At 41.9% G+C, this 144,179-nt stretch overlaps 2 protein-coding genes and 1 long non-coding RNA gene across 5 annotated transcripts; 2 read left to right on the forward strand and 1 right to left on the reverse strand.

Annotated features, from left to right (window-relative positions):
* Positions 1-6,636: 6,636 nt before the first annotated feature.
* On the forward strand, positions 6,637-83,149 carry LOC117510914 (metal transporter CNNM4). 2 transcript variants are annotated; one of them, XM_034170813.1, is made up of 8 exons: positions 6,637-8,047; positions 41,842-41,985; positions 45,572-45,706; positions 49,133-49,302; positions 69,296-69,392; positions 70,087-70,149; positions 77,962-78,140; positions 81,361-83,149. In XM_034170813.1, exons 1-8 carry the CDS (start codon positions 6,637-6,639, stop codon positions 81,598-81,600), a joined length of 2,439 nt encoding a protein of 812 aa, XP_034026704.1. In that variant the 3' UTR covers positions 81,601-83,149. The 2 variants fall into 2 exon arrangements, with proteins under 2 accessions (XP_034026704.1, XP_034026705.1); XM_034170814.1 differs by lacking the exon at positions 70,087-70,149 and having other exon boundaries at positions 81,361-81,600.
* Positions 82,972-83,257, reverse strand: LOC117510915. The gene is made up of 2 exons (XR_004560842.1): positions 83,217-83,257; positions 82,972-83,185 (listed from the first exon to the last, which is right to left on the reverse strand). It is a non-coding gene; the product is annotated as an uncharacterized LOC117510915 (long non-coding RNA).
* An 18,811-nt stretch (positions 83,258-102,068) lies between these two features.
* LOC117510916 (interleukin-1 beta-like) lies at positions 102,069-108,632 on the forward strand. 2 transcript variants are annotated; one of them, XM_034170816.1, is made up of 5 exons: positions 102,069-102,115; positions 105,406-105,630; positions 105,736-105,897; positions 107,797-107,930; positions 108,047-108,632. In XM_034170816.1, exons 2-5 carry the CDS (start codon positions 105,444-105,446, stop codon positions 108,308-108,310), a joined length of 747 nt encoding a protein of 248 aa, XP_034026707.1. In that variant the 5' UTR covers positions 102,069-102,115; positions 105,406-105,443; the 3' UTR covers positions 108,311-108,632. The 2 variants fall into 2 exon arrangements, with proteins under 2 accessions (XP_034026707.1, XP_034026706.1); XM_034170815.1 differs by lacking the exon at positions 102,069-102,115 and adding an exon at positions 102,989-105,095.
* Positions 108,633-144,179: the final 35,547 nt, after the last annotated feature.

Below are 144,179 nucleotides of genomic sequence, written 5' to 3' on the forward strand. Positions count from 1 at the left end.
AGGAGAGGAACAGTAGTAGCCAGTAAACCAGTGTTGATCAGTATGTCTGTTATTTATATTGAGTATTTATAATGCAAACTGTTTTTCTTTTTTACTTTCACTTTTTACGCTCTGTGTGCTTCTTACCCTGTGTGCTGCTATACAATGCTGCTGGAACCTCAATTTCCCTGAGGGAGTCTTTCCAAGGGATCATTAAAGTTCATATCTAATTTAATCTAATCTAAGTAAGTCCCTTCAGCTGCTCAGTTGTTTGCACTCTGGGTCGCCACAGCAAATCCAAGGTGGATATGCATGTTGAATTGGCACAGGTTTTATGCTGGATGCCCTTCTTGACACAACTCCACATTACATGGAGAAATGTGGCAGGGGTGGGATTTGAACCCTTCTGCACTGAAACCTGTCCATAAAAATAATGAACAGAACCGGTGACAAAGGGCAGCCCTGGCGGAGGCCAGCATGCACTGGAAACAGGTTTGACTTATTACCGGCAATGCGAACCAAGCTCCTGCTGTGGTCGTACAGGGACCGGATTGCCCTTAGCAAAGGACCCCGGACCCCGTACTTCCGGAGCACTCCCCACAGGGTGAGCTGAGGGACATGGTCGAATGCCTTCTCCAGATCCACAAAACACATGTGGACTGGTTGGGCAAACTCCTATGAACCCTCGAGCACCCGATGGAGTGTGTAGAGCTGGTCCAGTGTGCCGCAACCATGACGAAAACCACACTATTCCTCCTGAATCCGAGGTTCGACCATCGGTCGAATTCTCCTCTCCAGTACTCTGGAATAGATCTTACGGGGAGGCTGAGGAGTGTGATCCCCCTATAGTTGGAACACACCCTTCGGTCCCCCTTCTTAAACAGAGGGACCACCACCCCGGCCTGCCAATCCAGAGGCACTGTCCCCGATCGCCACACGATGTTGCAGAGGCGTGTCAGCCAAGACAGCCCCACAACATCCAGAGACTTAAGGTACTCAGGACGTATTTCACCCACCCCAGGAGCCTTGCCACCGAGGAGCTTTCTAACCACCTCGGTGACTTCGGCCTGGGTAATGGATGAGTCCGCCTCCGAGTCCCCAGTCTCTGCTTCCTCTTCGGAAGACGTGACAATGGGATTGAGGAGATCCTCGAAGTACTCCTTCCACCGCCTGACAACATCCCCAGTCAGGGTCAACAGCTCCCCACCCGCACCATAAACAGTGCTGGTGAAGAGCTGCTTCCGCCTCCTGAGGCGTCGGACGGTTTGCCAGAATCTCTTTGAGGATCGACCGATACTCCTCCTCCATAGCCTCCCTGAACTCCTCCCAGACCCGGGTTTTTGCCTCTGCGACCGCACGGGCTGCGGCACGCTTGGCCTGCCAGTACCTGTCAGCTGCCTCTGGGGTCCCACCTTCCTTCTTCAGCTTGATGGCATCCCTTACTTCCGGTGTCCACCACCGGGTTCGGGGATTGCCGCCGCGACAGGCACCAGAGACCTTGCGACCACAGCTATGAGCAGCCGCATCGACAATGGAGGTGGAGAACATGGTCCACTCGGACTCCATGTCTCCAACCTCCCCCGGGATCTGGGAGAAGCTCTCCCGGAGGTGGGAGTTGAAGGCCTTGCTGACAGAGGGTTCCGCCAGTCATTCCCAGCAGACCCTCACGATACGTTTGGGCCTGCCAGGTCTTACCGGCTTCCTACCCTCCCAGCGGATCCAACTCACCACCAGGTGGTGATCAGTCGACAGCTCTGCCCCTCTCTTCACTCGAGTGTCCGAGACATGTGGCCGAAGGTCAGATGATATGACTACAAAGTCGATCATCGACCTCCGGCTCAGGGTGTCCTGGTACCATGTGCACTTATGGACATCCTTGTGCTCGAACATGGTGTTCGTGATGGACAAACTGTGACTAGCACAGAAGTCCAACAACTGAACACCACTCGGGTTCACATCGGGGAGGCCGTGCTTCCCGATCACCCCCCTCCAGGTCTCACTGTCGCCGCCCACGTGGGCATTGAAATCCCCCAGGAGAACAATGGAGTCCCCAGTCGGAGCGCTATTTAGTACCCCTCCCAGGGACTCCAGGAAGGTCGGGTACTCTGCACTACTGCTTGGCCCATAGGCCGAGACAACGGTGAGAAACCTGTCCCCGACCCGAAGGCGTAGGGACGCGACCCTCTCGTTCACCGGAGTGAACTCCAACACTTGGCGACTGAGCTGGGGAGCAATAAGCAATGCAACCCCAGCTCTCCGCCTCTCCCCGTGGGTGACACCAGAAAAATGAAGCGTCCAGCCCCTCTCCAGGAGTTGGGTACCAGAGCCCAAGCTGTGCGTGGAGGTGAGCCCGACTATCTCTAGTCGGTATCTCTCAACCTCCCGCACAAGCTCAGGCTCCTTCCCCCCTAGCGAGGTGACATTCCACGTCCCAACAGCCAGGGACTGTGAGCATGGACCGGGCCGCCGGGCCACCCGCCCTCAACCGCCACCCAATCCTCTCTGCACCCGACCCCCATGGTCCCCTCTGCAGGTGGTGAGCCCACAGGAGGGTGGGCCCACGTCACTCTTTCGGGCTGAGCCCGGCCGGGCCCCATGGGCTATGGCCCAACCACCAGGCGCTCGCGCGAGCCCCAACCCCAGGCCTGGCTCCAGGGTGGGGCCCCGGCTCCGCCATACCGGCGACGTCACGGTCCTTGATCTTTTACTGGTCATGGAGGTTCTGAACTGTCCTTAGTCTGACCTGTCACCTAGGACCTGTTTGCCTTGGGAGACCCTACAGGGAGCACAAAGCCCCCGACAACATAGCTCCTAGGATCATCCGGGTACGCAAACTCCCCCACCACGATAAGGTGGCAGCTAGAGGGGGAGACCCCTTAATCTAATCTAATCTAATTCTCATAATTTTAACTATTTCATAACCCGTTGATGAAGTCAAATGTCAATCCTATGACTTAGTATCTCAGCAGTAAGATGTAACATATCATAATAATCATAAAGAACCACTGAAGAATGGGAAAAATACTGGATTTTTTTAACCTGTCAGAAATGGTTACATGCAGACTGTCAATTTAACACTTGACCACAAGAGAGAGCTCTGTCTTAATAATGTTCAAAAGGAGGAAAAGACTAAAAACAGAAAAATAAACTCTTCATTGATAAAACTCGTGATTCACATATGGGTTTTATGATTCAAGCTTGAAGCTCTTTTTCAAATATAAAACAGAGACTTTATTCTTAAGAATCTGGTGTATTCAAACGTCACTTCAGCACTGTATTTCTTGTACAAAACCTACGTTTAGCTACAAATTTGCAACCAAAGACAAAACGGTAAAAAAATAAATAAATACATATAATGCATGGAAAACACCGAGTAATATTAATAAGATTTTCGAGAGAATTCATTTAATTTTAAAAATATACATCAATCAAATCAAAGGTACGTATTTGTCCTAAATTACTCCATTATTTACTCGCTCGATTTCTATAGAGGGTTTTCAATCACGTGACCGATTTGCTGCAGGACAGGTGCCGTCGCCATTCTGGATTACAAGGAGGCTGGCGCGTGATAGAAAAAATGGAGAGAATGTCCGGTTATTACGAGGCTTTAAATCCTCGAGATAAAGCTATTTATCGTGATAGATGTGTAGCAGTTGGTTCAGTGGATCCGTATTTTATACCAGATAGTGAGTTTAGTGTTAATGTAACGAACTGGCCGACCGTGTCACACTGCGATATTGTGAACTAGGAAGCCGCCGACCAGGTCAACCTCGCCGGCCTCCTGCAGAGCATCACAGCGGAGCTCTGAAAACGGAGGTCGGTCTTGAAGTCCTGAGCGATTTCTCTCACCAGGCGCAGGAAGGGCAGCTTGTGGATCAGCAGCTCGGTGCTCGAGGACCACAATGTAAATAAGCATCCGTATTGGAAGCGTTCTTACTTAGGTAAAGTTAGAAAGATATTCACAGATTCGAAGTTCACGGCTCAATAGATCTTAAGAGAAACGTTGTAGAAAGACAAACACCACTAGTTTCTAACCTCAGGAAGGTAGACAACGAGCTACAACCTTATTTTTATCCATATGAGCCGTCCTCTGAGCTGAAAAAATAACACTGATCTGAACGGGCAGCCGGCAGAGAAACGGAAGCTTAGGGACCGTCTACAAAGTGCATACATGGAAAAAAAAAAGACTCCAGAAAATTATTGAATAAATCATTGTAATAAGGAGTGATGTCGCCAAATTCACTGCACACATCAGTGGGGTCCTGCTGATTATACTACAGAGCTCAGTTTAGAAAAATGCCACTATGAAAAACTTTGCAGAATTTTTTATTTTTTAAAATTTTAATAGCATCAAAGTCACAAGATGTGGTGTCACCAAATTCACTGCACACAACAGCCGTGTCCTGTTGATTATACCAGAGCACTCAGTTTGGAAAAAAGTAATTTTTAAAAAATTTGGAGAATTTTTCATTGATTATATTTTCAATAGCATCAAAGTCATAAGATGTAGTGACACAAAATTTACTGCACACAACAGTGGTGTCCTGCTGATTATACTACAATACTCAATTTTGAAAAAAGTCATTTTAAAATTTTTGGAGAATTTTTATTGTTTAAATTTTCAATAGCATCAAAGTCATAAGGTGCGGTGTCACCAAATTCACTGCACACAACAGTGGTGTCCTGCCGATTATACTACAACACTCACTTTGGGAAAAAGTCATTCTAAAAAATTTTTGGAGAATTTTTATTGTTTAAATTTTCAATAGCATCAAAGTCATAAGGTGTGGTGTCGCCAAATTCACTGCACACAACGGTGGTGTCCTGCCGATTATACTACAACACTACTTTGGGAAAAAGTCATTTTAAAAATTTTTGGAGAATTTTTTATTGTTTAAATTTTCAATAGCATCAAAGTCATAAGGTATGGTGTCGCCAGATTCACTGCACACAACAGTGGTGTCCTGCCGATTATACTACAACACTGCTTTGGGAAAAAGTCATTTTAAAAAATTTTTGGAGAATTTTTTATTGTTTAAATTTTCAATAGCATCAAAGTCATAAGGTGTAGTGTCACCAAATTGAAAATTTAAACAATAAAAAATTCTCCAAAATTTTTGAAAATGACTTTTTCCCAAAGTGAGTGTTGTAGTATAATCAGCAGGACACCACTGTTGTGTGCAGTAAATTTTGTGTCACTACACCTTATGACTTTGATGCTATTGAAAATTTAAACAATAAAAAATTCTCCAAAATTTTTGAAAATGACTTTTTCCCAAAGTGAGTGTTGTAGTATAATCAGCAGGACACCACTGTTGTGTGCAGTAAATTTTGTGTCACTACACCTTATGACTTTGATGCTATTGAAATTTTAAACAATAAAAAATTCTCCAAAATTTTTGAAAATGACTTTTTCCCAAAGTGACTGTTGTAGTATAATCAGCAGGACACCACTGTTGTGTGCAGTAAATTTTGTGTCACTACACCTTATGACTTTGATGCTATTGAAATTTTAAACAATAAAAAATTCTCCCAAATTTTTGAAAATGACTTTTTCCCAAAGTGAGTGTTGTAGTATAATCAACAGGACATCGCTGTTGTGTGCAGTAAATTTTGTGTCACTACACCTTATGACTTTGATGCTATTGAAAATATAATCAATGAAAAATTCTCCAAATTTTTTTAAATTACTTTTTTTCCAAACTGAGTGCTCTGGTATAATGGACACGGCTGTTGTGTGCAGTGAATTTGGTGACACCACACCTTGTAACTTTGATGCTATTAAACATTTAAAAAATAAAAAATTATGTAAAGTTTTTGAATTTGGTGACATCACTCCTTATTACAATGATTTATTCAATAATTTTCTGGTGTCTTTTTTTTTCCATGTATGCACTTTGTAGACGGTCCCTAAGCTTCCGTTTCTCTGGTTCATATGGATAAAAATAAGGTTGTAGCTCGTTGTCTACCTTCCTGAGGTTAGAAACTAGTGGTGTTTGTCTTTCTACAATGTTTCTCTTAAGATCTATTGAGCCGTGTACTTCGAATCTGTGAATATCTTTCTAACTTTACCTAAGTAGCGTTCTTGTGTTATCCTCTGCAGTATTTTTATGTATTGTTATATAATTGTATTGCCGAATAAAATAAATTCTGTGAGCAGTGGATTTCTGTTAGCGGCGGATCTCTCACAGCGCCACGGTGCCGTGAGGCTTCTTCACATCGATCGTTGAAACTTGTGCAATTGTTCGCCAAATGCACGAAGTGTAATCACAGCGGCCACCGCGTTGTAATCCAGAATGGCCACGGGACACAAAATGACGCGACCGAGACGTCACATGAAAACCCTCTATATGTAAAAACGCGACTATGTATTGAGCAGCAGCTGCATACATAAGGGTTAAATACGTTTTCACTGCGGGGATTTTTAAGGACTCTGTATAATATACTAACGTCACACACAGACTTTACATTGACGCTGAAAAACAGTAGAAGGCAGCTATTTCGGTCTACCTTAAAAATAAAAGGGGCTCGTTCCCTCATTTAGAGACATGCCTGGGATGCTGATTGGCTGGATTTCACAGTATTCAAAACAGGGGGCGGAACTGTGGAAATGAATAAGTGACGTCAGTTCCCGTGTTTGCACAGAGTGAAACAAACATGGCGACAGAGTCGAGCGGGTTGGGGTTCACGCTAACTTTATTCGTCTTTTCCTGCGTTTTAGCGGGCAGGCAAGCCGAGGCGGGAAATTCGGAGTCGGGTAGTGGCGTTCGGATACTCGGCATGAGGCTGGAGAGGAGTGACAAACCGGCCATGACCACTCGGGACGGGGTTATTCAGGTGACCGAGGGTAGCAACACCTCCTTCAGGATCTACGGGCTCCGGCTGCTCCCGGAGAGCTCGGCGCTTATCAGGTTCACGGAACTCTACTCCAGTGACAAAGAGGATGAGACCGACGGCGATAGCGAGCAACCCTTTAATAGAACTTGCGCCGAGCACACGAAGGATATATTAGTGATAGGGACCATGAGTGTCAACACCGAGCGTACCTCCGGGGTGGTGGACCTCAGGATCAAGCAGCTCCGCAAGAGTGAGGCGTTCAAGGTGTTCGGTCTGTGCGTGCGTGACAATCACGAAACGGACAAGTGGTACTTGCTGGACGAGAACGACGGCAAACTGCGGGTGGAGGAGGAGAAGAAGTCCCTCCTCCCCATCTGGCTGCAGGTGATCCTGATCTCCTTTCTGCTGGTGCTGTCGGGTATGTTCAGTGGGCTCAACCTGGGGCTGATGGCTCTGGATCCCATGGAGCTCCGTATCGTGCAGAACTGTGGCACTGAGAAGGAGAAGAAGTACGCGAGGAAGATCGAGCCCATCCGCAGGAAGGGAAACTACCTGCTGTGCTCGTTGCTCCTTGGAAACGTCCTGGTCAACACCACCCTAACCATCCTCTTGGATGACCTCATAGGGTCCGGGTTAGGGGCTGTGGTTGCTTCCACCATCGGGATTGTTATTTTTGGTGAGATTGTCCCCCAGGCGTTGTGCTCTCGCCATGGTCTGGCTGTCGGGGCAAACACCATCCTCCTGACCAAGCTGTTCATGCTTTTAACTTTTCCTCTGTCATGGCCCATCAGTAAGCTCCTGGACTTTGTGTTGGGCCAGGAGATTGGCACTGTGTACAACAGGGAGAAGTTAGTGGAGATGCTGAAAGTCACAGAGCCATACAATGATCTTGTGAAAGAGGAACTCAACATGATCCAAGGTGCGCTTGAGCTTAGGACCAAAACGGTGGAGGATGTCATGACACTGCTTAGCAACTGTTTCATGATCCACAGTGATGCTGTGTTGGACTTCAACACTATGTCTGAGATCATGGAGAGTGGGTATACGAGGATACCGGTGTATGAGGAAGAGCGGTCCAACATTGTGGACATCCTGTATGTCAAGGATCTGGCCTTTGTTGATCCAGATGACTGCACCACCCTCAAGACCATCACAAAGTTCTATAACCACCCAGTCCACTTTGTATTTCATGACACCAAGTTGGACTCCATGCTGGAGGAGTTCAAGAAAGGTTAGTGGTGGAATTCTTAGGATGTTGATTATAACAAAGCTAATTTTCAAGCAGCATGTAACTTGCTATGTTGCAAAGTGTAAACTGTTGTCTTGAGTGTCAAATTGTTCCCAAGTCCCATTTTATCAAAATTAAAAAATCTCTGAGGATTTAGGAAACATTCAGTTGGATCACATAGCTATAAAAAAAAAGCATAGAAGGCATCGCAATGATGTTTGCACCGGTGCGGGAGCCATACTGGTAGGCAGAAAACTTCAGTCAGACTGTGCATAATATTTGAAGATGTCACTTTTCAAAGTGTGCACTCGGTGATCCATCACATGCTGACGGATCAGCTCAACGCCGTAAAACCCATCAACACATCACATCCAGATGGTTGACAATCTGGATGACACTCCACAAAGACGGGACCAGACAGTAGAAAGAGCACAGACAAACATCAACATCTGCAGCAACAGTGTGATAATGGTATTCCCTCTGGTGACCTGATAAAATAATTGTACGCCTCCAAAAACTCAAAAGCCTTCATGGTCATTGTCTCCAAAATTTAATTTCTCACAATATCTCTTTCGATCTTCGGCATCAAGAGCTGACAGGTAGTCTGAAGTCATCTTCTCGTGCGTTTTCTCACCCCATCTCCTTGGAGTCTGGAGTCTTCTGCCTACCAGTCCGTGCGCATGCGCGGGAAAGTCGGAAGTAAACAACAACAGCGTTCTCTTCTGTTGGCTATTCTTACAAGTCATAAAGTTTATTTTCAACTTATTTTTATGACATGGCAGAGGTTTTGTTGATGTATGTGCAGAGTACTGATTGTGGACTTACGCTACAATATGTATATCACTGTTTCCAATCACAGTACTGCCATGATGCCATTTTGCTCCGCCGTTAATGCATATGTTTATGGACGGTGGTCAGGATGCATGTCACTGTACTGCATGTGCATCGCTGTATGCAGAACATGCTGCATGTTTGTTAGCATGCACAGTACACAACAGGAGCTGTGCAGAGAACATTGCACAGTTCTTCGATGAAATGGGTGCAATGTAGAAGTGAGAAATTAGATAGGGTATTGGTCTTACAATGGTTGATGAAGATGTTGAAGTTTTGCAATGGTATCAGGATAGACAATAACTTACTTAAACGAAAGACACAACACCTTTTTGTTTGGGGGGTGGGGGGAGGCTGGAAGTAGTCAAATTCTGCACCTTCATGCAGTCATTCAGGATTTCACTTGCATCATCTTGCATCCATTAATCTATGTTGTTTGGCAGAAATGCACACTCACCAGTCTGAAAATATGGAAAATGTGCATGTCACCAGAACTTCCCACATCATAAAAGTTCCTAGAAATAATATTTACAACTCGTCCTAAAATTTGCCACTGCCTATTTAAAGAAAAAAAAGTAATTTCTGCATCACGTCACCATAAGTGAAAAGTATTCCTCTCAGTGCTGACTTTGCTTACACAATGTTGTTCTGTACTTGGGCTTGACATTTGGCCCTATGTGAGGTGGATGAGCAATAAAGATGTTTTATCTGCTGGGAGATCAATGCACTGTGGATGTATCCTGTCTATGACACAGCAGAGAAAAAGCACAGTTGTTAATGAATGTTAGTCTGATGCTTTTTTTTTTCTTCCTCTTGGTCCTTTTTATGATGATGGTGTCAGGATGCCGTCAGTGTTTGAAAATAAAATAACACTTGGAGAAACCTGAGAAAATCTCATTCTGAGGTTATTATGCTCAGCTGGGATTACTTTGTAGGTACACACTTCATCAACAATGCATTATGAAGGGAGCTATTTCTAGCATCTTCTGACTGCTATAAGAGAAACTTGGTGTCTGTTGATGGAAGAAATTATTATATGCTCCCAGTAACTAAAAATTGTCTTCATCCAATCATGAGCTAACACACTTAAAGTAGTTAATCATCTTTTGGCAGTGCTGGTAGAGATGAAAAATGTGCAGTTTTTTGGGGTTCCTGAGGATCAGGGTTAAGAACCACTGCTGTAGAGGTCCACTGTGCAAATAATGCTCTCAGCCACTGAGGGATGGCTGAGATTATCATTGGAAACTGATGTTACAGTTTTGTACGTACATAGCTCTGTGGCTTTTAGTTAATAGGATAGTTGTTTCTCAAAGGCATTTGTTACACACTTGAAACTGATTGTTTTAACATCTCTCTCTTTTTTTTTTTTTTTAAAATACAAGAGCATGCTCCAACACATGATTGTATGAACCCACATAAAACCCACATTCACACTTTGGCTCTCTGGAGGACATACACACCCACACAGGCGCCACCCCCCCTCCTTACAGGGATATATTTGTTCTTTGTCAGTGGTCTCTGCTGAAGGTCACAGATGGCAGACACTCTGCCTATGTCTGTATCGCTGTACATGGAGGAACAAGACATGCATAGAGTCTGGTTGTAAGATTTACATTGGTCTGTGTGTGTGTGTGTGTGTGTGTATGTATGTATGTATGTATGTATATATATATATATATATATATATATATATATATATATATATATATATATATATATATATGTATATATATATATATATATATATATATATATTAGGGATGTCCCGATCAGGTTTTTTGGCCCCGATCCGATTCCGAATCATCTGATTTTGAGTATCTGCTGATACCGAGTCCCGATCCGATACTTTAAAAACTGAATGAACAATGAACAAATGCTAAATATATAATATTTTTATTTTAATCACCTTATTTTATTATTTATCACTTAAACAGTGTACTTCTGCTTGAGGTAGCTTGAACAATCAAGTAATCTACCAGACTACAAAATGTACAAATTTCCATGTTATTTTATTTGTGTAAAAATAAATGCCCAAGGTTCCTTATGTTAAACAAGAAATTATCTAATCTGAAATAACAGGTGGTTTTAATTTACAGATGAAAGGTTTCTATAGAACCATTTATTGATTTAGCTATTTTAATTACAAGTGTTCTAAACTCTTTTAAACAGTAACAGTAACCTTTTTAAACAGTAACCAGAAATTTTGAGGTAACAAACAACAACAAAAAACATTTCCAAGGATTTTTCTTCAGAAAACTGCTCTATAAATGAGCAGTCCTGTGACACGTTTCTGTTTTGTAGAGATCAATGGTTTCTGCACTGATCTGTTTTGTAGAGATCAGTGGTTTCTGCCACTAGTCTTACGTGTTTTGGCCCGACGCGTCGTTCCTATTGGACAGAGCGAAGCTACATCACAGCTCAGAGCGTCAAAAGTTGGATTGGGTTGAACTTATGTTTTTTCTTTTGTTCAATAAAAAAAAAGATTGTGTTGAACTTTGACCAAGTCAGCCTGCCGACTAGCCGCATTGCACGCTCCCATCAGAAGCGTCACTTTAGCTCAGCTTTTGATGCAGCGCTTCTGACGCCTCTAAAAAGCAACACGTCTCATTGAAAATAATGCTTTTTAGACCGATTCTTAACACCTCTGAAGCTCCGACGTGTGAAAGGCCCATTAATCTGCAATAATGAGCTTGAAATAGCGCTGATCAAAATAATGAGGATAAAATCTATATCGGATTCCAAGAGATGTGTTTGAAAATTTAAGCTAAAAATTGGCCATTCTAGGGGTACCCAAAGGGGAAAAGCCAGGTATGACAACCCAAGTCCCTTCATCATGTCCATGAGGCTGGGGAAGTTTGTTGAGTGGGCAATCTCATTCTGGGTTAGCCATAGGGAAAAAATCGATTCACGTCCGAATCACGATTCTTATTTATTACGATTCTGAATCGATCCAAAATGTCCAAGAATCGATTTTTTTTAAAAGCATTTTTTAAACATAATCTTGCTTACTCACTGCGTGTACTGTTTGTCAGACAACGGTGTCCGTACTACAGCGTCCCCGTGGGGGGGGGGGGGGGGGGTCCGGCATGCTTCAAACACTCGTGCGCTGGAAAGTTCAGAGGCTGTAGCTTAGCATGGCGGACGAAGAGCTAATTCAGCCGGCACCGTCTTTGCTGAAGGCAAATGTTTGGGCGCATTTTGGATTTTATTATTTGCTGCATAAGAAGGAGCTTGACATGACTTATGCAGTGTGCAGAATCTGCAAAATGAAAGTACTTTGGAAACACTTCAAATCCGCAAGGCCACATGCTACGCCATCACCTGGAGCTAAAAGAGGGGAGCAGTGGTCTCTGCCGACTACTGACCAGCGCTTCGCTAAACTGCCAGCCAACTCCGAACGAGCAAAGCAGATAAGTAAATTTACATCTAGAATCATGTGATTAACCCTGTAAAGCTGCATTTTCATAAACATAAACATTTTTTTAGTAATATAACTATTTCTCAGAGCTCTTTGAATCGAAAATCGATTCTGAAGCGAATCGTCACCCCAAGAATCGGAATCGAATTGAATCGTGTGTTGTTGTAAGATTCACATCCCTAGTTAGCCAGTACATGGCCCTCAGTGAGGCAGTCGGAGTCCGTGGACATTTTTAAGTCAAGACTTAAAACCAATTTTTAATTCTCTTTCTTGTGAGTAATTTTTATTTTATGTTTTATTCTTTTACTTTTGTTTTTAATTAGGTATTTTAATTTTTTTATGTTGAACTGTTCTGTGTGAGGCACCTTGAGATGGCTTTTGTTGTAATTTGGCACTTTATAAGCTGATTAAATTAGCAGGGGTGGTGGCCAAGTGGTTAATGCGCTTGGTTTCAGTTCGGAAGGTTCTGGGTTCAAATCCCACCCTTGCCGCATTTCTCCATGTAATGTGGAGTTGCGTCAGGAAGGGCATCCGGCGTAAAACCTGTGCCAAATCAACATGCAGATCCACCTTGGATTTGCTGTGGCGACCCCGAGTGCAAACAAGGGAGCAGCCGAAGGGACTTACTTAAGCTGATTAAATTGAAACTGAACAACATTTTATTGAGTCTTAAAGTAAATAAATATGAAATTGGTTACTGGATCCTTAAACTCTGGACATAATAAACTCTACATGGTGGATCCTTGATCTCTGGACATAAACAGAAATAAAATCTGTTAGTTTTTGTCAAAGGCATTTCCTTTCAGGCATTATTATTGGCCTGAATGTCTTTCAATACCTATGAGCTGAGCTCTTGCAGCTGTGCTGCAGGTCAGGTTGATAAAGAATGCAGGACATCTCATTTTGGGAGGAAAAATGTTTTAGTCGATTGTAGTTTATTGTCTGTATTGCAACGTTTGTAAAGAGATGTCATTTTATTTAAAGCGGCGATTCATTTTGAAGTTATTAATTCCGAATGAACTCTGTCTCAGCAGAGAGCTGCGCAGCGTTTGGAGCTGTGCCAGCGGAACGGAGGACGATTCTCGTTTCTTGACTGCAACAAGACAAGAGTCCCAGTTAGTGACTTTAATCCACACAAAAGTGACTTTTGTGTGTATTTTAATGGCTTTGAGAGGGGTTAAGAAGCGGACTTACCGCTTCTGAAGAGCAGCGAATCAAAGAACCACGGGCCATTGAATCGAAGCATTGCTTCATTGATTCACGCTTCAAACTGGAGGCGCGCTGCAGAAACGGTTGATTACACAGCCGTTACGCTGTATTGAAAATAAGCATAACGGTCCAAAATAAGCATAATGGTCCAAAATTATAGCGTAATGGGCCGTAACCCAAGTTTGCGCTAGCTAGAACACTACTATTATTCCGAAGCTGTGTACTTTCAGCCACCACAGCTGTGCATGTGCTTCAAGTGTGACGCTCTGTTCAGTGGGCTGACAGCTGCACATATATCTCACACGCATACAAGGCCACAATTCAGAACACTCAAAATACGACCATCTGCGCATGATCCAATTTTATGTATTCATTTATTTTTGCAGGATTTGATTAGTTACCTTCCACATCTGATTCGTTGGTGCAGTGTGCTGAGTTGAGTGCAGACACTGCATGATAAATTGAGTCACACAGAATAATAGATGTTGGTGTTTACATGGATATGAAAAACAATCCATTTATTTCGTACAGAATTGATTTTGTTTGCTCAAAGATATGAGCATGAATGGAAATTAATCTGTCTGGGTGAAAACAGTTTGATGCACAGCTGGTGCATTTCTAATTTTTGAAATGAACAAGATTAGAACTTTGGAGTTGGACATTACTGATAGCTAGATAAAGCATAGTACACAACAATATAGTCTTCAGCTTCAGGGAATATAACATTGAAGCAGTCATGTTGTGTTCATATCTTGTAACCTCAGTAAAGCTGTTACAGCAGTGAGAACTTGCTATTGAAGAATTTTCAAAACATGATCATCTCTCCTTGGTCTCCATTTGGTTGCTGTAGGCTTTTAACTGTGGATAACAGAATAACATGCAGGCTTGATTGAACCCCTGGGCTCCTGCCTGTTCTCTGACTCGACTCCCCGCTTGCATCTCGAGTTCCACTCACTTTCTGTTTGGCATCTGTTGCCATAGTGATGGCATCAAGCAGTGCTGCTGTGTGTGAAGTGCTTCCTTCAAGTTGTTTCCTCAGTACACATGTGAGTCAGTCCAGGAATGGAAATCTGTTTTTGTCCTTTGTTTTTCCAAGTATTGAGGAAGTCTGAATGATTAGATACACAGTTTTCATTCACCCTGTGTTGACGTCTCCTTTTTCAGTTATGCTGATGTGACCTTTTAAGGTGGATTATGAAGTGACCTTATGTGATACAGTGAAATTTTAATGACACATTGAGCTGTTGTTGAAGCTCAGGAGACATGAAAGAATGGTGACATTACAAAAACTCGCCAAAGAAACATGCTCAATTTACCCTAAGAGACACTTTATTTACTTCTTGCAAGTATGGTGATTTTAAAATTGGTTTAAAATATCCCCAAGAGATAGTGAATGTTGTGGGCTTGTGGGAAGGAGGCTGATACAGATTGACAGGGTGAACAGGCCTCAGATAAGCTCTTGAAAAAGGATGGCTGTCACGGTGGAGGAAATTCACTGAGCACATTGTAAACCCAATTTTCTGTTAGACCCTCTAGCTGTTATCACTCTGGGCTTTGACCCATAGGACGTAGCATCACAAAATTAAACCATTAGTTTCAAGAAAAAATTTAAATGAAAAGACTTATTTTTAAATGAGTTATTCTATCATTGGTCTGCTATCTGTATATACTTATTTCACCTGGGATTGGGCACAAGTAATGTGGTAACCTCGTTGGTGCATAGGGTTGGGTATTGAGAACCGGTTCTTTTCAGGTATCGTTAAGAAATTATTCGATCCACTGACATCAATAGCCTTTTTGCGTAACGATTCCCTTATCGGTCCTTCAGAGTGGCCGTTGTTTTTGGGGGTGTTTGTCAGGAAAATGATCACATTCAGGGTCCTGTAATCAACTGTATCTGCAGCGCGGGTCATCTTTGAAGCTTGAAGCAATGAAACATTGATCCGACCCGCTGCTTCGTTTTTTCTTTGTTTTATTTCGCTTTATCTTAATTTTTTCCCCACTAAATCCCCAAAGAGCACATGTCTGTGAGTAATATTTACCTTTTTATGTTAAACAGATCTGTTATGGTCTTCTGAAACAGTTGATAGATGTATTTTATAACTTAAAAACAGGACCAATGCTAACATGTTAGCATGTCTATGGCATTTTCAATGTTAAAGTTAGCATTAAGCTGTTCGCATCTCAGCACGTTTGTGTGCATTTGATTTCTGTATAATAATTAATGGTTCAGCATTTGTTGTCATAAAAGAGTCAAATGTATTACAAATTGTAATATTTTTAAATTTTATTTTTGTTTATATATTAATAATAATAATAGCAACAACAACAATAATAGTAATAATAACTAATAATGCTACAATACAATTTTAGAGAAAGAGACAAAACAAACCTGATTTAAAACACAACAGAAAATATAAAACCAACTAACAATGAACATAAATAAATATAGAAATAAATATCTGTTTCCTGTGAACACCTAGTGACTCTTACACCTCCACTTCATCCCTGTTTTATTTAAGTTTAATGACAATTTGTTTTGATCAAAGCATATTTTCAATTTGTTAATTTCTTCAGTGATTTCCTCCAGAACTATCTGCCAAACTAGAAAACTGCTGCGTCCTAGTAAGAGAAGAATACTACTGGAGTGAATTTGAATAAGGAAAGTTGTTTGTTTTTTTTTTCTCACCAAAATGGATGCTGCACTCACTGCAGTTTATTGTCTGGAATAGTCCCAGATTGCATTTCAGAGCTTCTAGAATTCAAACATTTTCGTGTGGGTGGTGGTAGGGGGTAATTTTGGGTTACAGCTTTTTTTGTTTTTCACCACTTTCGTCCCTGAATATGTCAGCTGTGAGTCACTTTTGTGCAGGTTGAAGTCGCTAACTGGAACTTCTGTCTTGTTGCGAGAAAGAAACGAGAATCGTCCTCCGTTCTGTTCACACAGCTGCAAACGCTGTCTGAAATGTCTGAAAGGAAATGCTTTTGAGAAAATCTACATAATTTGTTTATTTTTATTTATGTCCAGAGATCAAGGATACAGTGATCAGTTTCATATTTATTTACTTTAAGACTCAATAAAATGTTGTTGACATAGAAAACCTGTAAAGCCTACTTTTAGTACACAGCAAATTCACAAGAGGTATCGATAAGGGAATCGATAAGGAATCGGATCGATAAGCAAAATCGATAATGGCATCGATATTGATAAAATCTTATCAATATCATCCCTATTGGTGTACAACATATTAAAAAGTGGTCTGTTGAAAAATCTTCTGGAGAGATGGTTCTTGGGTCAGGAAAGTGTGATCCCGATATGCCTCATTTTTTATTTGTCCTTTTCATCTGTTTGTTTACTATTGCAAGATAGGTTTAAAATGTATCGGAACATTCCTTAGAAAAACCTGATTGGATTGACAATGTCACAAAGATCAGCAGTCCCCATGGACACATCTCAGTTATTGTTCAAATAAATGTGAGCCACAAGAAATCCATAGTCTGACATGGGATATGGCTGTCTGTATCTGAACTTCCTGAAGATCCTATTTTCTTATGTACAATGTGTACGTGTCCAATAAAGCCCCTCTATCAGTTACTCAGTCAAAAACAATATTTCCGTTTTAATGGCGCTTGCATGAGGCCTTGCGTGCGCGTGTACATGAGCTTTTGACAAGAGCGGAAGTTGTGTAAATCAAGGAATATTTGTAGCTCACCCTCTGTGCATTTACATGTATTAAGAGACAAATTTAAATCCATAGGAAGTTATTGTGCACGCTGTCTGCAAAATGCCTTAAAATCACTCCAGAGGTGTTATTAGGTTCTAAAAGCAACATTTTTAGTTTTAGAAGTGTTTCTCTGTAGTGTGTACATAATATATAAGGGTGTTATTTCTAGCCAAAAACAACACAAAGTTAGTAGCTAGCGACACGAGGAAGTGATGTCACCACACTAACATCCGCTAAATGTTTTCTAAGTCCTTCCAGAGGTGTTATCATGTTACACCTCTGGAAGGATTGTACCATTTTTTTATTCTGAAATTATTTTTTCACACATTTGGCAAGAACTTGTGACTCAAAGTTTGAACTGTGTCTTAAAGGGGGTAGGCCTAGTGAGTACAGCTTGAAACTTGTGCGATTGTGCTCCATTGCATTGTTAGCGTGCATGCTGATGTCTGCAAAATGGCATAGAAATCACTCCAGAGGGGTAATTGTTTATTTCTCGCGAGCGTTTACATAATATATGAGAAGGGTGTTATTTCTAGCCAAAAACAAATAAATGGTAAATTGACTGCATGTATATAGCACTTTTCCATCTGCATCAGACGCTCAAAACGCTTTACAAATAATGCCTCACATTCACCCCAATGCCAGGGTGCTGCCACACAAGGCGCTCACACTACACACCGGGAGCAATAGGGGAATAAAGACCTTGCCCAAGGGCCCTTAGTGATTTTTGTCAGGCTGGGATTTGAACCGAGGATCTTCTGGTCTCAAGCTCAACGCCTTAACCACTAGACCATCACCTCCCCTAAAAACAAAGCGAAGTTAGCAGCTAGTGACACCAGGAAGTGATGTCACCACGCTAACATCCGCTAAATGTTTTGTAACTCCTTCCAGAGGTGTTATCAGGTTACAAAAACAGCCTTTTCAGTTTTAGAAGTGTTTATTTCTCCCTAGGTTTTACATAATATATGACAAATGTGTTATTTATAGCCAAAAATGAAGCAAACTTAGCAGCTAACGACACCAGGAAGTGATGTCACCACGCTACAACATTATACCATAAAAATAGGAACACAATGTGGCTTTTAACCTCTTGATCAAGGCTAGCCATCTTTGAACTTGTCCAAGGTCTGTGTCTCAAGAATGTTCTCTGTGAATTAGAAGACTCTGGCAGTAATAGGACTGGACTTGTGCTGAGCACAGACAGATGGATGGATGGACGGACAGATGGGCCGACGAAACAACAACAATGAAAAAACACAAAGTAGTACCTTTTTTTTATGAAATACTTTTTTTCACACATTTGGCAAGAACTTTTTTTTTATTGAACAGCAAGGGAATTTTACACTTTATCATACAATTCAAGAGTACCTCTGTGCATTACTCACAGCAATAAAAGGAGCTTGAATTCCAAGCGTACAACGTTTCTGTATCCGATATGCAACGGGGGAAGAACTTGTGACTCAAAGTTTGAACTGTGTCTTAAAGGGGGTAGTCCTAGTAAGTACAGCTTGAGACGTGTTTGATTGTGCTCCATTGCAGTTAAAAGTTGAAGCAAAAGCAGCATTTATTGCAGTTCTGGCTGAGAACAAAGCCGGGCGCAGCTTTATATTTTGAGCAAGTTGTCAGATATGCGCTTTATAAGACAACCAGTTGCCAGATCTGCACTTTATGAGCCAGGCTGATAGGATTCATAAGCCGTAAGTAAGTAAGTAAGCCGTTTCATCCCATTTTTACACTTTTTCTGGATTGTGGTTGATTGTAATAGAATGGTGCCCTGTGGAATCTAGGGGTGTAATGCATCATTTTCATAGAGTCATTTTATTCCAGTGTTGCATGGTGATGCAGACCACATAATTTTTCATTTTTGTCCGTGTGTTTTGCATGATGTTCAGCACAGTATAGTTTTGTGAAAGTGTGTTATAATGTCACTGGTTCTTTAAAAGGTCTGTTCTCACATAATGTTCGTCTTGATTGTGCTTGTGTAAGAATTGTTGTAAAACAGTCTTATGACTGAATGTATGACACAAAATGCATCAAATTTTCCAAAATTAGGTCTGTGCTTTGCATCTGTTCTTGTCCACCCACACCAAGCCATCCACTAAAATGTTCAGTCAAAAAAAATATTTTTTTTTCCACCAACACCCACGAGGTATTCCAAAAAAATTCAGTTTTAATGGTCAAGGGTTGTCACAAAAGATATTAATTTGATGCGTAGTGCTCTTTATTTGGAAGCGTTTTGCTGTATTTGCAGCATCTTTGCTTAATTTGTTATTGTCTAATAATGCCTGAGATTTTTGCAAAGTGTGTGTGTGCCTGCGTTTGCAGAGCTGTGGTGAGAACTGCTGCTGTGCACATGAAAGAACAGGACTTTCATCCATTTTGAAACTAAAAATTGTCTGTATTTCGTCGCCTGTCAGTGAGAGCTGCCACTTTCTCGACTTTGTTTTATCTCAACAGTGACAGCTGACTCTTTCCACTGGAAATGCAGCTATTAATTAGCAGTAAGAAGCATGTAAGCTAAATGGAGACATGGTCCGTTTTATGTTTTCATTTGTCGTGGGTTATTAAACCTCTGCTTTGGGCATGCATAGTTTCAAAATGTCATCCTGTCATAGAATGCTGATAATATTTACAGCTGTTTTTAGCAAAGATCAGCTTCACAAGCAGTGTTTTGTAGTTTGTTCCCACTTTTCTGGTTCTGCAATTCCACAATATAGCTTCTACCCACTGTTTAAAATGCTTCTGTTGTCGAGTAGCTCGAGGAAATATCTGCATGTTAGTAGCAACTTCACTCAGCTACAGTGTGACTAACCAGAGCTGTTGGTCACATCCACATGTTGCTCCTTAAAAGCAGCTCCTCATTATGTTGTGTGCACGTTGAGCATGCAGATTGTGCGTCTGACCCATTTCCAATATGACAAATAACATCAGTGTCGGCATCATTTCTAATGTGAAGATCAGGATTAGTGCGTCCAGAGTGTACAATTTTCGGGCTAAATATGCAAATATACTTTTCCAAAAGGCAGCAATGATGCAGAAATGCAGTTTGCATATGTTGGACAGTCAGTCCTGTGTGAGTGGTGGGACACAGGTTTGACCAGCATCTAGGAGCTTGATGTTGAACTGAGGCTCAAGAGATAGATGTCAATTCCTTGTCTCCTGTATGAAAAGGCCCACTGACACTTGCATGACTTTGATTCACGCACTTGCACGACCTGTGTCGTGCAGGAGCGTAAACCCGCCTTTAATGGGTGGAGACTGAACGTGAGAGGGGTGTTGGTGCATTCAGTTGCGCAAAGAGAATTTTGAAATGTTCAAAAAAATCCTTCAGGCATAAATGTCGTGCTACGTGGCGCAATCTGCTTGCCAACATGATGTGCAGCTCATAAAATGGAGAAAAGAAGTGAATAGAGCGAGTGGTTGTGTCAGCAGATCGCATCAGTGCACAGCTCATCTGAAGGATTATAACGAGATGTTGAATCTATCATAAACATACTTTAACAGCTGCAGACAAGAAGGAAAGAACATGCAATTTTACCAAGCCATGACAATGTAAACATGACAAACAATTACCTTTTCAGATGGCTCCAAATGCTTTCTCCAGCTCATTCAGTGCACGAATGGCGCTGCTGGAGTGGTCCTCTGTGATTCAGGAAGTGATTAGGGCCATTTTCAACAGACAACTTGCAGAGAAAATAATTAATCAGCTATGAAGTAATTATTTTGTATATGTAGCGTCCAGCACAGAGCGCGCGGTAGGTGGTGGAACAAAGCATGGCATTCAGCTGGGAATACAGTGGGTGGATTCATCACGACGACATGCTTGCAGGTGTGTGCATCAAAGTCATGCAAGTGTCAGCGCAGCTAAAGGAATACAGAGTACTGTATTGTCCAGAATGTAAGTGCTCCCCCAACACCTTTTTTTTTTCAAGATATGTTTTTGTAAAACTGCTTCCTGAAGAGCATATCTTGTGAGTTATTTATTAAAGCAAATCGTTTTATTTAAAACTAGTGCTGATAACAGCACACAGAGAGAAAAATACACACAAGCTTGCATAAAGCAGTACTGCAGTGAAGTATTGCAGTAAACCCTGGCTCCTTAGCTTATCGTGTTATGTCCTCATGTCATCAGTCAGTTCTCCATAGGTGGAATTTTCTGCGTTTGCTCACCACGCATGATTAGAAATGTATTCGGAGGACTTTCCAGACAGGTAAATGCCCAAAAGGTCCTCAGAGAGCCCCGTGAACATGATGAAAGGGACTCAGATTTTCAAAAAGTAAGTCTCTTGTTTGCACTCAGTCGCCACAGCATATCTGATGTGGATCTGCATGTTGAATTGGTACAAGTTTTACACCAGATGCCCTTCCTGACACAACTCCATGTTTCGTTTGAACCAGGAAACTTCCGCATTGAAACCAACTAGGGATGGGTCCGATCCGATCCAATATCGTATCGGATTCTGATACCAACGTAATTCATGGATTGAAAATTTCTGATCCAACCTGTGGATATTTTAACTATTGTTGCAGATGTGTGACATGTAAAAGTCTAGTCTGAGATTGAAATGATGTGATTTTTTTTTTTTAAGAACAAAAAACAGTCATAGTACCTATATGATATTATTTAGCTGACTACCTCATTCTGTTCCATACATTACACATACAGTGCTTAGTCATATCATCTATTATTCTATAGCTCATATACAGTCACTGCTCTGATATGTAAATGTTCACATACGAGGTCTATTAGAAAAGTATCCAACCTTATTATTTTTTTCAAAAACCATATGGATTTGAATCATGTGTGATTACATCAGACATGCTTGAACCCTCGTGGGCATGCGAGAGTTTTTTCACGCCTGTCGGTTACGTCATTCGCCTGTGGGCAGTCTTTGAGTGAGGAGTCGCCCACCCTCTCGTCGATTTTTTTCATTGTTTAGGAATGGCTCAGAGACTGCTGCTTTGTTTGATAAAAATTTTTTCAAAACTGTAAGGCACAACTGAGTGGACACCATTCGATAAATTCAGCTGGTTTTCGGTAAAGATTTTAACAGCTGATGAGAGATTTTGGTCTGGTTGTGTCGCCGTAAGGACGGCCCACGGCGCCTGACGACGATCTGTGCTTCGAGGCGGCAGCGTCTCGCCGTTTCAAGTTGAAAACTTCCACATTTCAGGCTCTGTTGACCCAGTAAGTCGTCAGAGAACAGAGAACTTTCAGAAGAAGTCGGCATGAGGAGTTTATTCAGACATTCCATTGTTAACGGACATTTTGTAATGAAAGAACGTACGGGCAGAGTTGCATGTCGGGCCGGACCCGACCGCTGGGGGTCGCGACAGGAAAAACACCTCCGTTGGAAACCTTAACGGGCAAGTTGGAACATGCCCAAGCTGTTAAACAATTTCTCAGTTACTCACTTGTTGAAAGCCATCAAAAGCCGCCTGAATTTTACAAATGGTTTTCAACACGGAGGTGTTTTTCCTGTCGCGGCTCACACAGATTCGCCGAGTCGTTTCCGCGCACGTCTTTCATTAAAAAACGTCCTTAAACAGTGGAATGTCCACATAAAGTCCTCATGTCGGCCTCTTCTGAATCTTCTCTGTTCTCTCATTATGTCCTGGGTGAATTAAGCCTTAAATTAGGATGTTTTCAGCTCGAAACAGGCCGACGACGGCGCCTGGAAGCGCTGCGCGACGTCCTGCTCCGTGGGAAGTCCTTACACCGACAGAAACACCCCATAATCTCTCATCAGCCGTTAAACTTTTCACCGAAAACCAGCTAAATTTCTCGAATAGTGTCCACTCGGATATTCCTCACAGGTCCAGAAAAAATTTTGGTAAAGCAACGCGCACCGTCTCGAGCAGCGTGTGAAACAAAGGAATTCAGCCGATAGGGCGGGACCACATCTCACTCAAGGCCTGCCCACAGGGAAATGACGTCACCGACACGCGTGAAAAAACTCACGCATGCGCACGAGGGTTTAAGCATGATTGGTGTAATCGCACGTCATTCAAATCCATATAGTTAAAAAAAAAAAAAAAGTGTCGTTTTTTTATCTAATAGACCTCGTACATGTCAAACAATACGGTTTGTCCGTAAATTATACGGATTTTTCTGAGTTTCAGAGTCATACAGACGTACAAATAAAATCTTACGGATATTCAGGGTTTGGTCTGCAGCGGCTGTGTAATCAACCGTTTCTGCACCGCAACTCCACTTTGAAGCATGAGCCATTGAAGCAATGCTTTGATCCACTAGTTCGTTGGTTCTTTGATTCGCTGCTCTTCAGAAACGGCAAGTCTGCTTCTTAACCCCTCTCAAAGCTATTAAAATACCATGAGTAACTTTTGTGTGGATTAAAGTCACTAACTGGGACTCTTGTCTTGTTGCAGTCAAGAAACGAGAATCGTCCTCCGTTGCGTTGGCACAGCTCCAAACGCTGGGCAGCTCTCTGCCGAGACAGAGTCCGGTCAGAATTAATAATTTCAAAACGAACTGCTGCTTTAAATAAAATGACACCTCTTACAAACGTTGTATTACAGACAAGAAACTATAATCAACTAAAACGTTTTTTTTTTTTCTCCCAAAATGAGAAGTGCTGTATTCTTTATGAATTACATCCTGACGTGCAGCACAGCTCAGCTCAGATGTATGGAAAGATATTCATGCAAATAATGTCTGAAAGGAAATACTTTTGACAAAAACTACAGATTTGTTTATTCCTATTTATGTCCAGAGATCCATTTCATATTTTTTTACTTTAAGACTCAATAAAATGTTGTTCAATTCAGTTTCAATTTAATCAGCTTATAAAGCGCCAAATCACAACAAAAGCCTCACATAGAGCAGTTCAACATAAAAAATTAAAATAAATAAATAGAAATTAAAAAATTCAAATACATAATTAAAAACAGTTAGTAAAAGAATAAAACAGATAAAAATAAAAACTATTCATAAGAAAGAGAATAAAAATAGGCTTTAAGTCTTGACATAAAAATGTCCATGGACTCTGACTGCCTCATGGTCGCAGGAAGACCGTTCCACAGTGCAGGTGCACGATAAGAAAAAGCTCTTTGACCGGCTGACATAGAAAACCTGTAAAGCCTACTTTTAGTACACAAAAAATTCACAAGAGGTATCGATAAGGAATCAGATCAATAAGCAGAATAGATAATGGTATCTATCGATTAAAATCTTATCGATAAACACAGGGGCGAAGTCGAGGATCATCGACATGCCAGTCTGCAACATTGGCACTGGCGAGGAGATTTTCGACACACTTGATGAAGTTCTGAGGTATGTTTTATTTTGTTTATTATATTTGATTTATTTTTCATTTTATTAATGTATTTCTACTAGTGACACACTGTTCTTGTTTCTGTAAAAAATAACTAAATTTGACACATTCAGTTCTATAAAATTCAGCTTGACGCATGAATACTAGATCTCTATTGCTTGAAATTCAACTGTGGAGGAAATACTAATGATCCTGACTTTAATGTCATTGTGGCAACTCATAATATGTCTACAAAAACCCAGTTATGTGATACCGCTATGCGGTTGTGTGTACTGTAATAAAACTGATTTGGGTGTGATTTGGAGGGTATAAGGATTTTGTGTTGATTTTATGGATTTTCTCACTTGGTTATACAGGAGGACCCTCAAAGGGATTGGCATGTATGTGTTCATTGGATTAAATTATTTTTCCAGTGAAAACATTTTCCTCAATTTCTTTTACAACTGAAATTATTTGATAGATGGATAGCATGACTTAACATTACATTTATAACATAACATTCATGGCATGCATGGCAGTGTCACTACCACAGGGAATTATGTTAAAATCTCTCTTGTCAGAATGTTACTGGCCAGAGAACATTATTGTACTCTGCTTTTGTCTCAGTAGCCATTTTAATGTTTTATTCGAAATTCTGGGTCTTTTAGTGAAGTTTAGGGCTAGTGGCCGGCGATCACCTTAGTATTTCTCTTTTTTTTCTTGTTGCTTAATGCTGGCAAATTATACTGTATCCGTTGTCTTTCTGATGCCTGATTGTTTTTTGTTTTTTTTTCTCTTTGCTTGAGGCGTGGCTCCATCCAGAGATGGGTGTGGTGTCTGTTTCTGAAACCCTCCTGTCCTGTGCACTGGCAACATTTCCTGTATATTCGTTTTGTGAATTGTCTTGTAAATTGTGTTGGTAGCATGGCCCAAGCAGAGGGTCACCCCTTTGAGTCTGGTCTGCTTGAGGTTTCTTTCTCAAATCATCAGAGGGAGATGGAAAAAAGAAATGTCAGAATATTACATTCAGCTTCACTGCACTTGCCCCTTTTGGGAAATTTAATGTAAAAATACACAAATAAATTATTAAAATAATTAACATGGATTCAATAAAAAACTCTTAGTAATTGTGGCTGGCCACTTAATAAAAAGAAAAAGTAACAAACTTGACTGTTAGAACCTCCAGTCCACTTAATCCTGCCCATGTCTTTGGATGTTTCATTTTTAACTTTGTTCCTCAAACTTTTTACTAGTAACCCTTGTTCCTACTGCATAATTTTCTGTCAAGTTTATCACATTAATATTAGGGATTAATGGAGAAAATAATACTTATATAAATAGCCATAAATAGTTAAAATTATAGTGCCACTGGGTTGTTTAGGATTTAAGTCATTAAAATAATTTTCTTTGAAACCACTATAATTTTATTCCTTGGCATTTAGATAAAGGATTCATATTATGATATTGCCAGTAGAATCAAAATTCATGCTGACCCCTCCAATATCCTTGTGAGGGTAAGGAGTTTGTCCAACGTTTCACAACCAGGACAGAACCCGCATTGCTCCTCTTGAGTCTGAGGTTCGACTAATCATCTTAGTCTCCTCACTAGCACCCTGGGATAGACTTCCCAGGGAAGCTCAGAAGTGTGATTCCTCTATACTTGGAACACACTGTCCGGGCCCCCTTTTTTAAAGATGGGGGCCAGCACCCCAATTTGCCAATTCAGGGGTATTGTCCCCGACTTTCATGCAACGTTGCATGGATCCCCTCCCTGGATCGCCACCTTATCTTAGTGGAGGGGTTTGTATGCTCCAGTGTACCTGGGAGCTGTGTTGTCTGGTAGGGCGCCCCTTTGCAAATTGGTCCCAGGTGAGGAGACAGACGAAGGGTGATCTTTTGACCATTTATGACAGACACCAATAGGGAAGGAGTCACCTCGCCTGAATCAGGGAAACTGGGTCTCCCCCTGGTGCCAGGCCTGGGGGGTGGCTTGCAGGCGAGCGCCCAGTGGCTGGGCCTACCACCATGGGACTCGGTTGGGTTCAGCCCAAATTAATAATAGTGTCTTCTCTATGTGGGCTCAACACCTGCAGGGAATCCGCAGAGGATCTGATGCACTGTTCTTTTGCCAGTGGTCAGGTGCAAATTCCCACATGGACTGACATGGTTATGGAAAGGTGATTTAAGGAACTTTAAATATGACATGGCTGTTGGTTTCAGACATGCTTGTTTGCAAACTGTTGTTTAACTGGAGTGTTACGAAAATGAAGAAACATTTAATGAGCAATGGGCAGAAATGCTTCTTTAATGGCAGAGGTCAGAGAAGAATTGCCTGACTTGTTTAACCTGTTTGTTTGAAATGGATGTAAATAAAGTCCAAGACGTATTCAATGACTTGGAAATGTTTATGTGTCCATCCCCTGACTTGTCTGAAGAAAACTAGCAATAAAACTGATTATTTACAGGTATTATACCAAAGGGACCCATAACCTATGCAACCAATCATCTTGGCTTTTATATTTTTAATTAATTTAAGTTGTAGAGATTTGCTTTGATTTTGAGTTTAAGGAAGATAATTTCAGAATTTTTTTATATTGAGAAGCCTGAATTACTTTTTGTATTTTAAATGGCACAAACAAATTAAAATATGTAAAATACCAACAGGCCCAATACTTTTGCAGGGCACTGTATTACCAGGCAAGCTCTTTATCCACTCAGCTACCTGCTTTATACTACCAATAGAACTTGTTTAAAATCTTAAGAATAATTGCTCAATTGAATCAGTTTAGCCTTAAACAGTTTGTGACTTTTATAGTAATTTGTTTGATAACTAGAAGGTTTCATTATTTTTGTAGCATTTTTGGCTTCATGGGGAAAAATTCAGTTTTTGTCCTGATTTTTTGCACAGTATTGTGTGTCGGACTGTATGATCCATCTACTGGCCTCAAAATGCCCAGTATGGTTTTTCTAATAAATGGGAATGAAAAACTATTAATTTCCTGGGATAACTCAACTTGGAAGTGTTGTAGGATTTGTGTGGGCATTGTGTGGTTGTTGCTTTGGTCTGTGCAGCAGATTTTGATCTTTATGACCAAAGATCAATGTATTTCTCAGTTCCTGTTTTGCTCAGTGTTACGTCTCCACTCTCTTGTGGTTTGCTGTGTCTGTGCTTCAGCCTGCATAGGAGTGCTGCTGAACTGAGCCTGCATAATTTTATCCTTACTGTGGATATTGTATATTCAGTGTTTCCTCTAATAATATCTGAGGACAGTTTCTTTATCAAGACCATTGTTATATTAGTTTGCCATCACCACCCAAAGGACCAGCCATTGTGACATCTTTAATAAACAAGCACACAGTCTACGCCAGTATTGCCACAGTTACTTTACACAGTTACATTATACATTTACTTCATTAGCAGCTGCAGACAACTTGTTGGCAGCTGCTGAATGTAACTAGTAATCTAACTTGGTTATTTTTAAGATTGAGTACTTAGAAAAGTAACTATTAGTTACTTTAAAGTGGATATGACACCTAAAAAATTAGGTAAAACTGATATAAATATGAAAATATACATACAGTATAGTAAGTTGAAGTGGTTTTAATTATTATCACTGAGAAATAGTTTGTACAGTTTCTCAAAAGTGTGTTTCTTGGAAAGCACGCTGGTAGCGTTCCGTCAGCGGTCACGTGATGCCGTGACGTCACAGCATGTAGAGTCCCGTCTTTGTTCGATTAACAACAGAAATAGATGGACCTCAGCATGGACAGTGACGAGATCAAGAACTTTTCTGACTCCTCTTCAAGTGTGGATTATTTCTGACTTGGATCCTGAGGATGTTGCAGCAGTGATTAGACCCTACAGATTGGAGCCGTATCTTTCGGACGAACATTCAAACCAGGAGCATTCTGGCAGCGAAAATAATACTGACGGTGCTTATGGTGGAGCCGAAGCAGAGGCAAGAGACGTGCCAATTCCGATGGATTTTGAAAGGCTGCAGAATATGGAATGGTAAGGTAGGCTTTGATTTTTGTTGCTGCTGATTATAACACTCTAATTATAGCATTTTTGATTTGAGCGTCTGTTTACTGCCTTTGTTATTGTTCCGGAGCCGTGATAGTGTAGCTATTACTTGTGGACCACCGTCATTACCTTCGGGTTTTTGCCGTTTTCGAGTGCCTGGCATTGCATTCATCCGTGTTTAGTTACATTATTTTCATGAAAGAATAGGAAATAAACGGTGAAAGTTTCGAAAAAGATCACAGAAAAACAACACTGAACATGCTGCCGTCGTGTTTACATGCCGCCGCCGTGTTTTCATGCTGCCATCGTGTTTACATGCTGCCACCCTGTTTACATGCCACCGCCATGTTTACTACGTAAGTTCCTTGACCATTTCAAGATTATTGTGAACATATTATTTGGGGTTGACATTTTAGGTGTTCCTGTGAGCGGTGTGAGAACATGGAGACAGTAGAGGAAAGTGTCTGCTGTCGGGAGTAAATGCGTGTGTGCGAACAGAGCGAACGGCAGCCTGACATTTCGTGCATCACACAAGACCGCGGCTTTCGATCAATCTGCCTGGACTTGAAAAGGCTAAAACCTTTCACCTTTGTGCTTGTGCAATATGCTGCAACACACTGGTCAGGCATATCGACAAACAACTCCCTGAGAGCTGTGTTTAAACAAAGTTTCTGCCGCTAAAAAAGTGTAAACAACGGCCACCAGGCGCGCAAGCCGATACGGTCTACACGTAGTGACGTATTTTAGGCTTGGTGCCCAGCGGGAAGCTGGTCACGGGGCGTGCACATTTTTAAGTGGTGGGACGTTCAATTGTTATATATAACGGGAGAATCACGTCCATTTTCCCAAAACGCTTAGGTTGACCGAATTATATAACCTTTGTTACATGTAAGAAGACTATGTTGTCTTTAAGTGTCATATCCACTTTAATGGTGAATTATTTTGCTGATTACTCAGTTTTATGAGTAACCAAGTTAGGATACTTGTTACCTTATTTGTTACATTTAGGGTTGGGGCCGATCTGAACCCAGATCGGTATCTGGTTCCAATACCGATGTAATCCACGGTTCGGAATGTCCTGATCCAGCCTGTGGGATTTTCCGATACTGGAGAGAAACCATGTCTGTTTACTGCTAAGCGGGAGGAGAGGAGGAGGAGGAGGAGGGAGGTTTCTGAGCTGAAGGTGAGCTGTTTGTTCCGCAGACAGTTGAGTGTTTGAAGCCACGGATAACAGCAAAGTTCTGCCTGGCTCTCAGGTTCAGTTGGTCGCAGAGTATGGATTTTTGAAAAACTGAACTGAATTGTTACTGAAAAATAGATAGATTAGATAGTCTTTATTGTCATTGTTACTTTTTACAAAGTCACAACGAAATTGAAAGTGCTTCGGCTTGTGAGTTAAGAGCAATAAATAGTTTAAGAACATATAAAAGAATGAAACATATTACACTGGCTATGAACAGGAATAAAACATCTAAAAGAATAAAACATATATTGCACTGTTTATGGACAGGAATGGTACGGTTACAGGTTGCACTGGGTGAAAAAGACTGCCACCAGATATATTGCATACTGAACATACTATTTCACCTTGAAGGATTAAATGCCATGATTGCCTTTGGATAGAAACTATTTTTTAGACGGTTTGTTCTGGTTTGTAATATTCTGTATCTCCTGCCTGATGGCATGAGCTGAAACTGACAGTGTCCAGGGTGTGAGACGTCCTTTGAAATATCTATTGCCTTCTTACGGCATCTGGACGTGTAAATGTCTTCCAGTGTGGGGAGGGCCCCCTCCCCACACTGGAAGACCAAAAAAAAATAAAAAATCAGCCATTTCAAAGTCCTGAGGCTGTGAAACAGCAGCTTAGAGCGCAGCTGAGGAGGACAGAGAAACAGAGATTCACTTTCTCTTTTGCCACTGAATGGGAAAATCCTTTAGTATTAATCCATACTCGCATGGGTGCTGCTGATGATACATTTAGACATTTATGGTGTATTTTACAGTTGAACGGCTTTGTGTTTCCAAAAAGGTCGAAGTTTGCGCAGCACAAAAACAGCGAGAGAGAGAGAGGGAGAGAGAAAGCGAGAGAGAGAGAGCAAGTGTGAGAAAAAGAGAGAGCTGAACAAGAGACTGAGACAGAAAACGAGAGACAGAAAAGAGAGGGAGAGAGAGAAATTACAATGTATTTTTTACTCTTAACACTTGCTTTGACAATGTAAACATGTTTCCCATGTCAATAAAGCCGGACAGATAGAGAGAGAGAGAGAGAAAGAGACAGGGAGAGAGACAGACAGAGGGAGAGAAAGAGGGAGAGAGACAGACAGAGGGAGAGAAAGAGGGAGAGAGACAGACAGAGGGAGAGAAAGAGGGAGAGAGACAGACAGAGGGAGAGAAAGAGGGAGAGAGACAGACAGAGGGAGAGAAAGAGGGAGAGAGACAGGGAGAGAGACAGACAGAGGGAGAGAAAGAGGGAGAGAGACAGACAGAGGGAGAGAAAGAGGGAGAGAGACAGACAGAGAGACAGACAGAGGGAGAGAGACAGACAGAGAGACAGACAGAGGGAGAGAAAGAGGGAGAGAGACAGACAGAGGGAGAGAAAGAGGGAGAGAGACAGAAAGAGGGGGAGAGAAAGAGGGAGAGAAAGAGGGAGAGAGACAGACAGATTGAGAGAAAGAGGGAGAGAGACAGACAGAGGGAGAGAGACGGAGGGAGAGATAGAGAGTGAGAGGGAGACAGACAGAGGGAGGGGGAGAGGGGGGGAGAGAGACAGACGGAGGGAGACAGACAGAGAGTGTGAGAGGGAGAGAGACAGACAGAGAGAGGGAGAGAGACAGAGAGACAGACAGGGTGAGAGGGAGACAGAGAGAGAGTGAGAGGGAGAGAGAGACAGAGAGGACTTAATTTTTACTCTTAACACTTGCTTTGACAATGTAAACATATGTTTCCCATATCACTAAAGCTCCATTGAAATTGAAAATTGAGGAGAGACAGACAGAAAGACAGAGTGCTGTCTTTTCTCTTTAAGTCTATAAAAATAAGGCTATAAAAGTCTATAAAAAAATACAAGTACTTAATTCCTTTCACCAAAACATCAAATCTAGGCTTTCATCTTAGATAAACCTGGCAAATTGTAGCTGAACTTTCAGGTCTCCTTTTTAGGAAAACCCTCATAAAATCCACAGTAATGATAATAATATTAAAGCAAACAGAGCTCTGGTATCGGATCGGAAAAGTATTGGGATCGGCAGATATTCAAATTCAGGTATCGGGATCGTGTCGGAAGTGAAAAATTGTGGATTGGTGCATCCCTAGTAACATTCAACAGCTGCCAACAAGTTGTCGGCAGCTGCTAATAAAGTAACTGTATAAAGCTGCTAATAAAGTAACTGAAAAAGTAACTAATAAAGCAACTTTTCAAAGGAACTATGGCAACACTGGGCTACACTAACCCACAGTGCCCTGTGCAAAAGTTGGTAAGTGGACCATTAATAAGTGATACTTTCCTGGAGAAGGCTTTTTTTTTTTAAGTAGAGTTCAGTGATTTTTGACCTTTTGACCCTCAAATCAGTTGGATTCTTGTGGTCACCCTACCTATCGTACATACAAAGTTTGGTGACAATCAGGCAATTAGATAAAAAGTTATAGCACTTGACAGATTTTTACCAAGTGTGCTCCATTAACCTTTTGACCCCAGAGTCGATATGGTTCTTGGGGTCAGTATACCTAACATACATACTAAGTTTGGTGACAATCAGGCAATTTTAAAAAAAGTTACAGCATGTAAAGATTTTTACAGACTACGGTGCAGTGACTTTGACCTTTTGACTCCAGAAACATTCGGCTTCGTAGGTTGCCATGACAAATTACGTAATGCAGTAATGTTTTCAATGAATTGCATAATGTAATCAAATTCAATGACAATTGAGCCTCTGCAAGTGAGGTAATCTCTGTCACAAGTGAAATGCCGTATGATTGACTGACTGACTCCCCATGGCATGGGGTGGAGAGGGGAGGGGAGGAAGAGTGTTACAAGTAAACAAAACAAAAACCTAGTAATGTAGAACATATACAAGCCACGAAATGATTCTTGTGTACATACAGTAGTGTTCAGAATAATAGTAGTGATATGTGACTAAAAAGATTAATCCAGGTTTTGAGTATATTTCTTATTGTTACATGGGAAACAAGGTACCAGTAGATTCAGTAGATTCTCACAAATCCAACAAGACCAAGCATTCATGATATGCACACTCTTAAGGCTATGAAATTGGGCTATTAGTAAAAAAAAAAGTAGAAAAGGGGGTGTTCACAATAATAGTAGTGTGGCATTCAGTCAATGAGTTCTTCAATTTTGTGGAACAAACAGGTGTGAATCAGGTGTCCCCTATTTAAGGATGAAGCCAGCACCTGTTGAACATGCTTTTCTCTTTGAGAGCCTGAGGAAAATGGGACGTTCGAGACATTGTTCAGAAGAACAGCGTAGTTTGATTAAAAAGTTGATTGGAGAGGGCAAAACCTATACACAGGTGCAAAAAAATTATAGGCTGCTCATCTACAATGATCTCCAATGCTTTAAAATGGACAAAAAAACCAGAGACGCGTGGAAGAAAACGGAAAACAACCATCAAAATGGATAGAAGAATAACCAGAATGGCAAAGGCTCACCCACTGATCAGCTCCAGGATGATCAAAGACGGTCTGGAGTTACCTGTAAGTGCTGTGACATTTAGAAGACGCCTGTGTGAAGCTAATTTATTTGTAAAGGTGCGTTTACACATAAGAAAGACGCGTTACGAATGTCATTTTTCTGTCATCTGTGACACATTCCTGACATTCTTAATGTGACTTAACGCATCTGAATAGGTTTCTTAATAGTGCGTGTTGGTGCGTGATATTCTTGATATTGGTGGAGCATGTTTTTGCCTGTCAAAAAATCTTCTGCGAATGTCACACACCACCCTCATTTCGTCTCACGTCGTGGAGGTCTCAACTGAGCATATTGATCCGTCTTGATGAGTATTGATCCTTAATAGAATGTGACAATGTTCGTAGTGGTTCCTGTGATGGTTCTTGGAGCCCAAACTGTCACGCGTTATTACGAAGTGACACGGAAACTGTCAAGTTTTGACACGACTTGTAACGCGGCGTCACATTTCACTGCGCGCCACGACGAATCAGTTTTCTGTCACGTGCGCACAATTAAACTCGGCTCCAAATGTCGGTCCACAGTTCCTGCTGAAGCTCCTCAGGATGCTCCTGCAGGTGTTCCACCTGCTGTTGTAACCGATGAGCGGGAGAACGAGTCTGAGCCAGAGGAACCAGAGGAGCGAGAGGAGACTCACGTGCTGCCCGACATCTCTGCACCTCCTCCAGTCCGGCAGAGGAAGAAGCGTGCGCACAATTAAACCCTGCTGCACAACATTCAGTTTGATTGCTGACACCAAGTCGGCTAAAAGTCAAATTTCAGTGCTCTTCAGTGCGCTCCTGCAGGTGTTCCACCTGCTGCATGTGCCTGATGTTTGGAAACATGCGCCAGACGAGAGCTGCATGAAGCCACACATCTGGCTCTGTCCTCCTCCTCCTCTCTGCGCCACTCCATGGCACAGAGCCCAACTACGCATGCAGTCACAAAGTTCTTCTGAAAAACTGGAGCGATCTGAATTCGGTTGGATGAATATGGGTGTGTGTGTGGAGACAATTCACCTCGTTCACAACGTGACAGAACTTAACAATGCGCTGTTACACGCAATAGCACGTAACAACGTGTAATGACCGTGCGTAATGGTTCCTGATAATTCTCCGGCAACATGTGCCATTAATCGTAACGTGTGGTAACAGGTTGCAGCAGTTCCTGAGGACACCTGACATCTCTGCCCCGAATAATCACATTCGTGATCAGCGGCCAAGAATGTGTACTTCGTGGCGTTCGTGACTTGTCGTCGTTATGTGTAAACGCAGCATAAGAATCCCCTGCAAAGTCCCTCTGTTAAATAAAAGACGTGTGCAGAAGAGGTTACAATTTGCCAAAGAACACATCAACTAGCCCAGGGGTGGGCATCGAGGGCCGAGACACTGCAGGTTTTCCATGCAACCATTCACCTCAGCAGGTGGGTTGCTGATGAGCTTCTCCTCTGAACATAAACACCTGGTTGTCAATGAAATCACCTGCTGAGACACCTGATCATTAATGAAATCACCTGCTGAGGTGACTGGTTGCATGGAAAACCTGCAGTGTCTCGGCCCTTTATGGCACATGATTGCCCACCCCTGAACTAGCCTAAAGAGAAATGGAGGAATATTTTGTGGACTGATGAGTAAAATTGTTCTTTTTGGGTCCACGGGCCGCAGACAGTTTGTGAGACGACCCCCAAACTCTGAATTCAAGCCACAGTTCACAGTGAAGACAGTGAAGCATGGTGGTGCAAGCATCATAATATGGCCATGCTTCTCCTACTATGGTGTTGGGCCTATATATCGCATACCAGGTATCATGGATCAGTTTGGCTATGTCAAAATACTTGAAGAGGTCATGTTGCCTTATGCTGAAGAGGACATGCCCTTGAAATGGGTGTTTCAACAAGACAGTGACTCCAAGCACACTAGTAAACGAGCAAAATCCTGGTTCCAAACCAACAAAATGAATGCCTCGCAGATGTGAAGAAATCATGAAAAACTGGTTATACAACTAAATACTAGTGTAGTGATTCACAGGATTGGTAAAAAAAAGCAGTTTGAACATAATAGTTTTGAGTTTGTAGCGTCAGCAGCAGATGCTACTATTATTGTGAACACCCCCTTTTCTACTTTTTTTTTTTTTTTTTTTACTAATAGCCCAATTTCATAGCCTTAAGAGTGTGCATATCATGAATGGTTGGTCTTGTTGGATTTGTGAGAATCTACTGACTCTACTGGTACCTTGTTTCCCATGTAACAATAAGAAATATACTCAAAACCTGGATTAATCTTTTTAGTCACATAGCACTGCTATTATTCTGAACACTACTGTATGTGTGTGTCCCCCTGCGTGAGTTTAAGGCGAGCCTGCCGTGCCAGTTGAGTCTCCATAAATATATTGTGACAATCGCAGATCTTGTCAGAGGAGGAGCCTCAGGGATATGTTGACTTTTTGTTTTGATCTTGTAAGCTCAGCTGACACAGGTCAGGCCGTGATGTATGATCCATGGTCTGGCTGACTGTGTGTTTGTGCACTTCAAAGGAGTCAATAGACTCTTTAAGTGACTCCAGTAACTGGGGTTAAGTATGTCCCCTGTGGTTCTACTTCCTCTGAAATATTGACTCAGCACCGCAGGGACAGGGAACAGACACACACACACACACACATGTACACGCGTAGGATCTTTTCCATTACGTTATGTCTCTGGTTTGGTTGCTACAATGATCTGATACAGAATGAATCAGGATAAGCTTTGAATGTTCTCACATTTCATAACACCATGTCAAAAAAACTGAACCTGCTCTTTATTTTTAACAAGGTTCAGTTGACACTGCCAAAGTAACTGCAGGGTTATCTGTCAAAGATTATGAATTTGGCTTAAAGTTTTATGTAATTAAATGCAACACCATGTGACACTGTGTCAGTCAGCCAGCTGGTGTAAATCGGTTTCCTGCATAATTTTGGGGAAGAAGGATAAAATTGTTCTCACTTGATTTGAAGTCTTCTCAATTGTTCACAGTCTGTTTTCATGTAAAACAACAGCAAAAAAGTTACTAGTGCATTTTTTTCTTGTCATAATTACAATGTGACTAGTCACAATGACAGTATAAGATATTTGTAAATCCAGTAGGACACAAGATATGGAATTAGAATTTTGTTTTGTCATGACTTATTTTTATTTATTATCAAATTTGTGATGGTCAGCCGTTCCCAATCTTAAGAATGCCAAGGCCCACTTTGAAATCTAAAAATCATTCGAGGCCATCCAAACCTTTAATCAAACTTTTTATCGGCACATGAGGCTACAATGACTAAAATATGTTAAACTAGGCCATATAAATGAATAATAACACATTAAATCCAATGGCTTTGTCTGTATGTGTGTAATTCTGTTGTTCTGTATATGTAGTCAATAATGACATTGTTTTCTGAAGAAGCCAAAAGAAAAATCAGATTTAATATTATAGTGTTGTGCTACAAATTATTTGACCAGTAGATGTCAGGATGACAATGAGATGTTGTGTCGACACGTAACAGAACAGGTAGAAAAAATGTTGGTATGACACTTCAAGTAACAAAGCTTTTAACAAAGACTGGCTACTGATACCAAGCGACACTTATACAAGACAGTTTAATTGCATCATATCTAACGTTGCTCTTCCTTTATTTTTTCCTCCTTTGCCATCTTTCATTTTTGTTACAAACAACAGTGTTGCATCACGCCTGTTCCTCACTACACTATATGTCCGAGCAAGGTGGTACAAAGTGCTAGTTCTTAACACGTTCGGGCTTTGCTAACATGCTTCAAACATTGTACAGATGTCAGGCTGCAAGATTTGTCCAAGTCTGATGTGTAAACATTATAGTTTCATTACAGGGCACAGAACGGTCAGGATTGTAGTCCAAGCTGTGGTTACATGACATTAGCCTACATGGCTAACAGAATAACCCAGTGTTATGGTGAAGTGAAACTCACTCTTCTTCAGACCTGAATCCGTCTTTAGGTACTTAGGTCTGAAATGCACGATGGTACCTTTGCAAACAGCTTTTGTGAATCAGTTATTACTTCTCATCCGGTTCAAACAGAAAATACTGTGTCCAACTCTTTTCTTCTTAATGAGTCAAAGCAGAGCTATTGTGTTTTGCCATGCTTGTAATTTAACAGCAGTTGTGTTAAAACGGCATCCTCATACCAACAATGCTACCAACACAACAGATAAACTAGCATCATCGCGGTTTCAGAATTTTGGTATCGACTTGGTACTGCAGTGTTGGTTTTCATGACGTCTATGATCTAAAGGCTGTTCTATGTGGTAATCTCGGGAGTTAAACGTCCTGGTACATTCAACACTGCCTGTCATTCTAAACCACTTAGATCACATTCATCTTGATTTTCTGATGTTTTATCTGAGCTCTTTTGTCCATGATTGCTACCTGCCAAAATTGGAATCCTGGCACACAATGGGCTGAAGAGTTCTTCTTAATTTGATAACCAAGTAAAACTATATCTTTCTCAAAGACAGGAATACCCAGATACAAGATGGCATTTGTCCCTTGATTTTTTTTCAACTTTTAGTGTTTTGCGTACAAGGATTTTGAATAGCAAACCAAGTTGTGCATACGGCATGATTAAGGAATCTAACCTGTGTGATATCTTTTCCACCGCGACGTGCGGAACTCCGCTCCTCTTTCCATGACAAAAACTCCTGTAACAGTGGAATGTGCCGTTCATTTCTAAACTGGACGCTGTCTTGATCCGGTATGTCGTCTGACTAGCACAGGAATTGTGAAAAGACGTGGACATCAGCACTTTTTCGGCACATTGGGACAGACGTGCGGAGGAGTTCCGCGCGTCGCGGTGGAGCCGCATGGCGCAAAGCAACGCCATGATGAAGCCTCACAGGACATGTTGGGGCATGTCCAGCTCATGCTCAATTTCTCGGATAATCACACGACTGAAAAGCAACCGACAGCCGTCTGAAATCCACCTGAAAGCCGTCCTGAGAGACCAACACGGAGGTGGTTTTGTGCCGCGTAATGAACGACTCCGTGGCACGTCCCTCCGCTTTTCTTTCCATGAAAAAAACTCCTGTAACAGTGGAATGTGCCAAAAAAGTGCTGATGCCCACACCTTCTGCCTTTTTGTGAAAGTCAGACGACGTCCCGGATCAACAAAGCCTTCACGTTGGAAATGATCTGGTTGTTTCAGCGGGGTGTGAGCCTGTCGATCGGCGCTGGGAGCGCGGCGCTCTCTCAGCAGTTGTGGGCGGTCTTTAAACCGTCTGGATCACTCCTTAATCTGTGTAATCCCCATAAAATCGTCCCTGAAAGCCATATTAATTTTCCGAACGATGTCCACCTGGAGGTCTCTCACAGTTTCTGGAAAAAAATTGATGCAGCAAAGCTTCAAATCGTTCAGACATTTATTTGCAGTAAAAAATCGATGAGGGGGTGGACCACTGCTCACACAAAGCCTGCTCACAGGCGAATGACGCAACCGACAGGCATGAAAAAACTCACGCATGCGCACGAAGGTTCAAGCTTGGCTGATGCAATCACACGTGATTCAAATCCATATGGTTTTTGAAAAAAATAAAAAGGTCGGATACTTTTCTCACAGACCTCGTAATCTGATAGCTATGTTTGTAATAAAAAAAATGGTCATTTTGGCTTACTGCCTCGCAATATTGTCATGTTTTATTTGGCAGATGTTGACAAATTTCTGTAATGATGGAGAATGAAGTTGTGTTGTCAGTTTTATTGTAATAGTAATTTTGGGGGATAATAGATTAAATGGCCTAGCAAATGAAGGCACTCTGTAAACTGCAAGCACAAATCAACATTTTAAGGAAGTTCAATTGTTTTGTAGACCTGCGACAGATCCAGTGATCCATGTCTAACTTCCTCTGGGGACATAACAGTCTTTGACTAAATACGAGGTCTGTCAATAAAGTATAGGTCCTTTTTATTTTTTTCAAAAACTATATGGATTTCATTCATATGTTTTTACATCAGACATGCTTGAACCCTCGTGCGCATGCGTGAGTTTTTCCACGCCTGTCGGTGACGTCATTCGCCTTTGAGCACTCCTTGTGGGAGGAGTCGTCCAGCCCCTCGTTGGAATTCCTTTGTCTGAGAAGTTGCTGAGAGACTGGCGCTTTGTTTGATCAAAATTTTTTCTAAACCTGTGAGACACATCGAAGTGGACACGGTTCGAAAAATTAAGCTGGTTTTCGGTGAAAATTTTAACAGCTGATGAGAGATTTTGAGGTGATACTGTCGCTTTAAGGACTTCCCACGGTGCGAGACGTCGCGCAGCGCTCTCAGGCGCCGTCGTCAGCCTGTTTCAAGCTGAAAACCTCCACATTTCAGGCTCTGTTGATCCAGAACGTCGTGAGAGAACAGAGAAGTTTCAGAAGAAGTCGGTTTCAGCATTTTATCCGGATATTCCACTGTTAAAGGAGATTTTTTTCAGGCGAATGACGTCACCGACAGGCGTGGAAAAATTCACGCATGCGCACGAGGGTTCAAGCATGTCTGACATAAAAACATATGAATGAAATCCATATAGTTTTTGAAAAAAATAAAAAGGACCTATACTTTATTGACAGCCCTCGTATACAGAGCCACATTCTTCTATGTGACGTGACACACACAGTGAGATCAGACTGTTACAGTAAAGCCAGACTGTGGGAAATATACATTCCCCACAGTCTCTCTGCACTGCTCACATTTTAAAAACCAGCAAGGTCAAAACCGAGTATTTGTCCACTCTGTTTGAGTTATCATGCTGCCAGGACCCACTGGCCAGGGCACACAGGCTGACATCAAGGATGCACACACACATGCACGTGCATGTGTTGGCAGGCTGTATGAGATATCTGTAAATTTCACTGATCTCTTTTTTTTGAGAGAGGGAACCCCCCCCCCCCCCCGGCCTCATCCTGTAGTCCTGTTGAGTGCTTCACTGTAGCAGCACCTTTAATAATTCAGAGCATCGCTAGTGCCAACATGTGTGGACTCGGGTCTGCAGCCGCCTTCACTTTCAGAAGTCATTGCGCCCTGCCACATGAGAAGTTTAGCAGGGCATGTGTATGTTTGTGTGGTGCTGTAATACAACCCAACCCTAGCTTTAACAGCTTGTACACATTAACAGGCGATTTGTGGTGTGAGCAGAGAGAGTGGGCACATGCTTTAATGTTAAAACAGAACTGTTATGACATAGCTAGCCATAATAACAGGAATGTTTGCAGTAATTTGATGACAATCTGAGAAAGCTTCTAAAATTGTGGGCAAAGTTTCTTTTTTCACATTCACGCCTACAATTTTATTATATTTCCAGTTTATCTGTGGCGTCTTAAGATAGCAGCTGATACCACAGTTTGGCTATATTTATAGCCAAGTGGCTTCTATATGCTTGTATGCGTGCATACATTTGTATAGCTTCAATCATAGAGAAACTGGGGAGAGCTGACATTTTCCTTTTGGTATGCTATGTATTTTGGGTCAAGGATATGAAAATGGAAAGTTGGTAGGACTAATATCTTTGGAGAAATTATGGATATTAGCTAAGAACAGTGAACAATGGATGTTGTGCTACGAAGTACCAAGGGAGTTTGGGGTTTTGGGTTTTAAATGTTGTTATTGTGGTTCATGTTAGTTTAACAGCGTTGTAAGTATTATTGATGTATTGTGTTTTTGTAGTTCATTTGGTTTAGTCAGTTTATTTAAGTGTCATGTTGCTCTTACCATGAGTGAGTTAAGTGTCATGTTGCCATTACCATGATTGAGAAGTGTAGTGCATTTGATGCCTTCCACCACTGTCTCTGTGGGTTTGTAAAAATAAAAGCACCTGCTTGGGTTAGAATGCAGAAAAGACATAAAGCTCTTGCTCAGTTTTTATTCTTAAATTGCAACATGGTTGCAAATTTTGTGATAGTTTGGATTTAGATAGGGTGTGGCATAATCCATTATGGAATACTGGTCTCTGAATTCACATTTGCTGTAGGTTAATGACCATTAACCGTGTGGAGTTGATTTATCTGTTTAGTACCATACAGCAGGTTAGTAAAGAATGTTAAAGAAAGGAGCAAAGCAAAACCTTGTATTGTGAATTCACATCACACCTAAAATTGAAACAGCTCTTTCCTGTGCCAAGGACCAAAATTTGTCCTTAGCTTTGTGAGCTATACATTGAAGGGGTCAGAAGAGGACGCTGATATAAATATAAATTTAAAAGTATGTATTTGGAGCCTCTAGCCTGTAATATATGTATAATACGTCTGTGTAGGTAGAGATATTTCATAGCTTCAGTTCACACTCTTTTGAACACAGCGTACTTTTGGAATAAGTTTTACGTACTGTGTCGTGTTTTTGTGAAATTCCGTTACATTTTTTTGTGATTTTCATAAAAATGCTGCATCGAGTTGTAGTCTTGTTGGACAGTTTTATAAATTATTCATTAAGAAAAAAACAGAACTGCTGTATTTTGTTTGTGTGATAATGAAAACTGCTTATCTTGGCTCCAAGTATAAGCAAACTCAGCGGTAAAAGTTTTGCCATAATCCTGCAAATCTTCCTTGCAGTGCCTTTCAGCATTAGCTGATGAGTGAATGTTGTGACACTTTTCTGTCTCACTTAGGCAAATCCCATCTGGCAATTGTCCAGAAGGTGAACAACGAGGGTGAAGGAGATCCTTTCTACGAGGTGTTGGGATTGGTTACGCTTGAAGATGTAATTGAAGAAATTATTAAATCGGAGATCCTGGATGAATCAGACCTTTATAGTAAGTTGACGTTACTTGTTATACATCTTATCATATGTGTTAATTGTCAGTACAGATGTACCTTTTTGCTCGTCTTCATCTTGTTTATATTTGAGGTGATCCAATTGTTTCTTTCCCATTAATGATTCTGAAGCTGAGAGTCCGATAATAAGCCAATACTTAGTATTGATCAAAGATTCAACAACTGTGTAAGACTGCAAATAATAATACTTTTTATCCTGATGCCACAGTTGTAAAATTTGTTGTGCAGATATTGCGTTATGTGTCAAAACCTTTTTGATTTGCGGTAGCTAACAATTACAACAGTGTAAACTTTTAGTAATCACTTGTAAAATCAGTAACAGGATTCAGCTGGGTAAATCCTTTGGAGCTTATTCTCGTAATGTTTTCTGAATGGATGAATAACACTCAGCTGTAACCTTTATTCATGCATGTAGTTAAGCTCACTGCAGTATGTTGTAGTAGTAAACAGTACAACTAGGGGTCTAAGGGACTACAATTATTTATTTATTAATTTTTTATCCATTGGGCCATTGGGTGCAAAGAACCTAAATTGGCACATGATTAGTCACGTAGGGGAACTCGATCACGATTACAACAGTGCAAACTCATATTCTGGCTCTAAAAGACCCTTGGTCCATTCTGGCTTTTATGGATACGCATCCTCAAAGATGTGAAGATTGCTGTTACTCGCAACGTGACCCAAGGTTCAGTTTGATGGTGTGACATCCGTAGTATGTCATTAGTACAACCTTGGCATTGCAGGAAAACCTGTATTTTATATCATGGCAAGTATGACAGCATTACAGGCTCCATACCAAATTGACTTGATACCCCTTTAAAATCAGGTCATAGGTCAGACATTTGTCTCTCGATCTGCATCATCTGCAGTACAAGAGTTCATGCATGACTTACTTGGATATGCCTCACATTGCCTTTTCCCTTGGCAGTCTTGAGGATTTAGGTATGGGAAAAATAACTTCAGGAAAATTCTTATGTTCTATTGAACAGGACATGTTCACAAGCTGGTTGCCATAGCAACTGATACCAATACACATGTATTGGATTGACTGTACATAAGAGAAGGAGAATCAAAAGAAAATATCGTCAGATCATACATGCATTCATGTGGTAATTCATGCAGTTGGGTTAGCGAGCACGTGTTCAGTGACCTGAATAAAAGGGGTATCAAACCAGCATAAGAGGAGTCCCCAAAATTCTGCAAACTGTTATATAAAGTAGAGATGTTAGTTTATCCACTCCTTCAAATTATGTTAAAACAGGCCGATGGCGCTGGCCACCAGGTGGAGCTAAACATCCTCAAAATTGGGCAAGTCGAGTACTTTGGTGCCCCCTGGTGGCCAGTGCCATCAAGACCACAATGGTTTTTTTTCAGTTGAATTTGATAGAGCAGGGCCTATATTTGTTGATAACATTGAAATCTGGTTGGGGTCTTGATGGTGCAGAGGGTTATGGGCCTTTAAATACAGCCAGTTTGGAAAAATGACCAGACTTTGAGCGCCCCGTATATTCAGTGCCATCGATCTCCCAACCTAATATGTATATAAGATGAAAGAGTTTGCCTCCATAAGTCATTTGATAGTTAAACTGGCTTGGGGACTTGATGGCGCTGAATGTTACACTACTTGAAAGATGGGAATTTAATGAAATATCAGTTTTTGCGTATTTTTTGTCACTGTTTGTTTGGTTTTTGGTCGAAACATTTTGAGATAGTTCGTTTCTTGGTAGCTTCCATCTCTGAGCCATGTTTCTTTGAAATCCGAGTCTATGGCGTCAGATCAGTGACAAAACCCCAGTCATGTAAAAAATGCGTTCACGAGTAGATATTAATTGCACGCGCGCAATTAATATCTACCCGTGACCTATCTACCCGTGACCAGCGCTCCCCCCACCCGCTCGAACTTGATTTGTGCTCGCCCGAAGTTTATTTCTGCTTGCACAAAGTTGATTTCTGCTCACGCGCAGAGAATTCCTGCTCGCTCGCTTGAAGCTTATGGCACTATGGGCGAGGGAACCATGTTGACACTGGCTCTGCTGTGATTGGCCGTCTCTGGAGAAGGAGGTATGATTGACAACCCTTTGACGCGGAAGTCAGTCGGAGGCAACGGCGTTAAGCGATTATCACCTCGTTTCTGCTTAAAACTTCACTCCAGTTATCATCTATTTTAGCGACAGATCTCTGAAGCTTCTGTACAGCAATCATTTCCACATAAATTCAGCATTATTTCATAACAAATTACAGAGTCCTAAATATCACCTCCTGACACTCGTCTGCAGACTGACTCTGTACACCCAAACAGATCAAAGGGAATAATGTGATTATTAACCATCAGATGACAAATTAAAACCTCTTAAATCACGTGCAAACCATGACACCATCACCTCCCTGAAGGAAACAACGGCATCTCCTTTTATTAAAAACAATCAAACCGCGCTCTCTAGAGACGGCCAATCACAGAAGAGCCAGTGCCGACATGGTTCCCTCCCCCATAGTGCCATAAGCTTCAAGTGAGTGAGCAGAAATAAACTTCGCGTGAGCAGAAATAAACTTCGCGCAAGCAGAAATCAAGTTAGAGAGGGCGGGGGGAGCTCTGGCCCTCGTGGGCACCACCTTTGCTTGCGCAGAGTGATTAATTTCGCGTGAACGCATTTTTTTACGTGAGTGGGGTTTTGTCACTGATCTGACACCTTACGAGTCGGATTGAATCACAGCCCAACTGATCCTTACAAAAATTGGCTCTTAAAACCAGTCCATAGCACAGTGGCAGTATATACAGTTTCAAAACAGACACCCTCCCGGACCCTCTAAGGTTTTCCAAGGTGTGGACAAGATTTTAAACCATGACTTTCCATGATGCATAGCTGTAAAAGTCAAAATGGGGCTTGTATATAATGGGGCTTAATAATAATAATGATATAGCCTTTATTGTCATTGTACATATAATATAATTACAGTTAGACACAATCAAACCACTAGGCAATGGGCAGCCACACTCTGGTGCCCGTGGACCAACTCCAGATGTAGAGATTCTGCCTTGGCCAGGGGCATAGAACGGAGCAGACCCTAAATAAGCATGTTTTTAATTGCGTGAGGAAACTGGGAGAATATGCCAACTCCACACAGAAAGTGCAGGAAGCAATCCCATGACCTTCTTGCTGTGAAGCATCAGTGCTACTGTGCTGCCGGTGCGGTGACACATTTTGTGTGACCTGCCAGCAAATACAGCTTCTTCTTTTTCCTCCATTGTCTTGGTTGTCACAGTGACATGAAGATGTTTCATTCTGAGTGTTTCCCGTGATTCTGCATGCATCAAGTTTGGAGTCTTACCTCCAAACTTGATGCATGCAGAATAAATTCATGTGGCACAGTTGGGCGCACGGTCACCTTATAAGATTGCTGAATCCTGGCTTTTTGGTGGGAGGCGGAAGACATTTTTTATCAGCATAACAAAGTGGCTTCAGTGTGATGTTTGCAGAGAAGCTTGACTGTTTTGCCTACAGTTCCACCTGATGAACTGAACTACATATCATGTAGTAAATTGCCCACGTGTATTTGTCTTCTCAGCTGATAACCGCACCAGGAAAAAGGTGGCACCAAATAAGAATAAGAGAGATTTTTCAGCCTTTAAGCATGAGGGCGAATCTAAAGTGAAGGTCTCTCCTCAGCTGCTGCTAGCCGCTCATCGCTTCCTGGCTACAGGTAGGTAAAGAACTCATCTACTGCCATATGTTTAGAAAGGCAGGTCTAAGTCTGCAACCAGGTGGTGTCAATTTATTTAAACAAAATACATGTAAGCTAGCGTTCTGCACATCTGCAGCTTTGACTACAAGAACTGGACTTTGTCCAGCTGCATGTGATGCCTCTTCAGTCATACAGATCACTTCAGGATGTGTTGCAATCTGTTTTGTAAACTGATAAGCTGCACCAGAAGCTGTTGGTCCTGGTTGCACTTTCTTGCCCTCAGACACTGCTCTTGGTAGTATTAGTGTCTACTGAATTTATTTCTGTTTTGTCGTTCTGGCTTTTGATTTCATTTTACTTTCTTGATTCATGATGCAGGAAGTGTTTTTTTTTTCTTTGGTTTTATGCATTTTGTTTTGGAGGAGGTGTGTAATAACTCAGGAGGTTGGTGTTTTCCAGTTTATTTTCTTTTGCTATCAGAGATGGTTAGAAATCCAGTTTTACGCTGTGTCTAATCTCTGTGGCTGTCAGAGTATTTTTGATTGTGTAAACATAAATTCCTGACAGAAATATTTATGTTTGACAAATGCATTATTAGTATAATATGGATAGTTCTTGGAATCTGAACTTCTGTGGAAACCAGCCTGTTGTTATCACCACTTATTGAGCCAAATAAATAATTGTTTTAGAGTCATGGAGTATTACAATTGTGGCACTGAAGAAACTCAGTTACTCAGTTCTTCTGGATAAACTCTGTCAGCCTGTTGACTTAACATAGAAAGCACAGTGAAAAGGGTTTGTTTGGATATGACATGATGAATTCCAGCCCTGGTCATATATGCCTCACATCCTACTGTGACTTGTGTATGGGTTTGTTTGTTTGCAGTGTGGACTGTTCCTTTGTTCGGGATGTGGGTGGGGTCAGAGGTACTTATTGCTGAACTGTGATTGCAACAGCAACTCTCACAACAGTGGAGAAATGTAAAAACAACAACACTAAAAGAGTTTCAGTTTTTTTATGTAATAATTTTTCAAATTCAACATTTAATTACAGTTGTAAAAACACAGTGAGATTCAAGCACTTCTTTTACCAGTACAAAAACCGTGAATTAAGTAAAAAAAAAAAAAAAGGAATTGCATGAAACCAACATTAACTCACTACACAGATCATTTAAAAAATGTTGAGGGATGGTATGAATAAAAAAATTGATTCAATACTTATGTAACTCATATTCAACAGTAGCTTCAAAATAAAGTACAAAAGAACAAGTTTTAAAACCTAAGTCATATTAAAACATTGATAGCAGTTGTGTTTGAATACTGCTACTTTCATTTAATGATCCATACCTGAAGAAACTAAAGTGTTCATGAGTTAAATTTTTGTCTGTTTAATTTATTTTGGGAAGCACTTTGGGTGTAAGTTTACAAAGTGCTACCTTGTTGTTCTTGTTAATCTCATTTTTTTTTTCTTACTGTACCAGCAGTGCATGCCTGCTGGTACAGCCACACTCACATTATTTCACATTATTGTGAAAGTTTCTTGTTGTCGCTTGACGGTGACTTTATTCTGGAAAACTTTTCTCTAATGCTCACAATGGAGCCTCTGTGTCTAATTTGTTAATGCTGCTATAAGTATCAGCACCACTATAACTTTTTGTCAACAATGTCCTCAGCTTTAGTTGATGATGTGCGAGATCACTTTCACAGTACTTTGCACTTCATGTCTCTCATCAGTATTCCCAGCTATGTTTTTTTAACCAGTTTCCAACACTTTCTTTCACCCCGACTGCTGCTCCAACACTTGTGGTAGGACATTGTCTTGCAGGTTCATGTGTAAACTAAAAGCTGCAGATGTTGTTTTTTTTTCTGCTGTGTAATGATGCTCTTAGATCTGTCCATAGTGAGCATAAATGAGCAAAGCTTATCATCCTTATCAACCTAAATTTTATCATGCGATATGTTATCGTGATAATTTTTTTTTAATTTTATTTTTTAGCCATACTAACTCTGGAGGATCCTTGGGCACCGCTGTAACCACTTTGTGTCAAACAAAGTTATTTAAGGGGCATCAGATGGGGAGTATCACCTGCATTGTGAGGGAACATCAGTTATGACACTTTGGCCATGTGGTGCGTTTTCTTCCGCATGGCCTGGTACACAGATGCTTCAGTGTTGAGGACCCTAGTGACCAGAGAATGCTAAATGGACTGCGTTTCTATAGTACTTTTCCATTTGAATGCATCTTCTTTGATGTCATAGTGTACACCTGGCACTGGCTGGAACTTCCCATTCCACATGGGCTATTCCACATGGGCCATTCCACAGAGCGCCAATTCTTCCACTGTAATCCTGAATAGCAAATCGGGGTGCATTTTGAAGCATCACAGTAACATCTTTGTCAATCTTGAACAAACATGGTATATGTAGTAGTTATGGCCGTCATCAGCACCAGATTTGAAAATGGGATCCAATTTTTGAATCATTCAAAAAACAAAAAATTTCATCACAACTCTAGAACAAATGGCTGACTATTGGACTACTTGGTAACTTCCAGGTATTGACAGTCTTAATGGCTTCAATCATGTTCAAACTTCTTTAAACTGGTTATTCGTAGTGATTGTGGCTTGAAACATGTTTGATCGTGCTCCATTGCAGTAAAAAAAAAATGAAGCCGAAGCAGTATTTGTTGCGTTTTTTTTTTCACAGTTGAACAGCTCAAGCACATTTCTTTTGTTTTTGGGCAGTTGCCAGGTCAGCACTTCATAAGCCAGCCAGCTGCCAGGTCTGCACTTTCTAAGACATCCTGTCAGGAGGCAACCCAGATGAAGCTGTTTGGCTGATCGTAGTAGAACCGCATCCTATAAGGACAAACTAGGCCTCTGTTGAACTTCAGCTCAGTGATGCAGATAAATAAAGTGCTTTGGTGGCCAAGTGGATAGTGTGCTTGGTTTCAGTGCGGAAGGTTCCCGGTTGAAACCGCACCCCTGCCACATTTCTCCATGTAATGTGGATTTGCATCAGGAAGGGCATCCGGTGTAAAACTTGTGCCAATTCAACATGCAGATCCACTTTGGCTTTGCTGTGGTGACCCCGAGTGAAAACAAGGGAGCAGCCGAAGGGACTTACTAGTCAGAGCGCTATTATTTAAAATTGCAGCTGTTGCACCTGTGCAAGTTTTTAGTAAGCATACTTGTCTATGCATGTATCAACCTTCAAAGATGCATTCTGGCCATTTTATTTTGTTTGACAGTAAAAGTCCTTTTTATAATTAGTAGATGTGCTGTATAGCTCATCCACTAACGGATTAATTTACTCTTGTGCTTTTGGGCCATACCAGTATTATTCAAGGGTGTTATTATTCAAGAGAGTGAAAAGGGGGTCACTTAAATGGATTTCAATAATACTGAAATCTTTGCTGTGTTTTTTTTTTTTTTGGCTTTGCAGAGGTGAGTTTGTTCAGTCCATCTCAGATGTCAGAAAAGGTGCTACTACGAATCCTGCGGCATCATGATGTCATCCAGGAAATCAAATTTAATGAAAGTGACAAGCGCTCACACCATCACTACGTCTACCAGAGGGGAAAACCCGCTGACTACTTCGTCCTCATCTTGCAGGTACACAGTTATTTTGGGAATGATGTGATGTAACATTGCTTAGGTCTAAAACTCCTTGTTGTTGTTGCATGTTTCATTAGACATTTACAGGGGTGCCTCAGTATAGGACTGTAACTCTATCTTTTTCTCAAATAGTCTGATTTGTGGTTTAATTATGGTGGTACAGTGATTAATTATTTGTTCGGTCATAGTCCTTTTTAATGCAGGGTTCCCCACGTAGACTTTATTTTTGGCAAGTCACCCAGTTATATGTATGTGGCAACACATTTTAGCATTTTCTTCCATTTTTTTATTCGAGCCTGAAATAGAGACACATCTATGATCTGTATTAAGTAGTAAACACTTGATTAATTACCCAAGACATAATGGTCCTGATTAGCTAAAGGTGTGTTCTGTTTTCCTAGTCTAGAGTGATTGTGCTTGATTTGAAGCAGCGTTTAGAATTTAAGAAGGGAAGAAGAGATGCTAACGTTAGTACAGTAGTAGTGGTGACTCTGGAATGAATGACAGGTGTTTTGAAGGCTCTGTTACTGGGTCAGAAAGAATACATGCCTTGCTAATTGATCTGTTATACAAGATGTTAGTTGAAGGACACTGGTTAAGTAGCTTTCACACACCTTCAACCTGAGAATCTCTACTTCTCTGCTGTTTGCACCCTCTGTTCATACAAGTGTGCTCAAATCTCAGGGGGTGGGACATTATGTTTCATTGTCTTATCTCACTCTTTCACATGCGTTTATTTCCCACACCTCAGTTACTATGTCATTGTCCCCAAACAGTTATTAGCCGGCGCCAGTAATCTGAGGATCACTGCGCGTTTCTCCCCGCTGCTCCTCTCACTGAGATCTTCTCTGTAGGCAGCTGAATATCGAGGATCATGCAGAGACCCCACATGTGGTATAAGCCGCTGAGACCTTTTTGGAGGGGGTGGTGTTTAGTGTTGGCTGACTTACCAGGCATGATAATGGGTTGTTGGTGTTGTGTGAATTTTTTTCTTCTTTTTTGCTATGGTTTTGAGTTCTTTAATACCTGGTATGATCAGAGCCTGTTTTGTGGTTATAGTGGCTGTATGAAAAATCCTCTGAATTTTGCTTGTATTTTAACAGTCTCAGCATTGTTGATTACAGTTGTTTTTACTGAAAAAAGGCTCCTTGAAGGGCACCCACCCTCCCAGGTGTACACCAGTTTATAATACTGGGATAAAGCAGCCTTAATTTACAGTTCTTGGACAACTGTGTAGCAACACGAGATCTACATCAGTGTAGATAGATTTTGGTGTTCCGCTTCCTTTCTTCCACTTATTTTACCTTCTAAACCAGTTTGATTCACATCTAAACTTGTAGAAGGCAAGTTTTCTTAGATCCTGTGGTTCATGAATTTTTAATTCAGTACTAACAATTTCATTGCAGACTGCTGAATGAATTATTAATTTCACATTTCTCTGAAGTGTTTTGCACTAGGGTGAGTAGAGGCAACTTGCAGTAAAATGTAAGTTTAAATGCTGTTCATAGTTACTGTGCACTCTTTATTTCTAGTATTAGTTGTTTGACAGTGGACAATCTAAAGCAGATGTGTATGGGAACAGTGAGGAAGAGCAGTGGGATTATTTTAATTTAATACTACAGAAATGACTAACTTTGGACAATAGGATGTTGATTTGTTCTGGTGTTTCTTCTGCCGTGAACACTTGATGATTGAAAATGTTGTGACTGCATATCGCTACAGGAAAGAGAAAAGCCTTGCTTACTTTCATTACATGTTGGTGATGAAGTCTTTCCCCAAGGATTTTCTTGGCCCAGTGGTCAAGGCCCAGCAAGGCAATAATATCAAAGAATATATGAAGAGTTCAGATGCAAAGCCCAGTGTTTTTTTTTTTTCCAAATGGAGAAAAATGCAGTTGAAAATGGAGATTTAAAGGAAACCCTATTTGGAAATGTACAGACTTTCGTCAATAAAATGGAAACAGTTCAAATTCTTTCATATTTTGCACACTGATGGTCCCCTTGACAGCCAAGTACAACCCCTGGCAATAATTATGGAATCACCGGCCTCGGAGGATGTTCATTCAGTTGTTTAATTTTGTAGAAAAAAAGCAGAACACAGACATGACACAAAACTAAAGTCATTTCAAATGGCAACTTTCTGGCTTTAAGAAACACTATAAGTAATCAGGAAAAAAAATTGTGGCAGTCAGTAACGGTTACTTTTTTAGACCAAGCAGAGGGGAAAGAAATATGGACTTACTCAATTCTAAGGAATAAATTATGGAATCACCCTGTACATTTTCATCCCCCAAACTAACACCTGCATCAAATCAGATCTGCTCGTTAGTCTGCATCTAAAAAGGAGTGATCACACCTTGGAGAGCTGTTGCACGAAGTGGACTAACATGAATCTTGGCTCCAACACGAGAGATGTCAATTGAAACAAAGGAGAGGATTATCAAACTCTTAAGACGGTAAATCATCACGTAATGTTGCAAAAGATGTTGGTTGTTCACAGTCAGCTGTGTCTAAACTCTGGACCAAATACAAACAACATGGGAAGGTTGTTAAAGGCAAACATACTGGTAGACCAAGGAAGACATCAAAGCGTCAAGACAGAAAACTTAAAGCAATATGTCTCAAAAATCGAAAATGCACAACAAAACAAATGAGGAACGAATGGGAGGAAACTGCAGTCAACGTCTGTGACTGAACTGTAAGAAACTGCCTAAAGGAAATGAGATTTACATACAGAAAAGCTAAACGAAAGCCATCATTAACACCTAAACAGAAAAAAACAAGGTTACAATGGGCTAAGGAAAAGCAATCGTGGACTGTGGATGACTGGATGAAAGTCATATTCAGTGATGAATCTCGAATCTGCATTGGGCAAGTTGATGATGCTGGAACGTTTGTTTGGTGCCGTTCCAATGAGATTTATAAAGATGACTGCCTGAAGAGAACATGTAAATTTCCACAGTCATTGATGATATGGGGCTGCATGTCAGGTAAAGGCACTGGGGAGATGGCTGTCATTACATCATCAATAAATGCACACGTTTACGTTGATATTTTGGACACTTTTCTTATCCCATCAGTTGAAAGGATGTTCGGGGATGATGAAATCATTTTTCAAGATGATAATGCATCTTGCCATAGAGCGAAAACTGTGAAAACATTCCTTGCAAAAAGACACACAGGGTCAATGTCATGGCCTGCAAATAGTCCGGATCTTAATCCAATTGAAAATCTTTGCTGGATGTTGAAGAAAATGGTTCATGACAAGGCTCCAACCTGCAAAGCTGATCTGGCAACAGCAGTCAGAGAAAGTTGGAGCCAGATTGATGAAGAGTACTGTTTGTCACTCATTAAGTCCATGCCTCAGAGACTGCAAGCTGTTATAAAAGCCAGAGGTGGTGCAACAAAATACTAGTGATGTGTTGGAGCGTTCTTTTGTTTTTCATGATTCCATGATTTTTTCCTCAGAATTGAGTGATTCCATATTTTTTTCCCTCTGCTTGGTCCAAAAAAGTAAACGTTACTGACTGCCACAATTTTTTTTTCCTGATTTCTTATAGTGTTTCTTAAAGCCAGAAAGTTGCCATTTGAAATGACTTTAGTTTTGTGTCATGTCTGTGTTCTGCTTTTTTCTACAAAATTAAACAACTGAATGAACATCCTCCGAGGCTGGTGATTCCATAATTTTTGCCAGGGGTTGTACATGTTGGCCTCAACTAAAAATTTCTGGTTTTGGAGATACTGGGGTTTGCATCTGAACTCTTCATATCAAGTTTTCCAGTACAGATCTGCATTGGGGTTGGGCACAGGTTTTACACCAGATGCTCTTCCTGTCACAAATGGAGAAAAACACAGCCCCTGATGTTCTGAATCCCAGCCGACTACTAATCAGGACCTACTCTGCTTCACCTCTAAGATCTGAAGGGATGGCAGAATGGCTGCATTTCAACTGATTTAATATAACACATAATGTAAATATAATAAAGCAAGTCCCTTCGGCTGCTCCCTTGTACTCACTTGGGGTCGGCGCAGCAGATCAGAGATGGTTTTGCATGTTGATTTATGCCCCTTCCTCAGCAGGGGTGGGGTTTGACCTGGGAACCTTCCACACGGGAAATAGGCACACTTAACCACTTGGCCACCATGCCTGTACATAATATAAATAAATAAAATAATATATTTAATTTACTTATGAACCATAGACAGAGAAATGCACAGTACCTTGCAAAAGTATTTAGCCCCTTGGTATTTCTCACATTTTAATTTATTTATGCCATTTCAAATACAAAAAGTAAATCAGGCTTCTCAAGATAAAAATTCCTAAAATTATCTTTCTGAAACGCAAATTCAAAGCAAATCTCGACAACTTGTTATAAATGAATTAAAAATATAAAAGCCACGATGATGGGTTGCATAATTAATGAGCCCCTTAGGTATAATACCTGTAAATAATCAGTTTTATTGCCACTTTTCTTCAGACAAGTCAGGGGATGGATACATGAACATTTCCAAGTCACTTGGACTTTATTTACATCAGTTATGTAGAACTACAAACAGTATGGCACTCTATGGTTAATCTGTATGGAGTAGACAGTTATCAAAAACTGAGCGACTGTGCAAGATGTAAAAGACAAAGATCCAGACAACCCAGAATAAGTTACAGGCTTCTGTGGCTGTGATTGGACAAATTGTGCACAGTGCATGTTTTCATTTTGTATCACGAGTTATACAGCTTCATGATGAAGTGGTACAGAGGAGGGTTTTCTTAAAAAGAATACCTGAAAGTTCAGTTACAATTTGCCAGAAGGTACATGTGAGATAGATGCAAGCCTAGATTTAATGTTTTGGTGAAAAAAAATACAGACAGATTCACACACAATCTTGGGCTTTTCATGTTATATAGTGAAAAAAGAAAAGTTGTGAGAGACTTTAGGCCACATGTTGTTTTTGTTCCACTTGGGGTTTTATAGGTGCAGACCAAATTTGAACTCAATCAGATAATATTTAGAGGTCCCCCAGAGTGACATATTTTTCTCTACCTCCGCTGGCAAGGCAACGTCACCCTAACGGGAGAAGAGTCTGATGCCATTATTTTTCTTTTACAGGTACATGTGATGGCTTCTAATCACAAAAAGTGGTGGTTGATCGTAGGGCTCGGTATCAATCTAAAATGTTCGATACCGGTACCAATACCGATACCTTCACTTCGATACCAGTTCCTGAACAATACTTTTTTCTATATCGATTTTATTTTATAATTTTATTATCAACAACATTTTATTAAGTCTTAAAGTAAATAAACATGAAATTAGTTACTGGATCCTTGATCTCTGGACTTAAATAAAATCTACATGGTGGATCCTTGATCTCTGGACATAAATAGAAATAAACAAAATCTTTAGTTTTTGTCAAAAGCATTTCCTTTCACACATTTTGGCATGAATGTCACTCCATACCTCTGAGCTGAACTCAGCCGGCTACTGCACGTCAGTGCAGCACGTCTCATTTTGGGAGGAAAAAAACATTTTGATTGATTGCAGTTTATTGTTTGTATTACAACGTTTGGAAAGCGGTGTCATTTGATTTAAACGGCAATTTGCTTTGAAGTTATTAATTCTGATCGGACTTTATCTTTCTAACTTGACTCGGCAGAGAGCGGCGCAGCGTTTGGAGCTGTGCGAACGGAACGGAGGATGATTCTTGTTTCTTTCTTGCAACAAGACAGGAGTCCCAATTAGTGACTTTAATCTGCACAAAAGTGACACACGGTTGACATATTTTAATGACTTTAAGAGGGGTTAAGAAGTGGATTTGCCACTTCTGATAAGCAGCGAAGCAATGAACCAAAGAAGCAGCAAATCAGAGCATTGCTTCGTTGGTTCATTGCTTCAAAGCGGAGCCATTACAGAAGCGGTTGATTACAAACCGCTGCAGGGTCTGCAGTCAACGTAGAGAAATGATCATTTTCCTGACAAACACCCTCAAAAACAACGGTCACTCTGAAGAACCGATAAGGGAATCGTCAAGTCTGATCACGTTATTAACCTCTGGATGTCTTTCCTGATGCAACTCCCGATGGTCTCGTAGATTAGGACATTGGTGGGCTTTCAACTGTGAAAAGGAATACAGGTTCTACAATTATGCTCTGTGCTACAAGTCAAGGGGTGGATACATAAACATTTCCAAGTTACTGAATTTGTCTTGGACTTTATTTACATCAGTCATTCAGAACTATACAGAGTATAGTTTTGTATGGTAAATTAAATTAAAGTGACTGTGCAAGAAGGAGACAAGTGAGGGAAACCACCAAGACACCCATGAAAACTGTGAAGGATTTATACTAGGATGCAGTTAGACAATAGTTACAGTTAGACAGTTTTATGGTTGAGTGGATAAGGACTTTATTACAAGTTAACAGATACAATTTGGGCTGTGGTCTATCACGTGCCTATTGCGAAACTGTAGCTGAGGTTTTATGTTGTTTTTAAGAAACTTCTTCTTTGTTCCACTCCACCATGATGCCGTATCAGTGGTGATTCAACAGAAAAAAAATGTACTATACAATTTCTGTGACAGTTTTTCCTCCGATTCCTGTGCCGGCTAATCAGACGCATACCTAAAGACTGGGCAGTATCTTGTGAACTAGATTTTCCAGCCGGCTATAATAACACACACTGGTTGACCTTTACAAGCCCTCACAGGGAGGTTGGGTTTCAACGTGTTTTTCTTCCCTCATTTAGTGTTTGTAACATCCAGTTTTAGATTTTTTTTTTATGTTCTCCCATATTTAATGTCCTAAAGACCAATTATTTAGTGAGCTGTCCTCTCATTTGTTTTCTCCAAACACCCTCACTGCCATGTAACTTTGGGCTCCTTTATGCAACACCACGAAATGAGATGTGATAAGTGACATTTGACATAATACCTTTAACATTCAATATTTAACTTTTTTTTTACTGGACTTTCTATGACTGAGAATGACACAGACAAATAAATAGAAAAATAATTGTTACAAAACCTTTTTTCAGCAATTTCAAAAAAATCGCTGATTGCTGTCGGGTTGGGTCTCACTTTTTTGCTCTGGACTTTTTACAAAATTCTCAGACTCAGCCACTCTGGATTATACTAAAGGAAAAGCTCATGATAAGTGTTATATATTATGTTATATGTTTTATAATACGTACAACAGTACATGTGCAGGCACCTGCACAATGACTGCTGCTTGAGGTGCAGCAAGTGATCACTCATTTAAAAAAAATTAAAATTCTTCTCATTTCAGATCTGGAAGTAAGAAATGTGACCCATTGTCGGATTATATTTCTTACTGGTGTCAAACATTGCATCCCCCAGGATTTGACATAACACCCAACACTTCATGATTTGTCTGGAGTGTCAGGTGCATTAATTGCTCCAGTCAACTCAGTAATTCACTGAAATAAACTGCCGAGCACTTCAGCAAGAAAGACGGCTCCCATTGCCAGGACTAACCAATCCACAATACAATGCAGCATTTTACAATGTAGAATGAATATCAATAAGCATGCTTACATCATATTTACCCACGAGATCCTGAGAATGAAGCTTCCGCTCGAGGATTAATGGTAGCCTCCATAAGGGCTTATTTCAGGCTAATCATTGTTTAATTTTATGATAACATATAGCAACAAACCATTTTTCTAATAGTATCAGGTTTTCTATTGGTTACCAATATGAAATCCAAAAACGCTTTGTTTGACGATGACAATGTCCTTTTAATTATTGAATAAGTAAATGTATTCATTCATTTTATATTCTATACCTGCTTACTCCGGTCAAGGGTCACAGGGAGGGCTGGAGCCTATCCCAGCAGTCATAGGCCAAGAGGCGGGGTACACCCTGAACAAGACGTCCATCTATCACAGTACCACATATAGATAGACAAACAGTCACACCCTCACGCACACCTGCGGTCAATTTAAAGTTTATAATTCACCTAACGTACATGTGGGAGGAAGCAAGAACACCTGGAGGGAACCCGTGCGAACATGTGGGAAAACTCCACACAGAAAGTATGGTGGGAAGAGATCCCACGACCTGTGAGCCAACACTGCTAACCGCTAAAGTGCTGAGCCACCCATGTATGTGACACAAATAAACCAATTAACCAATCAGATTTGTGGAAAAAATGTAATTGGATTAGAATCAAAATTGTAGTGTGCAAAAAATGTTTGCTCAGTGCGCCTGAGGCACTGCATAAACAGTTTTCTTATTTTCTGCTCTGATGACTGTGTTACTATTTCCCAGCATGTACATATAGTACAACCCTGCCTTTAATATAGAAGCAGTGCAGTTTCTTTTTTGTATTAACAGCAAGAGGTATAACAGTACTTGTTTTAAAGTTCAAACACGATGAAAATTGCAGCAATCCACTGTGAAGAAATAAGTAGTAGCTCAGCATTTCTGTACTCTAGTCATTTTGTTTTAGTATTCTTTACGCCTGATTGCTGTGAACTGAAGTGGACATTGTCCACTGACAGCAGTAAAAACATTGACACGGATAATAGAACTTGATGTTTCATTTCATCACCATTCAGTGTAGCTGTGGCTGCTGAGTATAGAATACTGCAAATGAACGCACTCTTGGCTTTGAACTAACACCCATCTGTACTGTTCATAAAATCCCAATTTGAGCATTTTCTGCCTTAAATGTCTATTAAAACACTTCATACAATTTCACTCGGTGCCCGACTCAAACACTATCACTGCCTTCACTGACCTTGATTTGGTGATTATTGCTCACAAAGTATACCTCCTATTTTGTGATCTTTGTGTGACATACGTAATTGCACTGAGATCACAGCGAGATATGTTACAATACTATTCAGGCTTTTGCGCCCTGATGTGCAAAAAGTCTCTTGTGTAAAGACTTCAGCTTGCTCACAGAGTTCTCACTCGCTTTGTCAAAGTGTCACCAGAAACCGACGAAGACCCACCTATAAATGAAGGTCCCGCACACATCTTAGCAAAGCACACAAACAAACAAACAAACACACACATGGCTGGTAATGCCAAGCCTGTTAACAGAGCAGTCTCTTACAAATTACTCTGAGGGAATGTTCTCCAGTAATGATGTCAAAGTACTGTCTTCAGATCTCTTGAGGTTAAAGATGGTACTACTGTGTTTAGCTAAGCCTGAGAAATAAGCTTTGTTTAAATGTGATAATCATCATGATTCCACACACACACACACACACACCAAATAATAATAATAAAACATTCACAACACTCCAGGTATTTGTCAGCAGTGATGCCGGTAACGCGTTACTGTAATCTGACCACTTTTTTTAGTAACGAGTAATCTAACGCGTTAATCTTTCCAAATCAGTAATCAGATTAAAGTTACTTCTCCATGTCACTGTGCGTTACTATTATTTTTCATTGTGGGTCGATAGCAGGGGGCAGGGGGTCGGGGTTCGACTGAACTGCCCACTTTCAGCGAGCTGTGAGCTTTTCATCCACGGTTTTTTGCAGCTGCTCGACTTGTCCTCACCTCTTAAAGCGCGGTGATCAGCACACCTGCACTGAGCTTTACAAAGACATTTTTATACTTTTTTCCCTCCTTTATTTAGAATTCTGAGCTGAGCCACTCCGTATCGTCTATCGGCTGATCCTCCGCGATGCGTCAACAACTAACACTATTTTCCACTCAAATGCACCTAAACTCTCTTTCTGAGGACCACATGATGTGAAAATGCAATAAAACTTTCTTACCTGTAAATCTGGTCCTGTTTTCTGCATAAATAAATGTTATCCATTCTTTGTGCTCAAACGCCAAAGCAGGGGCGAATCCAGATGGAATGGGGGCGTGGGGCAAGGATGTGCCCCCCCTCACAACACCCCTAGATTAAAGGTACAGTTTTGAAGCCATTTTTTACTACAACTACTAATATTGCTTAAAATAATAATAATTTAGACAAGTAAAATGTTTAGAGAGAATTTAAATGTTAGAAAAATGTTAGAATTTAATAGTTACATTTATAAACAATGTAGGTTTGAAATTGCAAGTTTTACTGTTACAGTGCTGTCAACAGTTAAATATGAGGTCAAGAAAGAGGTCTTTATTTTACTTTTTATAAAACAAGTATTTACGAGGTCTCTTAGATAATAAACTGACCCTTTTATTTTTTTTTTTAACTATATGGATTTGAATGACATGCGATTACACCAATCATGCTTGAACCCTCGTGCGCATGCGTGAGTTTTTTCACGCGTGTCGGTGACGTCATTTCCCTGTGGGCAGGCCTTGACTGAGATGTGGTCCCGCCCTCTCGGCTGAATTCCTTTGTTTCACACGCTGCTCGAGACGGCGCGCGTTGCTTTATCAAAATTTTTTCTGGACCTGTGAGGAATATCCGAGTGGACACTATTCGAGAAATTAAGCTGGTTTTCTGTGAAAAGTTTAACGGCTGATGAGAGATTATGGGGTGTTTCTGTCGGTGTAAGGACTTCCCACGGAGCGGGACGTCCTGCAGCGCTTCCAGGCGCTGTCGTCGGCCTGTTTCGAGCTGAAAACATCCTAATTTAAGGCTTAATTCACCCAGGACATCGTGAGAGAACAGAGAAGATTCAGAAGAGGCCGGCATGAGGAATTTATGCGGACATTCCACTGTTTAAGGACATTTTTTTAATGAAAGACGTACGCGCAAATTCGCCGAGTCGTTTCCGTGACGACTCGGCAAATCTGTGTGCGCTGCGACAAGAAAAACACCTCCGTGTTGAAAACCATTTGTAGAATTCAGGCGGCTTTTAATGGCTTTCAACAAGTGAGTAACTGAGAAATTGTTTAAGAGCTTGGGCATGTTCCAACTTGCCCGTTAAGATTTCCAACGGAGGTGTTTTTCCTGCCGCGACCCCCCGCGGTCGGGTCCAGCCCGACATGCGACTCTGCCCGCACGTTCTTTCATTACAAAATGACCGTTAACAATGGAATGTCCGAATAAACTCCTCATGCCGACTTCTTCTGAAAGTTCTCTGTTCTCTGACGACTTACTGCGTCAACAGAGCCTGAAATGTGGAAGTTTTCAACTTGAAACGGCGAGACGCTGCCGCCTCGAAGCGCAGATCGCCGTCAGGCGCCGTGGACCGTCCTTAAAGCGACACTACCAGACCAAAATCTCTCATCAGCCGTTAAAATTTTTACCGAAAACCAGCTGAATTTATTGAATGGTGTCCACTCAGTTGTGCCTTACAGTTTTGAAAATTTTTTTATCAAACAAAGTAACAGTCTCTGAGCCATTCCTAAACAATGAAAAAAATCGACGAGCGGGTGGACGACTCCTCACTCAAAGACTGCCCACAGGCGAATGACGTAACCGACAGGCGTGAAAAAACTCTCGCATGCCCACGAGGGTTCAAGCATGTCTGATGTAATCACACGTGATTCAAATCCATATGGTTTTTGAAAAAAATAATAAGGTCGGATACTTTTCTAATAGACCTCGTATTTTCATTGAAGTCAAGAAAGGGTGACTATAAAGTGAGTTTTGACAAAACAGGTATCATTGTCATGTTGACGTGGGTTGTTGTCAGCAGCTGGGGAAAGTAACTAAAAAAGTAACTAGTAATCTAACTTAGTTACTTTTACAGTTGAGTAATCAGTAAAGTAACTAAGTTACTTTTTCAAGGAGTAATCAGTAATTGGATTACTTTTTCAAAGTAACTGTGGCAACACTGTTTGTCAGTGAGACTTGAAGATTTTTTTTTTCTTTCCTGCAATGAGCTTGTCAATCACAGGCATAATGGAGTCTGCCAGTTAAGCCGTGGTCACAACCCACCGTACTTGCACGTGCGTGCAGTCTACTTGCAAAAACGTGGGCTAAATTTGGAGATTCGTACGTCGTAAGTACTGCCTCAGTACGAATTTAGGAGCACGCAGACACGCCGTAGAGGTTTTAGTGCATGCAGAACTTTCGCTGCGGTCAGGCTGCGGATTCACCAGCAGTGCAGATGTGAGTACTGCCTCAGTACGGATTCAAAGCAGCACATTTTCATTCAATTACTATTGAATTAACCAAATCCATACGTAGGCAGTACGGATTTGGAGGCCGACAGACTTGCATGCACAACGCAGCTTCTCACTTGAACTTGGACTTTATTTCCAAACGTCAGCAACACACACTCCACAGCTTCAGTCTAATAACTAGCTGTAACTTTTCGAGGCAAGTAAACACTCGTACAACTGACCGCTGCAGGCTGGACATGCTCATGCATCGCCGACGCCGAAAAACACCTGCCGCTCCGGTCCCGCTCATAAAAAAAGAAAAGCGACCCCCCCCAACACACACACACACACACACACACACACTGCATTATTGTCATCTCTCTTTATCGTTACGCTCCTGGAGACGTGCGTTGAACGTACTCCCTCCCTCCTCTTGCTACTGCCTCCGTACGTTTTCACAAAAACGTAATGGCCGTGGCATCCGCAGAAAACGTACGGCGAAAAAAAAAACGCACGATGGGTTGTGACCGGGGCTTTAGTGGGGCACAAAATTTCCATCATTAATGCCAGTATAAACTACTACATAATTTTATTCATTCATTTATTCATTCATTTTCTACACCCAGTTGTGTGCACAGAGTTGTCCATCATTGATGTAGACATCATAGGATATTAAAACTTTCACATCTATTGTTAGTGTTTAGTTGAGCAGTCTGGCCATGATGTTTCAGAGATCAGGACCGTCAACATTTTCTTATTATTATTACCATTTTTATTCTTGTGTTTATTTAAAATTAAAACACGCAAGATGATTCATTCATCATGTTTCATCATGATTCATCATGTTCTTGGTCTCCAAAACATAGGAAAAAGAAACAAGGAAACACACCCTCGATGTTTTTCGAGCGTCCAGCCAGGCTTAAAACGGTAGCGGTGACTAATATCATTGGTGCTTGTGCTCCCTGGTGGTTAGTCTCCACACAAGTACAAATCATTGCACGCATTTACAGATCTAACTGGCAGAACTGTAGCAAACGTCACGTGTAAGAACACATCCAATCGAGTGGCCTGTTTTTTTCAGACACGCGCATGGATTTTGTTTTTACACATTTGTGGATCTAATTGCAGATTTCTTTTTTTTACACATTTAAGGATCTGGTTACATATTTGTGAATCTAATTACACACACTTTTTTTTTTACACATTTGTGGATCTAATTACAGGCATAGGTTTTTTTTTAACACATTTGTGGATCTAATTACAGACAGATTTGTTTTTACACATTTGTGGATCTAATTACAGGCAGAGTTTTTTTTTGTTTTTACACATTTGTGGATCTAATTACAGACACAGATTACAGACACAAATCATTGCACGCATTTACAGATCTAACTGGCAGAACTGTAGCAAATGTCACGTGTAAGAACACATCCAATCGAGTGGCCCGTTTTTTTCAGACTCGCATGGATTTTGTTTTTACACATTTGTGGATCTGATTACACATTTGTGGGTCTAATTACAGACACAGATTTGTTTTACATATTTGTGGATCTAATTACAGACAGATTTTTTTTTTTTTACACATTTGTGGATCTAATTACAGACACAGATTTTGTTTTTGTTTTTTTTTTACACATTTGTGGATCTGGTTACACATTTGTGGATCTAATTACAGACAGATTTTTTTATACACATTTGTGGATCTAATTACAGAGACAGATTTTTTTTTTTTTTACACATTTGTGGATCTTGTTACATATTTGTGGATCTAATTACAGACAGATTTTTTTTTTTTTTTTTTTACACATTTGTGGATCTGGTTATATATTTGTGGATCTAATTACAGACAGATTTTGTTTTTACACATTTGTGGATCTAATTACAGACACAGATTTTTATTTTATTTATTTATTTATTTATTTTTTTTTACGCATTTGTGGATCTAATTACAGACACAGATTTTTTTTTACACATTTGTGGATCTGATTACATATTTGTGAATCTAATTACACACATTTTTTTTTACACATTTGTGGATCTAATTACAGGCATAGGTTTTTTTTTAACACATTTGTGGATCTAATTACAGACAGATTTGTTTTTACACATTTGTGGATCTAATTACAGGCAGAGTTTTTTTTTTGTTTTTACACATTTGTGGATCTAATTACAGACACAGATTTGTTTTTTTTTTGTTTTTTTTAACACATTTGTGGATCTGGTTATATATTTGTGGATCTAATTACAGACAGATTTTTTTTTTACACATTTGTGGATCTAATTACAGACACAGATTTTGTTTTTGGTTTTTTTTTACACATTTGTGGATCTGGTTACATATTTGTGGATCTAATTACAGACACAGATTTGTTTTTTTACACATTTGTGGATCTGGTTACATATTTGTGGATCTAATTACAGACAGATTTTTTTTGTATACATTTGTGGATCTAATTACAGAGACAGATTTTTTTTTTTTTTTTTTTTTTTTTTTACACATTTGTGGATCTTGTTACATATTTGTGGATCTAATTACAGACACAGATTTTTTTTTTTTTTTACACATTTGTGGATCTGGTTATATATTTGTGGATCTAATTACAGACAGATTTTTTTACACATTTGTGAATCTAATTACACACACAGATTGTTTTTACACATTTGTGGCTCTAATTACAGGAATAGGTTTTTTTTAACACATTTGTGGATCTAATTACAGACAGATTTGTTTTTACACATTTGTGGATCTAATTACAGACACAGATTTTTTTTTTTTTACACATTTCTGGATCTGATTACACATTTGTGAATCTAATTACACACACAGATTGTTTTTACACATTTGTGGATCTAATTACAGGAATAGTTTTTTTTTTTTTAACACATTTGTGGATCTAATTACAGACACAGATTACAGACACAAATCATTGCACGCATTTACAGATCTAACTGGCAGAACTGTAGCAAATGTCACGTGTAAGAACACATCGAATCGAGTGGCCCGTTTTTTTTCAGACGCGCATGGATTTTGTTTTTACACATTTGTGGATCTGATTACACATTTGTGGGTCTAATTACAGACACAGATTTTTTTTTTACACATTTGTGGATCTAATTACAGACACAGATTTTGTTTTTGTTTGTTTTTTTACACATTTGTGGATCTAATTACAGACAGATTTTTTTTACACATTTGTGGATCTGGTTACATATTTGTGGATCTAATTACAGACACAGATTTATTTTTTTTTACACATTTGTGGATCTGGTTACATATTTGTGGATCTAATTACAGACAGATTTTTTTTTACACATTTGTGGATCTGGTTACATATTTGTGGATCTAATTACAGACACAGATTTATTTTTTATTTTTTACACATTTGTGGATCTGGTTATATATTTGTGGATCTAATTACAGACATTTTTTTTTACACATTTGTGGATCTAATTACAGACAGATTTTGTTTTTACACATTTGTGGATCTGGTTACATATTTGTGGATCTAATTGCAGACAGTTTTTTTTAGTTTTTTTTTTTACACATTTGTGGATGTGGTTACACATTTGTGGATCGAAATACACATTTGCAAATACTTTGCTACAATAATGGCCCCATACTCTCCTCTGTGACTCCCTTTAAATTAAACACCAGCAGTGCAGCACAATTGGCTGTAAATTCCCAAAAGCTTTTCTCTTGGTTAATATATTCAAGTATGTGACCTCAGCATACACACACACACACACACACACACACACACACACACACACACACACACACACACACACACACACACACACACACACACACACACACACACACCCAGTTGCGCTCTTCTTAAATCAGTTGAGACACTTAAGTGTCTGGAATCTGACAATAGAACCAGTCAGAAGTAAGGATTTAATAGACTTCCAAAGATGTGAGACCAAAAACAACAAGAAGGTCGCTCACAGAGTGCTGACAGTAAGTAAAATGAATAATGGTCATTTCCATTATCACTCCCACCAATCGATGAAGGAGGGTGGTCATATTTCAGACCTCCACTTTGGACTTTAAGGTGTATTTGCAGCAAACAACAAATCACAATGTAATGGAAACCATGAGAGTTCAGATTCAAACAGCATGTGATCATTTATGTCTGTGTGAAAACTAACCAAAAAGTGTGTGTGGAGATTGTAGATCTTTATGATTTGAGTATGTGAATATTTTACATGGACATACTTATAAAAACGTAATGTACCCACCACTTTGCCACAGGAGCGAGGGGTTGTATTCACTCCTGTAACTCAGTCGTAAAAAGTCAATATTAAGTCAGATATAATTTAAAACACACACACACACACACACACACACACACACACACACACACACACACACACACACACACACACACACACACAAACCACCTTCCTTGAAAGTTCACTTTACGTCTTCCTGAGCATGAATACTCATAAACTAGAATGTATCTTATATAACATGTAAATAGGTCCTCGACATTTGGTTGGATGTCACATGACATTTATAATTTGGCCGGTTGTATAGCGGAATTGTCTCACGTCATGTACCGCCCTCTTTTCATGAAAATTTGTCCATGATACGAGGAAAGCTAAATCCAGGACACCATAAGCCAAGTACTGTTCATGGGGACGCCATTAGAAGCGCTGTCCGATGAAGAATTAGATAAGTTCCTGTCGTGATTTTTCACTGGTTTGAGGACGGCAGACGTGCACTTCCACACCCTCCACCTCACGGCTCAGCGGTGTTTTGGCAGCTCACCTGCCGGGCGGCGTGAACTGGTGTGCAGACATAGAGCCGTTTCTACCATGTGCTGCTTTTGGCTTTCTGTTCTGAGAAGTAACACCTGTCTCCATCTGAATGAGTCTAGCGAGGGTTACCAACTGGAACATCTGGTATATCTGGCTAAATTGTTTGTCCCAAACAGGATCTCTCTTGTCCCATATATTGGCTGTTCCTCTGGTAATCACCAGACCAAACGATAGTCTACAGATCATTCAGCATACTGTAGCAAAACGTTTAGCACAAGCTCACCAGTCTCCTGTATTAAAGGGAGTAATTTGCAACAGAACGTGACTCTGTGAAAACGGACCAGTCGGTCCAGTTCAGTGACTTCAATTTCAAGGGTCTGTCTTGACAGCGAGATAACTACTGTCTCTTGTTCTTGCCTTATTGTAACACCTGTTCACATTTCATCATCTGCTCAGTCCTTTTGTGGGGGTTGTGGGGGGTAGTGAAGGAGGGATGACAGTGTGGATTAACTGTTCTGTTGTGTTGCTGCAGTTCACACATTCCATCTGACCGATTCCGGCCAACTCTACCAACACGGAGGCCTCCTTCACCCTGTGCTCTGACCTCCCTGTGTCACTTTCACTCTATTTTCTACCTCTCCATGATTGATTTGACTTTGACAAAGAGCCTCCAATGGGTCGGCCTTCCTGCACTCTGCAGTCATGTATCGTCAGCATTAAGTCAATGTTGTGTGTTTTGTAATTTTGCTAATGTACTTCACCACAGTAAAGTTGAAATGACAGTGAAGGTGTTACTTCTGTGGTTGCTTCATGATGGAGTGGCACAGAGAAGGATTTTCTTCAAAAGGACACATGAAATTTCAGCTGCAGTTTGACAGAAGGCAGACAGGAGAATCAAATCTCAATTTGATAAATTTTATGATGCATTTCTCCGGACTGTTAGCTTTCTCAGTGAATGTGTTATATGTATGAATGTCACCACTACCAAAACAGTATTATATTGATGTAGTTTGTGAATAAATTCTTGATTGCTGTATGAAAATCCTGAAAAAACTGCAATGCAGTTGACAAAACTTGGACAATGTAGTTTCTCCGGTCACAACCAAGAAAAGCCTATAACTCCTGTGGCGTTGTCACAGGTGTCTTGGTGGCTTCCCTCACTTGTCTACTTCTTGCGGTCACTCAGTTTTTGAGCACTTTGTTTGAAAAATAATCATTATATTTATTTTGTCCCATTACTTGTGGACTGTGAAACTGGAGGGACAGTATACAAAAATGGCTGTAATTCTAAATACTTCATGTGATATTTTTGTGAAATCCTCTTGAATTATAAGCATATCTTTTTGCCCTCCATCAACCTGTTGTGGTAGTGTACAGACAGTTACAAGAAAAAAAAAAAAAACAATTCTTTTGACATTCATAGTTTATCAGTGTTTAAATTATGTACCAGAAGTAGGAAGTAACAGATGGTAACAAAAAGTCTTACCAAATGATGCATTGAAATCATAAATATCCCACCTTGTGTTAATGTGTGATTGTACTGCCCTCTTCAGCCCACACTGTGTTTGTTTATTAATTTTTATTTTCTTTCATAAAAGGTGCACTCAGATTTATTCTTTTGCATTCGTTGTTGGTGTTTCGGTTGATTGGTGTTTCAAGATGTTGGAGATGAAATAATTTGGACAGCTTTAATTTGATCATATTTAGGAATTGAAGTTGGTTTTGTAGCCATTTGCCACTAACCACAATGTTTTATGTAAACAAAATTAATTTGAGAAGCTCATGTCAGTGGGGCAGCATGGTGGTTTAGTGGTTAGTACTGTTGCCTCACAGCAAGAAGGTCAAGGGATTGATTCCAACCTGGGCTTTGTGTGTTCTCCCCATGGGAGAACACGCCATATCCAAAGACATGCAGATTGGGTGGATTGGAAACTTTAAATTGTCTGTAGGTGTGCATGCTGGTTTGAATGTTTTTGTTTGTCTATGTGTCCCTGCAATACACTGGTGTCCTGTCCAGGGTGTACCCTACCTCATGCCCTATGACCGCTGGGATAGGCTCCAGCCCAGCCCCCCCCCGCTCTTACCCCGTGACTCTTAATTGGGTAACTCCCTTTCACACCGGGACTGCTTCGAGTAGCATTGGGCGTCATCATGACGACGCCCGACGCGATGAAGCAGCCCAGTGCTGAGACGATGTAGCTCAACGCCACAACACAAGGGGCATAAAGGACGAAGCAAATCAGATGCCAAAAATTAAACATGTTTATTTTTATTTTTTATTTTTTTTGCGTCCTCTGCTCGATGCAGAAATTAAGTGGTTTCAGCACAAGTCAGAGCAACAGGATGGTACTCAAGGTGACTGGAAGCCACACACTCACAAAACAATGTTTCCCGATGCCAATTTCTGATTCCTGCTGTGTTCCATTGTTTCTGAAGTATAAATCACACAGGATTGTTTTTTATACTGTGTACACAATGCAGTAAAACTACACGCTCAAAAAAGAGCACAGAAAAAAAATGCTGAATGCAGCTGCAGCTCCTCGCTCTTCTCTCACAAAAGTGTTTCAATAAAGTCCATAAAAGTCCTGCTCACAGACTGATTGCCAGAGACAGGACATGTCCACATCCAGTAAAAAGTCTGGACATCTTCAGTCCACTCATGACCAATTCGTTCTTGTGCGCACATGTGAACAATTAAAAAAAAAAAAAAAGAAAAAGAAAAAACTGGCTGCAGGCAGTTACTTCCTTGTTCTCCTCTCAAACTCTCTCATCACTGTGTTTAAAAAAAAAAGGATAAAAAAGGACATAACTCCTGCTCACAGACTGATTGCCAGAGACAGGACATGTCCATATCAAGTATAACTCCAGACATCTCCACATTTACTCACGGTCGGTTTGTTCACGCACATCTCGCGGTCAAAGGAGGAAAGATAAACTATAACAGAGCTCAGAGCGCAGACCTACAGCTCAGCACAAGAACAAACATAAACTAGAAGAGAACCTGCAGGCTGCATCCTCACGTCCTCTCTGCCCCCTGCTGCGCGCACCTGCGTCGTCATGACACCACAGTAAGCAACTGGAAGTGGGCCCGGTGTGAAAGGGGATTTAAGCAATTGAAGGTGTGTGTGTGTGTCTTACAAGTCCTTTAAAGGCGATAGTTTCCTGAAGTCTGGAACCCGTAGACTTTGACAATGTTTCTGTCACATATTAATGTGCATTTTGTTGTTGCTCTTATTTCTATTAGGGGCGGGTTGAGGTTGAGGCTGGCAACGAGAACATGAAGTTTGAGACGGGACCTTTCTCTTTTTATGGCGTCATGGCGCTCAGTGCTCCCACGCTGGGTAAGTTCAATGCGCTTATGCCCTCTGTTGTCTTCTCCTCTCCTGGGTAGGGTTACTTTTGTGAATGGCTCTGCTCTGTGCCCATCTGCAGTGATGGATCCACAGCTCTATACTGCCCCTTAGTGGTAAAATGTCAGAATGCGATAGCTCTTGTTCAGTGTGGTCAGTTTGACTGATCCAAACTGTCCTCTCAATGCATTTTGGTTGCATTTACTCCTGCACTTTCATGTGGTCAAACACTACCAGACTGCAATCTGACCACCAAACACCAATAATAATGTTTATTGTGTTTTTGCTTTTTTAAGTCACTGAGTCCAGTGCTCTCTTTCTCTCCCTTCCTATTCTCAACCCTTTTTCTTCTGAACAGTCAGGAGAGCAGCTCATTCTTTCAGGTATTTCAGGTGGAAAGAGATGAGTCGTTTTGATTCATTTCCCCATTTCCCCAATAAAAATAAGGGTGATTCCAAAATGTTGAATTGTGCTTGTAAAACATTAGAGCAGATGAAGAACCTGCATAGTGACGTATATGTTATGAGCATGTATGAAGGAAAACGGCTGAAAAGATGCTCTTCACATAGACAGTTACCAGTGTTGCCTGATCTGCCAGTCTGGAAACAGAACTGTCTCTCTGTCTCAACTGGTCTCCCCCTCCTTTTATCCCATCAATCACCTCTTGTTCCCTTCCTCCTCTCAGTGGCTGCACCTCATCCTCGCCTCCTCTCCTTTAAGAGGTTTTCTCTGTTCTCTCGGTTGCCAGGTAACCTCCGGCATGTCTGGGTCCTTTAACCTCATTGATGGGTCGGGCTGGGGATTGGGTGGGTGTTGTAGGTCAAACTGTCAAATCTCTGGTCACATTCTATGACATGTATTCAGGGATTGAAGACACCTCCCCTCAGTGCCTTTTTGTTTTTCAGCTCAGGATGTCTTTTTGACTGCAGACATCTTGGCGTGATGGTAGGAGAAATTAATAATACAGCAAAAACAAGCAGCTGTTCCTAATCTTGTACAGTTATGTGCGTACCTTTACCATTATGTTTGCTATGAAAAGGTTTCAAAGAAGGCTTTCTATCACATTTTAGCACATTTTAAACTTTTACAACCCCAATTCCAATGAAGTTGGGACGTTGTATAAAATGTAAATAAAAACAGAATACAATGATTTGCAAATCGTCTTCAACCTATATTCAATTGAATACACCACAATAACAAGATATTTAATGTTTGCTGTTTTTGTGCAAATGTTTGCTCATTTTTTAAATGGATACCTGCAACACATTTCAAAAAAGTTGGGATGGGGCAACAAAAGACTGGGAAAGTTGATGAATACTCAAAGAACACCTAATTGGAAACAGGTGAGTTTCATGATTGGGTATAAAAGGAACATCCCCAAAAGGCTCAGCCATTCACAAGCGAAGATGGGGCGAGGATCACCACTTTGTGAACAAATGTGTGAAAAAATAGTCCAACAGTTTAAGAACGTTTCTCAACGTTCAATTCCAAGGAATTTAGGGATTCCTTCTATTACAGTCCGTAATATAATCAGAAGATTCAGAGAATCTGGAGAACTTTCTACACGTACGCGGCAAGGCCAAAAACCAACATTGAATGCCCGTGACCTTCGATCCCTCAGGTGGCACTGCATTAAAAACTGACACTGTGTAAAGGATCTTACTGCGCGGGCTCAGGAACACTTGTTTAACCATTGTCAGTTAACACAGTGCTTCGCTACATCTACAAGTGCAAGTTAAAACTCTACCATCCAAAGAGAAAGCCATACATCAACAACATCCAGAAACCCCGCCGCTGTTTCTGGGCCTGAGCTCATTTGAAATGGACAGACACAAAGTGGAAAAGTGTGCTGTGGTCTGATGAGTCCACATTTCAAATTTTTTTTGGAAATCATGGATGTTGTTTCTTCTGGACAAAAGAGGAAAAAGACCATCCAGATTGTTACCAGTGCAAAGTTCAAAGACGTCCCTGCTTATTTCAGCAAGACAAGGCCAAGCCACATTCTGCATGTGTTACAACAGCGTGGCTTCGTAGAAAAAGAGTGCAGGTACTAGACTGGCCTGCCTGCAGTCCAGCCACTGTCCCAGCTTTTTTGAAACGTGTTGCAGGCATCCATTTCAAAATGAGCAAATATTTGCACAAAAACAATAAAGTTTATCAGTTTAAACAATAAATATCTTCTCTTTGTGGTGTATTCAGTTTAACATACTGTAGGTTGAAGAGGATTTGCAAATCATTGTATTCTGTTTTTATTTACATTTTACACAACGTCCCAGCTTCATTGGAATTGGGGTTGTACATGAAGATCACATTTAGAGTAGCTGCATAACCTTAAAGGGACTCTTCATAATCATGTAAATGGAAAACAATTTCCCCAAATCCAAATCTTGAAGGCACGTGCTGATGCGGTGTGCAGCTGCTACTCTCACACCCGGCTATGGTGGAAACATCTTTTGTCCTCTTATTATAAGCAATGAAACATACAGCTGCTAGTTTGCCCTAAATTGCCAACATGTGAATGCAGAAGTACTTTTATTTGGAATCTCTGTGTTGTATTTTTAGTGTATAAAAATTCTTCACTCAGTTATCAAACTGCAACAGTGATATCGAGCAGGTCAGATGCAGAGCCAGAAGACAGCTTGCCCAATTGGACAGCATGTGTAACCTGTTGTTAGGATTTTTTAAACCCCTATTTGTATCCATAGGAGGGATCTCAGAAGAGTTTTTACATAAGGTTGACCATGAAAAAGGTGCTGTGACAACTGGGGAGCAATGTCAACAAAATTAAAGTAGATTAAGTGGACTTGACAAAAGATTAAAAAGAACTATGAAGCTGCAGTGAGATGGTGTAGTAGAGAACTGTTTGTTTCTTCAGTGTTTATGTACTGGATTGGATTTTCATCATTATCATTAAATATGGGGGACCAGGATCATCAAGATTTTGAGATGATCCTGGCCAGAAACATTAACACCTCCACTACAGCATTACCTCATGAGGGGAACTGCAATGTACTGAAGGCACAGAGCTGAGATGGATACCAATCATCTTCTCAAACAGCAAGCAGGTTGATCAAATGTTATGTTGGGCAAAATGATAACAGAGCCAACTGGAAGGGCATTTGACCACAGAAAGTAATAACATAACATCACCTATATGAAAAGAGGAGGATAGGACAGCAGAAAGTAAGTTGAGACCTGGATACTCCTCATGTATCCTAATAACTTCACATGATTAATTCCTTTGTTTCACACTGAAGCTCTGTTAGTTCAGTTACATCAATGGCAAGGAAAAGGTGCTACTGGGGTACAGCCTAATTGTCCTATCCTCTTCTTTCATGATGTAGCATTAACCATAGCTACAGAGACTCTAGAATTGTAACATCACAAATAAATTGTAGCTTTTTTGTGTGTCGTAAAGCCTTCATTTCATATCTTTCCTTATTAGAAATGACCAGTTCTAAATACAGTGCTTTTATTTTCCAATTTTACAGTAGGTTGACACTTGTCTTGTGCAGGACTGTTGTACAGTGACATGAACCTGCTCCCCTTTTAAATTGTGTATTTGATACATGGCTGCATGTCAAGCCATAATACAAAGTTATGAGGCAAAAATGATCGGAGTAAACACAAAATACATTTTTCTAAGCAAAGCATCCAGACGTTGGCGGTGCCTCACCGTCACCAGCTAAGCGATCTACTTTGCTTGACGTCATCACTGGAGTCAGAGTTCGACTATATTTGTTCGTCCAGTGAGAGGAGAAACCAAAGCAGAAACTCAGGTTTCATTATCTCATTTAGTTCCTGGAATATGGTCATTAATATGTTTTTAAGAAGACTGTCCACTGAGTTAATCCACCAAGTTTGATTGAAATGGATATTTGCGATTTGGAGATAGTACCACAGACATTAAAAAAAAAACAAAAAACCTGATAACCCTGGCCATTGCAATAGCCTCTTTCTGCTTCATGACAAAGCTAATACTCATTTAACTTACTGAAGGTAAAAAGTGACCAAATGCCTACATCAACAGTATGAAAATGTAATTTTCCTTTATACATCATAGACTGTAGAGCGTCCTTCACCAACAATAACAGCAAGTGCTTGTGGTAACTTTACCGTTGCTGTGGAAGAATTTTGGCCCACTTTTTTTTTGTAGTTTTAACAGTTCAACAGTTGTCTGGTTTGCAGTGCTGTAGATGAGTGTGATTTTTCTCTTTTAGAGAGATGGCAGGTAATGGGCAGCTATAGTATCTGAACCTGGAGAACCTGATCCAGACAGAGCCAAACAAGCTATGTATGAGTTGGCCTTTGATGGATGGCTGAACTAGTGTATATCAATAAGAATAAAACTATGGAGATGGGTTCTTTTGGGACTTCTATGAAGATTCACTACTGTTCTTATTGTTTTCCCATTTAGACGTGTGTCAAGTCTTGGAGCTTGATCTTATCTTTAATTTGCTGTTGTTGAAAGGGTGCCAGGGGCATGGTGCACACATTGTGTAATTTTGGAAGGCTTGTCAGGGAACGTTCTACCTGTTTGATGACACGCTGTGACGTGTTGAGGGTGATAAGCGTATCTCTGGAGCAGGACAATGTAGATTTCAGTTTGTGGTTGTTCTTCATGCTGGTAGAGCACAATATCCCAAGAAGAAACACATGGCCATTGAAAAAACTGACTATACAACATAAATTGTGCTAATTAAAAATTAATATGCAGTGATTTTTATACATAAACTTTGATTGGAGTGGGATTGGTGAATTTCATCCTATAGCAATATGGTTGTGTGTTTCACAAGATAAAGATCTGATGTTAGTGCATTTTAAATTTGTTTTATTTTAGGAAAAAGTCACAGAGACCAGGCCTCCTGGCTACAACGTCAGTGTTTTGTGTCTACTACTGTCTGGTTTCTCTAAGTAGTTTCTCACTTTTGCCTCTTACTGTTTTGGAGAATATTACAACAGTGAAGGCCCGGTATACAGCAAATGCCTTTTCTGCATCTGTGTGCACAGTGTGCAGTGGTATTGGAGAACTTGCTTTGAAAACTGTATTTTGTGTTTGCACAAGTTGTGCCATTTTATATTTAGTATGAACAATGTTTTAGCCACACTGTACTTTCTGTAGCTCAATACTTACCCAGTATCATTTCAAAAACACCAACACCATTAAAACAACATACTAGCTAATAGTTTATGGACTAACAGCCTTTATTTATTATTTGTGAAGTCATGAAGAACCAGATGCCAATTGCAACCAAGTCATTGGCCATGTACATCTCTGTATTGCTTACATTAAATCCTGATCCAAGTTCTTCACCTGAAACATCTAAACTACTAAAATACAGCAGAATGTTTATGGTTTAACCAGAAACTATTCACAGTGCTTCACTTTTTCCACATTTTATGTTACAGCCTTATTCCAAAATGGATGAAATAAAATTTTTCCCTTCAAAATTCTACACACAATACCCCATAATGACAATATGAAAAAGTGTTTTGTTTTATTTTTATTTAGATTTTTGCTAATTTATTAACATGTAAAAAACTAGGAAATCACATGTACGTAAGTATTCACAGCCTTTGCCATGAATATCAAAATAGACTTCAGGTGCATCCTGTTTTCACTGGTCATCCTTGAGATGCTTCTACATCTTAACTGTAGTCCACCTGGAGTAAATTCAGTTGATTGGACATGACTTTTAAAGGCACACATGTGTCTACATATAAGGTCCCACAGTTGATAGTGCATGTCAGAGCACGAACCAAGCATGAAGTCAATAGAATTGTCTCTAGACCTCCGAAACAGGATTGTCTTGAGGCACAAATCCGGGGAAGGGTACAGAAGCATTTCTGCTGCTTTGAAGGTCCCAATGAGCACAGTGGCCTCCATCATCTGTAAATGGAAGAAGTTCAGATTCACCAGGGCTGTTCTTGGAGCTGGCCACCCGTCTAAATTGAGCGACTGGGGGAGAAGGGCCTAATCAGGGAGGTGACCAAGCATTCCTCTGTGGAGAGAGTAGAACATTCCAGAAGGACAACATCTCTGCAGCAATCCACCAGTCAGGCCTATATGGTAGAGTAGCCAGACAGAAGCCACTCCTTAGTAAAAGGCACATGGCAGCCCACCTGGAGTTTACCAAAAGGCATCTGAAGGACTCTGACCAAGAGAAACAAAATTCTCTAGTCTAATGAGGCAAAGATTGAACTCTTTGGTGTGAATGCCAGGTGTCATGTTTGGAGGAAACCAGGCACCATCCCTACAGTGAAGTATGGTGGTGGCAGCATCATGCTGTGGGGATGTTTTTTCAGCAGCAGGAACTGGGAGACTAGTCAGGATTGAGGGAAAGATGAATGTGGCAATGTACAGAGACATCCTGGATGAAAACCTGCTCCAGAGCGCTTTTTATCTCAGACTGGGGCGACGGTTCATCTTTCAGCAGGACAATGACCCTAAGCACACAGGCAAGATATAAAAGGAGTGGCTTCAGGACAACTCTGTGAATGTCCTTGAGTGACCCAGCCAGAGCACAGACCTGAATGTGATTGAACATCTCTGGAAAGATCTGAAAATGGCTGTGCACGATGCTCCCCATCCAACCTAATGGAGCTTGATAGGTGCTGCAAAGAGGAATGGGCAAAACTGCCCAAAGATAGGTGCATCAAGCCTGTGGCATCATATTCAAGAAGACTTGAGGCTGTAATCGTTGCCAAAGGTGCATCAATAAAGTATTGAGCAAAGAATGTGAATGCTTATGTACATGTAGTTTCTTATATACATAAATTTGCAAAAATGAAAAAAAAAAAAACTTTTTCATGTTGTTTTCATGTTTTTGAATAAGGCTGAAACATAATATGTGAAAAAAGTGAAGCGCTGTGAATATTTTCCAGATGTACTGTAAGTATAACTTAACATATTTCAACATGAATTCTATCATTCTTTCATGAAGCTGTTGCACAGTGTCATAAATGACTTGGATACATCGGTTTTCATTGTACAAAATGATAAACTGATTTAAAAAGAAAAGCTTATGGTTGCAGAGAACCTCGACTAATGAGTAAAAATATATATCTAGAAACATATTAAAAAAATTATTACATCTGCCTCTTTGTCCAGATTATGCTAAAAAAATTAAAGGTAAATATTCTACACCTGGTCCAAACATTTCTCTAAATATTATCAAAGTGATTGCAGCTAACAGACAGTTGCTGGACTGAATAATTGTACTTAAACATTGAAAGTCAAAAACATGTTTAATAGTTATACTTAACATTCTCTTTAATGAGAAAAATAAGATTAAACCACTCAGAAATGTCTCTCCATATTTACAGAATCTAACGATGCAAATGATTATATCTCAATCCTTAACAGAATGAAGATTGTTTTGTTGCTACCCACTAACTCGACTATGATCACTTTAATTCTTTGAAAGCTAATGCAGTTAACATATCCAGGTAAAACCGTTTCCTATGACTCACTGAGGCCTCCTGCTGGAAGACTGACACCTACTGGTATGCAGCTGGCGATGTTCCAGTGTGTGCACTGTGCACTCATACCTCACAGAACGTTTTTTGGATGAACAGACTCTGCATGCCGCAGTAAACAACTACAGTTCTGCCAGAAAGGTGTCAGCTATTGTGGTTTCAGCAGGAATTAACACATGTTGGAAAATAACTTGAAAATTCTTTTAACGTGTGTGTTTTAGTACTAGTTGTGGACATGTGACTAAAAACGTATCCTCTAACATGGAAGTGTATTTGTTTCATTAATTTCCATTTTATGATGTTTTCCCACCTAATGAACAAAAGTGAAATTCACTTTTTCAATTCTGTGACATTTTTTTCCCAGCCAAAATTCTTAATTCATCTTTTATTTTTATTATTTTATTGAATTTTGAAACTGTCATATCATATCAAATTTCCTTTAGAAAATTATAATATTGTGTCCACTTATACTAATTGCATTAAATCTGGCTAATGGTGGGTTTAAACACATCTATTGCTGTAAAACTGCGAGTGTGTGTTTGTTCTAAGGCGTCCTTAGGCATGTAAATGCACAAACAGTCGGGCTTTGCTGCGTTATTGTATCTCATTTGAAACTGGCACCACCTGCTTTTGTGTTATTGAAACACAGGTTATGTGCTACACACACTAGCAGATGACTTTGTGCAGTGGACAGATGAAAAAACATTAACCAGTTGTAACCTTTCTGTCCTATATTCACACTTTTTTATCACATTTGTTTCGATAAAACTGTGGTTATGTTGTGTGTTGATTGTAGTTTTCTATCCATTTGTATCATTGTTAACCTCCATTTGAACCTAAACTGCATCTTGTGCTCACAGCGTCTTCCATTGATCTGACTATAGAGTCGTACGCTGGCAAATAGTCCTTAGAAGTACATACTTCAGCTTTCATTAGTTAATAGAATGAGCTTTTCTGTTTTAGGGAATGGATTGTGAGATGTTATTTTGTCACACAATTTTAGCTTAATTTGTGAAACCTATTAATTGTCTTTCCTGTGTGTCTGTGTGTGTGTGCGTGTACGTTCATGGCATGTTTGCAGAGTTTAGGTCTCCATCCCATCTGAGTGGGTTGAACCGTACCACCTCTATGAGCGGGGCGGACCGGATGGAGTCGATCTCGGTCAGCGGCAGCAGCAGCCAGCTCAACAGCAGCATCTCGTCACCGCAATACACACCCGATTTCTACGTGCGAGCTCTCGCTGACCTGCAGTTTGTCAAGGTTTGTTATTATCAGTATTATTCAGCAGTGATGGCAAAATGAGCCCTCTGATGGGCAAACGGGGGTATACCAGGATATAAGGAATTTCTTGCAACTCTTTCAGTTGTGCGGGCACTGATGAAGCTCACTCACTCATCTTCAACCATTTGATCCAATTAAGGGTCACAAGGAGGGGCTGGAGCCTATCCCAGCAGTCATAGGGTGTGAGGCGGGGTACACCCTGGGCAGGACACCAGTCTGTCACAGGGCCACATATAGACAAACACATTCATACCTATGGACAATTTAAGGTTTCCGTTCCACCTAACCTGCATGTCTTTGGATGTGGGAGGAAGCCGGAGCACCCGAAGGGAACCCACGCAAACATGGGGAGAATACGCAAACTCCACACAGAAAGGCCACAGGTGGGAACTGATCCCATGACCTTCTTGCTGTGAGGCAATGGTGCTAACCACTAATCCACCGTGCTGCCCACTGATAAAACTGATAAAATAAGACAGAATAATGCATGGCATATTAATAGCCATTTTGACCAAGGATTATGACATAACCCCAGGTACCGTCTTGTAGCTGCCTAAACATCACTCCGCCTGGGTCTAGCTACAGTTCACTTCACGACTTACACCAGTACACACAGTCAATCCGGGTTGCTTTTTGTTTACAAATGTAATATGCCTTCAATATGACCTTTCAAGTCAAATTCTTGTATTTTGTGATCAACATGTGTCCGTCTCCACCTCTTTGTAACCAGTGGTGTATTCAGAAAAAACAAAAAACATCGCATCAGTCTCAGTAAGATTGAATAATAATAATGATTACATATCCTGAAAGTGACATTGTTGATTGGCTCCAGCAGTGTTCACACACAGAGCCATGTAGAATTATTGTTCAGCTGTGTGGTGCTGTTCATTTGTCCACAGGAAGCTGCGTTCTGCCACCAGAGTCACGCGCTCCTGGTAGCTTAGCTTAGTTCACAGTACACAAACAGATAACAGAAACGGCTGGAAGCTGGTCCGTGTCACGGCCCTCCTGGTAACAGCAATCGCCTTCATCACTTGCCGTCATGTTGTCTCTGACTCTCCGTGATCACAGATGCTGCTTTATCGCAGGTGTCCCACATGAGCAACTGAGCTTAGTATGGCATGACACAGTAGCACAAACCACAAACGCGGCCATGCTTTCGGGAGAGGCGCAACAGGCTTTAAGAGTTCTCCTGGTCATATGAATGGAAAGGATAGAATCCATGGTTGGATCCGTTTTTTTTTTTTTTTTTTTTTAAGACCATTCCCATGCCGTACTCGGCTTCATTTCTACAGTCTGTCTGAGAGGCACTTAAAAAAAACTCCCTCTTTCCTCTTCAAAATAAACACACCTGTTCACCATTTTGACATATTCACTGTCAATGGCCACAAAAAATAACGCTTTTGAACTGCAAAAAAATTCCTGACATTATTGACATTATTGAACCGAATGAGAAATTCTGTTCAATAATGTCTCTGAGTGGGCGTTGATCACATGATGTCATCAAAGTCTACCTTTCTCACAGGTTCACGTTTCTGAGCATTTATCAGTGGCAGGTGAAATCAGTTTAAATTCCCCATGTTTATGACAATTTCTCAGGGCATATGGCACCAAAAGTAAAACACATCAGTATTTTCACAATTTTTTTGTTTATATTACTCAACTATTTTGACTGGAGACAAAGTCAGAGAGGTAAGATTAAGATGGTTTGGACATGTGCAGAGGAGGGACCCAGGGTCTATAGGGAGAAGGGTGCTGATGATGGACCCACCAGGCAGGAGGAGAAGAGGGAGGCCAAAGTGAAGGTTTATGGATGTGCTGAGAGAGGACATGCAGGTGGTTGGTGTGACAGAGGAAGATACAGAGGACAGGGTGAGATGGAAATGACTGATCTGCTGTGGCGACCCCTAATGGGAACAGCCAAAAGAAGAAAAAGAAGTTGTCACTCATTTGAGCTTTCATTTAGCAGTGATATGCACTTTAATGCAATGTTTCCCTGGGGGTGACTTTTAAATTTCAAAAATAATCAAAATAGATGGATAAATATGATACAGTTTGAACAACAGAAAAGGTCAGCTGGACACTGATTGCTGACCTACACCATTGGAAACACTATAATAAAAATGTGAGTCCGCTTGAATTTATTTATTTTTTTAATCAGCTCTTTATTTTAGGATTTTTGTCGATTGTTGTAGTGTATGTTTATTAAATTTTTTATTGGAGTTTCTTTTTGGTGGTTTAATTAATTAATTTTAATTAATTAAAAATCCCTTTATGAATATATGTCCTTAATAATGAGTGAGGAATGTTTTTTTTTGTTTGTTTTTTTTGTATATAAGTCACATCTGAGTATAAATCACAGTTTGTTTTACCAGTTTGAGAGGTCCTGTGATTTACAGCAGAAATAATTTATACTCTGGAAAATATGGTCCTTTCATTCATACAGGCAGCATGTAATTGATCGTCATGTGTTGAGTGAGGCTGAAATTGGAATATAATGAAATCATCCAGACCATTGCATTCACCCATTTCCCGGAGGCTGACATAACCTCTGCAAAAGGCTAGCTTTGCAGGGACGACACAGTGTCATTGCACTCTCACAAAAATTTGTGATTTGAAGACGGGAATGACAACATGGTACATGTGTTTTAGCTAGTGTAAAGCAGCACTCAGACCAGTGCAAGTGTCAGTGCTAGTTTCCACCCAATGCAATTGTCATTTAGTGCATTGACATCATCCGTCACCAGAAAACACTTACACCTTAGACAAGAAAAAACTATGTCTAAAGTCCAGCACTGTCTGATGTTGTTAAAGACTGCACGACTCTGATGTGCTTTACATTAGCAGGTAAGGAATCTGGGAACTCTGAGACATGGGGGGCCTTTCTGACAGGATGCGGTTTGTGCTGTTTGCTGTGTGATTCAGCACAGTGCTTTTCAGTTATGAAGTGTAGCACATCGTAGTCCTCACCCTGTCTCAAACTCCATTAATAATGGTGAGAAATGGAGCTCTTCAAGTCTCTTGCTTTATAAATCTTATTATCAAACATTTGCACCGGAGCTCACGGAGTGTGTAATGTCAGCTATGATTTGGTAAAGTTGCCCAGATGACTGCATTTTTCACCAAATAGAAGTCATAGGACAGATTCAAACTAACTTGCGTGATTGCCTCCCTTTGCCTTGTTTCACTTCTCCTTCAGATCACACGGGCCCAGTACCAGAACGGCTTGATAGCGTCTCGTCTGGACAGCACGCCCCAGTCCCCCGAGAGTGGACACAACTCTACCAATGTGGCGCAAAATACACCCCCCACTGTCACCACCATTACAGATCTGGCCACTGACTCCACCTCCACAGAGAATGGGCCGGACGAGACGACGCTTCTCCTCAACGAGCAGAATGCAGCCAACCATCACAACCAGTTAGAAAACAGCGTTTGACCGCTACCCTCCTCTATCTGCTAAGACATGCTACACTACACTACTGCACTCAGATATGTGCTGAGTGCGTGCGTGCGTGTTTGTGTGTGTGTGTGTATGTGTGTGTGTGTGTGTGTGTGTGCGTGCACGCGCACGCATCACCCAAAGAGACAAGCTATGTGTGCATGCAAGGATTCAACAAACACATGCACGCAGGCAGACATGCCAAAGTGTATTGTGACAAACTTGCTCTACCCACTTCCCTGTCACAGCCAGTGGTGACGGCGTCAGTGAAGAATCATCCTGTGACTGTTGACTGACAACTGTTGTGTGGGTGCATGTGCACAGACTTTAATGTGTTGGTGTCAAGAAAAATTTCTGGACCAGTAGCCCCTCCCTCTCTCGACCATCAGTTTTCTCAAAAAAGCATTCTGGGGAATTATAAATTTGAAAGTTCTTTGCTGTGGGTGTGTGTGTCATAGAGACTCAGGGAGACTCCGCCTTCCTATCCTTAATTTGCACCCATGTTAAGTGTAGTAGGCAGCTGCACTTTGCTCACCAAACCAATCGCCGCTGCTGCCATTTCTGCACCTGTTTCATCCGTACAGCTGGAAGACAAAGAGGACCCAGGCATGTCAGCAGCATTCAAAGCTAAAAATCTGGAGTGACAGAAAGTATTTATTGAAAAATGCCATGTCATTACAGTTTTTTGTTTTTGTTTTTTTTTAAACCTACATAATAGAAGTAGAAGGTATTCCAGAGTGTTTATATGATGAGAATAATCACTGACTGGCAGCCGTCTGTATTGTGATTGCGACAATCGTGATGTGTGTTTCTGATGTACGCTGTAGATCTTTTTCTTACCCGTGTGCCGTCGACTTTATTGTCACAGTGCGTCTGCTGATCTGAAAAGACACGATGGTCCATTTTGAATGTGTGAAACCAAATCAAATCGCTCAGAAAGCAGACGACAGCTGTAATGTTCAACGTTTCAGAGCACTAGGACAAAGTCTCAGCGGGACACAGTGAGTCCTTATTGACTTTTAGGGCTCACAATTTGGGGTCTGTATTTTCACCCACATGTAATCTGTGTGCGTGTGTGCATGTGACCCACATGCATTCATCAGACTTGATCACTTCCTGACTAGAAAATATTTTAAGAAATCTGAGAGTTTATTTATTTTTGCATATTGTTCAATGTGTCTGTGTGTATATATATCTATACACACTTTTTTTATTGGATGGTGAGGAATTTTTTTTTTCGCACTCTTGTGGTGGTTGTATCCTTTATTAATTTGATTAGGTGGGGTCGGGAGGGAGGTTGGGGGGTATGGCACAGTGAAACTTTATATATATATATGTGTGTTTTTCCCCCTTGGTGCTGCTTGGTTGTTTTCTTTCGCCAAACACACTCTTCACTTTAAGCATCAGTCCCAAATTTTTATGGGAAACAGTTGTGACCGTCACAGTTGTTTGTCCCATAGAGCTGCACACACAAAGGCACTCCATTGTTGTTTTTAACTGCACCCTTTGATGGTTTTTTAATATAAAATATAAAATATTGAAAGAATTTGGCCTCCCAATCTGCTTTTTTTTTTTATTTGTGCTGTAATTGACCACACTTCCAGGAGCACTACAATCATGTTTCCTAGAAATGTTTTCACTCATCTACAAGTGAACCCCTGATCTCAGTTAAAGAGGTCATATTGTACCAAAAAAAGCACAACCATATTTAACTGTAAAAGTCTGTCGTGTTAAAATAAGTTTCAGAGTTATCTGACTGAACATAGTAATTCCATGATGATGGGCAAAATTTAGACCTGAAATGGCTTATTTCAGGGACATATGTCACAGAGGCAGGGCTTGGTGAGTTGCAGCTCCTTTTCATTTAAAGTAACAGGCATGGAAACACTTTGCTTCTTAGAGACCTAATGGACACGTCATACACGTGCCTGTTTTTTCTGGTAAATATTGTAAAATCTAGTTTCAGACACCTGGTGTGTGTTAGCTTTTTGAAAATGTGTGCAATATGACATCTTTAAATTTGAAAAGCAAGCCCATGTTTTTTTTTCCTGAGGGGTCTGTCAGTATTCATATTATGCAATGGCAGATCTACACTGAAATACTCCTCCAGGCAAGACCCCCCCCCCCAAAAAAAAATCCCCACAAAATTTGCATAAACAGCCATTTTCTATTATTTTATTATTATTTTTAATATTTTAGAAGTGCCCCTGAAATTTCCATTAAAAGACCGCAGACCAGTGGTGGGCACAGTTGCGATAATCCGATAACAGATAATTATCGAAGATAATGTTTTCATTATTGGATTATCTTTTTAGATAATTTTAAAAACCATTATCGGACCAATTATCTTCCGATAACTTTTAGACTGATAAAGCTATACAGCGACAAGCATTTTTAAAATTTAAAATCAGTTCAGCACCTACCTGTTAAAGTTTTGTAACAGATGGACAGTTATACCCTCTACTAACAGAAGAGAGCTCCTTCTATGAAAAGCATCTCTATCCTCTGTAGACAAAGGAAAAATGGCCAAAAAAAAAAAATCATTTCCTTTAACACCATACCGATATGCTGGCAATATCACCTAAGTCATCCAGAGGCATACATTTTTAACTTATGGTTCAAATTTTGCCAGCTTGCACTCGACCGAGACGGACGCACTTTTCTCTTCTCCCTCCCTCCTTATCTCTCCTGCTTCTGTGGCGTGTTGTCTGTGAGGCTGCAGCTTTGCTCTTCTGGAAAACGACAAAATGGATCTGTTAAAGTGGTCTCTGAACGCAATTGACACTATTTTTTCTACAAGACATTCGGGGGCGGAGGACCCGACCTGTCCTGCCGGGACGCATGTGATGGGTTACGTGATGGACTCGTGGAGGAGATGGCAGGTCATGTGCCTTTACATGCTTTCTGTGGAGGACGTCGAAGATGTGTACATATTCGGCTTGGTGGTGACCGGCTTTCTGATGTGTGGAGCGGGCACTTTGCTGGTTTACCGGAAAATCAAGAAAGTGGAAGCAGCTTTGATTGGTCCTTCCAGGCTGCCCTACATGATTGATTCGATTGGGAAGGCAGTGGCTGCGCAGTCGGCGGGGGTTAACCGCGCGTTGGAAAACATCTCGAGCAGGATTGCGGCCCTGGAAACCCGCTATGACCGTCTGTGAAGACCACATTCTACATTCAGATGCATCGAGAGCCACTCTGTTCTCAGAACTGTGGAATCTTTCAGGCGTCTGCTAATCTGGCTATTCATTTGGCTTCCCCAAATACAGCTGCACTTCAAGGTCGCTGTGATAAAACCTCCTCAGAAGATCAACACTTAAGCCTCGCTCCCTGGTCTTCCCCCCTCCCTTCAGCTTCTCCAGCTCTGTTAGAACTGTTCAGGACTGCTCAGACTGCACAGGGCTGCTCCCTCCCCCTCCAGGATTGTCGGACAAGGCCGTTGACGGCGCCAAACAGGCTGCCTCCGGAGTGTTCTGATAAACTGGTCCTTTCAAATCTCGGTTGTCGTCCTGTGTCCTTGTTTTTGTCTCTGTGATTATTGTTTTTCTGTGCTGATGGGGATTTTTTTTTTCCTCATTGCTGCTGTGTAATGCAGCAGCTATGAGAGTTTTTTTTTTTTCTCCTTTTCCCTCGTGTTTTTGCTTTCATATATATGTTTTATGTACCGGGCCGGCCCATGTGTTGTGTGTTGTGTGTGTTGTTTGTTATGGGTCGGTGTTGGTTTGCTCAGCCCTGCTGTTGACCAAGGCAGGGATGTACATCTGGAGCTGGTCCCCGGGCGCCTAATGGCGACTTCTGCGCCTACTGGCAATTAGGATTGGGTTAAATGCAGTAGACACATTTCATTGTGCAGGGAACATGTTCATGTTCTATATTGTGCATATGACAATAAATCTTTGAATCTCGAATCTTTGAATCTTAACCAAACTAATTTTGGACAAGTTATTTAAAATTAGTCATGTCTGAAGTTTTATAAAGTGAAAATATCAGATATATGTTTTAGTTTTAAAGTAATGTGCTAATTTTTAAGGTTTGGTGAGCACATGCTGTGCCCAGCAGTGCATTATGGGTAGGATGATGTAATCTCAGTATGTTCACGACAGGACAATTGCATTTCAGACACTCTGTTCAGGCTCCACGGGCAACAGCATTAAACTCTAGTGCCTAAAACTCTCGTGAATATATTCTCTGGGTTTATAGACGTTATTGTCTTTGTGTTTGTTAAATTCCACGCATTTTAAATGTAGCAGACAGGGATTATCTGGAATTTTGTTTTCAAGGCCTCTACTGCCATCTACTGGCCAGTAGTGTTCATGGCAGTATTCACCCTAAGTACTAAGCGTCTGGGCACTAAATCAACTTTTTGGCTTTGCAAATGGCTTTTTTTTTTTTTTTTTTTTTTTACAAATGAAGTTTAAAAACAAAACAAAAAACAGCAAAAAATAAAAAAAATAAAATAACATTACAAGACAGCTCTGCGGTGTTTGCACAGGCACAGTGCAAGCGGTTAGATGCTTGTAGCTTTTCAGCAGCAGGATACCCTCACGATGGCCGACCACAATAATATCAAACTGGTTTGATTTTCATTGGACCATACGATCGGCAATCAGGAGGTGGTCCTGAGATGTTAAACGCAGCTTGTTACTCCATGTACACTACACGATGCAGGACGCGCGATTAACCTGAAACTCGGTCCAAAAACTTCCTGCATGAAAAATCATATCGCACGGTGTAAAGCACGTTTTAGAACATCATAAAACGTGTGCACATTCTCTTCACATGCAAAACATTTTGCGATGACACTTCCAGGGCTCCGTAAAAATGCCTGTTTTTACAAATTAAAAAAATGGAATATTTTACAAAAGCACATTTATCTGTAAACACCAACACACGACAGACGTCACATTAACGTGTTGGTTTACATAATGAATGACTGAACCAATCAGTGTTTAGCAGAGGCACTTTTATCCAGAATCCTTTGCGATCTGTCTGTTACAAAACCTCAGAATTAGTGCATTATTCAACATTAAAAGATATATGCTATATTTTAACTTTGTACAAATGACAGAATTGACATTAATGGAGTTATTCTATTGGTATTAATGTTATTTATAAATCAAAACCATAAGTCAGCATGACTTTATTTTTCAAGACCTCCGCCTGACCGGAGCATTGTAATTGATAGAGAGTTGGCTTTATGGCTGCTCTCAGAGTGCCTCTGTGCTGGGAGCTCTGTAGTAAACAAGCGCTTCCAGCAAGGGCAGAATGTTCAAAGACGAAAGTGTGGTCTCATTGTTTGGGTCTGTTGTTACTTTTAATATTACTAGAAGCTATTGTGGCATTAAAACTTAAATTTGTTTTATTAGTAGTTGTAAATGTACCAGAGACAATATTGGAATTTATCGGTTATCTGTAACTTCCGATACATTTTTTGGTGGTTTATTGTTTTATCTTTATCGAAGATAACTTTTCAGTTATCTGATTATCTGTTATCGAAGTACATTTTTTTTGGTTATCTGTGCCCACCACTGCTGCAGACTACAATATAACTCTTAAACAAAACATCCATGAATTGCTAATTTGAATAAACATGCCCTTACATGTTAAATGTCTGTCATAAGACGCTTTACTAATCTGTATTTCAGGGAGGAACAATCAGCTCCTTGGTTAATGCCTTGAATTCTCTACTTGACACACTTTTAGTTATGACTTGTTAAACTATGCTTTGTCACAAAATAGAGTTGTAGCAAATGGCAAATATTAATCTTTGAAACTACCTACAGATATGAAAATTCTGTTGGTTAATTACAGGGCTCAACTTTAACCCAAATGATGGATATAAATAATAACCAAACTTGTTACAGTTTTGTTGCAAGTATGAGTCATTCTTCTATTGTAGCATGTGTTAATTTTACACACATTACTACTGTAATATTTGAGATTTCTCCCCTAAAATGTCCCCCATAAATAACAGAAATTTATGTTTGCACTAGTTAAAGAATTATTTTATTTATCTGTAACTCAGTTTCAGCCAATTTACCTCATAATGTCTCATAAATAATTTACAATTATTATTATTCTTAGTAGTAGTATTAGCATTATTAGAGCATCCCTCTGACAAAGTCCAGTTTATATCTTTTAGCAGTGTGTAAAATAATAATTTAAAAAAGCCTCACAATATCTCTAACCATTTTGAGTACAATTTTATTGTGAAATTAGATGTTTGTTGAGTTAAAAAAATGTTGTATAAGCACACCAACTTAGCAAGCATCATAACAAGGCTAACAAACGTGTTACACCACAACCAAGACATGGATACCGTAATCATACAGAGAGAACACAGTTGCATACCTTTATCCTTTGCTGGTTTCTCCTCTTCTATTTTCCCAAATAGGGCACCTAATCACTTTTCTGTCCATCTGTTTATTTGGCATCCGACAATCAACAGATCGCCCACCCCCACTCACGGCCAGAAGTCAAGACTTAAACCAATTCACCTGAGTGACCACATAATTGCTTTATATCACCTATTTTTATGAGCCATTTCACACAATTCAGAAAAACGTGCAGGAATTATCGGCCTGTATTTATATTATGAATGAGATGTGCATTATTTGGAAGAAAGTCGAGGTGTAACTGACTTTAGCCCACCAACCACCTCCCCTTGTACCTTCCATTAGAGAAAGAGAGGTGAACTGAGGTGAACTATCTACTCACCTTTCTCATACTCTGTATCTCTCAGCAAGCAAGGGCGCCTATACGGGGGGGCCAGTTTGCCAATTCCACACATATTGACAAGAAAACCGCTTTGCGGTGGGTTTTTTTTTCTTTTCTTTTTTTTTTTTTTGTGCTCGTGCCCACGGTGCTGCGGCTGCCGCACCCCCTATAAATGCCGGCCCGGGCGACTGCACGGTTTGCCCGTACCAAAAACCACTACTGGGAGACTATGCCACAATGCATTTCAGCCTTTTTGTTTTATATTTACTGTTACACTCAGTCCAATGCTCGAAGAATTTTAGTAACTATAAGTGCCATCTTGTGGTGGGTTGATTGAACTCAAAATGCTTTGAGCAGTACGGAGCTGTTGGGTACAGACAACTGGCATGAGACAACTGTTCTGAGCATTGGCTAAAGCATTCTGGAAAACTGCATGACACCAAAATCAGTTTGACACTACAGATATCATTTTTATTGGCACATGGTAATTTCTGGCACTGACTGTGTTTGGTAAATTGTCAAAGAATTGATTTGTTAGTGTAAAGGGGCACATCTTCAAAATATGTAAAAAAAAAAAAAAAAAGTTTTCTTTTAGTGAAGGCTCTTGAACATGCACTACCAGACCTGCTCTTTTGCCAGTACAGATCTTGCACATTCACTTTTGTACATCAGTATTAATTTATTTTTTTTTAGTAATCATGAAACAAAGATTTTATTGTTTTGAGCAATTATGAATGAGTGCCCCTTGAATATTGCTGCTTTTCTGAGATCAAGAGCATCGGATTCTCAACCACCTACACATTTTACTTCTTTCTTTCTGCTCCCATTAGGGGTCACCAAATCAGATCAATTGTTTCCAATCATTTCAATCTCACCCTGTCCTCTGTCACATTAACCACCTGCATGTCCTCACTCAGCACATCCATAAACTTCCTCTTTGGCCTCACTCTTCTCCTGCCTGGTGGCTCCATCCTCAGCATCCTTCTCCCTATGTATCCTAGGTCCCTCCTCTGCACATGTCCAAACCATCTCAATCTCGCCTCTGACTTTGTCTGCAAACTGGCCCACCTGAGCTGTCCCTCTGATATGTTCATTCTTTGTGTTCATTGTTGTCACTCCCAAAGAGAATCACAACATCTTCAGCTCTGCCACCTCCAGTTATGCCTCATACAACATAGCTGGTCTCACTCTGTCTTGTAAATTTTCCCTTTCACTCCTGCAGATATTCTTCTATCACAAATCACTTTTCTCACCTTTCAAATCACCTTTCTCCACCCACTCCACCTTGCCTGCACTCTCTTCTTCGCCTCTCTACCACCACACTCTCCATTACTTTGGACAGTTGACCTCAAGTATTTAAACTTATCCACTTTCACCACCTCTATAGTGCAGCAAAGAGAATATTTGGAGTGGAATCCTGCAAATGGTGATACAAGCATCAAATTCGGCACAAATACTCCTTAGACATTACTCTTTTGAAATAACCGATTAGCCACCTGATTTTTCAATAGGCAGTCAGGTAGGGGTCAATTGAAACAGCACAGCTGTTTGTTCCCAGCAGCACAGCTCTAAGGGACCATTACAAAAACAAAATTGTGATTCAGTAGTTAAACGTTCCAAGCCTGGATAAATAAGTATGTGTGTCAGCAAGGGCATCTAGCGTAAAACAAGCAAAAACAAAAGAACCCATGCAGAGTACAAATGGAATTCCAGTGACTGTTCATGTAGATACTGAAACAAGAGACCTCCTGACAAAAAGCATGTGGTATTAACTAAGAATCACTTCCCCAATATTTTGCAGTATAGATGTGAAACCAAAGCATCAAAAATTCTGTAATTTCTCTTTTCAAGGGAATTGGACAGTCTTGGTTTTGTTCCTTATTTATGTACTATAAAATGAGATGCCTTGGTGTTTTGTGCAGTAACGCCACTGCTTCAACATGTACTTGTTATTGACAGTTAAACCAGAATGCCTACAGAGTGTTTCAAGGCTTATTGTTTTTTTGTTTTTTTTGTTGCCATTTATTTACTTAAATATCATAGTTTTACAGGTTAATTGTATTGCAATTCAGTATTCACATCATAATCAAGATTTTATTTAAACCTTACTGGTTGAAACCCATTCCAATCTATATAATGTAAAATTGCTTCCTAAGTGAAACTCAAATTTTACAGTGCTGTGCAAAACTCTATCCTATTCATTGTAATTCCAAATTTTAGATTTCCAAATGATGTCTGTTTTAATGAGATGCTGAGTAACAAAGGTTTTCTGGATGATAATAATAATAATAATAAAAAACGGATTATATTATGGATTTGTAGTACAGCCCAATGCACGATTCCACAAACACAACAAACAGATGAATAATCAAAGATTAACAAATTGTTCAACAAAACCATAGAGTTTTGTAAATTTTGAAGAACATCGGGTTTTTGAAATCATTTATATGCTTAAGATTTTTGTAAAGTACTGTAACATGAATGTACAAGCTGTCAGATCTTCCACGGCCTAAAAAAACCCCCTTTAAATAAGTTGTATGTTTTGTAAGATCATCTCCTGTCCACAACTTTAATTAGCGGGTTTAGAGCACTAAAACTTTAATTTTTGGTCCACTAGCTGACTTTCATAAAATCATTACAAGCTGGAGAAACTGCTTTGAATTTAAAAATACTATGCAGCTTCTACAGAAAAATTATTCATTTTGCTGATACTGTGTTTAATAAAAAATTTTTTAACCATGAAACATAAAAGTGCAGGCTTGTAAACATTGAACTATAAAAGATGTTCTGCTAGTAGGTTGGATTAGAGATTAGATAGAACTTCATTAATCCTTTTGGAAGACTCCCTCAGGGAAATCGAGGTTCTAGCAGCATTGATATCAGCACACAGGGTAAGAAGCACACAGAGTATCCAAAGTAAAAGCAAGAAACAATTTGCAAAATGTAAATCCCAAAAATATTGCTCACTACTGGGTTACTGGCTACTACTGTTCCTCTCCTTCCCGTCCTGTCTTTCTATTACTCCTCCTCCCTCTAAGTGAGGAGTTGTACAGTCTGATGGCCTGAGGGACAAAGGAGATTTTCAGTCTGTTGGTCCTGTACTTTGGAAGGAGCAGTCTGTGGCTGAAGAGGTTCCTCTGGTTGCTGATGACGGTGTGCAGAGGGTGACTGGCATCATCCATAATGTTCAGTAGTTTGTTCAGCGTTCAGCTTCATGCCAACAGCAGAGCCAGCCTGCCTGATCTGTTTGTCCAGCCTGGATGTGTTCTTACAGGATGTGCTGCCCCCCAGCATACCACAGTGTAAAAAAAGGGTGCTGGCTACTGCGGACTGGTAGAACATCCACAGGAGTTTCCAACCGGTTGTCTTAGCTAAAGTGGTTTTCCCAAAGAGGCATTCTTTCTACTACGTTTTTATAAAAACTGAAGCTTGCTTCTTGTCGGTTCCTTCTATAATTCATCAGCATAGTGGTTGTAGAATTTTGAACAAAAATAATTAGTGGTTTTGTTGCCATTCAGCAGCTTTGACAGAACACAAGTTCCTAACATTTTATGGAATACCTTGATGAATGCCAAAATATTAGTGTTTCATTGTGAAATGGTTTGAAATCACTACAGTAGTAAGTACTACTTTGTATCAGAGTCTACACAGTAAATCCCTGGAATATTTCAATTTTTCAGATGAAATAAAGAGACACTAGCACAACAGAGGTTTGTGAGCCTCTCCCAGCTATAGTTGTTTGCTGCTGAAGCTCTTTAGCAAAATGAAGTCCATGTGCAAATAAGCTATCCTGAAAAATGCTCAAAATATTCAAAATAATGTCAGTTTTTAAAATGGTAGCACTTTAGCAATTAGGGTTTCTTAGAAATACTACTAGAAAGTTGCCGAAAGATCCAACTGAGTCATATGGCAACACTGACACTGGCCAGAATTTCATAATCTGTTTTCAAATGACTCCTTGACAAGATACTGCAGTTTTTGTGTTTTTCTTCATTTTCACAAACAAGCAATGTGCAGAACTATATTTAGCATTTACTTTGAATTTCAGGAACATTTTTTTCAGGTTTGCCTTCACAGGTGTTCAGCAGCTGTATTGTTTCTATGTTCATTCCCGAATTTTTGAGAGTCAGGCTCAGATTGCATCTGCTTCTCATCCCTTTGGTTATCATTTGTAGATTGTGACTGAGACTTTAATCAAAATGTGCTTCGTTTAATCTGTGTACCCACCTCTCTCATCCGCTACATATTGTACAGAGTTTGAGTTCTGTCTGTTTTTTTTTTGTTTTTTTTTGTACCTCTTTTTTATGTGTGTTTCAGTTATATTTAGGAACAAATATAATTGTTCTCAAATGGGGTCTGGGGGATAATTGTCCAATCTCTGGCATGCTTTAACTAAAAACAAAAAAAAAGTAAAGTGTAAATACTGTTTTATAATTTGTCTTGAGTTTTGAAGATGAAATTTAATAAAACTGAGATATTTTTCTCTATTATTGTTTTTGTTTCTGCTGTAACTTCTTCTTGTTAATGTTGGCATTGTATGTGTTTGCTTACTTATGATATATTTGTATGCAAAATTTTGTCTTACTTGGCCATGGTTTTACTTATACGCCCCCCCCCCCCCACCCCCCATAAGACTCAAATCCAAATATAATGTGTGCCTCAAGTCAAAGGATAGGTTCGTACACTTTCTTAACTTCAGAGGTTCTAAATTAGATGAATTATGTCTTGTGTATACAGATTAATGCTAAAGTTCACTAGTTTCTAACTCGTGCTGCAACTTTTACCTACCCCACAACCTCTAGTCTAGATTGACATTGTATTGGGCAAAGGGCATATTAAATATTTATAAGACCGTTCTTAAAAGGAGTAAGCCACAAATTGCTGACTGTATGAGATAGAGACGCTGTCGGGACCCTTCCTCCACACAAACTGGCACACATTTCATCATCTGAAAACTGGTTTAGCCTGTGAAGCAATAACTGACTACATAACAGTTTTGTGTTGAGAGTGTGGTTATCAAAATGGTAAAAGGACTGCATTTATATAGCACTTTCATCGTCAAAGAAATTTACAGTGAATCACATACACACAACTTGGGGATTAAGGACTTTGCTCAAGGGCTCAGTGATTTTCCAGTATGACTGGGATGCAAGCAACTGAATAATTCCCCCTCCCACTCCCAAACCACCCCCCACCTTAAGTTTGAAAAGCATGAGTTTCCCGAGGAATGTAATAATGACCTGGGTATCTTATCTGGCCCATACTGTAGGGTTACAGTTGATTCATACAGTATTCAATCAATTTTTAAACATGCATGTGGTATAAACTTTTTTTTTTTAAATCCACTGGCCCAGATGGCATCTCTGTGCTGTTATTAAAGGCATGTACAGAAGAGTTCACCACAGCTTGGTATCCCATTTTCCCCCAGTTGAATTTGTGGATTTACACACTGTTCCTGCCCTCTAGGAAAAAAAGAAGTTATTTTTAACACTGCACAAAGGAATGTTCAAATAGCCACCTTTGGAACTTTGTTTTTAAATTTTCTGATGAGACCTTGAGCACAAAGACACAAGCCTATCAGCCTATTTCTCTGAAGTACAAAACTGTGCAGTGGTGTGATGACAACTACCTCATTTGAAATTCAAATTTTTAAATGTTATTAAAACTAATGAAATGGTTCTGAAATGGTCCTGTGGTTGAACATGGCACGCATGTAAATCACTTTGCCAACACATTCAGCTGGAAGGTACACGTTGAGGGCTTGTGTTCTCGTTTGCATCAGTCTATATGTTTTATGGAGGCTCAGCGTGTATGGTATGGACCAGAGGCTCTCACCATCTGGCAGATAATACATGTTGTGAAAGTGTAGGTACACGGACCCACAACAGGGGGCGCAATGAACGGACAATGGAGAAAGGTGAATAACAAGTTTTACTGTTGTGAAAAGAGCACAACCAATACAACAATTAATAATTTGGAGTTTGAAGCCGAAATCTGCTGGTGTCGTGTGGGCAGGCTCGAAGGTAGGAGGCGTCCGTCCTAGTCGAACCGGAACCACCCAGATTTCCTCTGCCACCGAACCCCAGAAGTACTGGAACCGCCAAGTCCCGAATTCCCAGGTGGCCACTGCCTCCGCTCGTCGGATCCGGTACTGCTGGCGGGAAAGAGCACAAACACACAGGTATGGGTGCGACAGCACCCAGTAGACAGAGAGGGGAGAAGCCGCCTCCACCTCTTGTTACAATGAAGCAGGAAAGGTGAGTACTTATCCAAGCAAGTAGCTTTCTGTAGTCAGCTGTCCTGAAAAGGTTTACCAAGGTTTATCAGAGTCTTCAATATGAGCTTGCAGAGAAGGTTACCTTAATCTCAAGGCGATATCTCGGCACTGAGGTGGAGACGCTGTCCTGCTGATATACCTCCGTCCTGAGTGCAGTCAGCTGTGTCCAGTAATGGGTGACAGCTGTCACCCTGGCAGCCTTCGTCGGCGGCAGCGCCCTCTGGTGCCTGGAGCCCGCACTCCAGGCAGGGCGCCCTCTGGTGGTGGTGGGCCAGCAGTACCTCCTCTTCAGCGGCCCACACAACAGGACCCCTCCCTCAACGGGCGCCTCCTGGCGCACGACCGGGCTTGTCCGGATGGCGTCGGTAGAAGTCGGCCAGGAGGGCCGGGTCCAGGATGAAGCCCTTCTTCACCCAGGAGCGCTCCTCGGGGCCGTACCCCTCCCAGTCCACCAGGTACTGAAAACCCCGGCCCATTCGACGGACATCGAGGAGCCGGCGCACGGTCCAAGCCGGTTCCCCGTCGATGATCCGGGCAGGAGGTGGTGCCGGACCCGGGGTGCAGAGGGGTGAGGTGTGATGGGGTTTTATCCGGGAGACGTGAAACACTGGGTGAATCCGCAGTGAGGCCGGAAGCTGAAGCCTCACTGCGGCGGGATTGATGACTTTGAGGACCTTGAAGGGACCGATGTATCGTTCTTGGAGCTTGGGGGAGTCCACTTGAAGGGGAATGTCCTTGGTGGACAACCACACTTCCTGCCCAGGACGATACGTGGGGGCCGGGGCCCGCCGCCGGTCTGCATGTTTCTTCGCCCTCGTCCGGGCCTTCAACAAAGCAGAGCGGGCAGCACGCCACACCCGACGGCACTTCCGTAGGTGGGCCTGGACCGAGGGCACACCGACCTCTCCCTCGACCACCGGAAACAAGGGGGGCTGATACCCCAAGCACACCTCAAACGGGGAGAGGCCGGTGGCTGATGACACTTGGCTGTTGTGGGCGTACTCGATCCAGGCCAGGTGGGTACTCCAGGCCGTCGGGTGCGCGGCTGTCACACAGCGTAGTGTCTGCTCCAATTCTTGGTTGGCCCGCTCTGCTTGCCCGTTGGTCTGGGGGTGGTACCCGGACGAAAGGCTGACCGAGGCCCCCAGTTCCCGGCAGAAGCTCCTCCAGACATGTGAGGTGAACTGGGGACCGCGATCGGAGACGATGTCTGATGGTATGCCATGCAGACGGACGACGTGGTGGACCAGGAGGTCCGCTGTCTCCTGGGCCGTAGGGAGCTTCGGGAGGGCCACGAAGTGGGCCGCCTTGGAGAAACGGTCCACTATCGTGAAGACGATGGTGTTTCCCTGGGACGGCGGGAGACCCGTGACGAAGTCCAGGCCGATGTGGGACCAGGGGCGATGAGGCACGGGCAGTGGCTGTAGCTGCCCTGAGGTCTTCTGGTGATTGGCCTTGCCCCTGGCGCAGGTGGTACAAGCCTGGACGTAGTCCCGGACGTCGGTCTCCAGGGATGCCCACCAGAAGCGTTGCCGGACGACTGCCACGGTCCTTCGCACCCCTGGGTGACAGGAGAGCTTAGAACCGTGACAGAAGTCTAGGACTGCGGCCCTGGCCTCTGGTGGGACGTATAGTTTGTTCTTTGGTCCGTTTCCGGGGTCCGGGACACGGGTCAGGGCCTCCCGGACGGTCTTCTCCACGTCCCAGGTGAGGGCGGCCACGATAGCGGACTCCGGGATGATGGGATCCGGGGGATCCGACGGTTCCGTTTTGACCTCATCTTCGTGCACCCGGGACAATGCATCCGATCTCTGGTTCTTGGTCCCGGGGCGGTAGGTAATCCGGAAGTCAAAACGGCCAAAGAACAATGACCAGCGGGCTTGCCTGGGGTTCAGACGCTTAGCGGTCCTGATGTACTCCAGGTTCCGATGGTCAGTGAAAACCGTGAATGGCACGGCTGTTCCCTCCAACAGATGTCTCCACTCTTCGAGGGCCTCTTTCACAGCAAGGAGTTCCCGATTGCCGACGTCATAGTTCCGTTCAGCGGGGGTCAACCTGCGGGAAAAATAGGCACACGGGTGAAGGACCTTATCGGTCTTCCCGCTCTGGGAGAGCACCGCTCCTATCCCTGAGTCCGAGGCATCCACTTCAACCACTAACTGGCGGCTAGGATCGGGCTGCACCAGAACTGGTGCAGACGAGAAGCGCCGTTTCAACTCCTTGAACGCGGCCTCGCACCGGTCCGACCAGGTGAAGGGAACTTTTGGAGAGGTCAGGGCTGTCAGGGGGCTAACTACCTGACTGTAGCCCTTGATGAACCTCCTGTAGAAATTAGCAAAGCCGAGGAACTGTTGCAGCTTCCTACGGCTTGTGGGTTGGGGCCAGTCTCTCACCGCCGCAACCTTGGCCGGGTCCGGGGCGACGGAGTTAGAGGAAATGATAAACCCCAGGAAGGACAAAGAAGTGCGGTGGAACTCACACTTCTCGCCCTTCACAAACAGACGGTTCTCCAACAACCGCTGTAGGACCTGACGTACATGCTTGACATGGGTCTCAGGATCCGGAGAAAAGATGAGTATATCGTCTAGATATACGAAGACGAACCGGTGCAGGAAGTCCCGCAAGACATCGTTTACCAACGCTTGGAAGGTCGCGGGAGCATTAGTGAGACCGAACGGCATGACCAGGTACTCAAAATGACCTAAGGGGGTGTTAAATGCCGTCTTCCATTCGTCTCCCTTCCGAATCCGAACCAAATGGTACGCGTTCCTAAGATCCAGCTTGGTGAAGATTCTGGCTCCATGCAAGGGGGTGAACACTGAATCCAACAAGGGCAACGGGTATCGGTTGCGAACCGTGATCTCATTCAACCCCCTGTAATCAATGCATGGACGAAGTCCGCCATCTTTTTTACCCACAAAAAAGAAACCAGCGCCCATCGGTGAGGTGGAATTCCGGATCAACCCGGCGGCTAATGAGTCCCGGATGTAGGTCTCCATTGACTCACGCTCCGGCCGTGAGAGGTTGTACAGCCTACTGGACGGGAACTCACTGCCTGGAACCAACTCAATGGCACAATCGTACGGGCGGTGGGGAGGAAGCGTGAGAGCCAGATCCTTGCTGAACACGTCCGCAAGGTCATGGTACTCCGCTGGCACCGCCTTCAGATTGGGCGGGACTCGGACCTCCTCCTTAGCTTGGGAGCCGGGAGGAACCGAGGAACCGAGACACTCCCGATGGCAGGTTTCGCTCCACTTGTGCGGCGAGAGCCTCCACCCTGCGGTTTAGGAGAACGTGTTGCTCGGTCATTAAATCGATCCGAGAGGTGAAAGCGGTGAGGATCCGCTGCAACTCACCGATTACCCCTCCCGAAGCCTCCGCCGCGCCTTGGTCTTCCATTGGCCGTTCAACAGCCGGTTGACGCCCCTCGGGGTCCATGACGCTGGCCGAGATATCCTGTTGTGAAAGTGTAGGTACACGGACCCACAACAGGGGGCGCAATGAACGGACAATGGAGAAAGGTGAATAACAAGTTTTACTGTTGTGAAAAGAGCACAACCAATACAACAATTAATAATTTGGAGTTTGAAGCCGAAATCTGCTGGTGTCGTGTGGGCAGGCTCGAAGGTAGGAGGCGTCCGTCCTAGTCGAACCGGAACCACCCAGATTTCCTCTGCCACCGAACCCCAGAAGTACTGGAACCGCCAAGTCCCGAATTCCCAGGTGGCCACTGCCTCCGCTCGTCGGATCCGGTACTGCTGGCGGGAAAGAGCACAAACACACAGGTATGGGTGCGACAGCACCCAGTAGACAGAGAGGGGAGAAGCCGCCTCCACCTCTTGTTACAATGAAGCAGGAAAGGTGAGTACTTATCCAAGCAAGTAGCTTTCTGTAGTCAGCTGTCCTGAAAAGGTTTACCAAGGTTTATCAGAGTCTTCAATATGAGCTTGCAGAGAAGGTTACCTTAATCTCAAGGCGATATCTCGGCACTGAGGTGGAGACGCTGTCCTGCTGATATACCTCCGTCCTGAGTGCAGTCAGCTGTGTCCAGTAATGGGTGACAGCTGTCACCCTGGCAGCCTTCGTCGGCGGCAGCGCCCTCTGGTGCCTGGAGCCCGCACTCCAGGCAGGGCGCCCTCTGGTGGTGGTGGGCCAGCAGTACCTCCTCTTCAGCGGCCCACACAACAATACAGGGCCACTGCAAAGCAAATTTAATTTTTTAAAACTTATTTGTTATTCTATTTAAACTTTTAAACAATAATGCTTGAGGCTGTGGAGGTTGTGCAATAGTGTCATGGTGTTTTACCAAAGGGTGTTTGCAGTATGTGTTCTTTGTATTGCATTTTACTACAGTGTGTGCAATAATATAAATGTACAATTTATTGTCATTATTGGCACTGCTGGTCGGGTTTGTTTTCCTGTAACTGTGAAGGTATTTATGCGCATTGCATTTGTGTTAAAGCCAAATTACTCTATGCCGAAAATAAGTATCGTAATAAAGCTCTCATTATTGAAATAAACACTTCAAGTAAATGAATTCAATGAATTCAGCTACCTAGACAATTAGCGGGATTGAAAAAAGAACATTTGGAAATAACTTAAGCCTCTTGGTATTCAGTTAAATTAATAAGAAACTCTCTCTGTCTCTCACACTCGTGTGTGTGTGTATATATATATATATATATATATATATATATATATATATATATATATATAGGGCATCCAGAAAGTATTCACAGCGCTTTCGTTTTTTTTCAGCCTTATCCCAAAATGGATGAAATTAATTTCTCCTCAAAATTTTATACACAATACTCCATAATGACAGTGTGAAAAAAAATCAGATTTTTTCAAATTTACTAAAAAAAAAAAAAAAGAAGAAGAAAAGAAATCACACGTACATAAGTATTCACAGCCTTTGCCATGAAGCTCAAAATTGAGCTCAAGTGTATCCTGTTTCCATTGATCATCCTTGAGATGTTTCTACAGCTTAACTGAAGTCCGCCTGGGGTAATTTCAGTTGATTGGAAATGATTTGGAAAGACACATCTGTTTACATATAAGGTCTCACAGTTGATAGTGCATGTCAGAGCACAAACAAAGCATGAAGTCAAAGGAATTGTCTGTAGACCTCAGAGAGACGATTGTCTTGAGGCACAAATCTGGGAAAGGGTACAGAAACATGTCTGCTGCTTTGAAGGTCCCAGTGAGCACAGTGGTCTCCATCATCTGTAAATGGAAGAAGTTCGGATCCACCAGGACTCTTCCTAGTGTTGGCCACCCGTCTCAAGTGAGCAATCAGGAAAGAAGGGCCTTAGTCAGGGAGGTGACCAAGAACCTGATGGTCACTCTGTCAGAGCTCCAGCATTCCTTTGTGGAGAGAGGAGAACCTTCCAGAAGGACAACCTGCCTGGGGTTTGCCAAATGGCACCTGAAAGACTTTCAGACCACGAGAGACTAAATTCTCAGGCTTGATGAGACAAAAACTGAACTTTTGGTGTGAATGCCAGGTGTCATTTTTGGAGGAAACCAGGCACCATTCAGTGCAGCATGGTGGTGGCAGCATCATGTTGTGGGGATGTTTTTCAGCAGCAGAAACTGGGAGACTCGTCAGGATTGAGGGAGAGATGAATGCAGTAATGTACAGAGACATCCTGCATAAAAACCTGCTCCAGAGCGCTCTTGTCCCCAGACTGGGGTTCATCTTTCAGCAAGACAATGACTCTAAGCTCACAGCCAAGATATCAAAAGAACGGCTTCAGGACAACTCTGTGAATTTCCTTGAGTGGCTTAGCCAGAGCCCAGACCTGAATCCGGTTGAATATGTCTGGAGGAGTTTGGAACCTGATGGAGCTTGAAAGGTGCTGCAAAGAGGAATGGGCAAAACTGCCAAAAGATAGGTGTACCAAGCTTGTGGCATCATATTCAAGAATATTTGAGGCTGTAATTGCTGCCAAAGGTGCATCAACAAAACACTGAGTAAAGGCTGTGAATACTTATGTACATTTGATTTCTTAGTTGTTTTTTTTTTATTTTTAATAAATTTCCAAAAATAATAATAATAATAATAAAAAAAACATTTTTCATGTTGTCGTTATGGGGTGTTGTGAGTAGAATTTTGGGAGAGAAAAAAATGAACTTACTCCAGTTTGGAATTAAAATGTGTAAATATGAAGGGCCGTGAATACTTTTTGGATTATATACTAGACCATGTTGTAGAGATTTGTTTTAAATGATTTAAGAACATGATTAAAAAAAAAACCATTTATATACTCTTTTCATCGTTGATTTTTGATTTATTGTCATGAAACTTAAATTTATGCAAACAGGGTGCTCAGATCTTTGCATAAAATTGTGCTGTCTAGTGTTGTCATTGGTATGTGTTGGCTGTGTGTATAGTTCTGTATTAGACATGGTCAGTTCAAATGCAAAGGCAAACGGCTGCCTTTGCGTTTGACACACGATGATGCAATATTCCTTTTATCGTTTATAAACCTGCGGGCCAGGCAGGTTCATCCCACACAGTCTGCGTGGGGGTTTGGACGAGTAAGTGAAAACTTGCTTTTGGGAAGTGTGTAGAATTTCAACTTGAGAAATTACAAAGCCGCTTCCATCCTGTTGCGTCACTGGGAGTTTTGTTTGTAGCACTAGTCCTGCAGGATAGGTGAGTCATTGAGGAATTAGACTGAGGCACCAATGGGGAAAAAAAAAAAAACAAACAGTGAAAGGGTGAGTACAATAAGGGATTTAATTACACAGGATGTGATGTCACAGCCTTTTGTCTGTTGGGGCAAGCACCAAAAACCTGAACTGGGAAAGGTTTGGTCGCTCAGCTCAGCCTTTGAACTTTGACCAAGTCGCATCTTCACATATGGTCATCTGTATGGGTTTGGCTGTTAGCTTCGGCGCCTCAGATGGCGCGTCAAAACAGTTCAATTTTTATTAACAACAGTCTGGTACATAAGTATTTAGACAGTGATACAGTTTTTGCAGTTGTTCCTCTGTACACTAGCACAATCGAGTTGAAATGAAACAATCGAGATGTTGAACAAAAATATCATATCACTCATTTAGGATTTCCAGTCTTTTTCAATACACAATCCCGCCATTGTCAGACAAGCCACAAGTAAATTGCACACTCAGTATATAGATTAGTGATAATATACTTCATTACTTTTATGGAAGGCTGAATATTTTGATGCTAAACAAATTCAACCTTAAAAATTTTGATACTAAAAAAATTCAACCTTAAAAATTCAATTTCAAACTCTGATAGCACAGATTTACTTCCATAGAAGACAGATTTGCGTCTGTTAGCGACGTTGAAAAATACAGAAATACACAATCAGCAGCCAACCTGCTTTGCAAGTACGTCACTGAAAAGGGACATGCGCACAACGTTGAAACTTATGACAGATGGACGCTTGACGGAGTACTCGGTCGATTTTACGCGGAAGCTAGAAAGGCAAATGGCAAACTTTATAAGAAAACAAGCCTGATGACTCTTCGTCACGGACTTAACAGGTATCTCCAGTCGATCGATGGAATGTCAGTTGCTGCAGTATGACAGTAATAATAAAGAGGTGAAACTTGAGATTGATTTTTCAGTTTTACTATGTTTGACAAACTCAATTTTCTTGTTTACCATATAATAAAGCAGTTATAGACTTCTGATTTCGGTGTACCTGTGATTATGCGGACCTGGTACACCTCATCAAAAGTCTATAATTGTATAGTGTCACACAGATGACACATCATTAGTCAGGATGGTGTCGTGCCTTCATGTTATTCAGCCACCATCTGAATATCGCTGTATACTTGTAAATCGAGACACTGCTTGACTTCATAAGGAAGTGATGTAACACTACTTTTACAATGATAAACAACAGGCAAGTCTGAGCAGGAAAATTGAATTTCTTGTCCTACGTCAAAATGAACCACAAAAAATCTCATGACCCATTTTAAAATGTGAAAATTGGATGAAATGAAAAATAAGAAAATTGATTATTTCACATGATGAAATAATACATTTTTACATACGTGTATTTTTTCACACTTGGGATCTCCGTTGTGTTTTTTGTTGTTGTTGTTGTTGTTGTTTTTTTTTTTTTTTTTTTGGCAAGTTGAGAGTCAGTCCAAGATTATCATGGCATTTTGTTCAAGACACTTGAAGTTTTAAAAAGCACAGTAAAACTAATAAGTAATATAACTAAACAAGAGCAATCCAAGATTTCTGACATCCACCAATCCGGATCCAGATCACCTCCAAAATTCAGTGGAGTCTTCATGCCCTAATATCTATCTATGGTGCAAATTTGGTGAGAATCAGTTGAGTAATTTTTTGACGTAATCCTGCAAAGCTTATATAAAGTGAAATCTTGAACCAGAATCCGGATCCGGATCACCTCCAAAATTTAATGGAGTCTTCCATGGCCTAATATCTGTGAAAATTTTGTTAACAGACAGACAAATAAATAAACACACGCCGATTATTTTATTACATCCTTGGTGGATGTAAAAAGGTGCTAAAACCCTCTGGATGCCCTGTGTTTGTTAAAATATTGTCAGACTGTTTGATACCGAGGATGATCACAAAAGATTAAAAAATCCAACCTGTAGCTTTATGGTACAATTTAAAATGAATTATTAGCTAAAATACGTGGCTGTATAGGATTAAAAGCACTAGGAGAAAAAAAAAAAAAAAAACACAACACAATCCAGTTGAACTAGCCATTATTTTCATTGTATGATGCATCATTGCAGTATTCCTATTGTAGTAGTAGCAGTATTTATATTCAGAACAACTGAAGCCGAGAGTAAATGTAAGACATATAAAAACAAGCTAACCAATATTATGCGATCTTGCAAAAGGCAGTATTACAAACATTAAAGGTATTTGAAAGCTCTTAAATGAAATCATCAAAAATAAAAAGTTGTCAAAGATGATCCAACATATTTTTACAAAAGTTAGATTATTTTAATTATTATTTTGCTAATGTGGGGGAAAATTTAGCAAACTCAATTGTACCTTCTAATATGAGTTCTTGGGACAACAGTACAACAAGTAATAACCTTTTGGATTCGATGTTTGTTAGAGAAACTGATGAATATGAAATAAATGACATGGTTCATAAACTAAAGCGGAAAAAAATTGAGTGATTCTGATAATTTTGAAAAGGTTTTGTTAAAAAATGTTATTAGTTGTGTTGCTCAACCTTTAACTTATATTTGTAATTTGGGAGATTTCATTTTAAAAATTAAAATAGCTAAAGTAATACCGCTGTTCAAATCTGGTGACAAACATGTTTTTCGAACTTTAGGCCAATTTCACTGTTACCTCAATTTTCAAAAATTCTGGAAAAGGTATTCATTAAGAGGTTAAATGATTACTACTAAATGAGCAGCAATATGGATTTAGAAGAAAAAATCATACTACTTCACTGGTGGTAATTGATTTTGTGGAACATATTATCAATGCATTTGAAAGCAAGCAATATAATGTAGGTTTTTTAATGTAGGTTACTTACAGAAAGCATTTGATACCATAGATCACACCTTATTCTTGGATAAATGATGGAAATATGGTATCAGAGGATTAGCTCATGATTGGATAGCCAGTTATTTGCACAATAAGTATCAATGTGTTCATATTGGTGGGATAAATTCTGAATTTTTTGAAGTGCACTTGATGGGTCCCCCAGGGCTCAGTCCTTGGGCCTTTGTTGTTTCTTTTATATATTCATGAAATATGCTTGGTTTCTAAGTTTGTGAGTTGCATTTTGTTTGTTGATGACCCAACTGTGTTTTGTAGTGGGGATCATTTGGGACAGGTTCTGGACATAATGGAGAGGGAACGACAGAAGTTCAGTGAATGGTTTGATTCAAATAAATTATCACTTCATCTTGGTAAAACAAAGTGTATCATATTTGGAAATAAACCCAGGAATATATGTAGAAATTTACTAGTACACAATATTGAAATTGAACTTATAAATTAAACTAAATTTCTTGGGGTTTTCATTGATAATATTTGGAATTTGTTTTGGGTCTGTGTGCCAAATAAATTCATTCATTCATTTATTATTGCATTATTGTAGTGTTGTGTTCATTTTCAGCAGCTCAGTAAATAGTACTTCTGCTAATACTAATACTTTTATGATTATATTGAGTATTATTATTGTTATTATATTTGGGAATGAATTTTGGAATAAATTGAAAACAACAGCAGATATACTGTGCTGTCAAATATGTAATAGTATATAACATACAGTAAATTTCACAGTAACAGTCTGTGCTGCACTGATAAGTGTAGCTCATTGTGGATTTCATAATTACACTTTGTGTAGAAGTACAGCATTTCACCATCAGACATAGAAAGGGACACGCCCCCACTTCCTGTGTGTGGTGCAAAATTCCTCCAGTGAAAGACTATAAAAACAAAGAACTGCAGACACCGGAATCAAACACACTCACTGCGAACAAGATTTCACAGCAAGTTCACCAGGTAAAGTGACTCTCCTTACACACTCTATAATTCAGCTGGGAGGCTTATATAGAATGGGTCTTTATTCAGTATTTTGACATGAAAAGTATCTTGTAAGCTTCTTTTAATAAAATATTTGGTGCTTTTAACCTTAAATGATGAGCAACATTTTTTAGAGTGATGCAAAAGAATGAGTGGAGTCAAATAAGTAGTAGAGTCATATAAATAAGAGATAAATTTAAATTTGACACAGCGCTATTCAGGTCTTCTAGATTTTTTAACAGAATGCATCAGAAGTAGAACATATTCTTTTCTGCCGACCTTTATTTAGAAAACAAGGACTTTGAAGTCAAATCCAACACTGTTGACATGCAGAGCCTTAAAATGCCTCAAGGACTGGGTTTGCAAATTTCCCATCATCCACTGACAATGAAGCAAGTGGCCAGTCTGATCATCGCCGTGGAGAGATTAAAGGTCGGCCAGCCAGAAACCGTGCTGAGCTCCGAGTTCAGGGATGAGCACCTGCTTGACCTCATGATCGATCACTTTATAGAAGGTAAGAAGGCAGCAGTAATAAAAATAGACACGGGACCTTCTGACATAGAAAGCCAAGTGAAATGGTCCCAACATCACTCCTAAAAAGTTCTTCCTTTTTCTGCAGAATATGTATGTGAGGTGGATTCGAGTCCAGTGGATCAGTTCATCAGGAGATCGGAGAACACGTACACTGTGACCGACAGCCAAAAGAGGAACCTGTTGATGGTTCAGAGCAGCATGGAACTCCACGCCGTGATGCTGCAGGGAGGCCAGAGTGACCTCAAAGGTAATTCATGTTACCACAACAGAATTAGGCATGTTGTTCACGGCACATACTGAGCTCCTTTTATAAACAGCTATCAAGCACTTTTTAGAAACATATTAAAATTTGTAACTAAAAATTCCATTGTGTTGTTCAAGGTCCCAACATGCAACACACTCTTGGCATAGGTCTGGTCTGATGTTCGTATTTGATCCTCTTCCTTTCGTGAGCCTCCCCCAAATGGTCTTCCCATGGCGCCGTCAAATCCATGATAAGAATGTTCTTAGTAGCCTCGGAGACCAGGGCCCATATCCACGAAGCAGCTCAAACTCTTAAACAGCTCCTAACTTAGCCTAAAAATTCCCAGCAAGGAGTCTTAGCCAAAGAGAGATCCAAGAGGTATCTGAGAGCAAGTCTGAGCAAGGAGTGGACAGAAACTTTTATCTTTGTGAGGAGGTGGGGTTGACTGCATTGCTAGGTATGACACAGTCCTCTAAGAGCTGTGATTGGGTGCCACAGAAAGGGAGGGAGGAATTAAATAAAGAAATGGACAGTAAAATCAACCGATCCTATAACCTGACCTGCATTAAGGGCCCCTTCACACATAACACAAAAGATGCAGAAACCGGAAGAAAATCCGCAAACCAAACACGAAGTGGGGAACCACGAAACATTCCACCTGCTGTTGTGAGGGAAACACGTTCGACAGGCGGGCATGACAAACCGTTGACGGTTCCAGCTGCTCGTATTGTGTTCGTGCATGAACACAATGCGAGCAGCTGGAATGTGTTGCACCATATCGCGGCTCTGCTGTGGAGAAAAAATAAAACCACACACCATAAAAAACACCGCATTTTATTGAATCCCTCTTATCAAGCGGACAATACAAGTATGATCCATCTGTTCCTCTGTAGATGACCCATGGTCACAGACGTACAGTGTGCTCTTATCACGTCCACATCTGCTGGCCCGCACGCATGTCCGGTCCGACACACGTGTCCTGTGGGCGCTGTGCCGCAGGACAGACATCGCGTCATGTGGAACAGAGCTCACGTTTAATAAAAAATAAATGCCACTTTTTTACAAAACCTCTGATTAACAGACAGAAACTTTACCACTGTGCTACCATCACTGTCTTATAACAGGAACTTAAAATGCCTAAAATCAACAAAGAGATAAACTTATTTTTAAAAAAGAGAAATTAGACGATGTAGACGGAGAGGAAGTTCTTGTCATCTTTAATTACGGCGAAAAAAGCGCCATAATAACTAACAAGATGGCATATTTTTGGTGATACATGACTGAAAGTGGCATATTTGTGTCACTGTTGGCATGGCATAGTCCTGTGGTGCGCCGCTCACAGGACACATGTGTCCTGTCAGACAGACGGGACATTCAGATCACTTGCTGTGTATTATATGCTTGCTCTGGGGGTTGGTAAGGTTAGACCTTACTTGTGTGAAGTGCCTTGAGGCAACTTTGTTGTGATTTGGCACTATATAAATGAAAATAAGTTGAAAATTGAAAAAGTCAAGCGTGACTCTTAAATCTCTGCCATTGCTGGGTCAGTTTTCTTCTGTAAATGTGCAAAGCTCCATGTGTGAACGGGGCTTATGAAACAACCTCATTCTGTAACTGTTACTTTAAATGGACAGGCAGGCGCAGCTCGGCACGCCTTCTCACATTAAAAGGGGTGGAGTGAGGTTGGTGGGTTGCTCTCACAGACCTTGTGGGCGTGTTACAAAGAGTGCACACCTGCTCAGTGGGCGTGGCTCAGAGACCAATCAGAATTGCATGTGGTTACTTTTAAATTCTTCAGATCACTTTGGAAATTCAAATGTGCAAAACTCCAAGTGTCCTTTCAGTCAACATGCTGGCAGATGGCCGTCAAATATGAACCTGTGTCTTTTGTTTTTGACTCAGTTCACCTGAACATGTCGACCTACGTGCACCCCACACCCAGCACCGATGCCAGACCTGTAGCTCTTTGCATCAAGAACACAGCTCTGTACCTGTCCTGCCACAAAGATGGTGAAACACCAACCTTACACCTGGAGGTAAAACTCTTACATGGTTCTGAGGGTCACTCTGCTATTTATCCATTTTCATGAAAACCTAAAGTGGGCCTGCTGTTCCCGTTAAAACTCCTGATGTTCAATTTATTTCCCATCAGACGGTGGCAGACAAATCCACTTTGGCTGAAATCAGTCCAGACAGCGACATGATGCGTTTCCTCTTCTACAAACGGAAAAGTGGATTGAACATGAACACCCTGATGTCTGCAAGTTACCCGGGCTGGTACATCAGCACAGCAGAGCAGGACAACAAGCCGGTGGCTCTGTGCCAGTCGACCTCCAGCCGCCACCAAATCTTCAACATGCAGCGTCTGGTGGACCCCTCTGCAACCACAAGGGCCGGTGACCAAAGTGACGAGTAAATGAATCACTTGTTTTTAAAAACAAACAGGTGCATATTTTACAGAATTTATGGTATGTACCAAGTACATGAATGTGCTGACATAGACAGGTTTCACCACAAGATGGCAGTATTGTGCTGTCTGGTGAGAAGTTTGTGTACAATTTACTGTATGGAATGTCAAGACATTGTTTTTACTTTTGGGCAATTATTTATTTATCTATTTATGATAAAAACGAACATTATTTTAAAGCTATTTATTTCACTGAAGTTTGATTATTAACGATTGTTATAATAAAATAATGATTCTATAATTTAAAAGATTAAATAAAATACTCTGACAACTGAAATGATATTTTGTGGATGATGATTTTTTTTAAAGTTCACTCAGGTAGCAGTCAGAGACACAACACAGATAACACAGCCTCTACTGAATAATCTGAAAATAAGGGTTGATTTCTTCACATTTTATTCGATTTAGTACATATCTGTTTGAAAGTCTCTCTCTCTCTCTCTCTCTCTCTCTCTCTCTCTCTCTCTCTCTCTCTCTCTCTCTCTCTCACTGACTCCTTTCATTTACCATTAATAGACTGCATTTTCACCAATTTTTAATGTTCCACTGCAGTGTAGCGGTGCCCTGAGTGGCATAAAACAGCTGCTTATATAATGGATGGATAGCTTTATTATCATTGTCATTACAACAACGAGATCGCCACACTCACATTACACAGACAAACAGCAATTAATCCACAATTATTACTTGTTTACCATAATAATGGCACACATCAGAATTAAGACAACACATATACATTTGACATTGTTTATGTGCACATAATTGAAACAGTCCGTTTTCCAAATTGAGGCGATGTGAGTGTGTGGTAGCCGCTGCAACTGGAGTCGCGCCGCTGCCAGCTTGGGGGGAATGACGTTGGTGGGCGCCGGAGAGGGGAGGTGTTGATGGGGAGGGAGGGAGTGGGAGGAAAGAATGGAACATGCATCAGTCCTGTGAAAAACAGTTTATTGTCTTTGTGAGATGAGATAAGAAACAGCCAATGTTCCCCAGGCCAAAACAAATCCCTCTGGAGTAGACAGCAGGGCAATTTGACATTCAGGCCTTGTTAAGCCTGTAATGTTATGGTTTCAGCAGTGAAATCACTTTTTAACAGTTCCACTTGCACAACCAAATCCCAATTATGAATTAAGAATATTCCCAATTATGAATTAAGAATATTCACCGGCCTCTGAAATCTTCAGCTTCATCTGCAAGGCATGCATCTGCTCCAAGATGTCATCCAATTTGTGTCTGAGTTCAAGAGTCATCGCAGTCTGAGAATACACTGCCTTGCCAACCTTGTTAATCATGACGGACAAGCGAGGGGCCGTGGTTCTTGATGCCGCCGTCTTGCCAATTTTCCGGTAGATCAGGGCAGCACATAAGCCAAAAAGTTCCAGCCCTGCTACCATGAGACCAAAAATGAATAAATCCTCATGACAGTCTTTGACTCTTCCCCTTTCTCATGAAAAATGGTAGCGTACAAATTGATGAGGCTAATAACTGATTAATCAGAGAGTCCGATAACTGAATAAACACTGCAACATTGTGCTGTTTTGTGTCACCCCCTTGGTCTTTGAGAACAGGAAAAGGAGCAACGAATTGGGGCTGGAATATTTAAAAAGTGTATACGAGGTAGCTTATAAAACTAACTGGCAGTGTTTTAAAAAAAAAACTATATGGATTTGATTGACATGCGATTACACCAATCATGCTTGAACCCTCGTGCGCATGTGTGAGTTTTTTCACGCGTGTCGGTGACGTCATTTCCCTGTGGGCAGGCCTTGAGTGAGATGTGGTCCCGCCCTCTCGGCTGAATTCCTTTGTTTCACACGCTGGTCGAGATGGCGCGCGTTGCTTTATCAAACTTTTTTCTGGACCTGTGAGGAATATCCGAGTGGACACTATTCGAGAAATTCAGCTGGTTTTCGGTGAAAAGTTTAACGGCTGATGAGAGATTATGGGGTGTTTCTGTCGCTGTAAGGACTTCCCACGGAGCGGGATGTCCTGCAGCGCTTCCAGGCGCTGTCGTCGGCCTGTTTCAAGCTGAAATCATCCTAATTTAAGGCTCTGTTGACCCAGGACGTCGTGAGAGAACAGAGAAGATTCAGAAGAGGCCGGCATGAGGAATTTATGTGGACATTCCACTGTTTAAGGACATTTTGTAATGAAAGACGTGCGCGCACACAGATTCACCGAGTCGTCACGGAAACGACTCGGCGAATCTGTGTGCGCCACGACAGGAAAAACACCTCCGTGTTGAAAACCATTTGTAAAATTCAGGCGGCTTTTGATGGCTTTCAACAAGTGAGTAACTGAGAAATTGTTTAACAGCTTGGGCATGTTCCAACTTGCCCGTTAAGGTTTCCGACTGAGGTGTTTTTCCTGTCGCGGCCCCCGCGGTCGGGTCCGGCCCGACATGCGACTCTGCCCGCACGTTCTTTCATTACAAAATGTCTGTTAACAATGGAATGTCCAAATAAACTCCTCATGCCGACTTCTTCTGAAAGTTCTCTGTTCTCTGACGACTTACTGGGTCAACAGAGCCTGAAATGTGGAGGTTTTCAACTTGAAACGGCGAGACGCTGCCGCCTCGAAGCGCAGATCGCCGTCAGGCGCCGTGGGCCGTCCTTACGGTGACACTACCAGACCAAAATCTCTCATCAGCCGTTAAAATTTTTACCGAAAACCAGCTGAATTTATCGAATGGTGTCCACTTAGTTGTGCCTTACAGTTTTGAAAAAATTTTGATCAAACAAAGCAGCAGTCTCTGAGTCATTCCTAAACAATGAAAAAATCGACCAGAGGGTGGGCCACTCCTCACTCAAAGACTGTCCACAGGCGAATGACGTAACCGACAGGCGTGAAAAAACTCTTGCATGCCCACGTGGGTTCAAGCATGTCTGATGTAATCACACGTGATTCAAATCCATATGGTTTTTGAAAAAAATAATAAGGTCGGATACTTTTCTAATAGACCTCGTATTCTTTATACGCCTGCTGTGACTCACACTTGAGTGATAAATATACCAACAAGGGGTTAAATAAAAATTATCATTAAAAATTTAAATCTTTAACTTCAATGCACATTGTGTGTGTCATAATGCAAAAGGAGAGCTAAGATATGTGTATAACGTATGACGTCAGTTTTGGACTCAAAGTATCATTATAAATTTACCACTAAAAATAGGCAGACTCAAATTTTATCATGGCAGGTCATAACATTTCAATTTTTATTCACAACAGTCTAGTACAGAAGTATCTAGACAGTGATATCATTTTTGCAGTTTTTCTTCTGTACACTAGCACAATAAAGTTGAAATGAAACAATCGAGATGTTCAACAAAAATATCATATCACCCATTTAGGATTTTCAGTCTTTTTCAATAAACAGTCCCTCCATTGTCAGACATGCCACAAGTAAATTGCACACTCAGTATATACAGTGAGGAAAATAAGTATTTGAACACCCTGTGGTTTTGCAAGTTCTCCCACTTAGAAATCTAAAAAAAAAAAAAAAAAAATCCGGAAATCAAGATGTATGATTTTTAAAAATAATTTATTTGTATGTTACTGCTGCAAATAAGTATTTGAACACCTACCAACCAGCAAGAATTCTGGCTCACACAGGCCTGTTAATTTATTTTCTTTAAGAAGCCTTCTTATTCTGTACTGTTTACCTGTATTAATTGCACCTGTTTGAACTTGTTACCTGTATAAAAGACACCTGTTCACACACTCAATCAATCACACTCCAACCTGTCCACCATAGCCAAGACCAAAGAGCTGTCTAAGGACACCAGGGACAAAACTGTAGACCTGCACAAGACTGGGATGGACTAAAGGACAACAGGCAAGCAGCTTGGTAGAAGACAACAACTGTTATGATTATTTACCGTATTTTCCGCACCATAAGGCGCACCTAAAAGCCTTATTTTTTCACAAAAATCGGCCGTGTGCCCTATAATCTGGTGTGCCTTATGTGCGCACTGAATTGCAATATCTGTAGAAACGACCGACGTTGTCTTTGACCGTCGGAATATCGGACCATTTCCCGCTGACACAAGGACGTAATACGTAAAGTACGTACGCTAGCAGCATAGAGTATGTACCCTGGCAGCGATAAGCCAATCGGAGAACATTACGTAATACGTAAAGTACGTACGCTGCCAGTGATAAACCAATCAGAGAAGAGTCCGTGAGTCTGTGGTACGTACACTTACCTCCGCCACTCCTCCGGTAGTTACTGTATCCTACAGTTATCCTGCAAAACAACATTTGTTTGTCTAAGGACCCCCGAAAATGGCGCCAGCGAAGAGACATGCTTACGAGGCACAATTCAAACTGCAGGCTATCAGTTACGCGGTTCTTCATGGGAATAGAGCAGCTGCGAGAGGAAACAAGAAAATGAACTTCACCAAGTTAAAAAGACCAAACAGAGTTTCCGCAGAAACAAAGCGAGGTGGCCACAGCTAGAAGACAAGCTGTTCAATTCAGACACAGAAGATGAAGACTTCGATGGATTTGTGACAGAACCATAATAAAAAATAATGTGAGTACCATTTTGTTAAATACCGGAAAGTTCAAAGTTGTTAAAAAGTTCAAATAAACTCACGGTTTTGCTTCCGTGACCTTTTTTTTTTTTTTTTGTAGACTATATGTTTTAGCGTGCGCCTTGTGTAAAGGTTAAGTACCCGCTAATTGAGGCCGCGCCTTATAATCCGGTGCGCCTTTTGTAAGGGTTAAGTACCCACTAATTGAGGGCGTGCCTTATAATCCGGTGCGCCTTATGGTACAGAAAATACAGTATTAGAAAGTGGAAGAAACACAAGATGACTGTCAATCTCCCTCGGTCTGGGATTCCATGCAAATCTCACTTTGTGGGGTAACAATGATTCTGAGAAAGCTTAGAACTGCACAAGAGGACCTGGTTAATGACCTGAAGAGAGCTGGGACCACAGTCACAAAGATTACATTAGTAACACATGATGCTGTCATGGTTTAAAATCCTGCAGGGCAGCAAGGTCCCCCTTCTCAAGCCAGCACATGTCCAGGCCCGTTTGAAGTTCACCAGTGACAATCTGGATGATCCAGAGGAGGCATGGGAGAAGGTCATGTGGTCAGATGAGACCAGAATAGAGCTTTTTGGAATCAACTCCATTTACCATGTTTAGAGGATGAGAACAACCCCAAGAAAACCATCCCAACCGTGAAGCATGGGAGTGGAAACATCATACTCTGGGGGTGCTCTTCTCCAAAGGAGACAGGGCGACTGCACCGTACTGAAGGAAGGATGGATGGGGCCATGTATTGTGAGATTTTGGCAAACAACCTCCTTCCCTCAGTAAGAACATTGAAGATGGGTCATGGCTGGGTTTTCCAGCATGACAATGACCCCAAACACACAGCCAGGGCAACAAAGGAGGGGCTCCATAAGAAGCATTTCAAGGTCCTGGAGTGGCCTGGCCAGTCTCCAGACCTGAACTCAATAGAAAATCTTTGGAGGGAGCTGAAACTCCAAACCTGAAAGATTTGGAGAAGATCCGTATGGAGGACTGGACCAAAATCCCTGCTGCAGTGTGTGCAAACCTGGTGGAAAAACTACAGAAAATGTTTGACCTCTGTAATTGCAAACAAAGGCTACTGTACCAAATATTAACATTGATTTTTACAGGTGTTCAAATACTTATTTGCAGTAGTACTCAACAAAAATATAAACACAACACTTTTGGTTTTGCTCCCATTTTGTATGAGATTAACTCAACGATCTAAAACTTTTTCCACATACACAATATCACCATTTCCCTCAAATACTGTGCACAAACCAGTCTAAATCTGTGATAGTGAGCACTTCTCCTTTGCTGAGATAATCAATCAATCAATCAATCAATTTTTTTATATAGTGCCAAATCACAACAAACAGTTGCCCCAAGGCGCTTTATATTGTAAGGCAAGGCCATACAATAATTATGTAAAACCCCAACGGTCAAAACGACCCCCTGTGAGCAAGCACTTGGCTACAGTGGGAAGGAAAAACTCCCTTTTAACAGGAAGAAACCTCCAGCAGAACCAGGCTCAGGGAGGGGCAGTCTTCTGCTGGGACTGGTTGGGGCTGAGGGAGAGAACCAGGAAAAAGACATGCTGTGGAGGGGAGCAGAGATCGATCACTAATGATTAAATGCAGAGTGGTGCATACAGAGCAAAAAGAGAAAGAAACAGTGCATCATGGGAACCCCCCAGCAGTCTACGTCTATAGCAGCATAACTAAGGGATGGTTCAGGGTCACCTGATCCAGCCCTAACTATAAGCTTTAGCAAAAAGGAAAGTTTTAAGCCTAATCTTAAAAGTAGAGAGGGTGTCTGTCTCCCTGGTCTGAATTGAGAGCTGGTTCCACAGGAGAGGAGCCTGAAAGCTGAAGGCTCTACCTCCCATTCTACTCTTACAAACCCTAGGAACTACAAGTAAGCCTGCAGTCTGAGAGCGAAGCGCTCTATTGGGGTGATATGGTACTACGAGGTCCCTAAGATAAGATGGGACCTGATTATTCAAAACCTTATAAGTAAGAAGAAGAATTTTAAATTCTATTCTAGAATTAACAGGAAGCCAATGAAGAGAGGCTAATATGGGTGAGATATGCTCTCTCCTTCTAGTCCCCGTCAGTACTCTAGCTGCAGCATTTTGAATTAACTGAAGGCTTTTTAGGGAACTTTTAGGACAACCTGATAATAATGAATTACAATAGTCCAGCCTAGAGGAAATAAATGCATGAATTAGTTTTTCAGCATCACTCTGAGACAAGACCTTTCTGATTTTAGAGATATTGCGTAAATGCAAAAGAGCAGTCCTACATATTTGTTTAATATGCGCTTTGAATGACATATCCTGATCAAAAATGACTCCAAGATTTCTCACAGTATTACTAGAGGTCAGGGTAATGCCATCCAGAGTAAGGATCTGGTTAGACACCATGTTTCTAAGATTTGTGGGGCCAAGTACAATAACTTCAGTTTTATCTGAGTTTAAAAGCAGGAAATTAGAGGTCATCCATGTCTTTATGTCTGTAAGACAATCCTGCAGTTTAGCTAATTGGTGTGTGTCCTCTGGCTTCATGGATAGATAAAGCTGGGTATCATCTGCGTAACAATGAAAATTTAAGCAATACCGTCTAATAATACTGCCTAAGGGAACAGAACAAGCACAGAGATGAGTCCACTGTCCGAGGCCATAAGAAGATCATTTGTAACCTTCACTAATGCTGTTTCTGTACTATGATGAATTCTAAAACCTGACTGAAACTCTTCAAATAGACCATTCCTCTGCAGATGATCAGTTAGCTGTTTTACAACTACCCTTTCAAGAATTTTTGAGAGAAAAGGAAGGTTGGAGATTGGCCTATAATTAGCTAAGATAGCTGGGTCAAGTGATGGCTTTTTAAGTAATGGTTTAATTACTGCCACCTTAAAAGCTTGTGGTACATAGCCAACTAACAAAGATAGATTGATCATATTTAAGATCGAAGCATTAAATAATGGTAGGGCTTCCTTGAGCAGCCTGGTAGGAATGGGGTCTAATAAACATGTTGATGGTTTGGATGAAGTAACTAATGAGAATAACTCAGACAGAACAATCGGAGAGAAAGAGTCTAACCAAATACCGGCATCACTGAAAGCAGCCAAAGATAATGATACGTCTTTGGGATGGTTATGAGTAATTTTTTCTCTAATAGTTAAAATTTTGTTAGCAAAGAAAGTCATGAAGTCATTACTAGTTAAAGTTAATGGAATACTCAGCTCAATAGAGCTCTGACTCTTTGTCAGCCTGGCTACAGTGCTGAAAAGAAACCTGGGGTTGTTCTTATTTTCTTCAATTAGTGATGAGTAGAAAGATGTCCTAGCTTTACGGAGGGCTTTTTTATAGAGCAACAGACTCTTTTTCCAGGCTAAATGAAGATCTTCTAAATTAGTGAGACGCCATTTCCTCTCCAACTTACGGGTTATCTGCTTTAAGCTACGAGTTTGTGAGTTATACCACGGAGTCAGACACTTCTGATTTAAAGCTCTCTTTTTCAGAGGAGCTACAGCATCCAAAGTTGTCTTCAATGAGGATGTAAAACTATTGACGAGATACTCTATCTCCCTTACAGAGTTTAGGTAGCTACTCTGCACTGTGTTGGTATATGGCATTAGAGAACATAAAGAAGGAATCATATCCTTAAACCTAGTTACAGCGCTTTCTGAAAGACTTCTAGTGTAATGAAACTTATTCCCCACTGCTGGGTAGTCCATCAGAGTAAATGTAAATGTTATTAAGAAATGATCAGACAGAAGGGAGTTTTCAGGGAATACTGTTAAGTCTTCTATTTCCATACCATAAGTCAGAACAAGATCTAAGATATGATTAAAGTGGTGGGTGGACTCATTTACTTTTTGAGCAAAGCCAATAGAGTCTAATAATAGATTAAATGCAGTGTTGAGGCTGTCTTTCTCAGCATCTGTGTGGATGTTAAAATCGCCCACTATAATTATCTTATCTGAGCTAAGCACTAAGTCAGACAAAAGGTCTGAAAATTCACAGAGAAACTCACAGTAACGACCAGGTGGACGATAGATAATAACAAATAAAACTGGTTTTTGGGACTTCCAATTTGGATGGACAAGACTAAGAGACAAGCTTTCAAATGAATTAAAGCTCTGTCTGGGTTTTGGATTAATTAATAAGCTGGAATGGAAGATTGCTGCTAATCCTCCACCCCGGCCCGTGCTACGAGCATTCTGACAGTTAGTGTGACTCGGGGGTGTTGACTCATTTAAACTAACATATTCATCCTGCTGTAACCAGGTTTCTGTTAGACAGAATAAATCAATATGTTGATCAATTATTATATCATTTACCAACAGGGACTTAGAAGAGAGAGACCTAATGTTTAATAGACCACATTTAACTGTTTTAGTCTGTGGTGCAGTTGAAGGTGCTATATTATTTTTTCTTTTTGAACTTTTATGCTTAAATAGATTTTTGCTGGTTATTGGTGGTCTGGGAGCAGGCACCGTCTCTACGGGGATGGGGTAATGAGGGGATGGCAGGAGGAGAGAAGCTGCAGAGCGGTGTGTAAGACTACAACTCTGCTTCCTGGTCCCAACCCTGGATAGTCATGGTTTGGAGGATTTAAGAAAATTGGCCAGATTTCTAGAAATGAGAGCTGCTCCATCCAAAGTGGGATGGATGCCGTCTCTCCTAACAAGACCAGGTTTTCCCCAGAAGCTTTGCCAATTATCTATGAAGCCCACCTCATTTTTGGACACCACTCAGACAGCCAGCAATTCAAGGAGAACATGCGGCTAAACATGTCACTCCCGGTCCGATTGGGGAGGGGTCCAGAGAAAACTACAGAGTCCGACATTGTTTTTGCAAAGTTACACACCGATTTAATGTTAATTTTAGTGACCTCCGATTGGCGTAACCGGGTGTCATTACTGCCGACGTGAATTACAATCTTACCAAATTTACGCTTAGCCTTAGCCAGCAGTTTCAAATTTCCTTCAATGTCGCCTGCTCTGGCCCCCGGAAGACAATTGACTATGGTTGCTGGTGTCGCTAACTTCACATTTCTCAAAACAGAGTCGCCAATAACCAGAGTTTGATCCTCGGCGGGTGTGTCGTCGAGTGGGGAAAAACGGTTAGAGATGTGAACGGGTTGGCGGTGTACACGGGGCTTCTGTTTAGGGCTACGCTTCCTCCTCACAGTCACCCAGTCGGCCTGCTTTCCCGGCTGCTCGGGATCTGCCAGGGGGGAACTAACGGCGGCTAAGCTACCTTGGTCCGCACCGACTACAGGGGCCTTGCTAGCTGTAGAATTTTCCACGGTGCGGAGCCGAGTCTCCAATTCGCCCAGCCTGGCCTCCAAAGCTACGAATAAGCTACACTTATTACAAGTATCATTACTGCTAAAGGAGGCCGAGGAGTAACTAAACATTTCACACCCAGAGCAGAAAAGTGCGGGAGAGACAGGAGAAGCCGCCATGCTAAATCGGCTAAGAGCTAGTAGCTACGCTAAGCTAGCGGATTCCTAAAAACACGCAAAGTGAATAATGTGTAAATAATTTAGAGGTGATTCAGCAGAAGGAGTGCTTTAGTTAAGGCACGTAAAGATTACACTGGGAAACAAATCGTAATCTAGATAACTAGACCAATCTAACTGTGCAGATTAAACAGCTAACAGATACAGAAAAACACCGCTGTGCTCCGGAACAGGAAGTGATACAATACCGCAGTGAGAGCCAACCACCAGTAGAGGCAAGCAAGCCATCCCACCTCACAGGTGTGCCATATCAAGATGCTGATTAGACACCATGATTAGTGCACAGGTGTGCCTTAGACTGCCCACAATAAAAGGCCACTCTGAAAGGTGCAGTTTTGTTTTATTGGGGGGGGATACCAGTCAGTATCTGGTGTGACCACCATTTGCCTCATGCAGTGCAACACATCTCCTTCGCATCATCCGTGAAGAGAACACCTCTCCAAAGTGCCAAACAGCAGCGAATGTGAGCATTTGCCCACTCAAATCGGTTACGACGACGAACTGGAGTCAGGTCGAGACTCCGATGAGGACGACGAGCATGCAGATGAGCTTCCCTGAGACAGTTTCTGACAGTTTGTGCAGAAATTCTTTGGTTATGCAAACCGATTGTTCCAGCAGCTGTCCGAGTGGCTGGTCTCAGACGATCTTGGAGGTGAACATGCTGGATGTGGAGGTCCTGGGCTGGTGTGGTTACACGTGGTCTGCGGTTGTGAGGCTGGTTGGATGTACTGCCAAATTCTCTGAAACGCCTTTGGAGACGGCTTATGGTAGAGAAATGAACATTCAATACACGAGCAACATTTCTGGTTGACATTCCTGCTGTCAGCATGCCAATTGCACGCTCCCTCAAATCTTGCGACATCTGTGGCATTGTGCTGTGTTATGTGTCGGACGCAGCTCGGAGAACCGACCAGCGTTTGAAGGACCCAGTATGAAATAAGCAGAGCACGGTACAAAGGCTAACTGAATTTAATACATAACAGTGATAATAACAAAAGGTGCGGCCTGGCGTGGTGCGCTCCCAGCAGCGCTAACGGTCCGGAGCCAGAAGCTGTTTCGGACCCAAGGACCCCGCCGACACCCCCCAGGTGGCCGCAACAACCGAGTCTGTGAAAGAAGGAACCATTAAGTGAGTCCACACTCTACACACAGAACACTTAAAGGTGTACAAACAGCAAACACTTCCTGGCTTGATTACTGATCAGCTTCCCAACCTGCAGGCATGGAACATCCCGTTCACAAAACTCCACTGCAGTGGAAGCTGATACATGACTAACAAACAGCTCAATACAATAAGGTGTGAGGGACACCACATTTACTGACTATAACTGTTAGTCACAAAATCTAACGTACCTCAGGAAGTGTGCTGACGAGCGTGAGACCTCACCCCCTCCTCTTTCACAGACTGTGCATCAAACCTGGACGTTCTCAGCATCCGCTGTTGATGAGATGGCTCCCGAGACGACGATCTCTCCCGTCTGGTCACAAGGTCGAGTCTCTGGCAAATACACACTGTGCACTCCAGTCTTAAATGCCAACATGTTCCAATCCATCCAGATGCACTACAGCTGTGAGTCCTGACGAGTCGCAGGTGATCAGGGTGAGGTCCTGACAGCCTCAGCAACACAGCCACTCAGTCCCAAACGCACGCCACCTGGGAGGAAAACCAAAAAACAGAAACAAACCGGCAGCCCGGCCCCCCCAGCCATATAACAGTACCCCACCCTCACGGGAAGCCTCCCGGCAACCACACACACCTGGCCCAGGAGAAACACCCCCCTCCAGGGACCATGGCTGGAAACCGCGTCTGCGTTCATCCTCCAACAGACTGGTTGAACTGGCTGCATCTTTGCCCTTGTTTCTGACAGTCTCTTAGCACAGGTGTGGCCAGGAGTTCTTACACCTGTGCGGTCAGCCTTTATCCAAACATGTGTGATTAGTCATAAAACAAAACAACCAAAACACCCCCCCCTCCCCAGGGGACCGTCCCATCAAACCCCAGGGAAGGGGAGAACAGAAAAACCCAAACTTGAGCTCACAAACAAAAATGCCAAAATACCCCCCCTCCTCCCCCCAAACGACACGTAGGGACCAACACCCCCCAGAGGGCCACCCGCCAGCTCCAGGAGTAATAACCACGGCCGAGGTCCCTCTGGGATCCAACGTCACTCACGGGGACTACCAGCGCCTCCCAGAGGACCACTCGTCAACCCCAGGAGACGCCTCCCCTCATGACCCATGGACCCAGCCCCGGCCGTCCACGGCTAGATGGACCCAACGCCCTTTCCCCCCCAGAGGACACCACAGTCAAACCCTGAGGGCGGAAACTGGGGAGGGAAAACAAAAAGACACCCCAAACCCCCCCCTCCCCTCCCGGGTGCAGAGGCCACCTGGGAAACGCCCAGCACAACCTAACTGCACCCCTCCAGCAATGCCGACACTACGGCACCCCCGGCTGGAGTCAGAGGAGAAGAGAGGGTATAACAAAAAACAAAGAGAAAAAACAACCCATCACCCCCCAGGGGACCGTTCCATCTAACCCCGGGGGATGTGAAACAAAAAGAAATAAAAGAAAAAAAAAACAAACAGACCAACACACAGTTGGTTGGGTCCTTTTCTTTTGTTTTTTTTTTTTTGTATTTGTTCGTTGTCAAACAGGCTGCAGGGTCACACCCCCAGACAAATAGTGGAAAACAAAAAATAAAATCCCACACAAAAACCAACTCAAAAAACACCCACACAAAATGAACTAACACAAAACAAATCAGTGAGTTATACCGTCAAGCTCAACCAAATGGAACACACCTGTTCCTACTCAAGAGCTTGACGGTAACGTGATTCAGTCACCACAAGGGGGAACCAGAGTGCAAAAAAAGAAAAAACCCCTTTGGCGACAGAAAAAACAAACGAGCTGCTCTTATGTGCGCAGCTGAGTGCAACACACAACCAAAATGTGCTCAACTAAATAACGCCGGAGCTGATACAACAGACGCAGTAGTTACCTTTGTCCGGGGAAACGGGGCTACGACTGTAGCACAGGAAGCCCAGCGACCCGTGCCACAGAGCTCCGCCGTGCGCGTGAACCCATTACAAACGCACTCTTGCAGCTCCCGTTTAAACCTCTTATCCGGTCGGAGCGTGACGCGACGCCGTCGCCAGTCACACTCCACCACGACCCACGGATAAGGCACAACACAGGAACACGGCTGCAAGAGAGCACAAATCAGTATCCAGTAATGGGTCTCAAACACGCACCTTCCGGGCGGAGAGCCCCGCAACTGATCCGGATAACCACTGAACGTCTGCTGCCGCCTTCCCGGCGCGTTACCGTCTCTGCTACCGCTGGGTCCGTGATGTTTGGCCAGAGACTACTGTTATGTGTCGGACGCAGCTCGGAGAACCGACCAGCGTTTGAAGGACCCAGTATGAAATAAGCAGAGCACGGTACAAAGGCTAACTGAATTTAATACATAACAGTGATAATAACAAAAGGTGCGGCCTGGCGTGGTGCGCTCCCAGCAGCGCTAACGGTCCGGAGCCAGAAGCTGTTTCGGACCCAAGGACCCCGCCGACACCCCCCAGGTGGCCGCAACAACCGAGTCTGTGAAAGAAGGAACCATTAAGTGAGTCCACACTCTACACACAGAACACTTAAAGGTGTACAAACAGCAAACACTTCCTGGCTTGATTACTGATCAGCTTCCCAACCTGCAGGCATGGAACATCCCGTTCACAAAACTCCACTGCAGTGGAAGCTGATACATGACTAACAAACAGCTCAATACAATAAGGTGTGAGGGACACCACATTTACTGACTATAACTGTTAGTCACAAAATCTAACGTACCTCAGGAAGTGTGCTGACGAGCGTGAGACCTCACCCCCTCCTCTTTCACAGACTGTGCATCAAACCTGGACGTTCTCAGCATCCGCTGTTGATGAGATGGCTCCCGAGACGACGATCTCACCCGTCTGGTCACAAGGTCGAGTCTCTGGCAAATACACACTGTGCACTCCAGTCTTAAATGCCAACATGTTCCAATCCATCCAGATGCACTACAGCTGTGAGTCCTGACGAGTCGCAGGTGATCAGGGTGAGGTCCTGACAGCCTCAGCAACACAGCCACTCAGTCCCAAACGCACGCCACCTGGGAGGAAAACCAAAAAACAGAAACAAACCGGCAGCCCGGCCCCCCCAGCCATATAACAGTGCTGTGTGATAAAACTGCACCTTTCAGAGTGGCCTTTTATTGTGGGTAGTCTAAGGCACACCTGTGCACTAATCATGGTGTCTAATCAGCATCTTGATATGGCACACCTGTGAGGTGGGATGGATTATCTCAGCAAAGGAGAAGTGCTCACTATCACAGATTTAGACTGGTTTGTGCACAGTATTTGAGAGAAATGGTGATATTGTATATGTGGAAAAAGTTTTAGATCTTTGAGTTCATCTCATACAAAATGGGAGCAAAACCAAAAGTGTTGCGTTTATATTTTTGTTGAGTATACAAATAAATTATTTAAAAAATCATACATTGTGATTTCCGCTTTTTTTTTTTAGATTATGTCTCTCACAGTGGACATGCACCTAAGATGAAAATTTCAGACCCCTCCATGATTTCTAAGTGGGAGAACTTGCAAAACCGCAGGGCGTTCAAATACTTATTTTCCTCACTGTAGATTAGTGATAACATACTTCATTACTTTAATGGAGGGTTTTCTTTATACAAGTCAAGAGATGGATACTCGAACACATCTAAGTCACTGAATATGTGGACTTCATTTATATCAGTCATTAATTAATACAAACAGTATGGCACTATATGGTAAAACTGGAGTAGGTAGTTTTCAATTTCAATTTACTTTCATTTATATAGCGCCAAATCACAACAAAGTTGCCTCACGCCGCTTCACACAAGTAAGGTCTAACCTTACCAACCCCCAGAGCAAGCACACTGGCGACAGTGGTAAGGAAAAACTCCCTCTGTGGAGGAAACCTCAAGCAGACCAGACTGCTTGGGCCATGCTACAGACACAAATTACAGAACAATTCACAAAACGAATATACAGGAAATGTTGCTGGTGCACAGGACAGGAGGGTTTCAGAAACAGACACCACACCCATCTCTGGATTGAGCTGCACCTCAAGCAGAGAGAGAGAGAGAGAAAAAAGAGTCAGGCATCAGAAAGTCTCACGTTTTTTTTTGTTCATCCTCCCATCACGAAATGATTTAAATTTCTGTGCCGGGGTTTTTCTTTCTACTCTCTATTACTAACCCTACTCCAACCCCCAACCCTAACCTTAACCATAACCTAACCCTGCTCCTTCCCCTAACCCTAACAATAACATAGTAACATACTATGCCAGTATGCTACCCATATGAAAGGGAAAATAAGTGCGTCTTAAGTCTGGACTTGAAAGTCTCTTCAGAATCGGACTGTTTTATTGATGCAGGGAGATCATTCCACATAACAGAGGCACAATAAGAGAAAGCTCTGTGACCTGCAGACTTTTCATTCACCCTAGGGACATAAAGTATTCCTGCACCCTGAGAACGCAAAGCCTGGGCTGGTACGTAAGGTTTATTAGGTCAGCTAGGTAGGGAGGTGCCAGTCCATGAACAATTTTATAGGCTTGTAGCAGAACCTTAAAATCTGATCTCATTGGGACAGGAAGCCAGTGAAGAGATGCCAAAATTGGTGTAATGTGGTCAAACTTTCTGCTTTGTGTCAAACGTCTGTATTCAGGAGCTTTTCCGTGCGTATCAACACTAACGATGGAGACATTTTCCTATTTTCCTTCCTACTCCTGGCAGTTGTGATGAAGATCACTCAGGGTTTGTTTGTCAAGCCCGACAGGATCCAATAAATGAGAGATTTTCTCCTTGGATTTAAATTAAGCAAGTAAGTGGCGGACTTAGATTACTGAGTCGGGGGGTGTCCAACTGTTCTGATTTTTTAGCCGATGTCAATGCTCCGGTACAAAGTTTTTGGCATCTGGCTACTTCTGGCAAACAAACCAGGAAGAGAGGGAAACACGGCGGCGTGCGGCAACAACTGAGAAAATTGGTAAGTAAGAAATGTCTCCCTTTACCAACAATACTGCTGGCTAATGTGCAATCCCTAAAGAATAAGATTGATGAACTGCAGATATGTGTGGCCTTGATGCACGAGTTCAGGGACGCTTGTGTGATGGCTTTCACTGAGACGTGGCTGACAGACACTCACCTGGATCCTAACGTGAACATTGATGGTTTGGGGGTTCTGATCCATCTGGACCATGACCCAGAGGTGACGGGGAAGCACCATGGTGGGTGTGTTTTCTTATACATAAATCCTGAGTGGTGCAGTGGTGCAATGGTGCAACGGTGCCACTGTGCGATAACGGATTTACTCACCGGACACTGAGCTGCTGTCAATGTCTGTGAGACGATTTTATCTGTGATGAAAACCTTTGAGAGGTTGGTTAAGCAGGAGTTACTGAAGCTGGTGGAGGAAGTTTGACCAACTCCAGTTTGCTTACAGGGCTGGCAGAGGTGTTGTGGATGCAATACTTACATTGTTAAATTTCTGTTCTAAACATCTGCAAACCTCAAAAACTCATGTGAGGCTCCTTTTTATCGACTTCTCATCAGTGACATACTATTCAGCCCTATCTGTTTGCTGAGAAGCTTCAGGCTCTTTTTAACTTGAAGCTTAACTTAATTGGTTGGATATTGGATTTTCTGTCCAACAGGTCGCAGTATGTTCAGGTTAATGATGTTTTATCCTCAAAAGCTTTTTCTTCCACAGGTTCTCCACAGGGCTGTGTTTTGTTACCATTGCTTTTTATCTTATATACTAATGATTGCAGGAGTAAATATGAGAAGAGGCACTGTGTGAAAAATAAAAGTCTTTGTATATTGTGCCTAAAACTCTCCTGGATATATTAACTGGATTTTTAGACATTGTTATTGTGTTTGTTTTATGTAAAAATACCAGAAGCTCAGGTCCTTTCTCCGTTATTTTCAATGGGAGTTGCTGCAGGCTATGATTGCTTCCTGTTCATGTCGTTCGGGGGGAAGTGAAGTTTGCACTTTAACGTCCTGTTTATTGTAATAATTTTTTTTTATTAACAAACAGACATGTATATTTTACCTGTGCATCATAAAATATATAAAGGAAAAAGGAAAAAAAGTTTTATTAAGCGTTCTTACCTTAGAAACAGACGAATGCGGTTAACAGAGGTGGAGGTGGAGAACGGCAGGAGGGAGGTTTGTGCACACTGCAAACACAAACTAAACTTAAACTGTAGATCCTCAAAAGGATCATACAGATGTAACTTTAATTGTAAACTTGTAGGTCTTTGGACCCGGAAACAGATTTATCATGTGATGCGTTACGTCAGAGCTTAACAACCGGATAGGCCCCCAGGCCCATACTTTGAATTCTTAGAGGAATTTGGTGCGTTCATCTCTACCTTTTCAACCAGTGCAGATAACAATCTGATTATTGTTGACTTTAACATTGATATAAATAAGCCTTCTGATCCCCTCTGCAAATCATTTATGGAAATTGTGGATGCATTAGGATTTCAGCAATGCATTCAGGACTCGACGCACATTAATGTAAATACACTGGATTTGGTTCTTGCACGTGGTATTGCTGTCACGAATATTGACATCATGCCTCTTGCTTCGGTGGTCTCTGATCACTCACTTATTAGGTTCACAGTTTCGTTGCTGTGTTTAGTGGAACAACAACCTTATTTATCACTACAGCTATGCATCAACTCCTCAACTATGACTGAACTCGAAGCTAGACTGCCTGATATCTTAGCTTCATGTTTGCAAATGTCCAATCAGTAGACAGTCTTGTGGACAGTTTAAACTCAGCGCTCAAAACTACACTCGACATGATTGCGCCACCTTTGTTAAAACCATGCCCCCCGATTGATTCTCCAGCCTATCGAGTAGAATATGATGATCCATGGTATCAAATGCAGCACTAAGATGTATCAGCATGAGAACTGTAGTGGTGTCTGAATCCATTGCAAGCAGAAGATCATTCACCACTTTAGTGAGAGCGTCTCTGTAGAATGGTATTTTCTAAAAGCAGACTGCAGTGGCTTGAAAAGATTATTCTCAGTAAGATAGTCCACAAGCTGCCGTGAAAGCACTTTTTCCAGAATTTTAGAGCAAAATGATAGATTTGATATCAGCCTATAGTTTTTCAATACACTAGGGTCAAGGTTAGATTTCTTAAGTATTGGTTTAATCACTGCTGATTTGAAACATTTAGGAACAGATCCAGAAGTTAATGAGAGATTAATAATTTCCAGAACAGTCAGCCCAAGAGTGGGCCACAGGTCCTTAAACAGTTTTGTTGGTAAAGGATCAAATCAGAGAAATAGGTCCGCTTTGTAGCCAGTAGTGCATGCTTATAGTCTGAGATAGCATCACGCCACGTAAGGTGGAATACTTCTAATTTTGACTACGCCATTTCCGTTCTGGACCTCTAGCCTTAATGCTTGACGTCATGCAAGTAATTGAACCAAGGTGAGTGTGTTTTGTGCAGGCGTGGTTTTAATATAGGTGGCACAATCATGTCAAGTGTAGTTTTGAGCACCGAGTTTAAACTATCCACAAGACTCTAGGTAGTCCTCTAATTAATTTGTACACACCCATTGGCCACTTTATGAGGTACACCAGTTCTATGTTGGTACTGGGTTGAGCCCCCTTTTGCCTTCAGAATGTCCTAAACTGTTAAACATTTTTGGGGAGGTAGCTAGAAAGGCAGGTAAACACTCCTCAGAGTTCTGGATCCATATATAGTGTCACATAGTTACCACATCATTAGTCAGGATGGTGTCGTGCCTTCATGCTGTAAAGCCACCATCTGAATATTGTTGCATAAATCGAGACTCACTGCTTGACTTCATAGGGAAGTGATGCAATACTACTTTTAGACCATGCTTCACAACTATGAACAACAGGCAAGTCCGATCAGGATGAGGGAATTTCTTTTCCTACGTCAAAATGAACCACAAAAACTCTCGTGACCCAGTTTAAAATGTGAAAAGGGGAAGAAATGAAAAATAAGAAAATTTATGATTTCATATGATGAAATCATATACACTCAACAAAAATATAAACGCAACACTTTTGGTTTTGCTCCCATTTTGTATGAGATGAACTCAAAGATCTAAATCTTTTTCCACATACACAATATCACCATTTCTCTCAAATATTGTTCACAAACCAGTCTAAATCTGTGATATTGAGCACTTCTCCTTTGCTGAGATAATCCATCCCACCTCACAGGTGTGCCATACCAAGATGCTGATTAGACACCATGATTAGTGCACAGGTGTGCCTTAGACTGCCCACAATAAAAGGCCTACTCTGAAAGGTGCAGTTTTATCACACAGCACAATGCCACAGATGTCGCAAGATTTGAGGGAGCGTGCAATTGGCATACTGACAGCAGGAATGTCAACCAGAGCTGTTGCTCGTGTATTGAATGTTCATTTCTCTACCATAAGCCGTCTCCAAAGTCGTTTCAGAGAATTTGGCAGTACACCCAACCAGCCTCACAACCGCAGACCACATGTAACCACACCAGCCCAGGACCTCCACATCCAGCATGTTCACCTCCAAGACGTCTGAGACCAGCCACTCGGGACAGCTGCTGAAACAATCGGTTTGCATAACCAAAGAATTTCTGCACAAACTGCCAGAAACCGTCTCAGGGAAGCTCATCTGCATGCTCGTCGTCCTCATCGGGGTCTCGACCTGACTCCAGTTCGTCGTCGTAACCGACTTGAGTGGGCAAATGCTCACATTCGCTGGCGTTTGGCACGTTGGAGAGGTGTTCTCTTCACGGATGATGCAAAGGAGATGTGTTGCACTGCATGAGGCAAATGGTGGTCACACCAGATACTGACTGGTATCCCCCCCCAATAAAACAAAATTGCACCTTTCAGAGTGGCCTTTTATTGTGGGCAGTCTAAGGCACACCTGTGCACTAATCATGGTGTCTAATCAGCATCTTGGTATGGCACACCTGTGAGGTGGGATGGATTATCTCAGCAAAGGAGAAGTGCTCACTATCACAGATTTAGACCGGTTTGTGAACAATATTTGAGGGAAATGGTGATATTGTGTATGTGGAAAAAGTTTTAGATCTTTGAGTTCATCTCATACAAAATGGGAGCAAAACCAAAAGTGTTGCATTTATATTTTTGTTGAGTATATGTTTACACACTTGTGTATTGACACACTTGTGTATTTTTACACATGTATGTATTTTTACACATGTGTGTATTTTTACACGTGTATTGACACTCTTGTGTCAGGGTTTGAGTTTGTCTAGTTATCAGTTTTTATTTTCTCTGGTCTGTTTGTTATTTTTCTGATTCTTTGATTTCTGTATGTTGATTCGCTTGCTGGGTTTTTCTGTTTGGGTCTGTCTGTCTCTATCTCTCTTGTCTGTTGCTTGGTTCTTGGTGTTGGGTGTTTCCCTCTCTCTGGCAACACCCTTGTTCTGATGCTGTCCATGCACACCTGTTCTTGATTTGCTGCTCATCACCTGGGGTTATATAAGCTCACTGGGTGTGTTAGTTCCTTGCCAGTTTGTCGTCCCTTGTGCCTTCATTCCAGCTCTGTACCTACGTTCCATAGTCCTGCTAGACTCCTTGTGTGTTCCTAACCTCCAGCCTGTTGCAACGTCCATGCCTTAAGCCTGATGTTTTTTGTACTGCTGCTTTTCCTGTTCTGCCTACTTGTGTACCGACCTCTGCTATCCACCCGAGTAAAGCCTTTTACAACCAGAGCTGTTTCTTTGAGCCTTGCATTTGTGTCCAATTCCTGACCATCCAGCCTAATAGAACAATCTGGCCAACCATGGACACAGCCAGCTCAGACCCGTTCCAGCTGGTGGCTCCGCCACGCCTCCTATCTGTTCGACTTCCTCGACCCACGTCGGAGCAGAATCACCGCATCGTAGCATGGAGGAACCCATGCAACTGGGTCACAACCGTCTGTCTTCAGCCGAGAGACATCACCACCGAGAAGCCAAACTTTTTTTTACTGTGGTCATTCGATAACCAATTGTTATGCCAGGGGTGCCACTGTGCAGCCAAAGTCCAACTTACGGGTGAGTCAAAACTCTATTCTCCCATCCTAAGCACAAAATATAATTCCTGCTAAATTATCCTCTGAAAATGCTTCAGCTTTTGTTGATTCCATTTCTGATGCTAACTTGATATTGTCCTCTCTTGCCAGGTCCCTGCACCTTAGACTGTTTAAGCTCGCGTGCCCTCTGGTGGTGCGCGCTACAGATGGCCATGAATTGGGTTGTATTGCTCACAGGACATAGACAGTTTCTATGATAGTGTCGGAGAACCACTCAGAATTAATCAGCTTTCATGTATTTGATAATATGACTCACCCAATAATCCTGTGGCACCCCTGGCTACAACAACACAGTCCTAATTTCAATTGGCCTAAAGGTGAAATTGTTTCTTGGGGGCCTGTCTGTACACAGTCCTGCATGTTAAAACCCACTCGTTCTCAGCCAGAATCCAAACAAGATCTCGCGTGGGTGCCGCCATGCTATCATGATTTGGCTCCAGTATTCAGCAAAAGCAAAGCCAAATCTGTGCCTCCTCATTGGGAATACAATTGCACTATTGAGCTTCTCCTTGGGGCAGGCCCACTTCGAGGAAAGCTTTTTTTCTCTGTCGGCACCTGAAAGCAACGCCATGTACGAATACATACAGGAGTCTTTGGCAGCAGGTTTGATTAGACCATCGTCATTGCCCACAGGGACGGGGTTCTTTTTTCATTGAGAAAAAAGATAAAACGCTGCGCCAGGGTACTGATTATCGTGGGCTTAGCGACATTACAGTTAAGAACCGTTATCCTCTGCCACTCATCTGTACGGCGTTCAAATTATTAAGGGGCCATAATCTTCACCAAAATTCAATCTTTGTAGTGTTTACCATCTAGTTAGGTACAGGGGTGAGCAACGAAGGCCGAGACACTGCAGGTTTTCCTTGCAACCAGTCACCTCAGCAGGTGGGTTGCTGATGAGCTTCTCCCCTGAACATAAACACCTGATCGTCAATAAAATCACCTGCTGAGACACCTGATCATTAATGAAATCACCTGCTGAGGTGATTGGTAGCAAGGAAAACCTGCAGTGTCTCGGCCCTTCATGGCACAAGATTGCCCACCACTGAATAAAGCAAGGAGATGAATGGAAACCGCTTTTAACACCCGTCTGGTCACTACGAACATTTAGTCATGCCTTTTGGCCTCACCAACACTCCCGCTGTTTTCCAGAATTTAGTTAATGATGTGTTGCGGGAATACTTAAATAAATTAATTTTGGTATACTTGGATGATATACTAATTTTCTCTCCTGATCCCCAAACCCACATCGGTTGAGTGTGCACCATATTGCAGACTTTGCTGCACCATAGCCTGTTTGTCAAAGCTGAAAAATGTGAATTTCATAAAACTACTGTTTCATTACTAGGTTTTGTCAAAGCAGAAAGGAGATTAAGATGGACCCAGATAAGGTGGTTGCTGTGTGTGACTGGGTGGTTGCAACCTTGCGGAAGGAAGTACAAAAATTCTTGGGCTTCACCAACTTCTCCTGTAAATTCATTCATAACGTCAGCATCGTCGCCGCTCCACTGTATGAAGTCACATCGTCCCTTTGGCCATTTGTCTGGATGCCGGAGTGCTATGAGGCTTTTAGGGTCTTAAAGAAACGCTTCACTGCGGCCCCCATGTTGCTCCTGCCTGACCCCGCTCGACAGTTCATGGTTGAGGTCGATGCTTCTGATGTAGATGTGGGTGCGGTCCTCTTGCAACATAATCCCACTGACAATAGGTTGCATCCAAGCGTCTATCTCTCCAAGAAGTTGACCGTAGCTGGGTGCAACTACAGCATCAGAGATCGAGAATTGTTGGCAGTGAAAGTGGCCTTGGAGGAGTGGCGCCACTGGTGGAGGGACACAGATGCCGTTTTTGCTTTGCACTGATGCAGCACTGAGATCTAGCAGCACGAGAACTGTAGTGGTGTCTGAATCCATTGCAAGCAGAAGATCATTCACCACTTTAGTGAGAGCGTCTCTGTAGAATGGTATTTTCTAAAAGCAGACTGCAGTGGCTCGAAAAGATTATTCTCAGTAAGATAGTCCACAAGCTGCCGTGAAAGCACTTTTTCCAGAATTTTAGAGCAAAATGATAGATTTGATATCAGCCTATAGTTTTTCAATACACCAGGGTCAAGGTTAGATTTCTTAAGTATTGGTTTAATCACTGCCGATTTGAAACATTTAGGAACAGATCCAGAAGTTAATGAGAGATTAATAATTTCCAGAACAGTCAGCCCAAGAGTGGGCCACAGGTCCTTAAACAGTTTTGTTGGTATAGGATCAAATAAACAGGTTGTGCTTTTTGCAGACGTTATGAGGTTTGTCAGCATGCCTGGTGAGATACTGTCAAATTCTGTAAATCTATATAATACCTCAGTAATGGCACCCACCTCAATAGCAGGGTGTGTAGTTAACCTAATGTCTTCTATTTTCTTCCCGAAGTAATCCAAGAAATCTTGTGCTGTAAAAGGAGAGTGAACTACAGGTGGTTGTCCATGTATAAGTGTTGCCAATGTGTCGAAAAAAAACTTTGAGTTATGCTTGTTTTTGTTGATCAAATCAGAGTAATAGGTCCGCTTTGTAGCCAGTAGTGCATGCTTATAGTCTGAGATAGCATCACACCACGTAAGGTGGAATACTTCTAATTTTGACTACGCCATTTTCGTTCTGGACCTCTAGCCTTAATGCTTGACGTCATGCAAGTAATTGAACCAAGATGAGTGTGTTTTGTGCAGGCGTGGTTTTAATATAGGTGGCACAATCATGTCAAGTGTAGTTTTGAGCACTGAGTTTAAACTATCCACAAGACTGTCTAGGTAGTCCTCTAATTAATTTGTACACATCCACTGGCCACTTTATGAGGTACACCAGTTCTATGTTGGTACTGGGCTGAGCCCCCTTTTGCCTTCAGAATGTCCTAAACTGTTTAAAATTTTGGGGGAGATAGCTAGAAAGGCAGGTAAACACTCCTCAGAGTTCTGGATCCATATATAGTGTCACATAGTTACCACATCATTAGTCAGGATGGTATCGTGCCTTCATGCTGTAAAGCCACCATCTGAATATTGTTGCATAAATCGAGACTCACTGCTTGACTTCATAGGGAAGTGATGCAATACTACTTTTAGACCATGCTTCACAACTATAAACAACAGGCAAGTCCAATCAGGATGAGGGAATTTCTTTTCCTACGTCAAAATGAACCACAAAAACTCTCATGACCCAGTTTAAAATGTGAAAAGGGGAAGAAATGAAAAATAAGAAAATTTATGATTTCATATGATGAAATCATAAATGTTTACACACGTGTGTTTACACACGTATGTATTTTTACACACTTGTGTATTGACACACTTGTGTATTTTTACACATGTATGTATTTTTACACATGTGTGTATTTTTACACGTGTATTGACACTCTTGTGTCAGGGTTTGAGTTTGTCTAGTTATCAGTTTTTATTTTCTCTGGTCTGTTTGTTATTTTTCTGATTCTTTGATTTCTGTATGTTGATTCGCTTGCTGGGTTTTTCTGTTTGGGTCTGTCTGTCTCTATCTCTCTTGTCTGTTGCTTGGTTCTTGGTGTTGGGTGTTTCCCTCTCTCTGGCAACACCCTTGTTCTGATGCTGTCCATGCACACCTGTTCTTGATTTGCTGCTCATCACCTGGGGTTATATAAGCTCACTGGGTGTGTTAGTTCCTTGCCAGTTTGTCGTCCCTTGTGCCTTCATTCCAGCTCTGTACCTACGTTCCATAGTCCTGCTAGACTCCTTGTGTGTTCCTAACCTCCAGCCTGTTGCAACGTCCATGCCTTAAGCCTGATGTTTTTTGTACTGCTGCTTTTCCTGTTCTGCCTACTTGTGTACCGACCTCTGCTATCCACCCGAGTAAAGCCTTTTACAACCAGAGCTGTTTCTTTGAGCCTTGCATTTGTGTCCAATTCCTGACCATCCAGCCTAATAGAACAATCTGGCCAACCATGGACACAGCCAGCTCAGACCCGTTCCAGCTGGTGGCTCCGCCACGCCTCCTATCTGTTCGACTTCCTCGACCCACGTCGGAGCAGAATCACCGCATCGTAGCATGGAGGAACCCATGCAACTGGGTCACACCCGTCTGTCTTCAGCCGAGAGACATCACCACCGAGAAGCCAAACTTTTTTTTTACTGTGGTCATTCGATAACCAATTGTTATGCCAGGGGTGCCACTGTGCAGCCAAAGTCCAACTTACGGGTGAGTCAAAACTCTAATCTCCCATCCTAAGCACAAAATATAATTCCTGCTAAATTATCCTCTGAAAATGCTTCAGCTTTTGTTGATTCCATTTCTGATGCTAACTTGATATTGTCCTCTCTTGCCAGGTCCCTGCACCTTAGACTGTTTAAGCTCGCGTGCCCTCTGGTGGTGCGCGCTACAGATGGCCATGAATTGGGTTGTATTGCTCACAGGACATAGACAGTTTCTATGATAGTGTCGGAGAACCACTCAGAATTAATCAGCTTTCATGTATTTGATAATATGACTCACCCAATAATCCTGTGGCACCCCTGGCTACAACAACACAGTCCTAATTTCAATTGGCCTAAAGGTGAAATTGTTTCTTGGGGGCCTGTCTGTACACAGTCCTGCATGTTAAAACCCACTCGTTCTCAGCCAGAATCCAAACAAGATCTCGCGTGGGTGCCGCCATGCTATCATGATTTGGCTCCAGTATTCAGCAAAAGCAAAGCCAAATCTGTGCCTCCTCATTGGGAATACAATTGCACTATTGAGCTTCTCCTTGGGGCAGGCCCACTTCGAGGAAAGCTTTTTTTCTCTGTCGGCACCTGAAAGCAACGTCATGTACGAATACATACAGGAGTCTTTGGCAGCAGGTTTGATTAGACCATCGTCATTGCCCACAGGGACGGGGTTCTTTTTCATTGAGAAAAAAGATAAAACGCTGCGCCAGGGTACTGATTATCGTGGGCTTAGCGACATTACAGTTAAGAACCGTTATCCTCTGCCACTCATCTGTACGGCGTTCAAATTATTAAGGGGCCATAATCTTCACCAAAATTCAATCTTTGTAGTGTTTACCATCTAGTTAGGTACAGGGGTGAGCAACGAAGGCCGAGACACTGCAGGTTTTCCTTGCAACCAGTCACCTCAGCAGGTGGGTTGCTGATGAGCTTCTCCCCTGAACATAAACACCTGATCGTCAATAAAATCACCTGCTGAGACACCTGATCATTAATGAAATCACCTGCTGAGGTGATTGGTAGCAAGGAAAACCTGCAGTGTCTCAGCCCTTCATGGCACAAGATTGCCCACCACTGAATAATGCAAGGAGATGAATGGAAACCGCTTTTAACACCCGTCTGGTCACTACGAACATTTAGTCATGCCTTTTGGCCTCACCAACACTCCTGCTGTTTTCCAGAATTTAGTTAATGATGTGTTGCGGGAATATTTAAATACATTCATTTTGGTATACTTGGATGATATACTTATTTTCTCTCCTGATCCCCAAACCCACATCGGTTGAGTGCGCACCGTATTGCAGACTTTGCTGCACCATAGCCTGTTTGTCAAAGCTGAAAAATGTGAATTTCATAAAACTACTGTTTCATTACTAAGTTTTGTCAAAGCAGAAGGAGAGATTAAGATGGACCCAGATAAGGTGGTGGCTGTGTGTGACTGGGTGGTTGCAACCTTGCGGAAGGAAGTACAAAAATTCTTGGGCTTCACCAGCTTCTCCTGTAAATTCATTCATAACGTCAGCATTGTCGCCGCTCCACTCTATGAAGTCATATCGTCCCTTTGGCCATTTGTCTGGACGCCGGAGTGCTATGAGGCTTTTAGGGTCTTAAAGAAACTCTTCACTGCGGCCCCCATGTTGCTCCTGCCTGACCCCGCTCGACAGTTCATGGTTGAGGTCGATGCTTCTGATGTAGGTTTGGGTGCGGTCCTCTTGCAACATAATCCCACTGACAATAGGTTGCATCCAAGCGTCTATCTCTCCAAGAAGTTGACCGTAGCTGGGTGCAACTACAGCATCAGAGATCGAGAATTGTTGGCAGTGAAAGTGGCCTTGGAGGAATGGCGCCACTGGTGGAGGGGCACAGATGCCGTTTTTGCTTTTCACCAATCATAAAAATCTGGAATACCTGCGTACCGTGAAGTGTCTCAGCTCTCATCAGGCTAGGTGGGCAATGTTTTTAGCCGTTTCAATTTCATTCTCTCTTATCGGCCGGACTCAAAAAATGGCAAACCGGACATGTTATCCCATCAGGGCAATCTGGTTGACACACCGTCTGATCCGGGAACCATTTTACCAGCGTTTTGTCTTGGCATTAACATTGGAAATTGAGTCCAAAGTCCAGTCTGCTGCGGGTGATGCTCCTGTTCCCCCGGGTTGTCCCAGTGACAAACTTTTTGTTCCAGCAGCTCTCAGGGGGGATGTGATCAGGCGGGCTCACAACAGTCTCTTCTCATGCCACCCAGGTATTAAAAAGACTATGTTTGTAATTCAGCAGAGATTCTGGTAGCCCGTTTGGCAAAAGATGTTATGGAATATTTCAATGCTTGTCAAATATGTGCTACTCACAAGTCATCTAATTGTCTGCCTGCAAGTCATTTACAGCCATTGCCTTTACCCTCTCATCCCTGGTCTCACATACCAACCCAGTCTCACGGATTGCCATGATTCAGCAGCACGAAATATACATTAATCTATTGGTTCATCATATTGTCATGAAAAGTGCTAAATTTTCGTCATGAGAGCACAAATTCATTCTACACTCAACAAAAATATAAACGCAACACTTTTGGTTTTGCTCCCATTTTGTATGAGATGAACTCAAAGATCTAAAACTTTTTCCACATACACAATATCACCATTTCCCTCAAATATTGTTCACAAACCAGTCTAAATCTGTGATAGTGAGCACTTCTCCTTTGCTGAGATAATCCTTCCCACCTCACAGGTGTGCCATATCAAGATGCTGATTAGACACCATGATTAGTGCACAGGTGTGCTTTAGACTGCCCACAATAAAAGGCCACTCTGAAAAGTGCAGTTTTATCACACAGCACAATGCCACAGATGTTGCAAGATTTGAGGGAGTGTGCAATTGGCATGCTGACAGCAGGAATGTCAACCAGAGCTGTTGCTCGTGTATTGAATGTTCATTTCTCTACCATAAGCTGTCTCCAAAGGCGTCTCAGAGAATTTGGCAGTACATCCAACCAGCCTCACAACCGCAGACCACGTGTAACCACACCAGCCCAGGATCTCCACATCCAGCATGTTCACCTCCAAGATCGTCTGAGACCAGCCACTCGGACAGCTGCTGAAACAATTGGTTTGCATAACCAAAGAATTTCTGCACAAACTGTCAGAAACCATCTCAGGGAAGCTCATCTGCATGCTCGTCGTCCTCATTGGGGTCTCGACCTGACTCCAGTTCGTCGTCGTAACTGACTTGAGTGGGCAAATGCTCACATTCACTGGCGTTTGGCACGTTGGAGAGGTGTTCTCTTCACGGATGAATCCCGGTTCACACTGTTCAGGGCAGATGGCAGACAGCGTGTGTGGCGTCGTGTGGGTGAGCGGTTTTCTGATGTCAATGTTGTGGATCGAGTGGCCCATGGTGGCGGTGGGGTTATGGTATGGGCAGGCATCTGTTATGGACGAAGAACACAGGTGCATTTTATTGATGGCATTTTGAATGCACAGAGATACCGTGACGAGATCCTGAGGCCCATTGTTGTGCCATACATCCAAGAACATCACCTCATGTTGCAGCAGGATAATGCACGGCCCCATGTTGCAAGGATCTGTACACAATTCTTGGAAGCTGAAAATGTCCCAGTTCTTTCATGGCCGGCATACTCACCGGACATGTCACCCATTGAGCATGTTTGGGATGCTCTGGACTGGCGTATCCGACAGCGTGTACCAGTTCCTGCCAATATCCAGCAACTTCGCACAGCCATTGAAGAGGAGTGGACCAACATTCCACAGGCCACAATTGACAACCTGATCAACTCTATGCGAAGGAGATGTGTTGCACTGCATGAGGCAAATGGTGGTCACACAGATACTGACTGGTATCCCCCCCCAATAAAACAAAACTGCACCTTTCAGAGTGGCCTTTTATTGTGGGCAGTCTAAGGCACACCTGTGCACTAATCATGGTGTCTAATCAGCATCTTGGTATGGCACACCTGTGAGGTGGGATGGATTATCTCAGCAAAGGAGAAGTGCTCACTATCACAGATTTAGACTGGTTTGTGAACAATATTTGAGGGAAATGGTGATATTGTGTATGTGGAAAAAGTTTTAGATCTTTGAGTTCATCTCATACAAAATGGGAGCAAAACCAAAAGTGTTGCATTTATATTTTTGTTGAGTGTAATTCTTTTTGCGATGGCTGCACGTAATTAAAAGTGCAGTGGGAGGGGGGGGGGGGGGGGGAGTCAGGGGTGGTTATGGTTAGGGTTAGGGGAAGGAGTAGGGTTAGGTTATGGTTAAGGTTAGGGTAGGGGGTAGGAGTAGGTTTAGTAATAGTGAGTTTAAAAAAAACATCATGAAAATTTGAATCATTTTGTGACAGGAGGATGAAAAAAAAAAAGTGAGACTAGCCTGCACATAACGGTAGATTTTGTAACCGGTATTCCGCCCTCTAGGGGCAACAAGGTGGTATTGACTGTGGTAGATAGGTTGTCGAAAATGGCTCATTTCATTAATTTGCCTAAACTGCCCTCGTCTAAAGAAACAGCTGAAGTTATGCTTTCACAATCTGAAAGATTCAATCAGGAATTAGGAAAAGGACTCCGCATTCTCGCCTCACAACACCTCGCCTCATGGTTATCTCAACTCCCACGGACTGAGCTTGCACACAATCACTTACTGTCTGCTTCCACTGGTTACTGTCCTTTCCATGTTGTTTTTGGTCATCAACCTTCTCTGTTTCCACCCACAGTGTTATGTGTAGGGACACTGGTGAGAACCGATCCAGCGTCTGACTGAACCCAGCATTAAATAACCAGAAGCAATTCCAGAAAACAAGTTTATTTTCTTTCCCCCTGTGCTGTACACAAAATACTAAATAAGACATCTGGTAAGGTGAAGAGGCGGCGCGCTCTCTCAGCGTCACAACGGATCGGAGCCCGAACATTCTGGACTCAGGAACCCCGCCGACACCCCCCAGGTGGCTTTTCCCAGGACTGTACGCTGCGAAGGAGGAACAGAGGTGAGGTTATTCAACACTGTTACCAAGAATTACTATTTAGAGGCACACTTATCAGCAACACGTTCAGGTCTGACTTCGGACTTAATTTAAAAGGGCAGCTACTCACAGCCAGTGGAGGATTACTGATCCATGCGCCACAGCCGTGAGGCGCAAACCAGACAATTTTCACCAATATTTGAATATAGCTGCGCAAAAATGCCAAATTACAATCACAAATGATCTCTTAAGAATAATCACCTCTGACGTGTGCTGACAGCATTTGCCTCTCAACCTCGTCCTCCTTCACAGGCGCGATGTCAGAACCTGGAGCGGCCCTCAGCGTCCCACAAACGGTCGTCACAAGGTCGTATTCTCCGGCAATTCAGCCCTGATCACTGCTGGCTTAAATGCAGTTCTTCATTTCTTCATTGGCACCAGCTGAGAGTCCTTAGGTCCGCACGTGAGTGCCACAGGTGTTGTAGATCGTCCTGATGGAGAGCCGCACGTGAATGCAACAGGTGCAGCAGATCACTGTGACAGAGGTGAGAGACTCTTCTGCAGCACACTCTCCCCAGAGATCAGCCCCAAACCACCTGGGAAGGAAAACAAACACAAAAACAGCAAACAATGTCCAGCCAAACCCCCCAACACACAACACACAGTGTCCACTTCTCCTGTTCCATCCGCACTAAGTCTCATTCTCCGCTGCCGACAAACCTTGGAGTGGGCAAGAAGATACCATAAATGAACATTACTTTAAAGCTATTTATTTCACTGAAGTTTGATTAACAATTGTTATAATAAAATAATGACTCTGTAATTTAAAAGATTAAATAAAATACCCGGAGAACTGAAACGATATTTTGTGGATGATGATATTTTTTTTTAAGTTCACTCAGGCAGCAGGGAGTCAGAGACACAATACAGATTAATTTCAATTTATTTCATTTATATAGTGCCAAATCACAACAAAGTTGCCTCAAGGCGCTTCACACAAGTAAGGTCTAACCTTACCAACCCCCAGAGCAAGCACACAGGTGACAGTGGTAAGGAAAAACTCCCTCTGATGATTTGAGGAAGAAACCTCACGCAGACCAGACTCAAAGGGGTGACCCTCTGCTTGGGCCATGCTACCGACACAATTGACAAAACAAATATGCAGGAACTTTTGGGAGTCCATGCTGGTGCACAGGACGGGAAGCTTGCAGAAGAAGACACCCACTCCCACCTCTGGATGGAGCCGCACCTTAAATAGCGAGACAAAACAGAATCAGTCGGCAGAAAACAACATCCATCCATCCATTCATCCATCCATATTCTTCCACTTCATCCGAGGTCTGGTCACGGGGGCAGCAGCTCAAGCAAAACCGCTCAGACCTCCCGATCCACACACACCTCCCCCAGCTCCTCCGGGGGAACCCCGAGGCGTTCCCAAGCTAGCTGTGAGACGTAGTCCTTCCAGGGTGTCCTGGGTCTTCCCCGGGGCCTCCTCCCAATGGGACGTGCCCGGAACACTTCTCCAGCGAGGTGTTCAGGGGGCATCTGAAAAAGATGTCCATTCCACATCAGCTGGCTCCTTTCAACGTGGAGGAGCAGTGGCTCGACTCCGAGCTCCTCCCGAGTCACCGAGCTCCTCACCCTATCTCTAAGGGAGCGCCCAGCCACCCTGCGGAGGAAACTCATCTCGGACGCTTGTACTCGCGATCTTGTTCTTTCAGTCATGAGCCAAATCTCATGACCATAGGTGAGGGTCGGAACTAGGGATGAAATGATTAATCAAGTAATTTGAATAATTCGATTGCAAAAAATGTTCGAGGCAACTTCTTTGCCTTGAAGCTTTGTTTAAAGCTGTTTAAAGTGAAGCAGTGTGTTTATATATATACATATATATGTTTAAAATGTGGTTTGCTCCACTGGCTGCTCTCCACCTCCACAGATGAAGCGAAAGGAAGCGCACTTTAAATGAATCATGTTTAATTATTAAAAAAATGTTTTTTTTTTTTCAGATTTGATAAGAATTTTTATCAACAGGATGTAGAGTTAATTTATCAGTGCAGCTGTTGTGGAAATGTTGCACTCCACAGCCGATTATTCAAAGGCTTTGTTATTCGCCAAGTATCCACAGAAAACAAGGAATTTGACTTCGGTTTGAGCTGCTCTGTATGGCATGTAGAAATATACACTAAGCACTAAATAAATCACAGCAATAAAAAGTGCAAATGAAATGTGCAATAAGAAAAAAAAAAGAATGTCCTGTCTGCAGACTGAAGATTTCACAGAGTGCCTGGGCTTATGGTTTGGCAAAGCTCCAAAACTTAATAATGTGAAAAAATAAATAATTACCTGGGAAAACAGAGAGAGGGAACATCCTAAACTTAAAAATTTGCATGAAGGCACAGTCAGGGAGAGCCCTGCCACTACTGATATTGTTCAAAAATACAAAAGTACTTTTTTTATCCGATTACTCGATTAATCGATAAAATAATCAATAGAATACTCAATTCCAAAAATATTCAATAGCTGCAGCCCTAGTCGGAACGTAGATAGATCGGTAAATCGAGAGCTTTGCCCCCCTACTCAGCTCTCTCTTCACCACGACGATCCGATACAGCGACCGCATCACTGTAGACGCTGCACCGATCCGTCTGTCGATCTCACGCTCCATCTGTCCCTCTCTCATGAACAAGACCCAGAGACACTTAAACTCCTCCACTTGAGGCAAGGACACTCCACTGGCCTGAAGAGGGCAAGGCACCTTTTTCCGGTCGAAAACCATGGCCTTGGATTTGGAGGTGCTGATTTTCATCCCGGCCGCTTCACACTCAGCTGCAAACCGCTCCAGTGCACGCTGAAGGTCCCGATTTGACAAAGCCAACAGAACCACATCATCCGCAAACAGCAGAGACGAGATTCTGTGGTTCCCAAACCGGACCCCCTCTACACCCTGCCTGCCCCTAGAAATTCTGTCCATAAAGGTAATGAACAGAACCGGTGACAAAAGGCAGCCCTGGTGGAGGCCGACGTGCACTGGAAACAGGCTTGACTTACTACCGACAATGCAAACCAAGCTCCTGCTGCGGTCGTACATGGACCGGAAAGTCCTTAACAAAGGACCCCGGACCCCGTACTCCCAGAGCACCCCCCACAGTATTCCTTCCACCCGCCCGACAACATCCCCAGTCAGGGTCAACAGCTCCCCACCCGCACTGTCGACAGTGTTGGTGGAGAGCTGCTTCTGCCTCTGGAGGTGTCGGATGGTTTACCAGAATTTCTTCGAGGCTGACTGATAGTCCTCCTCCATGGCCTCCCCGAACTCCTCCCAGACCCAAGTTTTTGCCTCTGCGACCGCACAGGTTGCAGCACGCTTGGCCTGCCGGTACCTGTCAGCTGCCTCCGGAGTCCCACCTGCAAACAAAGACAAGTAGGACTCTTCTTCAGCTTGACAGCATCATTTACTTCCAGCATCCACCACCAGGTTCGGGGATTGCCGCCCGCGACAGGCACCAGAGACCCTCCGACTACAGCTGCGAGCGGCCGCATTGGCAATGGAGGTGGAGAACATGGTCCACTCGGACTCCATGTCTCCAACCTCCCCTGGGATCTGGGAGAAGCTCTCCCGGAGGTGGGAGTTGAAGACCTCACTGACAGAGGGTTCCGCCAGTTGTTCCCAGCAGACCCTCATGATTCCTTTGGGCCTGCCAGGTTTGACCGGCTTCCTCCAGTCCCAGCGGATCCAACTCACCACCAGGTGGTGATCAGTTGACAGCTCAGCCCCTCTCTTCACCCAAGTGTCTGAGACACGTGGCCGAAGGTCAGATGATACAACTACAAAGCTGATCATTGACCTCCGGCTCAGGGTGTCCTGGTGCCACATGCACTTATGGACACCCTTGCGCTCGAACATGGTGTTCATGATAGACAAACTGTGGCTAGAACAGAAGTCCAACAACTGAACACCACTTGGGCTCAGATTGGGGAGGCCGTGCTTCCCAATCACCCCAATCCCTCCAGACCCGACCCCCATGGCCCCCTCTGCAGGTGGTGAACCCACAGGAGGACGGGCCCACGTCAGTCTGTCAGGCTGGGCCCAGCCGGGCCCCATGGGCTAAGGCCCAACCACCAGGCGCTCATGCGCGAGCCCCAACCCCAGGCCTGGCTCCAGGGTGACATCTCGGTCCTTGATATTATACTGGTCATGGGATCTTCTGAAGCTCCCATGACCAGTATAATATCCCAAAAAAGCTCCCAGAAAACAACAAATGCAGTACAATTTGTCAGCATTAAGCAACAAGAAAAGCACAAGAAATACTAAGGTGATCGCCAGCCACTAGCCCTAAGCTTCACTAAAAGACCAGACTTTAAATAAAGTTGAGGCCGTGGCCCACTCCGTTTCCTAATGAAATGAATTTAAAAGGGTAAAAAGCATAGTACCATACTATATCAGTATGCTAGCCATACAAAAGGGAAAAGTAAGTGCATCTTAAGTCTGGACTTGAAAGTCTCTACAGAATCTGACTGTTTTATTGATGCAGGGAGATCATTCCATAAAGCAGGTGCATGATAAGAAAAAGCTCTATGACCTACAGACTTTTTATTCACCCTAGGGATACAAAGTAGTCCTACACCCTGAGAACGCAAAGCCCGGGCCAGTACGTAGGATTTAAGTAGTTCAGGTAAGTAGGGAGATGCTAGTCCATGAACAGTTTTATAGGTTTGTGGCAGAACCTTATAATCTGATCTCACAGGGACAGGAAGCCAGTGAAGAGATGCCAGCTTTTCACTGATAAGATAAGATAAGATAAGAAAAGCCTTTATTCATCCCTCAGTGGGGAAATTTCAGTGTCACATCGCAGCATAGAACATTAGGAGTAGACAGAAGGGCATGCAATAAAACAAACAAGCATCTCTTAAAAAACAAGAACTAAAAAAGCACTGAGTGCCGGGTAAAGCTAAGGCTACCATTGTTCAGTTCAGTGCTACACTGCCGGGATGATATACACTGTCGGGATGTAAAAGTGATCAGATAAAGTGACTTCAGCGTGAAATGTACGATAAGTTACTCTGATATTTACAATATGGACAGGTTAAAATATAGTAGGTAAAGTGACTTGAGTTTGCACCATAGTGAAATTATTGCACCTAATAAATTCAGCAGGTAATGACATGATTATTGTCCTGGTTGCTATGATTACCATAGTACTAGCATTGTTCACTGTACAGTCAGCACACAGACAGCAGCCGGGAGAAATGATCTGCGGAATCTCTCCCTCACACAGCGAGGGTGGATGAGTCTGTCACTGAAACTGCTCTTTCAGAGCAGACAGAACGTAGATGTAAGTTTAGCCAGGACCCTCCTGTCCCCCACCTTTTGCACAGAGTCCAGAGGACAGACCAGGA

The sequence above is a fragment of the Thalassophryne amazonica genome, chromosome 5 (assembly GCF_902500255.1).
Source record: "Thalassophryne amazonica chromosome 5, fThaAma1.1, whole genome shotgun sequence".
Lineage (NCBI taxonomy): Eukaryota > Metazoa > Chordata > Actinopteri > Batrachoidiformes > Batrachoididae > Thalassophryne > Thalassophryne amazonica.

Coding starts and splice junctions, on each gene's coding strand:
- LOC117510914 (XM_034170813.1), top strand. CDS start 6,637: ATGGCGACAGAGTCGAGCGGGTTGGGGTTCACGCTAACTTTATTCGTC. Junction 41,986..45,571: donor GGATGAATCAGACCTTTATA/GTAAGTTGACGT, acceptor TTGTCTTCTCAG/CTGATAACCGCACCAGGAAA. Junction 69,393..70,086: donor GCTCAGTGCTCCCACGCTGG/GTAAGTTCAATG, acceptor TCCTCCTCTCAG/TGGCTGCACCTCATCCTCGC.
- LOC117510916 (XM_034170816.1), top strand. CDS start 105,444: ATGCAGAGCCTTAAAATGCCTCAAGGACTGGGTTTGCAAATTTCCCAT. Junction 105,631..105,735: donor GATCGATCACTTTATAGAAG/GTAAGAAGGCAG, acceptor CTTTTTCTGCAG/AATATGTATGTGAGGTGGAT. Junction 105,898..107,796: donor AGGCCAGAGTGACCTCAAAG/GTAATTCATGTT, acceptor TTTTTGACTCAG/TTCACCTGAACATGTCGACC.